Genomic DNA, 102545 nt, shown 5'->3' with positions numbered 1-102545 from the left:
GCTAACAAGTTAGGAAGTTGAGGATTTGACCTTACCAATGATTGTAATCACGTAATTATATGATACTAGGGATTGAGCAGGTGGAAATGAGGTAAGAAATTGTATAAAACATGGGCAGAAAAACCAGAAAGTGTTGTACTGTCATGGCGCCTGGCGGTGGGATGTGAACCGCCAGGCGGGTAGCGAGACAACAGTGAGGCCTCGAGGTGGTGTGCGCCTGGCGGCAGGAGTGGTTCCGCCCGGCGGTCGCGATGGCGAAAGGAAAAATAAGGTGTTGTGCGCCTGGCGGTACGCGACACCCGCCAGGCGGTCTGGGAGCTGGCAGACCGCCTGGCGGCACGTGTCCCCTGCCAGGCGATTTATACTGTTGCAGCTTTGAGTTTTGATTATGTATCTGTGATCTACAGTGCGTCTAGTGATGCTTTAAGGGTGGGATTGCTGGTATTCCTTGAGTTGTGACTCAGAACGTATCCCTTGAGTTGTGGCTCGGGATAGGGGTTAAGCACGTGGTATTCCTTGAGTTGTGGCTCGGAATAACATCTCTTGAGTTGTGGCTCAGGATGGCGGATGAACACGAGGAACCCTTGAGTTGTGGCTTGGGTTGGCGAGTGTTGCCGGTGTGAGAGTGCTGGTTGTGGCCAGTACGGATGGGTCTAGATAGATTGCCCTCCTCAGCTGTTGGCTGACGAGTTTGGTAGTCTTGGGACGATACAGACTATGTTCGTATATGGGAACTCTACCTGGCGTTGCGGTGTATGATCCGTAGCATGTTTTCCCGCACGTGCTCTATCGGTTGTGGCCGATAGGTATGGTAGCAAGTCACCTTGAAGAAATCCTTAGACGTTGTAGAACACGAATAATCTGATTGGGGGTCAGATGATAGGAATTAAGGAATGGGGCAATGTGAGATATTTATGTTATGTACAGTCTCATGTGTTTATATGCTTATATTTATGTAACTTTATATATGTGATTTATTTGTTAAGCTTACCCTATCTGCGTGTGTGTGGCGATGATCGTGTACGCGGTACACGGGAGCAGATGTTGTTGATGCAAGTGGCTCAGGTGACGCTTAGCCGCGGAGAGGGGTTAGACTTGGGGAATGCTTATGTTTTCTTTATTGCTTTTGGAAACAGTTGTAAACCCTGATGGGTGATTTTTATAACAGTCTCTTTGGTTTTATAATGGATGGTTATGAAAGTTATTTGCTTATTTAATAAATTCTAAATTTTCCCGCGTTTTGGGAAAATGAGGTATTATTAAATGCGCTGATTAATTTAATTTCTTTATTTTAATTATAAATCCGTAATATCTTGACGGGATGTTACAGGTTGGACTTGATTAACCCGTATTTTAGTATGTCAAATTGACGGACTGGACGAATCAGAATGAACTGACGGGTTGAAATCTTCAACCTAACCCATCTCTTTTCACACGAGCTTACAAGTTGGTCCATCGAGTCTAATCTGTTTGTCACCCCTAGTTTTAGTTATCATTTGAGATTATAAAACTTTGGTTAAAATACCTTTTTGGTCTCAATTTTCGTCAAGTTTTTTCAAATAAATTCTAATTTTGGTTTTGTGTTCAAATAGGTCCCAATTTTCGTCAATTTTGTTCAATTGGGTCCTTTTTTGCTAACACCGTTTAAATCATTAACGGCCATGAACAGTGACTGCCACGTGTCACTTCGTGTTTTTTTTTTTAATTTTTTAATTTTAATTTTAATTTTTTTTAATTTTTAATTTTTTTTTAAATATTTTAAATATTTTTTTTAAATGTACACGTGTCAACCCAGGAACGTGCCATGTGTCAATTCGTGGCTTTTTTTGAATTTTTTTAAATGTCCACGTGTCAACCCAATAGTATGTCACGTGTCAAAGTCAAAATTTTATATTCAATTTGGTCCCTATATTTTTTATTTTTTTTCAATTAGGTCCCAATTTTTGTTAACATTAACCAATTTGGTCCCTGTCGAAGATGTGACCAAATTTAATTTTTATATCAAAGTTATAATGATGTGAATTTTAATATATTATATAAAAATATTTAATAAAAAATGTGAATTTTAATATAAAAATTAAATTTAGTTTTAATTTGGAGAGGGACCAAATTGATTAATGTTAACAAAAATTGGGACCTAATTGAACAAAAATAACAAATATAGGGACCAAATTGAATTTAGAACATTGACTTTGATATGTGACACGCTACTAAGTTGACACGTGGACATTTAAAAAAAAATTAAAAAATTTTAATTTTTTTTAAAAAATAAAATAAAATAAAAAATTCAAAAAAACCATGAAGTGACACGTGACATGCTCCTGGGTTGACACGTGTACATTTTAAAAAATTCAAAAAATTCAAAATAAAAATAAAAAAATTCAAAAAAACCACGAAGTGACACATGGCCGTTAATGATTTAAACGATGTTAACAAAAAAGGACTCAATTGAACAAAATTGACGAAAATTGGGATCTATTTAAACACAACCAAAATTTGGACTTATTTGAAAAAAATTGACGAAAATTGGGATCAAAAAGGTATTTTAACCTAAAACTTTTAACTTAATTTTTTGGATAATCCTCACTTTAACTGTAGCGTGTCAATTTGGTTCTCCCTTTAAAAAATATAAATCAAATTGACACGTTTTCATCAAAATGGTGACCATCCGAATCACTTTAAATATGTTTTTTGTCCCTCAAGTTTGAGTGAATTTTGGAATTAGTCCCTCTTCGAAACTTGATACCAATTTAGTCATTCATCTTTAGAAATGTGTGGATTTAGTCCTTTTTACCAAATTTTGTTAAGTTTATTTGACATTTTAAATGCATTATATGATAATATTTAAGTTAATATTGAAGCAAAAATGTGTCAAACAGTATAAACAATTCAAATATTATCATGAAATGTGCTTGAAACGTCAGATAAACTTAATAAAATCTGGTAATAAAGACTAAATTCACACATTTTAAAAAATAAAGGACTAAATTGGTATTAAGTTTTGAAGAGGGACTAATTCCAAAATTAACTGAAAATTGAGGTACCAAAAACATATTTAACCCTTCTTTAAATCATTTGACCTCATAAAAAAATTTCAATTCTTATGACAATTGTTATGGTTTATCAACTATTATTGTTTATGACATTTATTTTATGTTTTTCTTCCGTTTAATTTTAATTTTACATGTCAGGATTTATATTTTTCAATTTTATAAATTTTAAAGTTTATTACTGGTATCATCTTTGAAATTCATATTTATTCATATAATTTGATCGGTTAACATGGGTTATGTCCAACCTTAATCAGGTTCAAAATTTTTTAAAATTAAGAATAATCCACATCAACAACTCTACTAATAATCTTGACTGGTAAAAGCTAGATAATGTGCTGATTAAAAGGAAAAAAAAAAATCAGTAAACTAACAAATTAACAATGTGCTGAATGAGATACTTTTTATCAGACACGTTGTCATAACTATGACCCAGTAGAAATTAATAATCCTAATGTCTGCACCTTGTATCAGCAGAATGCAGTGATTGTGCTCTTAGTTTTGGGTGATATAACTAATGCTTAACAATATATTCTAAAATATCAAAAAAGTTAGTGTGCATGTATTCTTAAAATATTGTAAAGAAATAATTCAGAAAATGTTAGAGGTTTCATGTAGACTAAAGATATCATGAATAAGTGGGTGCAATCCTTATTTTACTTTTTTTTTGTCCTTTTTTGTACCGTTGTTCTTTTTTAGACTTTTATTAGGGAGAACAACACTAATGAGACCTGAGTCTAACCATATAAGACACTGACACCACTCTTAACCCAAAACCTTAAGACAATGAGTTTATGGGTCTTTATTCTTATATAGTGCTCTACTTTTTCATTTCTGGTCAATTTAGAACTTAGACTCACACTTGAATTCCTAACACTAACATGATATCATATTCCCGTTAGAGTCTATCTTGAAAAAATCCAATCAAAAATTCAAATTTCTTTTAAATCCTTGTATTTGAAATCTCCATTTCCTCACCCTTTCGACCCTCTTTCTGAGAGATAGTTCTCAGTAGGCTTTGTGCCTTTGTTTTTTCCACGGAGATTCAAAAAAATACAAGTTTGACTGATTTTGAATATTCGTTGAAGAAAATTAGAAAATCGTTCCTCACATTGCATAAGCTACACCCTCTCAGCATGATGAGTTCATTGTTCTGAGCTTTTTCTTCAAATTTCTATGGTGGAATATACTTCATTTTGCATTGTACTTATCTATGAGTATTACGTAGCATTTGATTGGTCAATTTCAGACATCATTTATTCCAAACGTGTTGAATACCTACGTGTTCCCTAATCCATTAAGGTAGTTCGTGTTGAATATTACACTGCACGTGTTGCAAAATTGATTCTAAATCAATTTTGTTTTCATTCAATTTTTGTATAATTTTTTTTTTTCATCTCATACAAAAAGTTGTCAAAAATTATTTCTAGTTCAAATTGTTTTTTTTAGTCAAAATCGACTTCTCAACCAGAAGTTACATACAAAAGTTCATCTAAAATTACTTTCAAATATTCATGTTATAAGTTAATTCAATCTTACATTAATTTAACTTTCAAATGTAAAAATCCCTACTAATTTGATTATATATATATATATATATATATATATATATATATATATATATATATATATATCAATAATATTGATCAATTAAGTTCAAGAAAAAAATTATTTTATACTAAGATAATTTTTTACCATAGATTTTTATTTTATTTTAAAGTTTAATAATCATACAATATATGAATTTTTTAATTATAAATTATAAATTGTTATAGACCTAATTAAGTTTTAAGTTTATTTTGGTGTTGAATATGTTTAATCGAGTTTTTTTTTTAACATTAAATACCTAAAATTTGTATGTTTTTATTTGAGATCATGACGGTTGATTATTTGTGTTAATTGAATATCATCAACATTATTTTATTTTCTTATCTTATTTCATTGTCTCAAGTATTAAGATTTTATGACTAATAAAATATTATTATAATTAATATAAAATGGTAAATAATTTAGTTCTTTAATATTACTTTTTATTAATCTCAAAAATTTATATTTTTTCCAACATGTGAATAAAAAATGTCATCCAATAAGTAATGAAAAAATTATATCATTATTATAAATAATAATAATAATAATTTTATGTTATTAATATATAGGTGTTATAAAATAAAGCTAATAATAAATGAGAGAAGGAAAGAGAATAGAAGGAAGAATAAACAATGAGAGAATATAGAACAACTTTTCTGTATATTATTATTTATAGAAAGAGTCATATTCATAGATAATAATCATATCAATCATATGAGTAAATATATCAAATCAATGGACAATCATTAATTCATAACACTCTCTCTTGAGTGTCCATTGATAAGAAAATGTGTCTTATTAAAACTTAACTAGAAAAAACCCTTTGGGATAAAAAACCTAGTGAAGAAAAAAAAGTATAACATTTTACATTCTTTAATACAATATTATTCATCACATATTTTATTTCTCCCCTCATGTAAACTTACATAATTAAGGTGACGAAGCCCGAACTTGTGAATCGTTTGCTCAAAAGTTCTTTTTGGCAAAAACTTTATAAATAGACCTGCCATATTTTCACATGAATGAATTTTTGGATATCTATATCATCCTTTCAATTGAACAATCCACTATTGTCTTCATATATGATTGTTGATTCCATCTTTGTCGGGGATAGTCACAAGTTTATTGCACATGTAGAATTATAGACCTTAACCAAATATATTCACAACTTTCCTCGTAATTTTGTACAATTAGACGATGTTGCTACTGTGGTTTGTTTCATAGACCATCATGAAACTATTGTACTACCACATGCGAACAAACATCTTGTTTGTGATCAACCATTGTGACATTGTGAGAATATGTAAAATAACATGCATATACGTAACTCATTGGTCTGAATCTGAATCATTTGGATGGAAGAAGCTCATGTTCTTAGTATCCTTAAGGTAACAAAGTCTATGTTTTACTATCATTTTCTTCTTATAGTTTAATAACTATATCTTGCTTAACAAATTTACAGCAAATGCAATATTAGATCGAATATAATTAGCAAAATGCATTAGTGTTTCTATGACACTAAGATATGATGCTTATGGACCAAGAAGATCTTCATCATTTTTTTGAGGTCTAAGAAGAACATTTATCAACATCCAAAGACCTCACAACTATTAGAGTGCATAATGGATTTGACTTGTCCATTTAGAATATTTTACGCTTCTTAATGATATAAGCTTCTTGATGTATAAAAAATACCTTTCTTTAAATACTCAATTTGTAATCTCAAACCAAAATGTTTGCTTTTCAAGATCCTTCGTTCCAAATTATTTCTTTAAGTAATAAATTGCCTTTGTGAGCTCATTAGGAATTCCAACGATGTTTATGTCATTTACATAAACAATAACTATGACAAATTCATTTTTGGATTTTTTCATATAAATACAAGAACAAATAGGATCATTTCTATATCCTTCTTTTAATAAGTACTCAATAACACGGTTATGCCACACATGTTCTGATTACTTTAATTAATAGAAGGACTTGTTCAATTTTATTGAATAACCCTAGTTAGAATTTGTCTTGTTGGACAAATAAAATCTTTCAGGGATTTTCATATAAATATGATTCTCAAGAGAACCGTACAAATAGGTTGTCACATCATCCATTAGATGCAAATGCAAACCTTGTTGAGCAACTTGGATAATCAAATATTTCAATGTTGTTGCATCCAATACCAAAAAATATGTCTTTTCACAAATCAATATCAGGTTTTGCAAAAAACCTTGAACAACCAAATTTGCTTTGTATCTAACAATTTCATCATTCTTAATTTGATTTTTGCACAAAAAATCATATGTACCCAACGAGTTTCACACCTTCTGGTGTGAGAACCATAGATCCAAAAACCTTTTGTTTAGCAAGCAAATTTAATTATGCTTATTTGCATATTTTCATTTTGGTCAATCATTTCTTTATTGACAATCTCAATAATCATTGATTATTGATAGTCATTGTCATTCATAGCATTCATTGCTATATTATATGTATAAGTTTTGCCAATGTTGACTTCATAGCATTCATACCTTAAAGGAAGTCAAATTGGGAGTTTCTTAGTAAAATATGATATATATATATATATATATATATATATATATATATATATATATATATATATATATATATATAGGTTACATATGTTTTTGGTTCCTTAGAAATTTGAATTAGTCCTTATTGAAAACACATTCCATTATAATATTTTAGTTTGCTTACACCGTTCGACACATTTTAGTTGAGAAACATATTTGAAATGTCAAGTATAAATTTTAAAAAAAAAATTGGTTTAAAGGATAAAATTCACACATCTCTAAATATGAGAGACTAAATTGGTTCAATATTTTCAAGAGAGACTAATTTTAATTGTCACTAAAGGTTCAAAAACGAAAAACATATTTAACCCTATATTTAATAATAAAAAAATACATTTTTGATTTTTGAAAATAATATGCAATTCTATTAGCTTACTAAATACAAAGACAGCTAGTAAAACACTCTCGACTATATATGTTTTTTATCAATACATTCTTATTAAAAACTATAAATTTTATGAGTAAGGTTTACTAAATAAAAAAGTGACATTTACGGACAAAAACCATATAAAAAGAATAATAATAATATTTAGAAGTATGATATTGATTAGAGATAAAATCAATTCAAAATAAATAGATACAAATCTATTTTACAAGTCAATTTTGTATACTTGTGTTAAATTTAAAATTTACTCCTTAATATAATATTAGAGTTATATAATTGAGTCTATTTTAACGAAATTTATTATTTGTTAAATTTATTATTTTAATCGTTATCATGTTATTGTGGGATCACCTCTAATACCCAAGTATCATGTGCAATATGTATATACATATATGTGAAAGAAATTTGTTGAAATCTCCCCTCTTAACAATAATAAATAGTGTATTCAAAATTCCAAGTATTAAATAGGATATTATTAACATTTTCATTTACAATATTTTAATATTTTACGAGATGAACCCTATAATTGAAAGAAGTGTTGTTCACCAAGAACAACCTACACTAATCCATCACGACACTCAACCCATGCCTACAAGAATAACTAGAATATGACCAAATACTTTAGTTTGGAATTAATATCAAGTAAAATCAATGAAAATTTTATATTCATAATGCATTTTCATCCATAAAAATTAATTATTTAAATGATGGATCAAACTACTTTTATTAACTGATACAGATACTAGATGATCAATTCAACCTAGAGTCGACTTTTTGATAGAAATAAATTTCTTTTATTTTAAATCAATAACTTAAAAATACCACATTATTTGTGTTTAATTAGTGAAATTAAATACATATTTAGCAAATTGATAGTCTTTGATATCAGCCAGACACATATACAAGTAATTAAATCAGGAAAGTGTTTGGTAAGAAAAAACTATGATTATATATAATAATTCAATAAGAAATTGAAAACTTCCACGTCTTCACAAATTCATTTGATTTGATGAAGCAAGCCAAATTTAAATTCATTTGATCCAAGTTAGTCTTTGGATAAAACGTTGTCTTATATTTTCCTATGTTTGTTGTTTAATCTTTCTTAGTTTGAAATACGCGTAGAAGACAATTATTTGTTGTTATTAACATGAAAACAAATTGTAGTATAAATATGAACTGACACCACGATGATATTACTTCTTAGTTTCTACTTCATTTTCCTATGTTATATTATATAATATAATACGACTATAATAAAAGATGTTTTACTACTTTTAATTGATGACATTTTTATTCGGTCAATTATTATTTTTTATTTATGCTTGTTGTATTTTGTAGCTTAAATATATTTTTAGTCTTTAATTTTTCTTGAAATTTGAAATTAGTCATTCAATAAAATTTTAATCCAATTTAGTTCTCAACTTTAGAAATGTGTGAATTTAGTCATTTTAACTCAATTTTATAAAGTTTATTTGATATTTCAAATATGTTTTTCAACTAACTTTAAAGAAGAAATATGTCCAATGGTATAAACAACTACAATGCTATCATGTGAAGCATTGGTTAAAATAACTAGATCCACGCATCTATAGAGTTGAAAGACTAAATTAGATCAAAGTTTTGAACATGGACTAATTCTAACTTGTTCTGAGAGTTAAGAGATCAAACACATATTTAATCATATGTTTTATATTATAAGTATTTTGTAATCTTTTATTATAGGAATATTTGTCGGGATGAGTGTTTATAAATTCGTTATGTGATATTATTTTTTTATCTTTAGTTTACCATTTCTCCCTGTGTCTGTGTTTTGTTTGATTGTGTCTGTGTTTTGTTTGATTTTCTTCTTGCGATAATCACCAAATCTTTAGTGTGAGCAGATATGGAGACTCTCGGTGATTGTGATGTTGGTGGGGGAGCTGTTGTTTAGTTAGGCTTCCTGAATTCTTTATTGCTCATTATTGATTCTTTCTTTCTTGTGAACTGTTATTTTAATTTCATTGCTCCGCGAGCATCCTTTTATTAACTATTGCATGTGTAGTCTAAGTAAGAAGGCATTATGTTGTGCCTTTGGTATTCCTTCCAGTATATTATAAATAACTGTAATGGTTGATTCTGGTATATTTTTTGTCGGTGCTATATTTTTATACTATAAATATACGACAATTTATCTATTAAAATTAATCTATTAATTTGAGATGTTACATCGAAGAAATAGATCGAAAATATCATAATCATTAAAAATTATCGTAACAATGACAAAAAAATCCAATTTCCGATCAAAAATAAAATTTAAATCACTACTAATTATAATTAAATATTTTCACAAGTCAAGTAAAATGATGTTTCTGACATGCCCCTTGCAAGGGAGTAGAGTTAGACAATTGTAAAGTATAGTCACGTTTTCATGATTCAACTACCATTCTCATTTATTTCTCTTACAGTAATCACACGTGAAGTAGACTCTAAGTCTTTCTAAAATAAGATATTAAAAAAAATGTATTATCAACTTTTTAAAGTATACACTTTTAATATTTGAAAAATATTTAATTTTAATGCATTGTCAGTAAAAATAATAGACGTTGAGAGTTCTAACTGGTAAGCTTACCATCAAGTTTAAGTCAATTCGAGTTAGAAAAAATAATAGTTTCTTAAATTAAATTAAATTTATTTAATTTATTGGTTAATCAGATGTAAAACTTGAACGTGAGTTAATTTGTATTTCACTAATTTATTGATTTTTTATTATTTTTTATAAACTTTTTATTACACTTATTTATCATTTGTATTTATAAAAGTTGAAAATTTAACTTAATAAATACAGTTTTATGAATAATTTAAATATTTAATTTATTTTTTTATTGGCAAACAGGTAATTTTTTTATTAATCTATATAAAAAATCGAGTCGATAAATAAATTAGAAAAATAAAACATTTTTAAGTGAATAAATGCACTAACATATGATAGGTCAAATCTGGTATAAAATTTGTATTCATCCAAAAATAAATAAGGTTGAATTAACTCTATATTATTAATTAACTCTTTAACATAGTTTAAAAATGTTATTTTGCAGCTTAGCTTAATTTTCAAATAATTATGAAATTAATAGTATGACCATGTATAAATAGTAATTTAAATTATTGTAAAAAGTTCTTTTGAGATATCTATATATTCTAATTAAATTATTTTCTAAATAAGTTCATGTATCATAGTTGATTTTATATAAAGAAAATAAGAAAAAGAATTCTAATTAAATCATTTTAAAAAATGTATTTTTTTATGAAAAATTGAAATTTCATATTAAAATGAAATAATAAAATTAAGTAATATATAAAAAACATATTTAGAAATTTATTATCTAAAAAATATTATGTAACTGATGATGTCATAATATATTTTGATGGATTGACTACTATAGTCAATTTTTTCTTATGTCTCTTAATAACTCATAAGTACAGCTATTCATTTTGAAAAAATAAGTGAGTGAGCGAAGTATTCCTAAATATTTTAAACAATTTTATAATATATAAATAAATATAAATTTTATTTTATAATATTATTTTTTGAAATTGACTTAGATTTAAAATTCATTTTCTTTCAAAATCATGTAATAAATAATGACTTACCTACTAACAACGAAAATATAAGAGATATTAAAAAATTAAAGTGTAGCACACATTTATATTTTTAAAAGTAATGAAATATCAAAAAGATATGATATACATATAGGAGAATGATATTTTGACTACTAAATTTTGACAACTTTATCTTATAACATAAGGTGACAACCTCTAAGTGATTTTAAAAGAATATTAAGAATAAGAAAATAAAAAAGTACAAAACTACTTAGAAACTAACACTTATTATTATAAGATAAAATTGTCAAAATTTAATAGTCAAAAAATTATTTTCCATACATTTAATAGTCTGAACAATAATTTATATAACATATACTTTTACATCTAACTATCGTTAGCATTATTATAATATATAAATCATGTTCTTTAAGAAATACAAATAAGAGAACCTGTATCTTATTGCAAGGAAATCCACAGGAAAATGAGTAAAGTTGAACTTTCGAAAATGTTTTGACTGCTGAAGGAATTTCCATGAAGAGATAGGGAATCAGAAGACGCGTAGTTTTTCGCTATAAAAACAAAGGTACGAAAGCAGTACAGAAAGTTGGCTAGTGTTTCGGTATAGCGATTTTTGCAGCAGACGTCGTTATTATTATTATTATTATTATTATTATTATTATTATTATTATTATTATTATTATTATTATTATTATTTTGCTGATAAATAAATAATAATAAATAGTAATTATAAAATCAGAAAAAAACCCTAATCCCTTTCACACTGTTTCATTGCCATTTTGGAAATTAGAAATTCGCAGAGAGGGAGAGAGAGAGGAAGAGAGAATGGGAGCGTGTTTTTCTGATATGGAAGGAGGGAAACAAGGTGTGGGAGGGTTAGGTGAAGCCGCCAATGCGCAAAACGACGCCGTGGATTTCTTTTACAGGTCTCAAGGGTTTCATCAAATGTTCACACAAGTTGAGGTACCCATTTTTTGTTCACCATTTTCTATCAGTTCCTAACATCACTATCATCGCAAATTACTTGCACCTCGTTACTATCGCCATCGTTTTCTTTTTTATTTTGTTGACTTGACTGGGTATACTTAGATATGATGATTTGTTCAATTTGTCTTCTAAAAGAAATTCAAGAAGATGTTGAGATGAACTTCTCTTCTTGTTCCATTCTTTTACTATATTTAGTTATCATCGTGCTTTAAGCCTTGTTAAGGAGATCAATTTTTTCTTATTATATATATTGTCAAACCAAACGTGGAAGAGAGGGAAAAGGCACAGAAAAGACTTTAACATAAACAAAGGGGGTGATAGTTTCAACGCAAGAAATTGACTCTTTTGCTTAGTAAAAAGAAAAACCAATTACACGATATATATATATATATATATATATATATATATATATATATATATATATATATATATATATATATATATATATATATATATATATAAACATATAAAATAATATATAAAGGGATTTCTCTTTTTATTTATTTTTCATTTTTTAATTTTATCTTTAATTATTATTTTAAAAATTAATTATTTTATAATTAATTTATCTTTAACATTTCTTTTAAATTTTTTTTTGTTTTGACCATTATTCTAAAAATTTATTTTTAACAATTATTTTATTTAACAACTATTTTAAAATTTATTATATATATTTAACAACTATTGATCTTATAAAAATTAGAAAATACAGACACACAAATACGACCCCGCCTGTATATTCGTAGTATATATATATATATATATATATATATATATATATATATATATATATTTTAAATAGTTAAATCAAACCGTTAAGTTAATAACAATTTAATTTAGTTATTATGTATTATGTTTAAATTTCTCAATACTAGATGGCAAAAATTTTGTGAAAATTTTTTTTTATATTTTTCTAAATTTAAAAGTATTTGGGGTTTTTTATTTTAATAATCTATTGTTTATATGTTTAAAATTAAAAAAAACTGCTGTATTTAGATTGCTTGCCACTGCAATAATTGTTATTCTGTCTTAATATGTATTTTTAACTGATATGAGAGATGATTTTCTTATTTTATTTCATACCTCGTTGTATTAGTATAATATATATTTTTTATTTTTGAGGAGCTAAATTAGATAGTAGCATATTAAAATAATCCACTTTCTTCTTGTGATTATATTAATTTGACCTTTAGTATTACTATTGTCATCAATATTTATATAACTCAACTTAATTTTGTATTTTAGTATTACATTTTTATTTCATCCTATTATATATGTTGATCCACAATCAATCCTTAATTTTAATATTATATAACTCAACTTATTTTTGTACTTATCTAAATATCAAAATAAGTGATATTGATACATGATCTATTTGCTTGTGATAATCTTCTCTCTTTCTTTTTTTTTTCTAAAAGGTGATTGTTATATAAACAAAAGTTATTATGCGTTTGTCTTTCTGCTTTTTTTTTAATTAATTTATTTCTACCAGTTCTTGTTTTTTTCTTTTTTATGAGAAGGAACTATAAAATTACTTACAGAAAAATAAAATAATATTTTTCTTCTTTTACCTTTCTAAGTTTACCCAATGCTTAAGATCATATCAAATAATTATTTTATCAAGAACTTTAAAAAAAAAAATTAAACAAACGTACCCATGTACATGTTGACATATCAACATGTGTGATATTTTTACACTCTTTTAATATTTTAAAATAATATTACTTAATTATTTAAAAGTGAATATTAATTGAGAACTAAAAATCAGTGATTAATTTTCTTACAAGAAATTAAAAAGATCATTTCATAAGGGAGAAATATAATATTTTTTTTTTCAAATTTTAGATAGATGAAACAAATAGTTACCAAAATAAAACATTATTCATTTTACAAATATGAAAGACGGTTATATTTTTTCTATGAATATGCAAATTGAGTTTTTATCCTGCAGTGTTTGGTGTGGTTACTATTATTTAGTTTACAATTAAAAAAATTATTTGCCAGTAAGAGACTCATGCTATTTAGATAAATTTAAATAAATTTAAACATATCATTAACAATATTTAGGTATTTTATGAGCGCCTGTTTGTTTTTCAATTTATTTCTGTTCACTTCTTTTTTTTGTTCATTTTCAATGTACTATTTTGTTATATATTGTTTGAAGCTGGACAAGGTTGACAAATACTTATGGTCATATAATATTTTTTGCTGCAGTTATCTCTTTCAGCATCCAGCTTGGTTGATCGCGACATTGCATCAAAGGTATATTTTGTTTTATATAAGAGTGCAAATTATATACATAGATTCTAGATAGTTCTCATTTTCTTTAATTTCTTCGATGTTCTACTTATTTATGTGTGACGGTTGCCATTCTTTTTCGTCGTGAAATACCTTTCTATTGGCCTTAAATAATTTTTCTTATTAGATGTTTGTAGTAATATTTTTCAAAAAGTACATAGCATGTATTATTTTTCAATAGACAGTAGAATCTAGAATGCAAAATTTCATGGACAAACTATTTACAAAACATTTGTTTACTATAAATAAACTTGAAAATATAATAATTCTTTCTTATATATTGTTCAGAATTGGCCTTTGCAAGCATAATTAGTTGGTTTTGTTTTCTTATTTTATTTCAGAGTGATCCTATGGTTGTAGTATTTGCAAAGAAAAGAGATGGTAAATGTGAAGAATTAGGTCGCACTGAAGTAATTATGAATTGTTTGAATCCAGTGTGGATAGAGAAAATTAGTGTTGCATTTCAATTCGAAATTGTGCAACCACTTGAGTAAGCTATCTATCCTTCATATGCGTCTTGCATCTATTCCAAGCAAAATGGTATACTTATAATGTATTGCAATAATAACTTACAACCTTTCTCTCATTTTACTTTTTTTTCCAGATTTCATGTTTATGACATTGATACAAAATATCATGGTGTTCCCACCAAGGTTTGTAACCATAATAACTCTGCCCTCGAAATTTTTATGCTTAATTAACTGGAGCATGAATTATTCCTGCATTTTTTTCTCATTAAGGACCTGACAGTAATACTATATTCGTCTGAGTTAAAAAAAGCAGTTAACTCGTTGCTGCTTTCATAATTTTTCAAAAGAAAAATATTTAGCTATACTTTTAATATTGCATATTTTCAAATTTCTTATAACCAGAGGATAAATCATATAATTATACGACACCTTATTTGTATCCTATTTGAATTTAAATTCACATATATATAAACATTTCTTTAAGTATTTAAAATATTTTATGAAAAGTGCTTAAAGTATATTGATGTGCTATTTTTAGTTTAATTGCTCCAACACACAGTAGTAAGTAACTTCTAAGAAGTTTGTTCTCCTTTTTTTTAATGTGTTTCTAGATGATCTTCAATTAAAAAAAAATCAAATTTTTAATTGCTTAACTAAAATGCATAATGAAAGCGAAGGGGCCAGTTTGTTAAAATGGTATGTGATGTAAAATGAAACCAGACTTGTAAAATTTATATATGTGTTTTTGCATTCTAATAGTACTCCATATTTTTATATTCACTTTCTCTTGCCGAATTACTGAATGGTTATTGACTTATCAAGTTTATAGTTGAAAACTAAGAAAAAAATATAATGTGTTTTTCTTGCAGACACTAAAACTGGGAGATCAAGACTTCCTTGGAATGGCCAGTTGCACTTTATCAGAGGTCAGTCTCATTGTATTCATTTGCAATTTGATGACAAACGTGTGATTTTGGGCTTAACATATATCCATTACGTAATTTTCATTTTTTAATAAACAATAAATTATCCTCACGCCTTCGGTTATGTGGTTATGTTGGGTAATGGGTCTGATAAAGTACAAATCAGTTATGAGTGTATAGAGGTGGAAAAAAAATTGAAGAAATAGAAAAGGAGAAGCTTTGAATAAAAAAGAGACAGAAGGATAAAAAGTTTCACTCATAAATATATGAAATACAAGAACGCTTTTAAACTTACTCATTTTAAGATTACTTATTTTGACATTATTCATAGTAGGTTTTCATGAAACAGCTTAGGAATTTAAGCTAAAAATTCTAAAAATCTCATCTGTCATAAAAACGAAAACATAATTAAGAAAAAAAGATTCATAAATATATCATTTAAGATTCTAGATGAAAGATATTATCTTAATTTTTATATAAATTTATTTACATTGATCTCATTTTTCTTAATGTTTCTTTGAAGAGCCAATCTTTTATATAAATTTATTCACAATTCTTTTACATCAAATCTTCCTAGTCTTCCTTAACATAGTCTTTTATAAAAAGGATAATTGAAATGGTATTTTATAAAAAGGAAAATTGAGAGAGTAAAATAAATCCTATCACAAAGTATTATCACAACTCGTAATTTTAGAGACCAAAAAGATAAAAGAAGCGAAATGTTTGATAACATGGGTGATGGGACAAAAAAAAAACGAAATTTTATGCATGTGTGTAATTACTTTTCCTATTTTTCCTGTTCTACTTGTTAATACTTTGCATTGAGAAATGAGATTTTGGACATCTATGTGTGCCGCAGATTGTGACTAAACCAAGTAGGAGGTTAACATTAAGGCTCCAAAACAAAAGCGGAAATGGTGGTTTAAGAAACCTAGGAGCAATTACGGTTCATGCTGAGGAGACTGTTGCTTCGAGGAGTGTAGTTGAGATGGTCCTGCGTTGTTCTCGCTTGGACAACAAGGATGTTTTCTCCAAAAGTGTATTTATTCTACATCCCATCTACATTCTTATTATTCATGCTCCTTATTACATGAGTGCATATTTATTTGTTTTCTTTGTCAACCATTTGAAAAATCTCTCATTTATGTTTTTCTTTTTAGGATCCTTTTCTAAGAATATCAAGAATGGTTGAAAGTGGAGGTTATATTCCTATATGCAAAACTGAAGTTATCAACGACAATTTAAATCCAAAATGGAGACCAGTTTATCTTGGTGGTCACAAGTTTGGAAGCAAAGTAAGCCTGCCATATTGGGCTTAACATTTGAAGTTATGTTATTATAGCATTCTAATTACTTGTTCACACAACAAGATATTTATCCAGCTTTCAAACTTTTTTACTTCTGTGCAGGAAAATCCATTATTGATAGAGTGTTTTGATTTCAATAGCAGCGGCGATCATGTACTTATTGGGTAATAATGCAACTATTATAAATTGGTTTTTTTTTTTATGTATATCTTTTAAATTTAGTATTCATAATTTTCTTAAATATTTCTATTAATGTTTTGAGGTTTTACATTATCATAAAACCATTAAAGACCGAAATATTACATTAACTTATTTTTGTGGGGCCTTTACTTTTGTAGTTCATGAATGCAAAATATATTGATGTCAAAATTTATTGAATCAGCAAAATGCAGAAGTCGGTAGCGGACCTTGAAAAGTTATATAAAGAGCGTACGGGCGCAAATTTTGTCATATCATCCAAAAGCGACAGAAAAGAGAAGGTGTGTATCGATCCATGCAAAAGAATTACTTATTTTTCACTTCTTCTCCTTTACTCAATCTCACCTTTTACAATTTCTTCCATTTAGGTTCTGAAGGGTCAACTGTTTGTGGATCAGTATTGTGAAAAGGAACGGTTAAGTTTTATCGACTACATATCTAATGGTTTTGAACTGAACTTCATGGTTGCTGTAGATTTCACTGGTAAGGGACAATTGTTCTTCTACTAGCAACGATGATTATAAATTTGATCTCTATAGTTTATTAAGCGCTTCAAGTTTTGTCCAGCTTCAAATGGAAATCCTCAACTTTCAGATTCCTTGCATTACATTGATCCACATGGTCGGTTAAATTCATACCAAAAGGTACAAATAGATCGACCTCGTTTTACAGCTTATTAACATGTATTATGTACAAAATCAGGACAGTGTATTTTTTTTTATGGTATTGAACAACTTCAATAATAGGGCGGCATTATCTGAATCATTGTTTTGCCTAACCAACATTAGTATTGTTTGTAGGCTATAATGGAGGTTGGAGAAGTTATTCAGTTTTATGATTCTGATAAGCGATTTCCTGCTTGGGGTTTTGGAGGGAAGATACCTGGTGGTACCATATCTCACTGTTTTAATCTAAACGGGAGCCCAGGTGGCTCTGAGGTTAGAAATTCTTCCTTTCTCTCTTTTTTTTTTTTTATTTTTAGGAAAAAAGATTGTTATTATTTGCTGTATTTTATGTCCCTGCCACAGCAATTGCATTGTTGGTGTTCTATCAGTTTAACATAGCCTTCCTTTGTGATTAGGTTGCAGGAGTTGAAGGCATAATGAATGCTTATGGCAGTGCTTTGCGCAGTGTCACTCTGTCAGGACCCACTTTATTTGGTCCAGTTATCAACATGGCAGCCCAAATAGCTGGGCAATCTCTCACATCACACAACCACACCATGTATTATGTATTGCTTATCATCACGGTAATAAGATAATATAATGAATTGGTGATGCTGTTTTCTGTTTGATGATAAGGAATAATCAATCAAGTGATTCATCTTCTTACAGGATGGAGTTGTCACTGATCTTCAAGAAACAATAAACGCTCTCGTTAAAGCATCTGATCTTCCCCTATCTATTCTCATAGTTGGAGTTGGAAATGCTGACTTCACAAGCATGGAGGTTTACTACTAAACTAATCCTCGTCCAAGTGTTTTCCTTAGACCCTTTTAATTATTCAGTAGCATGGCAATGCTTTGCTGGTACAGAGAAATGAATAGATACACTTGTTTGTTTGCAGGTGCTGGATGCTGATAATGGGCGTCGATTAGAGAGTTCCACTGGTCGTTTAGCTACACGAGATATAGTACAATTTGTCTCTATGAGGGAAGTACAGAGTAAGTACCAGTTGCTTCTCAATTTGCCTTTTGAGAAGACAATAAACACAATATATCAAACAAATAGTTTACTCCTACAACTTCTCTCGTTCTAGATCTGGTTTATTTTGACTCATTTCATTTAAATGAAGTCTCTTTCATGTGTATTTTAACAGGTGGACAAGTATCTGTTGTGCAAGCTCTTTTGGAAGAACTACCTGAACAATTTTTGTCTTTCATGCGAAGCAGAGACGTCAAGCCTCAGCCACGCGCTTCTAACTTCCCTCAAGCTTCCACATCCACCATGCAATAGATTTTACCATTGCAGACCACCCACAAGCAATTTGTTTTTATTTCCATGGTTGCTCACGAAACCGGTTTAATTTTAATGGCAATAATTCAAATAGGTAAATTAGTTTGAATTTTTTCAAATTTGATTTATTCGTTTTTGTTGAAATTTAATTGTAAATAGAAGCATGAAAAATCTCAGGTATGTCAGTGTAAAGTTTTTTGTTGTTGATGGGAATCGTTAATTCAAAGAAAATGTATCTTGGGTGATTTACTCGTTATTCTTCTTCTGTATTCATTCGACATTTCGTAGATTTTCCGTTGCTGATTAAATTGTCTATATCATACATTTGTATATATACTTACCACGTAACTTATCCTCAACTTATTTTTATCAAATAACTGTATTAGAATAATCATAAAGTTTCTTTTATACTCACACAAAATCTAATATCGTTTTTGTACGGATATTATCTTCGAAAACTATAATATGAATTAAGCCGCTTTTAATTTGTGAGATTTGGATAAATTATTTCAATTTAGTTTTAGTGTGTGTTTACTTTAGTGGATGGCTTTGAAGAAGAGTGAAGTGTATCTTGTCTTTTTAAAGGATTTAAAGTTGAAAATAAGTGAATTTAAAAATAAAATTTATGAGAATTTGTGAAAGATTTGATTGACGTGATAAATTAAAAAAATATTTCAATAGATAGATATATAATTAAAATTACTAAAATTTTCTTCAACAATGTCCAAAACCCGAATCCATAAAATAGGAGTGTGTGGATCGGTTCTAGCATAAGTGTGATTATATCCATTATCAAAAGCTTAAATGGATCGGTTTTGTAGAAGTGGGAATTTGGTCTCTGTACTATACTCTGAGTGGATTGGTTTCAAGGTCATGGGATCAGATCCCTCTTCACTTAACTTTGTTGTGGATTGGTTGCACCTCATTGGAACCCTTTTCCATCAACCACAAGTTGCATGATTTCATTATTTTCTTCTCTGCATCTTCAAACTATCAACCACGTGCATGTATGTTAAGAAATTAGGCTTTATTTGAGAGTAAAATGATATTTACATAACATATTATTTCAAATCAACTCCATGTACGCGGAATTGAAAATCAACCCCTCTTGCAAATCAACTCCATGTACGTGGAATTGAAAATCAACCCCTCTTACATCACTTAAATTAACAGGCATCTCACCTCCTAATCCATCTTTGTCATTCCTCAGAAAGAAACATCCCTTCAAACAAACACAACATTAGTGTTAATGTGGATCAAAGTTTTTTCCGGTAAACCATAAATATATTCTAAATGATTTAAAACATGATTATTTCTTTTTTTTATATTTTGACATAATATATTTTTCAATAATATAGTTATAAACTTTGAATATTTATTAACATCATAAAAGTTTTTTCCGGTAAACCATAAATATATTCTAAATGATTTAAAACATGATTATTTTCTTTTTTTTTTTGTATATTTTGACATAATATATTTTTCAATAATATAGTTATAAACTTTGAATATTTATTAACATCATAATATATTTTTTCCTATTTTTCAAAAATTAAAACACAAAAAATGCGCATAATTTTGTATATGACTACATATTATACGTGTTTTTTTAATTAGTGATTCTATCACTTGACTGGTACACGTAGCACTTCATTCCTTCAATTTTCTAATTTTGTAATTGAATATATTAGCTTTTTATTTTTTTTACACATTCTAAATTTATATATTGATTCCACTATTAAATAATAAGCTCACATTGATATAAAAAAATGTAGAATATTATATGATAACAATATACATTATTTTCTAAAGAAATTCTTCCATCCATAATAAACATATTATTTTTAAATAAATTGTTCCATCGCTATAGCTGTTGATTCCCAATATATATATATATATATATATATATATATATATATATATATTGAATTATTATGATGAACAAAGTCATGATTCAGACATGTATGCCCGTTTGAAGGGGTGTGTACAAAGCTTTCACTTCGATTTCGGGCACTATTTCTCAGGTGCAATTATTTTTCAGCAGTTACACGTCACACAAGAGAGTTCAAGACTTTCTAAAATAAGATATTTAAAAAGAAATATGTAAAATTAAAAGTGTAGTTCGTATTTTGTTAATTGAAAAACTTTTACAAGAACAATAAACAAAAAATTAAAATATTTTTACCTGACGAAAGCATATAAAAAAAATACAAATATTCACTACATAAAACTAGCGTCAGGCGCGGCGCGATAGCTTATCGCGCCTGTGTATATGTAATTTTTAAAGTGCGTGATATTATATTAGTAAGTGATAATATTATAATGTTATGAAGTTAATATATATTTTAAAATTATATTTATTAAAAATAAAGTAAAATATATCAGAACAGATAAAAGAATAACTATTGATAGATAAAGAAGAAACAAAGAAGCAGAGACATCTGATTTTATAAAAAATTTGTAAAAGTAACGGTCAATTTTTTTAAATTTAATAAATTGGTATATTTAAAGGGTAAAATCGGTATTTTGAAAAGTGGACACAAAAAGAGGAATTCCCTTTATATATTGTTATAGATAAACAAGTGAAAATATTATTAAATATATATAGTAGATTTAAAATTAAACACTGGAGGAATCTATCCGAGTCTATGCTTATACATGGAAAACACACCAGAAATGAGTAAGAATGACTTTTCTTCTTTCATAGAAAAATAAATTAAATTAGGTTTTACATCAATGAATGACCCTTGCTTCTTCTGCAAGTTCTTTAAATGCTTGTTAACATAAAATATCAATTATCACTCTTATTACACGTTTTCTCTCTAACATGTCTCCCTTGAAGTGAAAGTTCACCGAAACGGATTAGAATACGAATGGAACGACGCGTTTCTGTCACAAGCTATAAAAGGTAACGAACGCGCTGCTCTCTCTGTGAAGCTCAAACATAGCCATGTTTGGACAAAGCGTTATTATTATTTATTATTGTTAACACGAATAAACAAATAACCACTATAAAATCACAGAAACCCTAATCCATTCACTCACTGTTTCATTAGAGTAGAAAAATTAGAAACCGTTTTGCAGAGAGAAAAGATGGGAGGGTGTTTTTCGGATATGAAAGGAGGGAAGCAAGCGGTGGGAGGGATACGTGAAGCAGCCACCGGCGTTGAACCGCAAAACGACGCCGTTGATTTCTTTTACAAGACTCAAGGCTTTCAGCAGTTGTTCACGCGAGTTGAGGTATTTCTTCTCAACTTCTTTTCTATCGTTCAATCTATTCACTCTCACTGCAATTTTTTTTCAGTTCTTTCGCATACTGTTATGATCTGTTCCCATTCACGGTTCACCTTGTTTTCCGAAAAGTAGAGAAATTAAGGATAATTTTTTTCTTAATTTTTGTTAATTATTAGTTATATTATACTTGTTGTATGCTTCACGCTTTTGCCTGCGAACAAGTTAGCTCCAGTTTTACTGTATATATATCATCCAGTCAAACCAAACGGATTGAACCGGAAAACAGTGACAAGATTCATAGTAAAACAAAGGGATAAAGGAGAGAAAATTTTAAAAAGAAAGATAATAAATAAATAAATACTATTTATTAAAATGGGAGAAAATAAATATATCGATCATCTTAAAATTTAACATAACCAAACATGAAAATAAAAGTAAGTAAAAATATTATCAGTATAATAAATTTATCCCATTTTTAATTATATATAAATTTAATTATAATTTTGGTCAATAAAAAAATATACATACTAATAATATTTAGGAAAAAAATTAATAATACTTTATATTATATATATATATATATATATATATATGAAAATATATCAAATTACAATAATATAACATCTATTAAATGTTACAATGTAAAGTATGTATTTCATTATTTTTTCTTCAAAAACTAACCGTTAAATTCAAAATATTATATTAATATAAAATTATTTGGTATGTAGTATATAAATAAAAATCCATTAAATATATATATTATTACCATGTGAATTATTTAATCATGTAGGTTATATATAATCATCGTATACAATTATAATTGAATAATTTAAATGATAAAATTTACTATATATATATATATTTCTCAATTTTATTTTTCATTTTTAACATAAGATTTTTAACTATGATGTTTTATATAAGCTATGTTAAACATCTTGCTTAACCTGTATATATCAACACCCTTTATAAGCAAAGAAGGTCTCTAGTTTTCAGTTAATTAAGGTTTCATGTTATAAAAATGTATACTGACTAATAAAAATATTAGACTATTTTTGTAAGTTAAATTAATATATGAATCAAAATGAGTAAACAATTTTTTATCGATCATCAAGTGAAAATAATTTTTTCTTTACTCAAGCCAACAATATTATATCTGGAGTAATTGATTCATTGACTTTTGGAAAAGTATTTTCTTTACTCAAGCCAACAATATCATATCTGGATTAATTGGATTCATTGACACATGTAAAAGTAATCGTGCTTTCATTATTTTTAGACTTTTGAATTATTGCTACGGTCTATATTTTGCCACTTGTTTTACTATATTTAGTTCAAGTTTATATTTTGTCACTAATTATGATTACTTGATTTTTGTTTTTTATTTTATTTTTTTAGATTTCGGTATCTACCATTAAGTTTATCATCTTACTGCTTTCATATCACTTTTCATGTATATATATATATATATATATATATGATAAAAATTATTATAAAATATTATAAAATATTTATCAATATGATATAAAAATTTATTTCATATAAGAGTTTTTACATCTTTAAAATATTATATCATAATATCTCATTATATAATAATCGATTGTAATATATAATAAAATTAATAATAAATTATTACATCATACGATATTATTTATAATTATCTGAAAGAAATTTTATAATATTATATTTATATAAAAAATTATATAACTATATAGATTAAAAGTAAAAATAACTTATTTTGATGGTAAAATGCAGAAAGTAACATTTAAAAACATTAAAACATGAGTAACAATTTTATGTGAGCCGATTTAACAATGTTTTTAGGCGTCAAAAATCACGTGATTTTAGTTCATTTTTTTGTTTTGAATTTTTTTCTTCAAAATGTCAATGAATCCGCATCATATTTGACTAAGTTGACATGTTTTTAAAGTTTGAATGATACTTTAAAATAACTTTGTATATATAATTTAATCTGTATAGCAGATAAGTTTTTTAATGGTTGAAGTATACATAATTATATTAATAATTAAATCAAAAACATTTTTCAAAACAAATGACGAAATATGGACAACGAGATTAATGCAACGGTCTTAAACAAGAGAAAAAAAAATTTAGAGGAATGTATGTATATATGTGTGGATTTTAGGGTCTAGAGGGTAGGAGGAAAATGAAGGTTTTATTTAGTTGGAAGGAAATAAGACGGGGAGAGTGGAAATATCAGTGATGGAAATAAAGAAACAATATGTTAAATGCTATTTGTATTTTTCACTTTATTTTTTTTAGTTATCGTTTTTTTTCTTAAACAAAACTTTTAATTTTCACTTCATATTTTACATACTTTTATTTTTCATCATTTAATTTTTCATCATTTATTTTCATTCTACCTATGAATTCAAGAAACAATGATAAAAAATTTAATTTGGTTTTCTATATCTTTCATGAAGATCTTTAAACGAGATGAAGAATGATTATGGTCCTTATAAGTTTGAAATTACATTGAAAAATATTCAAATCGAAGTAATTTATATTTTTTGCCTCTTGTAGTATATTTGCTTAGATTATTATAATTTAGAATTCCAACTGAAATTCAAAAATTGGAGCAGTTATTGGATTTAAAATTTCAAATATTTATTAAAAATTATTCAAATTTTATATATTTTAGTTTGTATCCAAAAAATTTATTGTCTCGAAATTGAGTTTAAGATGATATTGTTCTCTGTTATTAGATGTGTCGGACATTATCAAAATTATGACATTTACTACCGTACATTTTTTACATCAGGTTGTAGTCATATGTTAGATTAGTGATGTAAATGACTCATTTTACACTAGTGGGTTATATAAGTTCGCTCATGATATTTTTGGTACAAAATCTCTTCTGAAACAACATAAAATGAATTGAAAGTCTTATAAAAATGAGAAAAAAAAAAAATATACAAGAAGAAAAGAATAACAAATATGGGTTTATTTATGACTCGACTTCCTTAGTACAAAATCTCCTCCTGATATCTATTCATGAAAAAAAAAATCCTTGAGAAAATGTACACCAATGTGAAAGTGGCTCAAATGTAGTCTCACGATGAATATAAACAAAAATAGAAGAAGAATATTTAAGAAGAAAGTTTCCTCAAATTCATTACCATGTTGAGTTGAAATTGATGTTATTCATTTGAAATTATTTATATTTCAGTAACGATGAATTTCCTCCAAAGAAACCAACACATTTCATGGGGTCAGAATTTAGTTTTGTTTAAGAGGTTGTTAAACATAAGCTCTAGACCAATTAACCATCTTGACACCTCTGACTAAACCCGTCCACCAAAATGAATAATGTTCTTTTATAATTTTTTTTCTTAGATGATAAAGCATGTTTAATTATTTTACGATTGTTTGTTCTCTAATTTATTTGCAGTTCTTTTTCTTTTGGTTCTTTAAATATGCTGTTAGTTATTATTGTTGGAACACTGGACAAATGTTTATAGTCTCACTGTAATATTAATTTTCTGCAGTTATCTCTTTCAGCTTCCAACTTACTTGATCGGGACATTACCTCAAAGGTATATTTTCTTTTAGATAACGGTGCAAAATGGACTATAAAAATTTGTCGATGTTTCATGCTTATTTATGTGTGGCTTGGTTTTCTTTTTCTTTGTGAAATACTTTTCCATTTGCCTTAATCTATATCATTGCTGCTTGTTATGCTATGCAAATCGATAACAGTTCTGAACAATCAAATTACGCTAATCATGCCATGATTTGAAATTATTTTGTTTACAAACTAGAATGTAAAATATTGTTCGTCGTGTCTTTGTTCCTCCTCAAATTCCTGTTAATGTCTTGATTAACGACTTTATTTACAAAATATATATATATATATATATTATATATATATAAACTTAAAAATATTTGTCGGTGGCAGCCTAGGTGTGAATACCAAGTAACTTGTACATTGTTCAAAATAGGCCTTTTTGAGTATAATTTAGCGTTTTTTTTATTTTTTATTTCAGAGTGATCCCATGGTTGTGGTATTTGCAAAGAAAAGAGATGGTCAATTGGAAGAACTAGGTCGCACTGAAGTAATTATGAATTGTTTGAATCCAGAGTGGATAGAGAAAATCAGTGTTGCATTTCAATTCGAAATTGTGCAACCACTTGAGTAAGCTATTCTTCATATCTGTCTTTGCACCAACAATGTATTGCAATGATGACTTATAATTCCTTTTCATTGTATTTTTCTTCCAGATTTCATGTGTATGATATCGACACAAAATATCATGGCGTTCCTGCTAAGGTTTGTAAACATAATTACTCTGCCCTCTTAAATTAAACCCCTTTATAATTAGTTATGAATAGGCAAGTTAACGTATAATTGGCCACAGACAAGGACTAAGTTGAATATACAACTAAAAGCCTTCGAAGTTATTTTTTAAATTTTGTATGTTATAATTTGTAAATTGTAAATCTATCAATTACTATTCAGTGTTTTACAAAATGAAAATTTTAGAATGTAAATTGCAAAAAGCCAACTACTTTCATTGGGGATAACACACCATTTTTCGTGACCAGGAATTTAAACATTTATAAGTGTTTTAGAGGATTTACAAAAATTATCTGTGATATGCCTGTAGGTTGTTTTTAATTTGTTTCATTAGGCTCTCTTTTAAAGAGGTCACTAAAACAGTTTAGTACCTTGTAAGAAAATAATTTTATCTTATTTATTTTCAATTATATAATAATTTAGACAAATACTTATATATGAATAAATATTAAATAAGTTATTTAGCTAAAAGGAGTACCAGCGTTGGTTAAATTTGAACATTCGACCTGTTCATCTCCTTTCTACTTTATATAAACTTTAAGTCATGGTAGAATCCTATATTAAAATGCATGAGAGGGGAAGGGGATGTCAACTTATTAATGTGGTGTGAAGTAAAATGAAGTTAGACATAGAATGTACAGATACAAGCTTTATGCATTCCAAATTTATGTTCTTACTTTCTCTAGCCTAACTAGTGAATTGTTATGACTTATGACTTACGAAGTTTATATGTGAAAACCAAGAGAAAGTTTCGTTTGTTGTTCTGTTGCAGACACTAAAATTGCGAGATCAAGAATTTCTTGGAATGGCCAATTGCACATTATCAGAGGTCAGCACCATTCTTTTCATTTGAAATCGTTAAGGACAAACATGCTTCTTTTGGCGGCATAATATATTATTAAATTCTCATTTTTTTGTAAACAAGTTCACGCTTTATACGGGGAGATTTTTATAAACTGTGAATTCTGATAAAATTATACATTTCATTTCATAGTTTATTTAGTTGGAAAAAAAAATAGAGATGTAAAGAAAATTTTAAAATAAGAGGCAAAACATAATATGTTTTTTTTATATTTTATTTAAGAAGTGTCAGTTTTGAATATAAATCCTTTCAGTTAAATTAACTAGTTATGTTTCCAAACAAAATTTAGTAGAGTGTTTTACTAAAAGGAAAAATGAAATAATTACATGCCACCCGTGTAAGCAACTTAACAGTTAATACTGTTGCATTGAGAAATGAGATTGTGTACACTGACGCTGGTGTAAACTGTGTTTGTGCGAGGCAGATTGTGACTAAACAAAGTAGGAGGTTAACATTAAGGCTCCAAAACAAAAGCGGGAATGGTGGTTTAAGAAACCTAGGAGCAATTACGGTTCATGCTGAGGAGACTGTTGCTTCGAGGAGTGTAGTTGAGATGGTCCTTCGTTGTTCTCGCTTGGACAACAAGGATGTTTTTTCCAAAAGTGTACTTATTCTACATCCCATCTACATTTTTATTATTCATGTTCTCTTATTTAATTGAGTGGATATTTATTTGTTTTGTTTGTTTAGCATTTGATAATCTCTCATATATGTTTTTCTTGTAGGACCCTTTTCTAAGAATATCAAGAATGGTCGAGAGTGGTGGTTATATTCCTATCTGCAAGACTGAAGTTATCAACGACAATTTAAATCCAAAATGGAGACCAATTTGTCTTGGTGGTCACAAGTTTGGAAGTAAAGTAAGCCTGCCATATTTGGGCTTAACATTTGATGTTACAAATCATTGATTTTGGGTATGGGATAAGTTTTCTTTAAATGTTGTATAAGGGGAAAAATATAGAGAAAAAAGAAAAAAAAATCGTTATTAATTAAATTACAGATAAACAAATTTATAAACACTCTTTTATACTCTAAATATTATTTTTAACTTTCTTTCTCACGTTAAAATTTAACTCGTGCAGGATAATCCATTATTGATAGAGTGTTTCGATTTCAATAGCAGTGGCGATCATGTGCTTATTGGGTACTATTGTGTATATTATAGTACATTTTTTATATTTTTGTTGTGCCTATTTTTTTTTCTAGGGTCATGGATGCAAAATATATTGATATCAAAACTTAATGCAACCAGTAAAATGCAGAAGTCAGTAACAGAACTGGAAAAGTTATACAGGGAGAAAACAGGCGCAAATTTTGTCATTCCATCCACACGAGACAGGCAAGAGAAGGTGTTTACTGATCCATGCAATAAAATTATGTTTTTTTTTTTCTCTACTCCTTTTGCTTAACTTCAATTTTTACAATTTGTTCAACATAGGTTCTAAAAGGTCAACTATTTGTGGATCAATATTGTGAAAAAGAACAGTTCAGTTTTATTGATTACGTATCTAATGGTTTTGAACTGAACTTCATGGTTGCTGTAGATTTCACTGGTAAGTAACAATTGTTCTTCTATTCTAGCAACGGATGATTGTGAATTTCATAATTGTATTTTGCTGAGTCCCTCAAAATTTGTCCAGCTTCAAATGGAAATCCTCAACATTCAGATTCTTTGCATTACATTGATGCATATGGTCGGTTAAATCCATACCAAAAGGTAAGCTTGATCTCTTCTACTTTCCAATGAATGATTCTGAACTTTTCAATCATTTACTTGTGAAATCGATCACACTCAAGGTTTTACAGCTTGTGATAATATATTCTGAACAAAATCAAGACAGTGTATGTTTTTACTTCCTTGTATATGGTATTGACGAACTTCAATAAAGGGGTAGCATGACCTGAATTATTGATTTGACTAATCGACATAGAATTTGTTTGTAGGCTATAATGGAGGTTGGAGAGGTCATTCAGGTTTATGATTCTGATAGGCGGTTTCCTGCTTGGGGCTTTGGAGGGAAGATGCCGGGTGGTACCGTATCCCATTGTTTTAATCTAAATGGCAACCCAGGTGGCTCGGAGGTCAGAAATTGTTTTTTATTATTTGCAGTATTTATTTTATCCCGAAGATAGCAATTGTCTAAATGGTGTTCAATCAATTTAACATATAACAGTTAGTTTTCCTGTGAGTTTAGGTTGTAGGAGTCGAAGGCGTAATGGATGCTTATGCCAATGCTTTACGCAGTATCACTCTTTCAGGACCCACTTTATTTGGCCCAGTTATCAACATGGCAGCTCAAATGGCTGCGCAGTCCCTTTCATCACAGTACAACACCAAGTATTACGTATTGCTTATTATAACAGTAAGATGATGATAATGAATTGATAACTATGTTTTGTTATGAATAACTAATTAAGTGTTGATCTTCTTGTAGGATGGAGTTGTTACGGATCTGCAAGAAACAACGGACGCTCTAGTTAAAGCATCTGACCTTCCCTTATCGGTTCTCATAGTTGGAGTTGGAAATGCTGATTTCACAAGCATGGAGGTTCACTCTTCGCCCTTGGCCATTAAATATTTACTACAACAAAACAATGTTTTATTGTTAGATATAATATATTTAGTTGTTGGGTTTCAGGTACTGGATGCTGATAATGGACGTGGGTTAGTGAGTTCAACGGGTCGTGTAGCTACACGAGATATAGTGCAATTTGTCCCCATGAGAGAAGTTGAGAGTAAGTAGCAGTTGCTTCTGAACCTTTTTGGTTTCTCTTTTAAGTAATGATATGTAAAACTGAAAACTTATGAGCTTTTGGCAGGTGGGCAGATATCAGTGGTGCAAGCTCTTCTGGAAGAGCTACCTGATCAATTTTTGTCTTTTATGCAAAGCAGGGATATCAAGCCTCAGCCACAGGTATCGACTTCCGCCATGCTATAGAATTTTGAAGAAAATGGTATCTTAGTATCAATAATAAAATATATCCTCCAACCTTATGGCATCACTTTCATACTGTAATGAGAATCTCGGCCAGATTCCCTCTCTACCTTCTATTGCGGACGGTTCTGCTTTCAGAGGCTTACACCCATTTTTATTGATGCCTATGATAGTACAAAAATTAAAATTAGGATCTATTTTATTGTAGGACAATCATACTATAGTATATATTTTTATACTCTCACAATTTACTTCCTCATGTCATTTGGTGAATCATTAATTAATGTATCAGTATTTTTTTCTTAAATAAATGACTCATTCTACATGTCAGGAAATAAAGAATGAAAATAAAAAAATGGGAGTCATAGAATAATTTTCCAGTATATGTTTTAAATCCACTAATATTAGAAATTGTTTATCATCACTGTAACTTCTTTAATGAGTTAAAACTAATAGGGATATGAAAGATAATAATATGTACAATAAATAATTACCAAGGAAGACGATCTGATAGCATAACTGGAACCTTTTCCATAGAAAAGAAAAAATGAAGCGGATCATAAGCAGAAATGAACTGAAGAACAACACATTATGAGAATTTTGGACTGTAGACGAGAATAGAAATATCCTAAACTGAGAGATATTATTGTTGACATACTTCAAATGATTAAGATTATAGTAATTGGCCATCTTCAAAACAGCCTCAGAAAGGAGTGCTCATTTTTATATGGATCAACCATGGTTACAACATGGGCTTTTATAAGTTCACCCCTTAATATAAACATTATCTTCTAAATGACTTCACTTTTAGTACAAGAATGTTACCCAAATTTGATTCATTTATAAACACGAACCAATTTTGATGAACATATTTTTCTTTCATTTTTACCATGTCACTAACCGTATTTTAAATTAAAATAATTTAATTTCTATTTTTACCCTTAAAATAACCATGATTCTAAATTTAATTATTTTATGAAAAAATAAAACTATTTTGCCATTATATCATTTATAATAACATTTTTTAATAATAAAAAGTTATCAAATTATTTATCGCTATAATTATTTTTAATAAAAAAATATTTTCTAATTAATGAATTTTTATTAGATTAAAAAGATATTTGATACTTATTGGGGAATCTCAGCCAGATTCCTTCTCTGCCTTCTACTGCCGATGGTTCTGTTTTCAGGCTTACAGAACCCATTTTATTGATGCCTACAACTGATAGTAAAAGAATTAAAATTAGGATCTATTTTGTTGTATGTTTTAAAACCGCTAATACTAGAAATTGTTTATGATCAAGTAAGATCAAATTCACTATAACTTTTTAAAAGCCAGTTATTGAATTTAAAACAGGTTTTCAACCGGTTCGCAGAAGAAAACAAAGCTTTAGTTTGGATATCGTCCACTTTTGGCAGTAATATAGCCAAACTGTGCGCTACACAGTGCCATCGATGAGTTTTACAGGCAATATAATTTAACAAAGAGCCGCTGGACAAAAAATTAAAAATAAGTGCAGTGATTACAGATATCTTTCTGCTTTTACTAGAAACAAATAGTACAACACAACCAAAAAAAGCAGACACGGAGGGTTATCAAGTACAACCAATCAATTCACTCTACACCTACTCTAGAACTCTAATACATAATATCATATTTCTGGTTTTCAAAATATTTATTGGGTAATCTAAATAAATGCATAGACATACTATCCACTCAATTTATGTGCAACTAGCCCACAAAGCTCTTGAAACGAAAACACGTTAGTTAGGATCATACTCATCTGGACTTCAATTTGTTTTGTGTAAAGGACCACCTTGCAGAGAAAGGGGAAATAACCTCCTGAATATTGTGGAAGAAACCTTTATCGTAAACATTATTCTTAACAACTACCACATCTTCTAGAGGTGATTTTCTAAAGAAGGCTCTCCATTTGCTAGATGAGGGCTGTTTTTCACTGCTAATTCCATCGATACTTTGCTTTAGGGCTTCTGCGCTCACCTTTGCTTCTCTTAGCTTCCTTTGCCACTCAATGTAGTCTTGCCACTTAAAAGTCTGTGATCCACATAGAAACCTTTAGTTTCATTGAGCATTAGGGGGCCATTAGCATCTCATAAACATGCAGTTTTCTGGCTAAAAATAGGACGCAAAAATTGAACAGTGATAAACAATATAGAGCAATTTTACTCTAACAATTCTGCATTCTCAAACCAGCAAGAACTCTAAGTTGAAATTCAACTATCCAGCGATCATGCAAACTTCAAATTAGGTATTATGTACCGCATTTTCTTCTGACTTAATGGGAACGGACACAAGAGATCCATACCATACTCTACATCTCTAATTCAACTATTTAAATGCATAGAATTCTGATCCATCCCTATAATTTTTATTATCAAATAAGAAAAAAAAAAGATAAGGAATTATTGACACGACCTGGCTCCTTATAATCTACTACATATTACTAAATACATTTGAAGGTTAGGTAGAAGGTACCTCATTAGTGGTAGTATTGGTAATGCAAAGCTTTGCATGGTAACCAAAGAAACCAGCTAACAGCATCCCAATGATTGCAAGGAACACCATAAGAAGTATCTGAGTGTTGTAAGAACCCAACAACCACTGTATGATAACAAAATATCACAAACCACTTTAATGGAAAACAGGGAATAAAAATAGAAAACATAATCAGCATGTACAGACAAAACAAATCCCTCACCTGCACAACATTAGGAGCTAAATCCAGAAAAGAATTTTCTATTCCATAATAAACTGCTTGGTTATGGCAAGGATAGAAAAGTATCAAAGTTAGTAAAAAGAAAAAACCTAATCCGAAGATGGATATTAGTTGAAAATATATATTACCAGTTAGAATATCAACAACTCTTAATTCCCTTAGTCTTCCAGCAAGAATCAAGCCAATGGCAACTGTTCCATACAAGCATATAAGGAAATGCCTACAAGATGTAAAAGAATCACAACTACAAATAGAAGCAGAGATGAAGAATGTATAACCTATTGCAAATACATGGTAAAGTTGAAATCAGTGACTAAAACTATTATTACTAAGATCTTCTAGTTATCTATACTACACATCTCATTGGAGGGAGGAAAAAGATTGAATAGCATTTAAAAGATTTCAAAATAGCACATTAAAAAACACATACTCACAATGTTTGTAAAGTTTAAGACTAAAGTGATAATAATGGAAGAGTGAATTGGTAAAGAAATAGTTAAGTACCATGTCGGAACTGAAGTTTTCTTTTCAGAATACAAATAAAATTTAAATCAAACAGAAAATAGGTACACAACATAGTTATTAGAATTGTAAATTCACGATTAGAATCCTACAATGTGACACGATTTGGCTACCTGTGGTACAGATACAATAAGGGTGAAGTTAAATTATCTTCTAAAATAAGAGAAAGAAAAGTGAGAGGGAAAAGATGAAAAAAGATATAAAAGAAACTGGAATGCAGTAGGGCCGCCCAATCACTCTGTACGCTAAGAAAATGGATAGAACTTGGTATTGGTGGTAGCCTTCTGCCCTATAGTACAACAGCAAGAAAAGCCAAGGGAAAATCCAAAAATAAAGGAATAGGAAGGATGTTTAAGCATGTACAAATTTATATCCAAAGTGCAAAAATATACTGGCAGTAGCTATTTTTTTTGGTTGGATCAAATATAATCAATTTCAGTCTTATTTGATATATATATCATCTACTTCAGTAATAGTATTTCACGTTTGTTTCTGGATCATAACTTGTCTTAGGATTGATTGGAAATTAATCTATTGATCTCGATTGAAAATACATCACTTGATGAATCGTGACTCTAGGAATAGGATTTAACTCGTTGATTGTTCTATATTGCAACGCAGGTTTATTCAGTTGATGGTTGAAGAATTGATGATTGATAAATAAACATAGGATCCAAATTTTAAGGGATTAATGATTGGTGATTTTTATCAATTATTACAACATTGGATAGTGAGAGAAAAAACTTATATGATCACGGTTGGTCATGAGAAGGAGATTAGTGAAGTTAGATCCCAACAATGCTGTGATATTGTTAAACTTTCTTCGTTTGTAGTTAGTTCTTCAATCAATTGCTCTCTCTTATAGCAAGCTAACTAAAACTTGTGAGTTGTGTTTTTATGCTTATAATTGGAGAAAATCATCAATTACTTGAACAGAAACAATAGAAGAATAATTATATCACACAAGTCCATGAGAAGCAACTATAACTTATCACTATCCACATTGCCAATTTTCCACACCAACCAAATGACAACAGGTACCACTTGGAATATTTTTTGTGAACCTCTAATTTTTATTTAAGGAGAGGAAACTTCAAAAAAAATTGCTTAGTCTCTCAATGCATTGTATATTCTTGGGTTCTTTGCTAAGGGAGTTAGATTAGACTACACAAAAATGATACTTATGTAAGAATACATGGCGAACTCACCATAATAGAAATGCCATGAAATACCGTGTGTTTTTCTCCCCAATGCAATTGTTCTGCGAGTTAAACAACTTCAGTACATCTTCAAAAAAGCATATGATATATATTAAATGAGAACCACACGAGCAACCTTATCAAGAGGAGAGTTTCAAAGATTACTAACCATCCATCCACAGTGATGATCAAATCGAGCAACACACCGGTCACAAATGCTGCAGTGTTTAGACCTAGCAGGTCTGCAGAAAAAAATTAAGATAGTTTTATAGATGGACATAGCCAACATTTCAACAAAATTCAACAACACTATCAAACTCACTTTTGAATTTTGCAAGTGGAACATTCTTTCTCTGAGTATATAATATTATCATAGGGATAAGCAGAAATATAATGAGAAACATTCTCAGCGTTTACGGTCCCGGGATCAGAAAAGCTGGTCAAAAGAAAGAGCATAATTCCAACAGCAACTGCCAATAAGCTTGTGTACCTAAACAAAAATATAAGGTCTAACAAAATTCAGGATAGAATAATGCTGAAGAAACCATTAAGTAAAAAAAGAGTACAACATTGGCCCAGCACTACACTACCTGTGAATTCCACTTATATAGTATCCGGGGATATAGGCAAAGCAAGAGTTGGCAACGAAATAATAGGTAACACCTATTATCACAATGTATATGATCTGCACAAACAGAAGTTTAATATTCAAACCAATGGAGAACATAAAAAATGCAGTCGAGACTTTCTGAAAAGAAAAGAAAAACCACGGTCTCATCCCTAGGATAATATGCAAAGAGTTAAATTATTCTTTTATTTCCTATAATTGCCTCCATTTTATGTCTTAATTCCTATACGAGAAAATTAGAAGTTCTGGTCCTCACAAATTCTGTAGCAGTTTATCCGTGCTAGAAAAGTTTTCAATGATGTTAAAATATGGTCCGAATATTATCTTGTATCCACATGAGAATCGGAACTTGCAGTTTTATCGTACAGGGACTAGAACTTTTAAATTGTCAACTATAAGGACATTCAAGACAGTGCAAGTTAAGGATATCGCCATGATCCTAAAAGGATACACGAACTGGAGGCATTTGCATCCCATTCTTAGTAAGTATTGCACATAAAAGACACAAATAAGAAGTATTCACACGTCAGAAGTGAGCAAATCGTAACCTAGATAATATATATAAAAAAAAAAACGATTTCCGTAATGAATTAGGCGAAGTAATTTATTCAACCAAAAACTAGAGAAATTGTTTATGGATTCCACTGTCATGCTAGTTGTAGGTCACAATTCATAAAACGCAACGCAGAAGACTGATAAATTCATGCGTCGAAATAGGACGAAGAATTTCACTACGTCGCTAACAGAATCGAAGAAATGAATCGAAATAGAAAATAACAGCAGTACCTGTAGAAGAGGATTGGGACGATCGCAGCAGTAATATTCGACAGAAAGAACCGCGTCCATGCACTTATGGCCGAAAACTGCGCCAACGAAACGCCTGCAGAAGAGAGAGTGAGAGATGAAGCAATTGAAATTGAAGGAGGCGAAAAGGAATTTGAGAGAGAGATAGTTACAGAAAGTAATCGTAAGCGCCGAAAGTGAGAAAATAGTGTATGCGTTGGATGAAAGTGCCTTCGAAGATTGGCCATCGACCGCAGAGGAAAGAAACAACGACCACCGCAGTGACCAAACCATGGCACACCAACAACCACTCTACGCCCATTACTCCTTTCTCTTGTGACCGTGCCCATTCCATCATTTTTACACCCCTTTCCAGATCCAACGGATGATTTTTTTTTTATTAATTATATAGTATAAAATATATTACAAATAATATTATGATTTAAATATGTCTTCACTTTTCTAAATTTGAGATAAATTTGTTTTATTCCATTTTTATCCTAAATCTAAGATTCATTTCTCCCCTATTTGTTTAATATGAGATAGAATGAATAATTAGTTTTCAAATTGATATTTTGATATTTATTGGTTATTTATTTTTTATATTGAATGATAGTATATTCTAATTGGTTAATTATCAATTATAGTAATTAGAAAATCTAGTGATTGAAATATATCACAAAAATAATTTACTTTAAATACAACTGGCGGAAATGATATTGTAATGATATTAAGTTAATAAACAAAATAAAAATATATTTATAAAAATTAAAGTAAAATGTATGAGAAAAGATGAGAAAAATAATTGTTGATGAATAGTATAAGAAAAAAGAAGAAGAAGATAAATAAGTAGTTTTATAAAGACTGGTAAAAATAACCGTTAATTTTTATAAATTTAATAAATAATTAAATTGTAAAGGGTAAAGTTGTAATTATGAGATGTGAACACAGAAGAGGGAATTCACTTTATATATAGTTATAGATTAAAAAATCAAGATATTAAATGATTATTATTAATAATCAAGATATTTAACAAAATCTATATTAAAGCTGGAATTATTATCTCATTATAGTAATTAAAAAATCTAGTGATCGCAATAAAACACAAAGAATTTACTTTAAATACAATTAGTGATCCCATAAATAAAAATAATAATAAAAATGTATTATTAAAAATCTTTTAGTTGACGTATAGATATATAGATTTCAAATGTTGGAGCCAATTAGAAAATGACAATTAAAAGTGCTGACCGGGCAAGTATAATTGTCTGTTTAGCACAAGTTAACTGAAAGTTCAATCTGATAGCGTCACCAAACCCGTAATGGGTCCAATTATACCCGATCAGACCAGTCAGTTCAAGAAGCTTCTTCGTCCATTTCCATAACTTCCATATAAAAAAAATCATTTTTTATTTTTTTTATACAATCAAAAAATTAAAAATAATTTTTAAATTATATAATTTAAAAATATATTTATCTTAAAAAGGCATTCAAATTATATAATTTAGAAGTTAAAGATAATTTTTGTATTGTATAATTTAAAAGTTGAATGTCTGTTGAATTGTGTATTCCAGAAGTTTTCTTCTTCAATTAAATGTTACTTTTTACTTTCATATTACACAGTCAAAAAAGAGTAAAACCAGAATTTCTTTTCTGAGTGCAATACATTAGTATAGTATGTTATGTTGTTTCTTTGTAGAGTTAATTTATTCATTTGTTTACTCCTAAATAGTGTCGTCCTCCATAACACCAAAAAAAAAACTAGTGAATCAAATTGTACAATTCTCATCAACTATCAGTTAGGACACTGAGATCAAGTTGCAACTGAGCAGAGTGACATTTGAAACATTGTTGAGTTCAAATATTAATCAACATATAGAAGGGAATAATCAAAAGCTTGGGTTAGAGATCTGAAACATCGATAGAACTCTCTATAATGTCAATGCAAGTTCCTACAGATTTTCCCATTGACAAGGCCTCAGCAACCTTAGCTCGAGCAGCTTCATGCCTCCTCAAGAGCAAGACCGTGTTTAGCAAAGACCATCTAACTTGAGAATCTGCTTTCTTCTGTGTGAAGCCTAGTCCCTTGAGCAGTAAATCCAACTATTTACATTCAACAAAATTACAATTAGTAATGGCAATGCTATGTGTAAGCTTTCTAGTTGTCATGACTAAGAAAGTAAGTAAAAAATTGCATACACCTTTCTTATGTCATCGAGACCTCCTTCAGCAAATCCATATATAAGATACTCCGTAGACACCCCAGCCAATGCTATACATGAAAATCTGTTCAATGTCTAAACACAAAACCAAGGCTGTGTCACATTACTAAAATTTTGTAACGTGCAGAATATCTATTTAAGCAACCTTGTAAGCAGTGAAAATTATAAGTCAGTGAGATAGCAACATACTGTAGCTGATACTTTTCCTGTATTAACCTGCATGAAGTGAAAAGCGCCACCAATCAATAAATATAGTTGTCAACTAGATATAGATGTTATTTTCTGGATAATCAAGCAGTTTGATGAGTTAAAAAGGGTTGCGTTAAATATAAGGGGAAAAAAAAGTAGCCTACTTCTTCTTGAAACTCAAAATCCACAAAGGCTGTGCCTGCTTGAATATTCAGAGATCCCTCCTTCTGCAGAGCATCCAAACTAGAAATAGAATATCCTTTAGGAAGTATTCCTATCAGATAAGCAATTAAAAAGTGGCCAGCTTCATGCTGCACAATTAAATTTTGCCATGGTTACTTAATGGTCACTAAGATTATGCAAGTTAATTGAAATAAAATTACTTGTAAGTGTGCGAAAATAGAATGGCATGAATCTGACTTGAATAACCCTATTGTGGTATTTCTGACTGAAAGTGTGACCAATTGTATCAACAATCAAGCTACCAATACCTCCACCAAAAGAGACCTGCAGAAGCAATCAGTTGGATCAGCATTCGACGGAATTCAATTAGCAATGAACAAAAAAATATAATGAAGATTGATAGACAAACTTGGTTCAGAATTCAACAACGCAATGAACCTTCAATCCTTGATAGTTACAGAAAATAGTAATAAAAGGTCTGTGATTGGCAATGTGACAAATTGAAACATGGATATAGCATATACCGCGTCTAGTGTCCATAGAAATAGCAACCCCAGTGATATATAGAAGATTTGTTGTGGGGAAATTCCAAAGGCATTCCATGCAGCACCACCTCCTAGAATAGCAGCAATCTGAAGATTTCTTTCAATTGAACCAAGAGTCGTGTCCACAGGCGACAGAAGAGACAAAGTTTCAATTCCATTTAGCTTTAATTCATCCAAGGTGTAAAGCCTTTGAGGCACCTGCAGAATAAGCACAGAGAAAGATTATCCAAAAAGCATAGAAAATTGAGAAGACGCAAGAGGACACAAGGCTAACCTGTCTGGCTGCACCGAAACATCGAAGCCCACCAGGCTTACCCTGCAAATCCTTCACAAGTGCCAGTGCTGCTCTGTCATCTCCCTTTGCTAGCTCCTCGTCCACTTTCTCCAGCACTTTCTTTCTAGACACATAAACGTTGGAGGAACATCGGATTCTTACCCTAAATTCACAAGTTCTAGGTTTGAGTTGTCCATGGCACGGTGTCAAGACCACACCCACACGCTGCATCAAACCAAAACCTACCATTTCATCGAAATTATTAGGATGGGTGAAATGAAATTACCTGTATCTGCGTGTTTGAATGTTTTCGACGGACTCAACTTTTGAGGGCAAGTGTTCCAATTTTTCATTGCATGCCCCTCTTCACCACATAAAAGATAACCAATTTTAAAATCAAGAAACAATTTTCCATTAACCAAGGGTTACTGTTTATTATACAATTGGGATAAATTGCAAGATTTTCTTAAACATGAATGCAAACGAATAAACAAGATAGAACCAAATTTAATGGCTAAAATTTTCAAGGATAAATGTCTTCTTTTCTAGAATTGACATGTGACGACGCCGTTTCCAACATAATGACGTTGACGCCTTTTAACAAAAAAACAATTTAGACCCACTTGCCTTTTGGTTGCGAAATACACTTCAGAGTTCATTAATTTGATGCTATTGTCAATTTTATACTTCATTCACCCGTCTATTGAGTACAATTGAAAGACCGCCAAAATAATTTCTTCTAAAGGACTTCTAAAATCAAGCAAAAATCCTTTCACTGTCTAAAAAATGGAAATATGCTACGAAATTTCGCTTAGCACGTTCCCTACTAGTATTCATACATAACCTCCGTTGTTGGACCTATCAGATGAACCAGAAGAATCTAAAGTCTAGCTGAAACAGTCATGAGTGTTGCAACTCGCTGACACAAATACTCGTTAACATGATGAAATCATTGGTGACGTAAGCTTATTTTCAAAAGAAAACTATAAATGGTAAAAGTATTATTCCGTGACAATTAACAAGAGGACACTAGATCAAGAAAACCAGTGAGATCAAATTTCAGCCTACTACCCAATGCCGCAGATAAATACCACACGAGCACTAAGGACACAAATACTCTTTAACATGTTGAAATCATTGGGATTTGACTCAAGCTTATTTTCAAAAGACAACGATAAATGATGAGTAAATGATGACTGTATTACTCCGTGACAATTAACAAAAGGACAATAAAAAACATGAAAACCAGTAAAAACAAATGTCAGCCTTCGAATCGAATGACACCGATGAATACCGGCATAAACACTTTTCCCACAAAGACATAGGGCCAACTGTCCTCACAAAACAAATAAGGAAGGGAGGATCAATAAAAATAAGACCATATAAATCCTTACTGAACAGTCAACATGTTAAAGATCCATAATCGAAAAAGTTAAAAAGGTTCACTCTACTTAAGAATCAAAGCAACCCCGGTACTTGGCTAGACTCCCATAATCATCATTCCATATTCCCAAATTCAAAACCAATATGGGCAATCTATTGCAAGACCCCATTACATTTCAAACAGATGGATCCACAATATAAATGTCAATAATAGCTCATTCGAAACGATCAAAAACACCAATTTTCATTTCTCATATAATCCAAAAGAACATACACCATTTAGCTCATCGGACTGAGAAACACTCAACCTCTCAGGGAAAATATATAGAGATAAACCAAACCAAGTATATTACAACCAGAATGAAATTAAAACTATTTTCTAAAAAGAGCCATCAAAATCCTAAAACTCTTGAGAAGCAGATCCAATTTCGCCCTTTCCCTTGCCAACCTTCTTGGGAAGAAGAGTTTGATGAATATTAGGCAAAACACCTCCATTGGCAATGGTGACAGACCCCAAAAGCTTACTCAGTTCCTCATCATTCCTCACAGCAAGTTGAATATGCCTAGGAACAATCCGATTCTTCTTGTTGTCCCTAGCAGCATTCCCAGCCAGTTCCAAAACCTAAGTAAATATACAAATAACTGATCGTCAACAAACAATATATAGAGAAATTCAAGATTTTAGGTAAATCAAACCCTAACAAACTTAATCAATAAACAAACCCATCCAAGACAACAATTAAATCAATATCAAACAGATTATAAGAAAAACAAAAACTAATTGAAAACTAAACCTAATCAAGAAACGAAACTAACCTCGGCTGCGAGATACTCAAGCACTGCAGAGAGGTAGACTGGAGCGCCGGCACCAACACGCTCTGCGTATTTGCCAGCTTTGAGAAATCGAGCGATTCTTCCAACAGGGAATTGAAGGCCCGCTTTCTGTGATCGAGAAACAGATTTGGAAGCCTTGGGCTTGCCCCTCCCACCCTTGGTTGAACCACCGGTAGAACTCATTTTCTAATATGCTTAGAAATGAAAACCCTAACCCTAGAATTTGCAATTTGAAGTGTGCAAGAGAAGTGAGGCAGAAGGTGTAGATGGAAGAAGGTGTGAGTGTAATGATATTATATAGGGCCCGATAAACTACGCTGATTGGTTGAGAGAGTGAGACACGGATTGCCAACGTGTCTTCCCCACTGAGATTCGCGGGAAACTGCTTTTTCCATTTCAAGCATTTTCTAATATCCCGCGCCACCAAAAAATAAGTTCAGGTCTTTCTTGTTGCATATATTTAACACAGATAATTAATTAATATAAGTATATATATTATTATTCAAAGGAGTATTACTGTTTTTAATTTGGCTGAAAATGTTATAATAAAGTTTAATAAAAAAGAAATATCGAGAAAAAAATAGATTATGCAATTAGTGTAAATTTTCACTTATATCTAATAGCAAGCAACCAAACAAAGTATATAATAAGTTAATTGCTTATTTTATTAATAATGTGTACAAATTTTTACAGCTTACAACATAAGATAGGTACTGTATAAAAGTGTAAAACCATAAATGAATTAATTATCAATGTTAAAAAAATGTATACAACAATTACTCTTAATTCTTTCTAAAGTTAGAAGAGTATGGTTAAAGTTTTTTTTTTTTTTACAGGAGTAGTTGTATTTTCAAAAAGTTCACTAACTTAAAAAAATAAAAAATAAACATGATTTTCAATTGATATAAGGTTGTTACCAAAGATTTGCAAATTTAAAATCCATTAACATTATAATTAAAATAAATTGTAACATTATTTTAGCAAATAAATTTTAACTTAAATAAATGTCAAATAAGAAAATTTTAAATTTTGGATTTACAATATATATATATATATATATATATATATATATATATATATATATATATATATATATAAAAGGAACATTTTAATTGCTTCAAAGATAAATAAAATAATAGATTCTTAATCTGAACATTTTATTCAAAAACGTTAAAAATTTAAAATATTACAAATAAATAATATTATCATATATCACATTAATATTAACAAATAAATAAATATAAATTTATAACTCCTGTAATTTTATAACTGTCCAATTTTATTCTAAAATGAATTATACATTGATCAGTCATGTTAAAAATATAGTAACTTTAATTTATTATTAGTTTATTATAAATTTTGTTAATATGAATGTCTAATTTGACATTTTCCTGGTCAAATTATAACCACATATATACTAATGAAATTGTTAAACAATTATACATACTTGATTTTATTTTGATTTATTTTTATCATATTTAAACTTTTTATCTTTCACATTTAAGTTTTGTAATTATAAAAATCAGAATGAATGTTCATAAATAAAAATCAAAATAAAAGAAGTTACAGTTCATTTTTTTGTTTTTATTGTTTCATCGTTAAAAATTATTATTTAAAAAAAATCCAAAATAAAATTAAGAAGAGGAAGAAAGTTTGACATCTAAAATTTTATGGTTAAATACCTTTAATTTCTAAAGAATATTATAATTTGTTACATATTTTTAGTGTACAAGTCATAAAAAACATACTAACATGAGGGTCTTAAATTTAATACAGTAGATCATAAAAATAAAAAATAAATTTATATGCAACCAATTTGTTTTCAATGTCACTTAAATATTTTGTATTAAAATAATAACAGTAAAATGCTGTAAATCAAAATTATTAAATTTTAAAAATACGATAAATATAGACAACTTTTGTCGCGAATTAAAATATTTTATTTTCCTAATAATGTATCAAATTTTAAATTAAATGGTGAAAATTATTTATGTGTCATTTGTCTTTTGAAACATTTTATTTTAATTTTTTATTTAAATAATTGTGATTTTCTTAAATAAGATTAGGAAACTTTGACATATTTATTGACAACAAAATATATTAATTATGTGTTATTATATACGAAAATTTATTAAAATTATTATTATTTTATACCATGAATTGATATAGGAAAAGGAAAATATTAAGCTATACTCCATTTTCAAATAAAAATAAAATAAATATGACTAAAAAATATAAAAAGACAACCATATGTTAATGGGAAAAATGAGTATAATACTGGTAACTCATTTAAAAACAAGATTCTCTTCCTATTTAGTTGATAATTTATATATTTAATCTAAAGATATTAAAATAGGTCAACTAAAAAATCTGTCTTATCAGCATTCTATGATTAGATGTGGAACAACCAACTCCAGTTTACCAAGTTGATAAAATTAAAACCTCATCTGTTTACATTGATTTACCTAAAACAAGATAAATATATTAAATTTAATAAAGAACATGAATATTTATCTAAATAAAAAAAATACTATAAAAAACAAGTACTTAAATAAAAAACAAAAAAACTACACCAAATTACAAAATATAATGTTTATACGTATTTAAACAAATGACGATTGAATATGAAATATGAATAAAATAAAATAATATATAAATAAGATTCAAACTATCGAGCATATTTAATTATTTAAAAAATAATATTTTAATTATATTTTTTATTCATTTATAATATATTATTTCAATCATATTTAAATCATCACATTATACTATACAAAATAAATTATTGAAAGATGGATAAAATAAAATAATATATATTATTGATTAAAATAACAAATTATTGTCTTTTCTAAATAAATATTCAAATGATTAGTGGGAGTTGTTTATTTTGATAAATTACATGCAAATTAAAAAGGATGCTATAAAAAAAGCAAAGAGTAGTTTTGGGGGAAAACATGTAGATACTCTATATAATATTAAATCTAAGTATAATTTAAAAAATATATATATTCATGACATTTAGAAATTACAAATTCATATTGTACTAAAAACTGAATGGATGTTAAAATATATTTTTTACATGAATTAAAATAATCATATTGAATTAAAGTATTTTAATTTTATCATTTTTTTTCTTACCATTTTAGTTTCTTTAACCTCTTATGTCTTGTAGTCTAGTATTTTCATTTTTATTTCTGAGCTGATTTTGTTAAATAAACTATCAAAATAATAATAGTGTCCTAAATTTTTCTTCACAGCTTTATTACATTGATAAAATCTTAAAATAGGATGTAGTTACAAAGAAAATTTTGAATTACTGAGAGAACAAATTTGTTTATAACTACAAAATTTGTTGATAAGTTAACATTATTAACGATTTATTTACGATGAAAAATTCATTAATAATTTTTTTTCAATAAATCTTGTTATGAGATAGAAAAAATTGTTAACAATTATTAATGGTTAAAAATTCGTTAGTAATTATTTGTCAATAATTACTAACGGACAAAAACTATTGGTAATTATCCATTAATAAATATTTATCGATAATTACTTATGAATTTTGTTCGTTGATAGAATTTATCATTAAATATTAAGATTTAGTTTTATTCTTTCTCATCCTCCTCCTCTATCGTCCTTATTGTTGTCAGCCACCATATCCATGATGGTCGTCGTTGTGACATTTGTTTGAAGTCGTCAATTAAATTGATATTAACATTATTGAAAGTATTTGTCAATAATTACTTAGAAATTAATAATTAAAAATATGTTAGTAATTAGTTGTCAATAATTACTAACGGACAAAAACTATCGGTAATTATCCATCAATAAATATTTATTGATAATTACTTACAAATTTTGGTCGTTGATAAAGTTCATCAGTAAAAATCAAGATTTAGTCTTATTCTTCCTTATCCTCCTCTATCGTCCATGTCGTTGTCAGACACCACCTCCATGATTGTCGTCGTCGTTGTGATATTTGTTTGAAGTCGTCAGTTAAATCGACATTAACATTATTTGGAAGTATTATATGTGAAAATCTTAGTCTATCATGTGTCAAAATCTAAGTCATATTCTATTTATAAGTGTTACATGTCAAAATTAAAGGTAGAATAATGTTACATTAGTCTTTTTACAAAAATATAGATTTTTACATATAACACTTTTAAACAATGATGTTAACCTCAATTTAATAAATAATGTTACATTAGTCTTTTTACAAAAATATAGACTCAATTTAGTCAAAATACAAATATAAGAACAAAAATAAATTAAAAATTTAAATATAAAGACTAAATTATCAATTAAACTAAAAATATATATCACTCGTACATTAAAGAAATAAAAGTTTAGTGAAGTAATATATAATACAAACTCTCTTTACATATTGATAGTTACTTATAATAATCTTCACCTATCCTTAGTTATGTTTTTATTATTTTTAAGAGAGGACATTTTCACATAGAACTTACTTCATGAATTGTGTTGTTTTTATATACATTGTTTATTGACAATTGACAATTGACAATGTCATAACAATTACAAGTCAATTCTCACCGGATAACACTTCCACATGATTTTAATAATGTTGATCATATATACTGTAAGAAAGAATTTCATTAGTTCATATTCACTCTACCATTTTTCCTTGCTAACATATGAATATTTTATCAATTATATTAACCTTTATTAATAAATTGCACTAGTTTGAAGATTTAGATGACTACTTCCAATATAGACATTTTGAATTAATGGAAGAGGGGAGGAATAATCTGTTTCTGGTTATGGTGTAAATTAAGAACTCACACTTCAAATATACTGGCCATGAATGATAACTAAGTGTAAAAGGAGCAAAACTTGTCGTTAATTAACTAAAATTTAGATATGCATTTTGTTAAAGTGTTGTGTTATTTTTACTTATAAATTTCATACAATTTTTTGATGTCCACAAAGAGTGAGTTAAACAATGCAACATGAAACATACTTGGTGTCATTTTCTTACTTTGCAGACAAATAATAAAAATAAAGGATAGCCTAATATTACAGAGTGGACAAAGTGAAAAAGAAAGAAAAAATTACAACAGAATGTTGATGAAAATTAATACTTTTATGGTTATTGCAAATCGAATGGAACTTCACTATCCCTTATCAATCACCACCTATTAACCAAGCCTCCTGCAGGCAAAAACCTGTTGCTCCATCTACAATTACAGAAGTAGAAATATAAGAACTTTACTTTTTATTTTTTATCAACAATGAATAATTTATATATAATAGAACATTAAGGGTGCTCTAACCGTTATAGAAAAAATACATAATTAAACAATATTACAGAATACTCTAAATATGTTTAGCATTACATTTTTAATAGAAGTCTTCTTGTCTATAACAATATATAAAGGTAATTTCTCTTTTGTGTTCATATTTCAAAATATCAATTTTACCCTTTTAAATATAATTATTTATGAAAAATTTTAAAATTGACCGTTATTTTTACAAACCTTTTTATAAAATCGTCTATCTCTCTCCTCTTCTCTTTTCTCTAATTATCAACAGTTTTTTTCTCATATTTTCTGATATATTTTATTTTATTTTTGATAAATATAATTTTATTTTATATATTATAACTTAATAACATTACATTATCATCATTTACTAATATGATATCATGTATATTTGAAAAATACGTACACACAAACCTGACGACGTCTGTATTTACACTAGTACCTACTTAAAACAATATTATATAGTAGTAAAACTTAAAAATTAGGCCTATGTATATCAGTCGCCAAAATAAAGCAGTCATATATTACAATTAAAATATAACAATCAGATTTATTACATCCAAATCGAAATGTTTCACCTTTGAGTTTGATGTATGATATAAATGCATAATTTTTTTTTCTTTACATGTTTTATTAAGGTTTGATCGTTATATTAAGTTGGTGAAAAAAGCACTTGTATAATTATGCCATAATGTAAAAGTACTATATGCTCCATTCCCTTACCTTAAAGAGAGTTTCAAACTTGCTTTTCATCAAGGAACACTCCTGTTTTATTTCTTGTAAGGTTTTCAGACACCTGAAAACCAAAATGTATTTTTCTATTTAGCATGACCAAAGTTTAGTATATAAATTTACAATGATATTTCTAGAGATCTGGTAAGATATATAAAACTCTTTTATTTCAAAAAAGATTACTCTAAATATTAAAACTGAGAAAGAAAAGAAAAAAAAAAAAACTCTGCACCATCTGCTGAACTTCAAGATGTATCAGTTAATATATACGCAGTATATAGAAACACTTTGATGGTTAATTATTCAGAGCTTACCCTTCAACATTTTGTTCTTCACAGTAGTTTCTGAAGGCAATGCACACTTTCTGAACTCTCTGTGCACCAATGCTGCGTTTCCCAACAATCCAATAACCTTATCAAAACACTTTTTTTTTTTTTTGTGTGTCGAATCCTCAGGAGAGTATATTTTATTATAACACAAAGATGAAAAGTAAGCAAAATTTTGCTATGTACTATGTATCAAACACTTGATACTCATGATCAGTATCATATATGATTCAATCATTTGACATTCAAAATCATTGAAGCTGTAGAAGGAAGGATGACGAAACTGTCTTTTTTTAAAGAATTTATTGTGTAATTCAGAACTATCTGATAGCAGAACCTACTTAATAAGTTGTTTGTGTTTCTAAGTACAAAAGGTAGTTCAGTCATTGATTTTATGTACTTCTCTCTAAGTGGGGTAAAAAAAATTATATAAGTCCTTAGTTATGTGAGTATGATACTCTTTTTTTTTTTTTTAATAAAGTTCGACAAAATTTACTTTTTAACATATATCAAACCTTTTTTTTAAATTAAATTAAAATTTTCTTTTATTTATTAAGGTGTTATTACATGTGTATTATCAAAAGTTTGTCATATTAAAAAATAATTTTCCTTAGTTATGTGGGGCTTGTGTTTTTGCAATGGAACTAAAATAATCCTTGCAACTGTTACAAAATAGTGTGATGAAACAAGGACATCACTTACTAAAAAGGGTGCAGCAGATTGACCCTTCTTCCACCAACTTATGGAAAAATAAAAATAAACCCTCCAAATTTTACACTATTTAACTTTTCTAGCAAGCTGAAATGAGTATATTTTATCGTATTACAAGGTGAGATTTACATTCACTTTAAAGATGGTAAATTCATTATATTTTTATTTGATATGAAATCTAGAATACATCTATTCCATGTCGAGACATATACATATCGATCGTGAGATAAAACATATGGTATATATATATATATATGTATATATATATATATATATATATATATATATATATATATATATGAATACATCTCAAGTGAGATTAGATATTAATGGATAGTTCAGTAACAGTACTACAGTGAATGATACAACAAATCTAACAAATAACAAATTTCACTAGAATATGTTTCAGATGATTCTAAAACCATCTTAAAAAATAACTTTAAACCTAACTCAACCTTACAGATCTCGTACTATTACCTGGAGCTGCTACCTTTCAATTGATGAACATGAGCATCCACCCTTTTGAAATCAATGTTATCCAGTGCTCTGTTTGGGGAAGGAATGAGCATTCATTGAGAAAGAGATTGGTGTGAATAAGAAAAACAAATTGGTGTGTCCTTACAGTGTGTTTGCGAGTTCATTGAGAACCCTCTCTGCATCCTCAAAGAAAAGAGTGACCACTTCAACCACAAACTCTGGGTTGCTTTCATCTTGAAGTTGCTGAAGCTCGTTAAATTGATCATCCAAAAAACCCTTCTCAAAGAAACAAATCCTCTTGAAAAAAAAATAGAGAGATGCAGTAACAGAAAATAGTGATAAGAACATAGCTTATGAGATGTGAAACTTTATTTTCTGCTTACCTCATCAAACAGGGAAGAAGTGAATTCAGCCAATTGTCTCTGAAGCTGAGACAAACCATACATTGTTGTTCTTTTCAAACTTAAACTTACAAGATCTTAAGCAATTATGTTGTCTTCCTTCTACTTCCTACTTTATATAATTTAATAATCTCTGTTTTTTTTTCCCATAAACATAAACATGTGTGTGTGTCTGTACAAGGTGTTCAATATTCCATTATCATGGTAATTAATATTAGTTTTATAATAGAATATTTTTCTCTTTATCATATATTTGTGTTGTTTAACATAGAATGTTTTGATAAGATTGCTGATTATAATTAAAGGTTTATTATTATTGTAGCAGAAACTTGAAATGTGAATAGAAACTTATTAAAAGAAAGAAATATTTTCTTTGAGCTAAAATGATTATGCTAATTAACACATTATTTATTATATATTTTAATTTTGGTAAAATGGATATATTAATTAATAACTGTTTTATTGTGTGTTTTAATTTTTAAATGAATAAACAACTTGTTTTTGAAATAGTTCATAATAAGTTAATTGTCAAAAATTTATTTTAAATTTATTAATTTGCTTAATGCATTATTTGCTGAATCTACCATCGAGTATTCTAATCTTCATTAATACAAGTTAATTTTAATATTTCAATTTTAAATTCAAGAATTTAACATGATCAAATAATTAATTAATTTGAAGTTAAATGTTATTGTATTATTTTTTATAATCGAAAATATAAATAACACAGAGGTAAAATCTAGAAAATATTTTTCTTAAAATATCTATTCCAATTTTATTTCAGTTTTGAAATTGTTAAATAGTATAAAAATAAACAAAATAACAATCACATTATACACGACGAAAAAGATTAAATAGTTAAAATTTAATTAAAAAGTATACATTTTTTTGAACACCTAGATAAACAAAATAATAAAAAAAGAATTAAAAAGATTCAAATTTTCTAAGTAGTTTCAAACTAGATTAAGTTTAATTTAAGATAATGAAATAAGAATTTAATTTAAGTATTTCTTACTTGTTTATGTGAGGTGTCCAACATTAAACAATAATGTTTAGATTATAATAAACTAAACTTTCTCTATCTTCTTCATAGTATATTCTACTATAACTTAGGATGGCTTAAGGTCTGACAGATTATATCAATTTTTTATTTAACACGGTCTAAGAAACTGATTTGTTAATACTAACTAATTTTTAATTGATAGTTTATTGTTAGTGTATATACGCCAAATATTATGGAATATTTTAAAGATATTTATAATTAATATTTTATGGTATAATAATATGTTGTTAGAGATTCTATTCCTAAACAAAATTAGTTTAGTATTATAAATATAATAATTTATTATTATATTTTGTTACATATTTAAAATAGTATAATAATAATAATTTATTATGTAATATTTTTAAGATATTATGATATATTAATCGATTATTTGTTATTTTTAAGACACAATATTTTATTATCTAAGACGATAATCAAAATCCGATTTTTTCTACAAATGTAATACAGGGTCAATCTTAACATGACGCAAGAAATTGGGTATGCAAATTTTTAGATATAAACTATGTTAGGGAAACATTTAACTACCAAATTAATCTAATCTAAATGCTAACAACTACTATAGTTTTAGGAGGAATTGAACTCGTGGTCTTGATTTTGATACCAATTGTTATGGTTGCTTACTACTAGACAACAACTATAATTATTATTCAATTATGACCCAGTCCATTTGGTCTCTGTCACGGGAGACCTGCCTTGACTCTGATACCAATAGTTAGGATCAAGCGTTTATCACTAGACAAAAAACTATAGCTATTAATCAGGACGCAACTCCTTCTACTTAAAAGTGTAACAAGCCAAGCGTCACGATTCAATTGTGACCCGATGCACACTTGAACTCTGCCATAAGACAATTGATATCACATACAATCATCTTCTCCTTAGTAATTGTCCTATTAAAAATCCTACTTAATAAACTAAGTGATTAGCAACTTCTAATGCATGTTTATATAACTATAAATACTCTACTCCTTAGCTAGAAATACTGCTATGAACGGAAGTAAATTAGGAAGTAATGATGTAAAACACTTTAGTTCGACTCTAATTGAATTTATAGAAACAGGAATGAATTAATTGATGTTCTTACATACAAAGATTACAAATTATAACCCTATGCTTCAAAATAAATTGAGGAGTGATTAGAAAACTAAAACGAACACAAATTAAGCCTTAGAATGCGAAATCGAAAATAAATAATTTTCTTTTTATATTTTATCAAATTTAGTAAATCATTCCATTCAATTTATGAAATTATCATAAAGCGAATTGAGTTGAATTAGTCAAATTCTTACCAATCTAATTAATTACTTATGATGATGAGATTCATTTAATTAATATTTTTTGCGGTTGGAAAATTGTCATTCCAAATGATTTTATCCATCCTAGGAAACAAGTCATCTAAAAAAAGAGTTTTGTGGCTAAAATTTTCTAATAAATTTTAGTTAATAAATATTTTATGAGATTGACATGAAGTGAGAGAGTAAACAATAATAGATAATGTTGCCATGTTGAGGCGTGCCTTAATAAGCACGAGCTGTCTGTTAGAGCCCCATCACTCACTCATATTCACATATTATACTATTTTATTTATTTATATGACTTTTAATATAAGAAACTATTAACATAATTCCATAAAATACTAAAAATAATTAATTTTCTTTCTAAATAGGGTTATCATTATATTAAATTTACTTGTATTATTAAGGACTTTTAAACTTTTCTTATAATACAATGATAATATTTAATAGAACAAACAGCAAAAAAACGTAATATTTTATAGAAAATACAAAAATGTAATATTGAATTGATAGGAATTCACAATATATAAATATAAATATAAATATATATACATAGAATAGAAATGAAAGGAGTGTGTTGATAATAACAAGGTAACAACAAAGATCTGTACGCTGACTACTAAACAGGAGCAGCAGATCATGCGAACTTACAAAATTCTACTCTCTCTATTTTTTTATAGAATAAAAATAATGACTTTTACTTTTTTTATTTTTCTTTTTTATTTTTTGATTGATATGATTTAGCATGGATAATTAATTAATGTATTATTATATTTTTTTTACAAGAATTAATGATCTATATTAGATCACGTTAGAAAATAAAAAATAGTCTAAGAATTATGAATCATATAATTTTCTTTCTCATATTATATATTACATGCTATATTACTCTTTTTTTTTTGTGTGATACAATTGAAAACAAATGGGTAAAACCAGTATATTCAGTTAACTAAAACTACATCAAACAAGGTTAACAGACTAAATATATATATATATATATATCTCATGAGAGAGAATTATTAACTAAAGTAAAGTGATACTAAAAAAATTTCAAAAAGTGCCATATGGAAAACATTGAAAATAGGTATAAAATTTTCATTGCTTATATGTTAGATGAGGATTAGTACCATTATAGGTTGGATTTGGATGTACAAAAGTGGAATGAATGGTGTATAACATGTAAATAATAATTGAAGATTTTGAACACTGACCACTCTTTGTCTTGAACTTCAAATCAATCTCGTGTTCTTCATGCCAATCCATCACAGTGGAGACAATCACAACTGTGGCACCATTATTTGACACATTTCCACCAATTACTACTACTGCACATTGCCACGGGAACACCCCAACAAAACAACAAACATATGTATCTCAATCAATATCTAAATCCATGCCTATCGTGATGGATTATTTTCGATTCACTCGTTATTATTAGAGAAATTCTTTTCAGTTTCTTTTCTTCCATTTATTGATATTTTTAGATTCACATTTGAATTTTGATTAGAACATTGAAATTTTATATATATATATTTTTCATGCTAAAATATAGACATCTCAAACATAATAAATCTCACTTGAATAAATTTTTAAGTGATTTTTATATCATTTTAAAAATTAAATTTAAATTTAATTCAATCTTACATATAAAATTTATATAATGAAATTTTATACCCATATATTATAAACTCTGAAACTTGAACATAAATTCATTAAATAGCAAAAATATGGTAATCACAAATTTGAATTCACGTTACATTGGCTCCATAATAAGTCACTTCACATGGCCAAAAGTAAAGCGATAAAGAAAAAGAGATCCTTCTGTGCCATTGGTCATTTTTTTTCTTTAAGATTAAGGTTTTCTATTATTGAAATTGACTAGAACTACAAAGTGCAAACAGAGCAATAGTTTGCCACAAATTCAAATTTCAGACATCAAATCGGTCACATGTTTTTGCTTTATTAGAAAACTTTCAAACATGGGCCAAAGAAGAAATGTCAATTTGCCAATGGCTTCTTTCTAGGAATGGAACATTTCAGTGACATGTAAAGTTTCTAAAACAATTATGTTTTTCACATCTTCAGAATAAATTTAATTAATTAAGATCATAATTTTTATACGATTTCCAATTATTAGAATGGAAATTTTTACTTTAAGCAATTCTTTTTTTGGAGAGAAAGACGATGATTGCTTGAATGAGGTCAATTGAGAAAAGTATTTCTCTCAACTTATTTTTATTTATACTTTGAAAACTTTTATGTATAGATACTTTGTTTCAGATTCCTAAGTTTTGAGAAACTTACTACTTGGACTTAAAAAGTTTGTTTTGAAGATATGCATTGTCAGTAAAGAAAGCTATTTACGTTTTTTCTAAAGAACTTTAGAATAGATTATTTGAATGTGAAGGTAACATGATCACAATATTTTGAGTTTTATGTTTGTGATTGTTTGAGTGTTTTGATAAATGATTGTTTAAAATGTTTGAATTGAATATTCTTATTAATATGTTGATCTAGTAACTATATTACACATGTTAAGTATAAAGTTTTCCTGAATTGAGTTTTGAGGACATGATTAAGATATGTATAGTAAATTTTTACTTGATGGTCTAACATGTAGTGAGAAGTCGAGGGAGGAGTTCTTACACACCATGATATAAGTTGATGTGTAAATACTTAAGTTATGTCAAAATGTATTTTGGAATAGTTACATGTTGTAGAGGTCTTTTTTGTGATTTATAAGGTAAAATTGCATCCACTTATATATTGTAAATTGACTTTATATGTAATCGATGTAGAACTTTTAACAAGATTTTAGTTTTGTTAAAAAATTGATTTGACCCACCTAAAACTTGACTTATTAAGCTACACTCATGACTAATCAAGGTACTCTGCAAATTACTCACTAGATAATGATACTTATCTTTAGCCTTGTGAGCTCATAACCCATTGCAAAAATAACTAAGAAATTAAAGAAAAGCTTAATGTGTAATGTTTCTTGTCGTAGACATTTCTTCACCACTTCCTTTACTCTCTCTCAGTTCGAATTGTTTGTAGAGAAATATCCAAACCTTGTTTTCTGTGACTTGTTTCGTGTTTTGATGTATTTTATATTTTCTAAATAAGGAGATTTTGATCATTATGTTAGTTATGGTCATAAGGAAAAGGCTCTGTGGGAGATCTTATTTGATTTGAAGGAAAATACATATATTTTGGGCTGAAAAAGGCTAAACTTTCTGCACCCCTTCAAATTTCACCATCCACCCCATCAAACACTTCCCCGAAAATGTTTTCCATAAGAGGGTAAGTTGTTGATTTCCGGAATGGTTTATTATGTTCCGGAAAATGAAGTCCCAAAGTGATAAAATAAGTGATGGGTATAGCAAGGAAATGATAGGGTGAATGAAAAAGTTGATGCTTATAGTTTATTACTTTTTTCTATGAGAAGGACGATCACTTTACATTTTATTCTAACTTCTTTGATTTTGGTCATGCACTTAGCTCACCAATATGTCTCTTTGTGCACCACATGTGTTTGATAAAATGTGAAAACATCTTATCTCATCTATTTTCTAGACTGATAAGTAAGAGGTTGTTTGTTATGCTATTGAATCTCTTGCACTGAACATTGGTTGCTTTTGTAGCACCTAACATCGGATGCGAATGATATTTATTGTTCACATCGAGTTTTATTTTATTTTTAATGTTAAGCATAATTTTGGAATGTGCGAAATAATTGAAAATGTTATTTGAAATGCTTTCAAGTGAAAAAAGAAGTTGGGGAGTTAGAACAAGATCATTTGAGCTAAGAATGTTGTATTCTGGAATTAATATGTACTAACATTATAGTTACAAGAAATTACTCGAATAATGTGTATACTTTTTTAAAAGAAGGTAAGAAAGGATTATAATGCTTTACAAAGATAGTATGAAAAAACTTGAGTGTGATGTTTGAAGTTTGAAAAATTATTGTACGAGATATGAGATACTTTTGTTTATAAATTTGAACAATAGCTAATCATTTTATATTTATGAGTAGGGTCAATGAGACCAAATCATATCATATGGCTTTGATGTGGGAATATATTAATGACTTAGCGGTAAAGTTAGAAGGAAAGGTAAGAAAGATTTTGGATTGAACTCTCTTCATTGACAAATATTAACAACAAAAGAACGGGTAAAATCTCGAGTGGACCTTTTTGTGGTTGTATGGAACTCCTTCAACAAAAATAGGAATCCACATTAATTTTTTTCAGATAATACCAACCTATTTTTATAGTAAAGCACACCATTTTTATAGCTGAAAGTGAGAAACAATAAGGAATTTTCAGAGACCTTGGATGATCATGACTAGCCTCGTGTACAAAGAGAATGGACAAAAACAAAATCTATATTTGAGGATGATTTCTCCTAGTTTGATAGATAGTCAATTTTCATAATAATAACAAAGAACTAAGGGTGTGTTTGGATGAGGCAATTCAAGAGGGTGATTCATTTATTTGAAAAATTTGAAATTCTTTGTAATGAAATGCTTTGTTTGGATAGAGAAATTAAAAAGCATTTAAAATGCATGCATTTTTTTTAAGTATTTCAATTAGCTAAATTAGAAGAAATTCAAATATCTTCAAAAAAGGTGAAATTTGAAATTCTTCTCACTCAACCTCACAACCATGACAGACTGGGCTGGCCATACGATGACAGATCAGACTGACTTGACGACACAAACGGGTCGAGCAGGTCCAACAACCCAGACGGGTTGGGCGGGCCTAATGACCTAGACGGATCGGGTAACCTGATGACACATACGGGTCGGGCGGGCTTGACAACTCAAACAAGCTTGACAACCCACACCATCCGGGCGGGTCTGACAACTAAGATGTGTCGAGCTAGCCCAACGACCCAGACGAACCAAGTTGGCCCGACGACATAAATGTGTCGGCGGGTCCGATGACCCAAATGGGATTGACGACCTAGATGAGTCGGATGGGCTTGAAGACAGAGACGGGCTGAACTGACCTAACAACCAAGACAAGTCAGTGGGTCCGATGACCCACACGAGTTTGGTGGGCCATATGACCTAGAGGTGTCGGGCGGGCCTGACGACCTAGACGTGTCGGGCAGGCCCAATGACTTGATCGACCCGATGACCTGACAAGCCTAACCGACCCGATGACCTAGTCAGGCCCAACCGGTCCGACGACCTTGCCAAGTCGGGTCAGCCCATCGACACAAACTTGTCGGGTGTGCCCGATGACACAAACGGCCCCGACAACCCAGATGGGTTGAGTTGATTTGACGACCTAGTGGGGCCAAGCCGGGCCAATGACCCAAACGGGTGGAGTTAGGCCGGGTCGTGTTGTGCCAGGTTGATGAACTTGACAAGCATGATCGGTAGGTATGGGTCGTCAGGCTTGTCTGGTTCATCAGGTCGACCCATCCTGTCTGGGTTTTCCGTCCAGCCCGACCCGTCTGGGTCAGACCAATTTGGTTGGGTAGTCGGGTGGGTCAGCTGGGTCCATCTGGGTCGTCAAATTCGTTTTCAAATTTATTATGAACTCAAAACATAATTAAGCCTAAAATAAATATTGTAAAAATTAAATTTTATCTCACAAGAAATTCAATTGTTTTTTCCAAACAAGAAATTGAAATGTAAGGTATTTTAATCTCTTTATCCAAATAAGTTATTTAGAAAATGAAGGAAATTTAATTGTAAGCAATTCAAATGCAAAGCATTTCAATTTCTGAACATTGTTGAAATGCTCTATCCAAACACAAGATAAGTGTAAGTTTTTATATCCCTCATTTCCTCCTTTCAAGTAAAAAAGGTCCAATAGTGTATCTATATTGAGTTTTCAATGCTATATAAGATGTATGCTTTTGTTAGGCTCTTTGATTCTTAGGAAAAAAGAGGGGAAGTAGAATAGCAATATATGTGAAGGGAGGGAACTTTAACCCTTGCTATCCAAAATACTTTAATAGATTTTAGGATTATTTATCTCTGCCGAGCTTTCAAAATACACTGATGTTATATATTAAAAATTTTTTTAATATATTTTAAAATATCAAAATCAATACATTAGTGTAAGTGCATTTTAAAGGCTCAGCAGAAAATCCAAATTTGATACAATAACACAATAAAATGTTTTTAATATGATGTTCTTAGTTCTCAAGAATCCAAGACAACCTGATTAAGCCAAATGAGAACACTTAGATAGCTCCTTGAGTTGTATTCTTATGCATCTTGTTACTCCTCTCAGTATGTTCCATGACATAGTCATCACCTCTTAGCAGTATTGCAATCTGCAGCCAACAGAAAAAATGTCATCAATCTTCTCTTAAAACAAAGTTAACTGATATATAGTTATAATTAAGGTTACAGTATTGCAACGTTCTAGGTTGCATACTTACCTGACTCATGCTGGGGCGTAAGATAGGAAATTGCTCAACACACAGAGATGCAGTCAAAACTACACGTTCCATTTGTTCCCAATCATAATCATCATCCAAAGAAGGATCAACAAGGTCCTTAATATTATTAGCTACCAATAAAGGCTTTGCCTATAACACAAGAAATCATAATGTGATGAGTCCCCTAAGCTAGTAAACTTAGATGTTCTTTTACATAACACAATTTTCTCTAAACATTACGAAAATGGGAAAGTCAAAAAAATATTACTTGTCATGAGTTAAGTCGTGTGAACTAATGACGACTTTAAAAACAAAGTGGTAAAGACTCCACACGACTTCTTATGAAAAAGTGAAGTAATGACAAAAAATTATCCATATATATGGACAAATTTGTCCAAATATTACAAAAATGGACAAGTAAAAAAATATTGCTATTCATAGGTTAAGTCGGTGGACTCATGACGACTTTAAACGCAAAGTCTTGAGGATGTGATAGGACTTCTTCTGAAAAAGTGAAATCATCGACTTCAATGTTAATATTAATTTCTAAAAAAGTAAAATCGTACGATAGTTTCTGTTTTAGAAATCATCATGTGTTCACGTAACTTAGCTCATGACCAATAATATTTTACTAACTTGTCTATTTTCGTAATATCCGGGCAAATTTGCCCTAAATATGTAAAAAAAAGAAAACTTAGTTGATATATGACGTAGCCACGCTTGGGAGAATGACTTACCCATAACACAATACTGTCGTTCAAATGATCCAAAGCATTACGCCCAGTTATAATCTCCAGAAGTAAGACCCCAAAGGAATAAATATCAGTTTTTTCGTTTACTATGCCATGCATCACATACTCAGGAGCAAAATACCTGTCAATTAAATGATGAGGGGGAAGTGTTAAGTCATGAGAATGATAATTAATTCTCAAAATATAGGTTTAGAAGTTTAATGTATGTATGTATGTATTTGCTTACCCCACTGTGCCTTCAAATTTTGGTACAATATGATGAGTACATGGTTCTGGTAGCCATTTTGAGAGCCCAAAATCACAAATCTGGAGAAATTTCAACTAGTCAGAGTGCAAAGTTTCACCACCAGCCAAGGTTAACAATGCCTTATTTTAATAACTCTATATTCACTAATAAATACCTGTGGCTCAAAATTCTCCGTGAGCAAAATATTTTCTGATTTAAGATCTCTATGAATGATTCGCCTTTGACAAATCTCATGAAGATAGAGAAGGCCATCTGCTATCCCCAAAATAATTTTATACCTTTTGCTCCAATCTAAGGTATTTTTTTTAGGACCTAAGTATTTCATAAAAAGTAAAAGGTAATCAGTAAGTACATTCAAACAAAAAATTTTTGAAGCAAGATCTTGAATTTGACTTTTTTGAATGAAATATAGCTCTTGTACAGAGAGATTTCACCATTCTCCAACAAATATAGGTCATTGACAAATACTTTACACTTGTACTATGGTAAAAAAAGAAGAAAGCTTTCACATAGGAAAATAGTACAATTATTAGAATCAAGTACACACCATGAAGAAGAGATCCTAAATTTCCCAAAGGAGATAATTGGAACACAAGGTACATTCCCCCTTCTACTCCAAATCCAATAAGCATTGCATTATTGGGGTGGTCAACATGAGCAAGAATTCCTAACTCAGATAGAAGAACTGATATTCTGTCTTCAGTAGTCCCTCTTCTCAGTTGCTTAACTGCTATTAGTTGCCCATCTTGCAGGCTACCCTTATAAACATAAGCATAACCACCTCTTCCAATTATATTCTCTACAAGTAAAAGGAAGAACAAATTCTACATGGTCAAATTGATGCATTTTTTATCAAGCAATAACATACTCCCTAATAGCAACTACACAACAAACACTTATCAAACTAACGTTACAGTAAACTCATTTTTTCTCTAGTGCATTCATTGTTTTCTAATCTTATCTTGTCTAGTGTATCCATTCAGGCAACATATAATAGACTCATGTCAATTTGGGAGCATATAATACTTGTTTCTACATTATAGTCATAATTTTGACATTAGTTTACTGTATATATATGAGACATTAAACCAAACACAAGCTGTAATTTTCTAAATTTATTTCTATCTAGTTTGGTATGTCTTGTTACCTGGTCCTAATGTAACTACATTATTGCTAGCTAGCTAAACTACAAGAAAAACAACTGGTTTGAGAATAAGGTTAAACTACAAACCATTGCTAAAATTGTTGGTTGCATGTCTCAGATCAGAAAGACTGAAATTCACCAAAGTTCTAGAACTGTGTGGATTGCATTGAATAATGTTTTTTCCAATGCTTTTGCTTTTAGGCTTTGTTCTTTTTGACAAACAACTTGGAGAAAAAGATGGTAGGTGCTCAATTGATCTTATTTTGCACGGTTTAAGTAACTTCTTCCTCCTCCGATGAAACTCAGTCGTTGGACTTGGATTACCACCAGCCAATTCAGGTGGTTGATGAGATTTGTCAGTGTCACTAATGCATTCTTCAAAGAGCTCTCTTAGAGTTACCACACTTTTCTCTTCCTCCGAAAGAATTTCTCCAGAGTCTGGAAGAGAAAAACAAAAATGAACATTTTTAGCACAGGAAAGGCTGGTGGAGAAGAAACTAAACAATGTGAAAAGGAAACACAATATATTAAAATCACAATAATGAAGGAGATTGGGGAGAAGCAGAGATAGAAAACACAATGCCTCGTTTTTTTTGCTTGTCATCAGAAGCATGACCAATTGGTACCATCTTTAATCTATTCGCACAATTTTTTCTTTACTATTCCTGCACGTAATCACAAACATTAGCAAAACCATTGTTCCCTCTTAGTGTGGTATGATTCTTGTGTCTATGAATCAAAGAAGCAGATTAGGAAAGAAACAAGAGTCATAAACAACAAAAGTTAATACAATAATAATACTTAACACCGATAATAATAATCATAAGTGTCTGTGTTTGACTGAATTCCTGAACATGTACCGAACATAAATTCAGTCATTGTTAAATTATTTGACAAGCAACCATTAAAATATCATGCACTGGTTTTAATAATTAATAAATAATAGTAAAAATAATCAAAACAAAGCAATGAAAGATGAATTACCCAAGAACATTTATGGCAAATATCCGGGCCAATATATTTGGGTATTTCGTATATTATATTTTGAGTCATTCCCATGACATCGGGATATTTGTTGAGTTTACAAAATACACTAGTCAACCCAGGATAAGACGGCAAACCAAGATGTCAATCACATCAACTTCTATGTTAGTACCATTCGCTTGTACATTCTCTTTCAGAACATCTCCCATGCTGACCAATTGCGATATGAATTCTTAGTATATTCATCTCTTAAGTTTACACAAAATGTGTTCATTTCCTTCTTCGGTGAATCCTACTTGTTGATCCATATAAACATTTCTTTTAAATTCCCATTCAGAAAAACAGTTTAAACATTCATTTGATGCAACTCAAGATCATAATAAACTACTAATGTCATGATAATTCTAAAAGAATTTTTCTTAAAAACTGGCAAAAATGTTTTCTTATCGACAATACCATCTTTCTAAATAAAATCTTTGGCAACAAGTCGGGCTTTATAATGTTCGATATTGCTTTGAGAGTCACGCTTATTCTGAAAGAACCATTTACATCTAACTCTCTTGCACCCTTTTGACAATTCCACAAGATTCCATACGTCTTACTGTGTTATTCATTTAAGTTCATCTTTCATGGCATCTAACCACTTATCATCACCATTAATGACTTTTGAAAGTGAAATTGGATCATTCTCAATATGTCGCAACCTAAAAATCGCCAACAGGATGATGACCAAATAATCATTTTAATAAATAAAAATTTTAGAACAGGAGTTGTCACCATAATTTATCATGAAAAACCTAAAACAAGAATGGTATGCGAAACCATTTTGAGTTCAGGAGTGGGTGGGTTACGTATGGAGATAGAGAAGGTATTAGCATCCCATACGTTCGTTCTAAGGGGATCCCTTTAATTAAATGTGCAAAACTAGTGAAATTTTCAAATATTTGTTTCTTCCCCAAAAATCAAATAAAACAAACAAAAATATGAATAAAGAAAACATTTTTAACATTTTTTAATTATTTAAAAAACCTTAATTTGATTAATATTTATTTTAAATTTTTAATATATTTTTTAGTTATCAACTGAACATAATAAAAAAAATTTATCATAAAGGAGGTTTGAGACTAAACATGATGATTATATTTTTTAATTATATAAAAAGTTCAACTATCAAGTAAATTCGAGACTTAACATAATAATCAAATTTTATTTAATAATCAAATATTTAATTATCAAGTAAATTTGAAATTTAACATGATAATCATATTTTATTAAGAGTGAAGATTTAATTATCAAGTAAGTCTGAACTTTAACATGATAATCAAATTTTATTTAAAAGTGAAATATTTTAATATGAAGTAAGTCCAAAACTTAACATTAAAATTAAATTTAGTTAATAGTTTATATTTAATTATCAAATAAGTACAAGACTTAACATGATAATCAATTTTTATTTAAGGATTTAGATTTAATTATTAAGTAAGTATGAAACTTACATTGATAATCAAATTTTATTTAAAGATTTATATTTAATTATTAAATAAGTCCGAGATTTAATATGATAATCAAATTTTAGTTAATATGAAATTAAAATTATAATTAACAAGTAAATCCAAGACTTGATAATTAATAATTTCAAATAATATAAAAAAATGTAATTTTGATTTAAAGAGACAAATGGATTTGTAGGTGAAAACATAAAACCCAAATAAAAAACATGAAGCAGGGGTCATGAATAGCAAAACAACTGCAAATAGTATGAGCATGTGTAAGCTTTGAGATGAGGGATGCAAGTATTAAAATACAGGGTGCGCAAAGTAACATGAGTGTAGTCCAATTATTAACACATGAGTGTGTGAAGTTTAAAATGGGGGTACATAAAGCAAATTAGCTTTTATCCAATTCTTTTTCTGCCAGGGGTTTGTTCATCATTTTATTCTTCTTTTTTATTTTTATTTTTTCACTTATTCATCATTTATTTTATTTTTTTATTCTGAAAACATAAAAAACCTAAAACTAATACATAGTCCCTAAAACTAAAGCAAACACTCAGCCCCTCCTTTCACCAACTCACAACATCATCTTCTCCATCCAACCCTAACCTCTCTTAGGACACTTCCATGGCCACCAATAACAACTCCGGCCACCATCAATCACCAATCACCGGCAACCACTCCGACGTCATCCACATTCCGAGCTTCTTGTCCATTCCGATTCGAGGTTCAATTTGCGTCTTTATCTTCAACGCACCTCTGTTGTCCCTGCACGCCTTTTCTCGCCACCGACTATGAATCCGGCCACCGTCGAGGAACTTCACCAGCAACCATGGTCTCCAAGCCGTCATTCAGGCCAAGGCTACCACAGCATCCGGCGATGTTGCCGGAAATGGTCTTCTTCCTCACGAGACTCACCTTCTTCATCATTAATCCTGGCCTTAATGTCATCGCTGACCAGTGCTGACCAGTGCCACTTCGAGATTCATCTAGATTCTCCGGCAACGCCTCCATTGCTAGAGACAACCTCCGAAACCGCCGGTGTCCGCACAATCAAAATCCGTTCAATAAAATTCGTGGCGATACCACTCGTGATCGAAATCAAGCCACCACAACGTTTCTCATCTTAAAAAAAAAAAATCATCTAGTTCTCTGTTCTCCTTTTTTGTTTTTGTTTTTCATTCTAATGAGGGTTTTTCTAGATTTGAGTTGTGTATATAATTTTTAGTAGTGTTTGTGGATTGGTTATAGGAGAATGTGAATTGGCATTCAAAGCACTCATAACAATCAAACATCAAAAGCCAAATTCGAAAGAAAATAATCAATTATGCACAGGATATTGATGAATAGCAAGAAATTAGAACATGTACCGTGATTATTCTTCCTCTGTTTCCAAAATTTCAATGCTCTTTTCTCTTCAACCTTGTTTCTACTATTCTTAGAACACTCTTTCTCCTCGACGTGCGGTTGACAATTACAGAGCAAGCACCGCTAAGATGACTTAAATGGATATGGTGACGAATAAGAACGGTGGTGGAGAGGTTCCCACGGTGGTCATGAACTGGAAACAATGGCGATGGCTCAGGAGAAGAATGAAGATGCGACCAGAAGATGAACTCCTCCAAATCCTGCCATGAGTGCTGCTAGGGTTCACTCCCTCCAATTCCTAAAATCCTTCGCCTCCTTTCCTTTTCCCCCTCATTTGTCTGTTTCTTCGAATTTTCCCCCACAAAACTCCAGAAAAAAACCTCTCTCTCTTTCTTCTCCTCTCTTTTATAATGTCCCAGGCAAACGTGTTGGTTTAGATGCTAGTTACATGAGGGTTCTTAATGATAAATGAAGCGTCACTGTATGATTATTGAAGCATGCGAGTTAGTTTGATAAGTGCAAAGTGCAGTGTGTGAGTGAACATCAGTAGTGAGTTACTTGTGTGAGTTAATTTAATAAGTGTGCATGAGTGTGCGGCACAGTGTGTGCGATTAAAATGAGGGTTCTAAGTGCTTGAGATAAAATATAATAAAGCACTGATCTTAATATTTGATGGTCTTGTATCACTTAAAAATTTAATTTAAAATTAATAGATAATTTAAATACACCTAAAATATTAATAGCTCAAATATTTAATAATAAGCAAAACTTTTAAATAAATATTAACATTAGATGCATTTTAAATAAAGTGAATTATTAATATGAAAATTTTATCTATTTTTTTATAATTAATTTTTAATTTTAAAGAAAAATAATATATATATATATATATAATATAAATAAAGAAAGATGATTTTTTTATTTACATATTTCATAAATTTAATTTTATCTTTATTGTTAACCGACTTTTTAATAATAACTATTATATTAAATTTAAAAGAAAAAACAGTCTTGAGTTTGATTTCTTTTATTAATTTATAATTTTTACATTAATACTCATATACCTTTTATTATTACTTTCAGTATATTTTTTTAACTCAAAAAATACAAAAACGTGTTTCTGAAGAAATATATAAAACTTTTTATTATCACATTCTTTGCCAACAACCTCGAAGAGCGGGGATACAAAGTTTATAGTGTATTGTTCTCTTGTCGTGGGTACCACACTAAAAACAAAACAAAAAAAGTGAAAAATTAATATAAAATAAGTATATTAATTTACATGTTCCAGGTTTCTTAGTTTTCTATCTGTTTTAATTAATTTTCTATCTGTTAGTATGTTCTATCTTAATTATCTATTTAAATATTATTTTTTAATTTTTATTTATCTTAAACGAGTTTTTCCATTACACATTGCTTAAAAGTTTTTTCATTCCTTAATTTTCAAATTCGTATGGTATGACGTTTCTCATAAAAGTTATGTTCTAATGATAAACTTAAATTACAAACACTTAATTTTGTTTATGTTTATATTTTATTTATTGTTATTATTTTTATTTTTAAATTATTAAACGAGTTTTTTACTAAATTAGTCTATTATTTTCATATTTATCAAAATGAACCGATATTTTAAAAAAGTTGTCAAGTAAATTGTTTTTAACATAATTTTATTGTGAATGAGTTGTGATAGAGTAATACGATTTTATTTTAAAATATTTTTAAGTTAAAGTTATGTTAAAATGACAATTTTAAATCGACAGACTTTAAACTCAAATCATACTAGAGCGATACAATTTTAGTTGATTTCAACTTAAAATATTTTAAATTAAAGTTGTGTGAATTAAATATATTTTAAACTAAGCATCTTTACAATAAAATTATATTACTTTGACACAACTTATTTTTATACGTAATATTTTTAAGTTACATATTTAAATATATTTTAAAAAATGCTAAATTAAGCATGTGACAGTATAACATTTTATTTTTTAATTTAAAATTGAAGCTGCAAGAACCTCGTGCACACATAAAAACGAAAAAGAACAGAAAAGATCTAAAGATGTGTTTGTTTTGCCAACGAAGACTGCGAAGTGCGCGACGCTGTCCAACAAAAGCTGTTCATTCATATCCAAACTCGACTTCGTTTCGTTCTCATCATCATGTCGTTTTGGTCAACGCCATTCATCACCAACCTCTTTCTTTTTCTTTCTTTCTCTCTCTGAAGTAACCCTTTTAAACCCTCTGAATGAACCTATCTCATATTTCCTCTGCTTCTCATAGAACGCAAAATATGGAAAACAAAACCACTGAACCAAACGATTTTACAAGCCCTCTTCTCCCTACAAGTTATGGTGCCCATGATGTTGGCGTTGACTTTCTGGAAAAGAGTCACAACGAAGCTTCTTCCGTTCCAACTACTCTTATACTCACCACCCTCGTTGCTGTTTTTGGTTCATATGTGTTTGGCTCTGCTGTGAGTTACTGTTTTGTAGTTATCTTTTCAATTAAAAAAATTGTCTTTCTTAAGATGGTTGAATTTTATGATGGCTATCTTAAAGTTGTGGTATGAAGGATGATTTTTTAGTGCTTGATAAGGTAAGAACGGTTCGTTTAATTGAATAATGAATGGCTTAAGTTGTGGTGTGAATGGTGATATTTTATTGCTTGATAATGTAAACATGGTTGGCTGAATTTTATAATGGCTATCTTAATTTGTGGTATGAATGGTGGTTTTTTATTGTTTGATAATGTTAAAATGGATGGTTGGATTTTTGCATTGACTATTGTGGTATGAATAATGATTTTCCATTGGTTGATAATGTTAAAATTGGGTGGGAATCAAACTCTAACTCAAAGTTACTACAGTCAGATGAATACCTTGTTAATTTTGCAGATTGGGTACTCATCACCTACTCAATCTGGAATCATGCGTGATCTCAATCTCGGAGTGGCCCAGGTTTGAATTGAACCTTTGTTTTTATAACATTTGTTGCACATTGTTGTTCCTGGCTATCATTTGATTGATTGCTTCTATTGATGGCCAAACCTATGCAGTACTCAATTTTTGGTTCGATATTGACTATTGGAGCTATGATTGGTGCTGTTGTTAGTGGTAGAATAGCAGATTATGCAGGTCGTCGAGTTGTAAGTCAAAGCATTGCTGCTTAATTCTGGTTTCAGTGTTGTTGTTGTTGTTATTCACCTGAGATTACCCTGTGTTTTACTGAGCAGGCCATGGGGTTCTCCCAGATTTTCTGCATCTTGGGATGGTTTGCCATAACATTCTCAAAGGTTTCTCATTAATTTCTTCCTCTTTATTTTCAATTTATCAAGTTGCACTGTCAGTGATAGTTGAATATGTCTGAAAACTACAATTCTGTGTTGATGGTAACCTTTCCTGAAAGAAAAAATAGGTAGCTACATTTTAAGTTAGGGGAAAAAGACATTCATGGAAAGAATTTATTGTAATTATTGGAAGTTCCACATCAACTAGAGATAATATTAACTACCGTATATAAATGGTTGCAAACTTCACCTTACAAGCTAGTTTTATAATGTTGAGTTAAGATTAAAATTCACTTTTTAACAAATTTAGGTATATAAATGGGTGTGAACCTCGCGTTACAAGACAGTTTTGTAGATTGAGTTAAATTTAAAGTTCACTTCTTAACATGGTATGTGTTAGAGTTTATCCTGTTATTGGATCACATGTTAATGTCTAGTCCCAGACTCAAGATGTATATGTCTTGGCGTGAGGGGTGCATGTTGAAAGTTTGGAAGTTCCATGTTAACTAGGGATAAGACCAATTACAGTATATAAGTGGTTGCAAACCTCACCTTACAATCCAGTTTTGCAAAATTGAATTACGCTTAAAGTCCACTTCTTAACCTTAACTATTGAGTACTTGAAATACATGACTTGGTAGGCTTAAATACCATTTGATATGAAGAAACACAGATTTAGCGACTAAAAGCAAAAATGTTAGTATATTTATGGCCATAAAAGTTTATTTAAACCTGCTTTGGCATTAACATTGAGACTTATTTGAAACTTAAATTGCTGCTTTTATGAACTCAATGAATTAGATAGATAGAGTAAGGACTACATACTCAGATAGATTGAACCACTATGATTCTATTACCTGAATTTAATCATCCCATTGGTTTGCCACAAGTTCAGTTGTTGATATCTAACATTTGGTGCATGTTTGAAGATTGCTTGGTGGCTTTACGTTGGAAGACTGTTGATAGGATGTGGGATTGGCCTTCTATCTTATGTGGTAACTGCTGTCACTGTATAAGATGTTATGATCACTGTTCAATTGATATTCAACAACTCGAATAAATATATAGTTTAATTTTGTATATTAGGTACCTGTTTATGTAGCAGAAATAACACCCAAGAATCTTCGAGGAGCATTCACTGCAGTTCATCAGGTAAAACAACTCTGTAATGATTCAATCTTTTGACATCATTTTACTCTTACTGCATGTCCCATTCAACAAATTATTTTATACTCCTATTTGGTCTTATTTTGGCAGTTAATGATTTGTTGTGGGATGTCATTAACTTATCTTATTGGAGCATATGCCAATTGGAGAATCTTGGCTCTAATAGGTAATATTTTTCTTTCTGGTGTTCTTTTCACAAACCAAACAAAAGGGGCTCCATGTAACTCATGTTTATTTATCTGTCTCAGGAATTATTCCGTGCCTTTTGCAGCTTCTCTGTCTTCCCTTCATTCCTGATTCTCCCAGGTGGCTGGTGAGTTTTCACAGCTTCTGTAATTTTTGTTTGGATTGGAGTCAATACATTTTCATTGCACACAAACATATCACAACTGATACTTGCAATCTTTTGCAGGCCAAGGTGGGTCGGTTGAAAGAGAGTGATTCTGCTTTACAGCATCTCAGGGGTAAGAACGCTGATGTTTATCAAGAGGCCACTGAAATTAGAGTATGTAACTAGTTTTTTGTTCTTACAGTGTTACACAATTGTTACTACTATCTTACTTTAATCCATCATTTTTTGCATTGTACCTTTATCTGTAGGATTATACTGAAGCCTTTCAGAAGCAAACAGAAGCTAGCATCATTGGCCTATTCCGAATGCAGTATTTGAAGTCACTTATTGTGAGCATTCTAAATTATCCCTATTCATATGATATGGCCAATATTAGCCTTATGTGGGGCTCTTATGTTACATAGTTACTTTGTTAGGTCGGAGTTGGCTTGATGATACTACAACAGTTTGGAGGGATTAATGGCATTGTTTTCTATGCAAACTCTATATTTATATCTTCTGGTATGTGCAGCTCTTTTTCTATGCTCCATCATATGGCAAGTAAGAGAATATGAATGAGAAATATTACACTTATGAAATGATTCACACAAAAGCAAAATCTCTTATCCATGACAGGGTTCTCAGAAAGTATTGGAACAGTAGCAATCGTCGCTGTTAAGGTTCTTAATTCTCTTCTTGTGATTGCATAATTTCTCTGTGCTTTATATTGCACAATAATAAGATGCATGCTTTGACTAACGCACCCTTCATTCTTCGTTTTTATGTTTGTAGATTCCAATGACAAGTTTAGGAGTACTTCTAATGGATAAATCTGGAAGAAGACCTCTTCTGCTGGTAAAAAAGTTTGAACTATTATTCCTACTTTTTTGCTCGGTGCTTTAAATTATGAATCTGAAACTTTGATTCTCACACAGGTGTCTGCAGTGGGAACATGCTTAGGATGCTTCCTGGCAGCCTTGTCATTCTTCTTGCAGGTTCTTTTAACTACACAATCTGATCGAGTAAGTTGGTTTTCTCAAAGAATTTCTAAGAATAATTAGGATTTTCTGATGCAGGACTTGCATAAATGGAAGCAAGTTAGCCCCATTATGGCCCTAGTGGGTGTTCTGGTAATGTTCTTCCCCTTATATAGGGATGTTCAACTATATTATACGACCCTGTTGGAAATCCTACGATCGACTAAAGATAAAACAAAATTTACACTATATCAGTGAGGGTAAACCTCATAAGTTGGTTTTGTATGATGGAGTTAATCTTAAAATAATATTAGAGTTCGTATATAAACGTGTGTAAATCTCATCTTACAAGCGTATTAATTATTCTTAATGGCCAGGTATATGTTGGATTTTACTCTCTAGGCATGGGAGCAATTCCGTGGGTTATAATGTCTGAGGTAGCTACTGTTACTATACCTGAACTTGGGAAGTAAAAAATGAAACATAAAAAAACATCAGCATGATGAATGGTATATTTGATTTTGCAGATATTTCCCATCAACGTGAAGGGCTCTGCTGGAAGCCTTGTGACTTTGGTTAGCTGGTTGTGTTCTTGGATTATATCATATGCTTTTAACTTCCTCATGAATTGGAGTTCAGCAGGTAGGTTAAAATTCAATCTTGTTCTGAAGGGTAAAAACAAAAAGCTTATAGAAAATTGGGAAGAAAAATGCAAGAGTTATGTAGTAATATTCATTTTTTGATGTTATGTTTGGCCAGGAACTTTCTTCATGTTCTCTGCCATATGTGGCTTCACTGTGTTATTCGTAGCAAAACTCGTACCAGAGACCAAGGGACGAACATTAGAAGAAATTCAAGCTTGTATGAGTTCATATTCTTCTGCAAAGAAATGAACTCCATGCATCATAAACCAGTAGAATTTTCCGAATGCAAACTTGTTTACTGAAAAAAGAAAGAGAAAAGGCTATGCACACGCTAGTATGAATGAAGAAAACTGCATTCATGAAGCATCACTGTAACTTTAGTGATTGTATTGTGATGTACACATGTCCTTATAATTATTTGTTTATACTATAAGTATACTTCAATATTTTTTATTTGATTTTTTTTGGAGACTGTCATATGTAGAGTTGAATATTTGATTTTAATATAAGGTGTAGTAGCCATTTGACATGTTTCACTCAGTCAATGAAATTGCAGAAATCTCTTCATTTTTTCATGTCCTAATTTTTTACACATTACATTATTTTCAATCTTTCTTTTGATCACATTATCTACACCACATATTACTGTCATTTATTCTATTTTAAAGAAAAAAAATCTATGTAAAGTGTATATTATATACTAAAAAAATGTGGAAATCCTTGACTGGATATTATGTTGTGATCATTCATTGTACTACTATACTAGTATTTAAGATAACATAATTATTTATTATCATTATAACATATATATATATATATATATATATTAACTGTAGTGACTTTAAAATTGTGATGGTATAATAAATAAAACAATTACCGTAGTTATTTATAATTATAAAAATATTAAATATTCTTCGAATTTATTGTAATATATAAATTAAATCAACATGTGTATTTATTGCTTAATTGATTATCGTGATAAATAAAAATTAAATGACATATTAATTAATGGCCTTAATTAATATGCTTACCTCTATGTGAATATTTTTTTTTTTAAGTAACATTGTTACTCGACGACGCCATAAAAAAAAGTAACCCATGGAAGGATTGTACAATAAATATCCTAAAATATGAGAAACGTAAACGAATGGAGAACGAAAATAAAAAATGTGAGATCAGTTCTTTATTCCTCATTGGTAACATTGCATGCGTGAAGCAAACATAATACATACATATATGTAAAGAATTTATCTATTATTTAACTATTCCATCTTTCTCTTTTTTTCCTTCTAAAGTAATGTCTTCACCCAATATAATATAGTTCAATAAAAGTGTATTATTTATTATTTCTGTGTATCCAATAGGTTTATATTTTTTTAGAAATTGATATATATATATATATATATAATATCTCTATTAATTCTTTAAAATTCTTTTCAAAAGTAAATTGTGACATAAAATTCTAAAACAATAAACAGATACAATGATTCATAAATTTTACTATGCGTCAAATATTTATATATAGAGAAACCAACTTAATTTATGAGACTTGTTGAGCTTAAGAATTCTGTTTTGTATATAATTTTTTTAAGGTTAAATATATTTTTAATTTATGAACTTTAAAGTGAAATTATTGAAATTTGTTTTTATTTTAAATTTTTGGTATAATTTTGAATTTTAAACTTAAAAAAAAAGTCAATGTAGTTATTTTAATTCAGTTTTATTTAAAAAAATTTATCTATCAAACTAATTTTATGTTAACACTTGAGTTCTGGTCGTAGGTTTCGTCTAAAAGCGTATTTAATACATAAAAGAAATTAACATAATTAACTTAAAAGATTATATCATCGATTCAGTTTTCAAGTTTAGAGATCAAAATATATCAAATTTTGAACAAGATGAATTCTAATTTCATATCAAAATTAAAAGACAAAGAATATATTTACCTCTTTCTCTTTAAGATCAAGTTATACATTACCGAAATAAAATTTTGAAATAAATTAATTTTTGAGCGTAGCTTCTTAGGAATTAATTAATTCCAAAATACGGTACAAGAAAATGACTTGGGCTGGATAGAAGTTGTGGACAAGTTCATCTATGCATATATGGTAGGATTCGTATTCTAATCACCAATGGAACTCTTGTTCAATCCAAGACTCATTCCATAAAAGAGATTCATCATCAAAGTTTTCAGATGTAACCAATTAATACCTTTTTTTCTTTTTTCTTCACGATTAATTAACACGTATTTTGGGTATTAGAAGTTAATTATTAGAAGTTTGATGAGGTCGATGATCAATATAAATTATTAAATTTAATATTAATTCATTACAAATAAACTTATATAAGAAATTATCACATTATTTCTTACAGAAAAAAATTTAAGACAAGGTTTGTAACCGTATAATGCAGTGAAGGGTTTTGGGATTGATTTTTTATGACATTATTATACTTTAGTTTCGAACAGAAACATATCAAGGTTATAAGTAAAAAACGATTTTTTGACTTCAGTTCTAAATAACATAAATTTCAACATTAAACTTTAATTATTTATAAAACCAAAATCCCAAAAAATCAAAATTTATAAAAATAAAATAAAAGAATATGTCTTTATTATAAAAAATAATCGAAGCCTATTCGGTTATATACTATTTTTTAAAATAATTGAAGCTAATGTGATATTTAAAAAAAAATACCATTCAGTGACTCCTTCACTATATTAAACTAAAATAAAAAATTTCAAACGATTCTCATATTTTAATGATACATATACAACTGATGAACAAAGTGATAATAAGTTGTATTAAAACTGAAACCGATCAAAGAAAAAAAATTGAATTATTTCAAAGAAAAACATCAAAACGAGAATTATTTATGAACTGATTTTGTTCTAATAAATCAAATAATTTTATATTATTTCAAAGTTCCAACTACCTCTTTCTATTTTTGAAGTAACTTGTAAAAATGGAATCATAATCAAACTTTAGATAAAAAACTATTTATAATTTTTTTTACGAATCAATCTCTAACCACTCATAGTTATTACGCATCACCATCCCTACTCTTAGTAGTAAGAATAACATTTTAAAAATGTCAAATTAGGAAAAACTTTCAGAATAAAAAACTTAAACAAGGAAACAATTAAACCTAGCAAAAAAGAAAACCAAATAAAAAAGGAAAAACATAACCAATGAGTAAACAACAAAACCATTCCCCATAATAAATGTCTCGCCACGCGTCATTCTCAAAACAGAACCTGTGTATATATATATATATATATATATATATATATATATATATATATATCATCTTCTTCACACGACACCTACACAACCTTAACACTTATTTGCATCTCCAAATCCACGTCTACTCAAAACGCACTTCCCAAAAGCCCGTTTTAGAGAATGGCTTCCGGTGAATACAGATTTCCCCCTCAGAAGCAATACACGCAGCCTGGCAAAGAGTATCTGATGAATCCACCACCGCAATATAGCAGTCCAGATTACAAACCATCGAATAAACTTCAAGTATATATGCAGTGATTTATCTGAAAGCACTTTTTTGTATCTGCTTCTGCGTAATCGGTTATGTATATTTTCAGGGGAAGGTGGCTGTAGTAACAGGAGGTGACTCTGGGATTGGAAGAGCGGTGTGTAACCTGTTTTCGTTGGAGGGTGCTACTGTTATCTTCACCTACGTGAAGGGACAGGAAGACATAGATGCGAGAGACACACTTGAAATTATCAGAAAGGGTAAGAGTGGTGATGCCAAAGAACCAATGGCTATAGCAGTTGATTTGGGTTATGAAGAGAATTGCAAGAGAGTGGTTGATGAAGTCATTAATGCTTATGGCTGCATTGATGTTTTGGTCAACAACGCAGCGGTGCAGTTCCAGAGTGATTCCTTGGAAGAGATTGATGATAAAAGATTGGACAAAGTTTTCCGAACTAATATCTTTTCCTACTTCTTCATGACTAAGTAAGACATCATCATCAAACAACTCATTTATTGTTCCATATTTTGCAAATCTAACATTCCGACACAGATATGCTGTGAGGCACATGAAAGAAGGAAGTAGCATTATCAACACGACATCGGTGGTTGCATATCAAGGATTCGCAACACTGGTGGACTATGCATCGACGAAGGGTGCGATCGTAGGGTTCACGAGAGCCCTTGCACTTCAGCTTGTGAGCAAGGGAATTCGTGTGAATGGTGTTGCTCCTGGACCTATCTGGACTCCGTTACAGGTAGCAAGTTTTACGGTGGAACAAATTGTGGTGTTCGGTTCTGATGTCACACCAATGAAAAGAGCTGGACAACCTATTGAGGTTGCTCCTTCTTATGTCTTTCTTGCCAGCAACCAGTGTTCCTCTTACATAACAGGCCAAGTCCTCCACCCAAATGGTCATTAAAACTCTCTATGCTCCTACTTACTTACACAAAGCTTTTCATTTTATGTATGTTTTCTTTAACTCTGTTCATTTTCATGTTTTCAGGTGGAACCATTGTGAATACCTGATTGTTGGATTGAAGGATAAAGATACTAGTCAGTTTATACTGGTTTATGTGATGTGTGTATCTGTGGTTTGTTTGTTTTTTTCTATTCATAAATTATGTTACGAATATGTAATGTAACAACATTGTATTAATGTGTATGAATAAATATTTATTGAGGAAGATTCTGGTTGAAAAGCAAACCAGTATTTGTATTGCCAATGTAATAAAAATACTAAAGTTAATATATACATATAAATGTTTACTTTTCTTAAGTTTCTAAATCAATCGTGTATCTTTAATATTTTTTAGATTCTTCAAATACACATTCTGAATGGCCTATTTCATATTAATCGAGCAGATCGATCGTTAGGTCGACCACCACAAAAAGTAATAGATTATTTACAAGATAAACATAAAAAAAAAAAAAGAATCTTTGAAACCAACTTCTCTCAAACATAATTATTTGAATTACTAAAATATTTCCATTAATAATTTGGATAATATATATAATTCAAACAATTTAAACCTCAACGATTAATTAGTTCATTTTACATAACCGTACCTCAACGGCCAAATAAAATAAATACAACATTAGTGTAACATTAATGTAAAACGCAAATTAGCTACTATAATCATTGCATGTAACTTGTGGTTAATAACCTAATTTTGAGTTGTCTTACCACTTGTGGTGCCTTTATTTACACTTGTATTATTTGTACCATGATCAGTGGTAATTTTTTTACGACTTCACTTTACACTAACTTTTTCTTTCTTTTTCTTTCGTGTTCAAATTCTTTATTGAATTGCTATTTTACAACTTTTTTTAATATATTTTAATTTTTCAAAATCAATAATTATTGATTTATTTTGAAGACACAATATAGTAAAGGAACAATACAAAAAAATTCAACATAAAATTTGATGACAAATACCCAACAAGTACACTGGTGCGCAATAATATCAAGTGTCGTATTCACAGGAATTTAGCAAGTATATTAGTAGTTTTCTTTTTTGGTTTTTCTAGTTTGTGATAAAAAGTACATGTAAAAATAGATTGTAGTAATTAAATGGAATGAAGTAGGGACTATGAATTGATTTCATCTCATCTTCTACTATACCATTACCATCTTGTTAACTTATTATGCAACTCATTCAATGTTCTGAGAGTACTTTTTCTATGTAGATCTAGGTTCATCCCTGAATCACTAGAACCTAAGGACTTCAAATCCATTGTGATTCCTTAACTCCTGGTAGAATGAATCATCGCCTTCATGTGCAAGACTCTCTCTTCCAGCATCCCTTCTGGCTACTGAATAAGCACTAATACAAGTATGATGATTGATCGGACCTTAGTTTGATATCAGTCTTTCAAATCCATCCAAACCAGTGAAATAAGATGAGTCGTCAATTCATCCACACAAGTTGAAACTTCCAACTCAAATCAAACCCGTGAAATAAGATGAGTGATCAAGTCATCATTAAGCATAAATCAAACCACAAAAACAATTGAATGAAAGAAAAGATAAATACCCAAGAAGTAAAAGTATATAGAATCATAATTGATTACATCAAGCCTAGACACGAGGGAGTTCAACTACTCATAAAATATTATAATGCAATTCAAACAGTATCTACACATAAGATTTACATGAAGAGCATCTCCTTCGTACCTCACAGACCTATTCTATCATATTGCTAAATGCCAAAGTCTTTATTTATAGGAGATTTTGGGCGGTGCTCAGCCACAAAGTTTCTTCAAAAGTGAGTTTTTTTCTCAACTCAGTCCTTCTATTGGTGCTTAGCACATGACCTTTCTCTCTTGGGAGAGTTTTCTTGGCTTCTCAGCCTCATAGTTTTGTGCTCCAGATTTTTTTTTCAAAGAAAGTTTTCTCATGAGGCTCAACTCCATTTGTTGTGCTTGGCCATAAAGTCGAAATATGTTGTCTTGTCTTGTTCTACTTTCATGGTTAAGCTCCAATAGTGTGGTTCAGTTGCATACTTGATATGTTCTTTTATATTCACTGCAAAACAGTAAAATATTATTATAATTCATATAACTTTAATTCTCAGTAACTCATTTTGTATCTTAAACTAAATAGGTTTGTTTTATGCAAAAATAAATAATAGTGTTAATTTTAAATAAAAAATTCTTATTTTTTACACTTATGAAAATCCAAAATCTTTTTTCATGAGAAGTCAGTATGGCATAGGTGGAATCATTATGAAATATAATACTCAATAAATGCGATTATAGTTTATTGGATATATGCTTTATTGGCTCTTATCCATGTTAATTATGTTTTGAAGAAAAAGTAACATAGTAACAACCGATTATGGATGAATACTCGTCTAAAATAAGATTATAATTATGAAAGGAAGTAATAGTATTTCTTTCGAATGATGAGAAACTAAATAAACTACTTTTTAAATGTTACTTAATTTTATAGAAATGAATTTCATTTAAATTCAGACTTACTTTCTGATTACGGATATTCAATAAATATTTTAAGATGTTAAAATTTTATTTATGAAAATATATAAATTTGAGGGAATTAAATATAATAAATTAAAAATAATATTTTTAATTATATACAAATTTTTATATATTATAAGTAACAATTAAGACTGGTCACCACTAATATTTTATATATAAAATAAACATGCATATGGATTTCAGAATATGGTAATCTAATTTTTTCTATTTCACTATAAAAAATGATATTTTTAGAATTATCTTTTTTTATAAACTCAAAATACTTTGATTTTAGTATATTAAATATTTTTTAATATATTATAACACATCAAAATCAATGTATTTCAATATATATTTTGAAGAGAAAAGAGAGAGAGTAAACAAAACTCATCTAATTAATCATCCAAATTCGAACACATATGGTTTTAAGTTTGTGTGTTGGCATGGTAAAGATCATGTCAAATCTTTTATCAATTAAACCACGCTCAATTCCAAGAAGATATTGAAGACAGGTTTTGTTGTTTTCGTGTATGAAACCATGTTCTTTTTATTCTTAATTTTTGGTTTATGCTTTGAATTTTCCATTGGCTCCATCTCATGATCCCGTGAATCATGAACTCAAGAGCTGAAATTTGTGTTAAACTGTGACTTTGGTGACAAGGTATTAACTTGAGTTATTAAGATACTTAACTTAGACAATGATATATAGATTGTGTTTAGGTTTATGCTTCTAATGTTGGATTTGTATAATTGACTTTGAAATTAGTGATCCTAACCCTTGGATGGTTACGTCTAAATATTTAAAACAATATCCTTAATTAGTTTCCTTAATTAGTTTAATTCTTTTAAGTATATATCTTAAAGTATAATGTTTATAATAATATAAAAGGTTTTATGACGAAATAAACTGTTCAAGAGTAACAGAGAAAAAGTGATAAGAAACTTGTAGCTACCTACGTTAGATAAAAAAAAAAAAAAGAGAATAAGAAATTTTAATGAATATTTTAAGAATAAAACATAATATAAAAAACTGAAAATTAGAAAGTACCATCATAATAAACAAGCTAGTTAAAATTAAGATTATGAATGAGATTATGATAGGATTTATATAATCTTAAATCGTGAGATCGTAACACGGATCACAGATCTCACTCTTTATAATTGGTTAAATATGTTTTTAGTTCTTAAACTTTTTCGAAATTGAAATTTTTCTTTGTCTGAAACTTGTATACATATATCTTAGTCCCCAAACTTTAAAAATGATTTGATATAGTGATTTTAGTCCAATTTCATTATATTTTATATCCATTAGTTTAGGGACCAACATGTATCAAAGTTTCGGACATGGACGAATTTCAATTTCACATCAAAGTTCAGAACTAAAATATATTTAACCATTTTATAATTAATATATATATATATATATATATATATTAACTTTATAAGGAATATAAATTAATCCAATTTTATCTTTTTAAATTTTAAATAACATGTATAAAAATAATTAATATAATAAGATATGAAAATACAGAAAGAATTATAATAAAATAATAGAGAGAAAATAAAACAAAAAATAATAATTTGTTATCAATCTTCATAAATAGCATTAATATAAAATAATAAACAGTAACATTATAATTAATAAATACGATAAGTATCGAAGTAATAAATACTAATGTTATAATTAATAAATAGTAAATGTTATTATGTTTTGAGTTTATGCAAGATTGTGGATGCAAAATTGAAAAATTACAACTTTATTAAATTTTAATTGAAAAGTGTTGTGGTGTGTTACATTTGCAAAATTAGAAGATTATAATTGTATTAAATTTTAATTTAAAAGTTTTGTATTGTGTTACAGCTGGATTTCTATTGTATTAACTTTTTAGTGAAAAATAACTTTTATTTGTATTAATATTTAATTTAATTAGGTGAAATGTGATTGTGTGATTAAAAACATATATAATAGTGTAAAATAATAGGTAGTGAAACAAACAATTTGAAAAAAATATGACAATTTACACAATTTTATGATTTTGTTTGATGTTCCTACCGATCCTACTATATGATAACTATTATATGTGGGATCTAACCCATAAATAATATATAAATAGTAGGATCTTAGAATTTTATAATTTAAATCTCGATTTTGACTATTTCACCAAATACTATTTAATCCAACATAAAAAAAATATTTGCAAAATATTGTTAAAACCATCTCTCGTACAAAATGGTTAATATATATCCATTGTTTAACAAAAGAAAAAAAAAGTGTATTTATAAAAAAAATTACAGTAAACATAGCTTGCTTATAAACAAGAATTTAATTTTATAGAAGCTACTTATTAAAGTAAAACTTATAAAAATATAGTATAAATTGTTTAAAAATAATGTGATATAATGAGTCATTCAAAAAACTTTCAAAAAACTCTCAATGTAGTTACAAAAGCTAACATTGAATATGCTCAAATACTCTTAATAAAATTCATGATTAAAAATCATTCAGAAGCTAAATGGAAGTACTTGCAAAAACATACTAAATTTATAATTTTTATCAACCTAAACTGTTATTTTAAAATATAAGAATATATGCTGATAACGGGTATAAGGATTAACTATTATAGATTATATTTCTTTGTTTAGAAATATGAAATTGAAATTTTTATTTTTTTTTAAGATTACGTTCCTAAAATTTAAGTTATTTATTTAAATTTAATGTTTAAAAAGATCAAATTAATCTAGACTATTATTTAATTTATATTTAAAATTAAATTTTTACCTGAATATGTATATATATTTTAAAGAAATACCTTTCTCAAAATATTTAAAGTTCCAAAAAAAAAATTCTAATGTAAAAATAAATATATTAGTGACGAATTGTTTAGATAATAAAATAAAATGGATAACAGATAGTTATTACGTATTACCTTCCCTACTAGAAGTAAGAATAACATTTTAAAAATGTCAAATTAGGAAAAACTTTCAGAATAGAAAACCCAAACAAGGAAACAATAGAAAACCTAAAGAAGGAAACAATTAACCCAAGTAAAAAGGAAAACCAAACAAAAAAGAAAAGCATAACCAATGAGTAAGTAACAAAACCATTTCCCACAACAAATGCCTTGCCACGTGTCAGACTCAAAACAAAACATGTGTATATCATCTTCATCACACGTAACCTACACATACACATGCTACACAACCTTAACACTTGCTTTCTTCACCACGTCCTTATAAATTACTTAGCATCTCCAAATCCACGTCTACTCAAAACGCACTTCCCAAAAGCCCGTTTTAGAGAATGGCTTCCGGCGAATACAGATTTCCCCCTCAGAAGCAATACACACAGCCTGGCAAAGAGTATCTGATGAATCCACCACCGCAATATAGCAGTCCAGATTACAAACCATCGAATAAACTTCAAGTATATATGCAGTGATTTATCTGAAAGCACTTTTTTGTATCTGCTTCTGCGTAATCGGTTATGTATATTTTCAGGGGAAGGTGGCTGTAGTAACAGGAGGTGACTCTGGGATTGGAAGAGCGGTGTGTAACCTGTTTTCGTTGGAGGGTGCTACTGTTATCTTCACCTACGTGAAGGGACAGGAAGACATAGATGCGAGAGACACACTTGAAATTATCAGAAAGGGTAAGAGTGGTGATGCCAAAGAACCAATGGCTATAGCAGTTGATTTGGGTTATGAAGAGAATTGCAAGAGAGTGGTTGATGAAGTCATTAATGCTTATGGCTGCATTGATGTTTTGGTCAACAACGCAGCGGTGCAGTTCCAGAGTGATTCCTTGGAAGAGATTGATGATAAAAGATTGGACAAAGTTTTCCGAACTAATATCTTTTCCTACTTCTTCATGACTAAGTAAGACATCATCATCTAAAAGTTATGTTTTTCATATTCTGCAAATCTAACATTCCTACACAGATATGCTGTGAGGCACATGAAAGAAGGAAGTAGCATTATCAACACGACATCGGTGGTTGCATATCAAGGATTCGCAACACTGGTGGACTATGCATCGACGAAGGGTGCGATTGTAGGGTTCACGAGAGCCCTTGCACTTCAGCTTGTGAGCAAGGGAATTCGTGTGAATGGTGTTGCTCCTGGACCTATATGGACTCCGTTACAGGTAGCAAGTTTGACAGTGGAACAAATTGTGGTGTTCGGTTCTGATTCTACACCGATGAAAAGAGCTGGACAACCTATTGAGGTTGCTCCTTCTTATGTTTTTCTTGCCAGCAACCAGTGTTCCTCTTACATTATAGGCCAAGTCCTCCACCCAAATGGTCATGCATCTCACACCAAAATCATGAACAGCTCTTCATTTTTTGTGTTTTCTAACTCTTTTCGTTTTGACGTTTTCAGGTGGAATCATTGTGAATGCATAATTGTTGGATTGAAGGATAAAGATATACTCGACAGTTTATACTGGTTTATGTGATGTATGTCTTTGTGGTTTGTTTTTTTTTTTTTGTACTCGTAATAAATTATGTTATGAATATGTAATGTGATATTGTATCAATGTGTATGAATAAATATTTATGGAGATAAGATTCTGGTTGAAAAGCGAACAACTATTTTATTGCCAATGTAGTAAAAGTACTAAGTTAATATGTATAATCAAGTATATTGAATAATTCTTAGATTCTTCAAATAAATATTCTGAATAGAATATGCCTTATATATGAGATATTTGATATTTAATTAATATGTGATTCTCCGCTTCACACTTGCATTTTTTCCAATATATGTAATGATGAAATTCATTACAAATCTTTTTTTGGGGCTCAATAAGTCAATTTTATAATATTATTACATATAAATCTTACCTTAATGAGTTGGAGTTGGTTTTGTAAAGTGACTGAAATTTAAAATATCTAGATTAATATGATATCAGAGTATAGTTAAAATTTATTTTAGTTAACCTTTAAACTTATGGTACAGTTTCTATTAGTTTTTTTTTTTAATTCAATCTCAATGAGAGTGTGTTAGACATCTTTTGTCTATTAAATATTATACCGAGTGATCGACAACGAGTTTTTAACAAATCTAGTGCAATTCAATCTTGGAATTCCAAAAATAGTACAGAATTTAAAAAAAAAAATCATGGAAGGAAAGTTATGGTGAAAGGAGACCATTTTATTGTGAAGAAGTCTTGCCAAAATGAAAATGTTTCTATTAAAATGAAATGAAATCATGCTAACATGACAAGACTTTGTTATAAAAAATGAAGTTCCTCCGTGTTGATACGACTTCAATTAAATTAATACTTGCTTAAGTAAAATTGTACTAACATGGCATAACTTCAGTTTTAAAATTTTATGAAAAAGTCGTCTAAAGATGACATAACTTTAGTGTCAAGAAATTAGAAAATTCTAAAAATGAAATGTTTTTTTATTTAGTGAAAATTAATACCTACCGCTAATAAAATAATAAAGCATATTCACTAAATCTGTGTCAGGTTTTACAGAGGGTTTCACTGGGGAGAACAACACCAATGAGATCTGAGTCTAACCACATAAGACATTGACACCACTCTCAACCAAAAACCTTAAGGCAATGGGTTTATGGGCCTTGATCCTTATATGGTGCTCTACTTTCTCATTTCTGGTCAATGTGGAACTTAGACTCACACTTGAATTCCTAACAATCTGAAATATAATTAGTGAACATTTTTTATTAAGATTTGTTGATTACAAAAGGGCATAAAAGCTATCTATGGGACCCCGTATCACAAGGAGGTCTTCTTCTTTATTGTCTAGCAAAGTCTTGTCATGTTGGCACCATTCAGTTCATTTTAATAGAAGTCTTCTCATTTTGGCAGGACTTTTTCATAGTGGGAATTTTTTAAAAATATGCACCATTTTGGAATTCCAAGAGTGAATTGCACCAGATTTGTTAGAAACTAGATTGTCAATAGTATAAAATGTTCACATAATCTATGTCGAGGTACTTAGTGATCAAACAATCATGTATAATTGTTTGAAAGGAACAGTAATGGAGTTAGAAAGATGGAATAATCAGGATTGGAAATGGAAAATGAAGTAGAGAAGATAATGGTTTGAATAGAAAAAAGTTTGATTAGGTAGGTTCATAGAAGAACTTACACATATATCACTATCTAAACTTAAACCTTGGGGGTGGATTACTAATAAATACTTAAAGTCAACTATACATATTTTGACTCGTTTGTCAATCCTATAACTTCTAAAATGATGCATTAATGGTTCAGTCAATGGGTTGTGCTTGAAAACACATATGACCAATAAAATCCATTGAGATAGAATGAAAATAAAGACAAATTATCTATATTATATATATATATATATATATTTGATTCTGTAGATGACTTACTTAGCTAACTATGGTGAAGGCTACTAAAAAACTCATAAAAATCATAGCAATAATAGGGTTGTATAAAACATAATGGCGTTTTTAAACAAGATACAACATGCAAGGAAGGAAACTAATCTTGTAATATCTTTGAAGATGATTTGAAGGCATAAGAGTCAAACATACACTCGGATGGGAAGCATGGAAACATATTAATCAAAAAGAAATGTCACTTACTACAACCTTTGAAATAGAAAATTTGTTGTTTTTAATCAAAAGGTATAATTAGTCGCATAGTACCCAGTTTGGTACTGAAGTTTCTAATTGGTACCCGGTTTAAAAAAAGTCTCAATTACATACCCAAATTAGTTTAAGTGCACCAATTGAGTCCATTTCAGTTGACGCCGTTAGAAAAGTTAACGTTGACTGATAGTGGTTGGTCTCTGAATTAAATTTGGAACACATGGTGATTAATTTTTACTGACATGGAAATGTGGGGAAGAATATTAAATATGTTTTGTAATGAAAAAATAAAAAAAGAAAAGAACGAAAATAAAAAAAAGAAAAGAACGAAAATAAAAATTAGGGGCGAGAAGTTAAAAAGAAGTGGCAGAAGGTTGTGATAAAGACGTGAAATTGGGGAAAGTTGAAGCAGGGGAGACGAAGTTGTTCGCGAGGTGGTGGAGAAATTGAAGGCAGATTTGGAACACTGAAGTGTTTCTCTAAAATAATTAGGGCACCACGAAGTGGTGCACGATTGTTCGCGAAGTGTTATAATTTTAGTATTTTTCTAAAATAATTTTAATATGTTCAGAAAGATGGAAGAAGGAATAGGAGAGTGAAAGTGGTGGAATAACAGAAGGGTTTTTGGTGGGTTTTGCTTCCCTCACTCCATTATTCCCATTCCCAGTTTTTGGCGGCCAATTCTAGTATTTCCTATCCTACACCCTCCCCACTCCTCCTCTCGCAGTTTCTCCTCCTCCACTCTCTCCAGAGACGACGGCGTCTCCCTCTGCTGCCAGATGTGGATCGACGAAACAAAAACGAGGAGACGCTCTACTGTTGGGAACCCCACGAAGAACACGAACAACCTTCTTTACGAGACATTGCGGAATTAGAAAACGAGTGGAAGAACAAACGAAATTAGGGCACCACTTACTGTACGGATATTGATGAAGAAAAAATTGGATTAGGGCAGAAGATAGGGAGGAAGAAGACAACGAAAATGGGGGCAAATCTCCTTTAAATGTAAATACCACATGGTCATTGTACAATTATAATTTCAACCACTCATGTGTTATTATTTGACACGTATCCCTTCTGCACTGCCACCTCACCTTTTTCTAAACGCCGTTTCTGAACATTTAACGGTTTGGACTCAATTGGTGCACTTAAACTAATTTGGGTACGTAATTGAGACTTTTTTTAAACCGGGTACCAATTAGAAACTTCAGTACCAAACTGGGTACTATGCGACTAATTATACCTAATCAAAATGTTCTGTTATCAAAGAATAACATGAAAAGATTTTGATTATTCTGATATAAAACACTTTGAGATATAAAAAAATATTATATATAAAAAAATTATGTAAATTTTTATATATGTATCAGGATACTCCAAACTTTCATACTACTTATATTTTTTTTTCTAATAAAAAAAAAATCATGTATAATGTTGTCATTAGCTTTGAGACGCTAAAGGTCACTATGTAACATGTCGATTAAATATTAAAATATCAATCTTTATTATTAATTTGGTTTAGGTATTAAATCAAACATCACTAATTAATGCAATTAAAGAAAATACAACAAATTGGTCAAAATTATTTTTGTAACGTTGGTAAATTTGCCCCATTTGATTGCTGTATAAATTACTTTAATCAATATAAAAAAGAAAAGTGTTTGTTAAAGTATATAAAATATATTTTATTTTATAGGTTTCTGTAAGGCCCCATTTTTCCTGCCCCAAAAGTTAGTGGGCTGCCCTACAGTATTGGGCCTAAAGACCGGCCCATAGTATATAAGCCTTAGGTCTGCCCTAAACCTAGGGTACCCTACATTTTCAGGGATCTTGCCTTGCCTTGAACCCAGCAGCCGCCACCCCTCTGCTAGGATTCCGATTCTTCGTCTCGAACCAGTCCATCCCAAGAGCTCGTCTAGTGATTTCTGCTCCACGTAAGTAACTCTAACCTATTGTACTTACCTTATGAGGTTTACATTCGTTTTCCACCGATTAAAGTACGAAAATAATCGTGTCCTCCGCTGTTTTCACCAGTTTTGCAAGTCCGCCTTCCAAGTTACTGTGCTCCGAGGTCCCGTGTCGAGGTTCTGTTAACCCTTTTCCAGGTACGGGAAGTTAGGGTTCCAGTATTTTAGGTGTTGTTTTGGCTATTCTTGAGTGAGTTAATGATTTCATGAATGAATCCTTCGTTTTGGTGTGATTAAATGCTTGTTATGCCTGGTTGATTGGATATGCATGACTGTTACAGTGAAGAACAGTGACGAGACCTGTAAATCTCGCCCAAGCGAGTCAATCTCGCCTAGGCGAGATGAAACAGGGAGCTCGCCTAAGTTTTTTGCGCGAAACGTCGCCCGGGCGGCTCGCTCAACTTTTGAGCGAGCAGGCAACTCGCCCAAGCGAGAGGGATCTCGCTTAAGCGAGATCCCGTGTTGCCCATGCCCTTGTTTTTGGCGCTCTCGCCCAGGCGAGGGGGAGGCTCGCCTGAGCGAGCACGTCTCGCCTGAGCGAGACCCCTCAGCCTGAGCGAGATGCTGGGCGAGACTGTGCTATATTTTGGACGTTTGATGTTTCCCGAGTGATCTGTCTTGATTGGGTATGATTGTGTGATGATGGACACGTATATAATGGAGTACGAAACATATTTTTGGCATGATTCATGAATTGTGGATGAATGGGTTGGTATGAGACTTAGCATGTGAAATGAATGTGTGGTTTGAAACTAAAGGAACATGGTATAAACATGAAACTAGACCCCAGACTCATCGGGGAGGTGATGATCAGAGGTATGGATTTTGGGATGTGATTGATATGAGGATTAAACTCCAAGGGTTGATATGAAATTGAAAGATATGATTTTATTACTCTCTTATTGCTGATTTACGAACGTTGGTCCGTGTCAGCGTGTAATTCCTTGGGGTCTCTAGGTGAGACCTCCGGGGTTGCGTTTCAGTGGTCGGGACGTAATTCCATGGCCCCTGCTAGTGGGTGTCCATGGTGGTGCCCCATCTATATAACTAGGTAAGGATTCAAGGTAAGGTTGCATCTTGACGCTCCGAGGAGCCAGTTAGTCTCACTTAGAGCGGACTGACTCTTGTGGTGGGAGTAGCAGGAGGCCTGAAACTCATTAAGGGCTAACCTTGTGGTGGGAGAGATTTTGATTCATCATAACACTTGTATTACAAAGCTCAGGGATCGAGCAGCTCAGGTTCGAGCAGAGGTATCCACACAAGTGCAAGCATCCGCTGAATCCGACCGAGTTATACGTATCCGGATGAGTCGAGTCGAGTCGTAGTGTATTGAATGAAGAGTCATAACATGTTTGGTTGCTATGTGGATGAGATGATGAAAATATATTTGATTGCATGTTGAATATGTTGATTGGCTCTAGCTTACCCGTTTTGTTGTAATGTTGTGATGTATGTGGCTGTTCTTTCTTGCGATGATCATCAACTTGGTTGATGGGAGCAGATGGGCGAGGTTCACGTGGCCAGCAAGGGAACGATGATCCAACAGCTTAGCCACCTGGGCTAGATCTCGCGCTTCTTTCTTTCATGTTTTCTTTAGGGCTATGGCCCCTGTATTCGTGGTTGTCGGATTGTAATCTTTTAGTTAAACAGCTATCCCACCTTCATCGGCATCGTGGTATGCCTAGTTTTGTAGGGGTGATATTAAGGACCCCAGGACCGCGTTGTTATGCTTTTATCACGTGACGTTTCCTTTAATTTTACGTATTAAATTAAATGGGACGTTACATTTATGGTATCAGAGCAGTTCGTCCTTAGGATGACCTGAGGTTGTGGGTTTGTCGTGCTTTGCGGGCGTAAGTAGTCATGTCTAGTCGAGTTTGTCAGTGAAACCAAAAGTTTAGGAACAGAAAACGCCTTGATAGAGTAATGAGGGTGCACACTCATGACTAGATTAAAGGTTGTTTTCCTTTCTTAATTCTGATGGTTCGGGAAATAGGGGCGACAGACAAAAAGGGGTTCGTTGTCTGTAAGTGATAGATTGTTGCTGGGTATGGTCTAGTTTGTCTTGCTGCGCCTCTGTGCTTTGTGTCTAGTATTTACAGAGATAAGGGAATTGAGATTTAACGTCTTGGACTAATAAGCTGGAGAATACGCTAGAGTTCCCAAAATAAAGATACTACAAGTTTTCTAAAGAGAGTGAATCAAAAGGGTAATAACATTAAGGAGTATCAGTGCATGCAAGTGCCACGTCGTTTGAGGAAATCAAGCTGGTTCTACACCCCGACGATGGTGGGGTTTCGAATTATGAAAATGCATACGGTGTTAGATGGAGTGTCATTGAATATAGTCACATGGTCACATCTAGTGCTTCTTGGAGTGGTGTAAGAGGAACAATTGGCAAATCTAAGGTTGCTAAAAGTGGAGGAATTGCTTAGCGACAAGAAGGGTAAGAGAGGAGGAGACTGGGAAGTGCAAAAGATGGCAAACCTCTAATGAGAGGCTGGGATGGATGAGGGTTACTGGTCAGCCAGGAAAGATGACGTTCCAAAGTAAGGGAAGGAACAATTGATGGATAGGGAGGAAGTGGCATAAGGGATTCATACCAGGATAAATAGTCAGCAGGTAGTGAGGGGTATTTCCAAATTTGTGAGTGGGATGCTTCAAGGGGAAAGTAGTTCCCATGAGTAGGACATCTGACCTTGGGTATAAAGTGAAAGGTTTCACGTACTAGAAGAAAGGGCAAGCCTTTAAAGGATTATTCTCGTATGGAAGGATAACCCAACTGATGTCATAACACAATGACAAGGGAAATGAAAAGAGAAGTTTTGAGTGGTTGACACGATGTCTACGATAATTGATGCTAAAGAGGTTAGCACGAAAGAATCTCATACAGAGATGCACCTTACGGAGAGATGTTTGGACTAAGGACCAATCTTCTTGAGGTCGTGTACTCTTTGATGTCGTCGGTATGGTAAAGGAGTCATGGTTGTCTTTAAGAGAGGACTTAGGTGGAGACGATGGTTTTGCTAAAATTGCGACCAAGTGGAGACCCGCTCGAGGATATGGTGCCTTCGGGATGATCAAAGTATTTAAATTTAAATCTGATCTGAATTATGCGGTGTTGGGACGTAGTCTCAAGGGTGAATCAGTTGTTTTCTCAATCTCATCCTGATGAGCTGGACAACCCACGAGGTAGTGTTCTTGGATTAAAAAGAGATGATTCAATGGTGGCGTGTGAGGTATGGACCAAGCTAAATAGTGGAGACAAAGCTTCACGTGAATCAAAGACATCTGACGAGGGAAAGTGGATGATAGACGAAGAGGATCTCAGTGGAAAAGGAGTTATGGACGTACTGTGGGACAAGTACCAGAGTTTTGACCTTGGTGTGATAAAATTCCCCTTTGCATTGGTGCCTGAAGAGGAAACTTGAGACAATAGTCCCTAATGGAATGGTTTCTACAGCGAGTCTGAAATAAACACGGAGGTAGAGGAGATGTCGGAGGAGTAGTGGCTTATGCTGAGTACGACCACAATGATGACAGCAGATTTGGTGAACATCAGAGGAAAGGTAGTGGTGGAATAGATTGTTCAAGGAAAAACGTTAGATAAGGGAGGATTGACTTTTCGGACCTATGGTCGTATAGAGAGGAAAACATGATGGAGGTAAGACAATCTCAAACATGTTAGCTGTGTCGTCAAGGTTTAACGGCGAGTATCCAAGTGCGAACAGAGTCTTTAAAATGTGCAAGAAAGGGGTATTGACAAAGGATGAAGTGCCTAACAGGATGCATAGTTAGGAAGGGTGGATGCAATGTTGCGAAAATGAGACGCTAAGACTATAAAAAGGTGAGTCCAAAGGATTTTACAAGTTGCATAGAATTTTTGGAAGAATGTTTCTCGGTGATGATTGATTCCTTGTCACGGCAGACATGAAAGGGGCATCATTTTGAGTAAATAAATGAGTGGCTTTTTGTGGTGATCAGAGTAGCGCAGCGGGATGATGGCAAGTGATACTTATGAGGGGTAAAAGGTGTGTGGAAATAACTATCTTACTTGTGAACAACAAATGTGTCGTTCTTATGAGTATCAGTTAAGGATGTTCAGTTACCAGTTAAAGTTGGAATTATGAAGTTGCTCAAAGAAAGTTGTGCAAGAGAAGTAGGGGATGGTTTGGGTTATGATTTCAAGTTAGGGTGCCAACTTGGAAGTGAGGAAGCGAGAGTAGATGTTTAGCCAGAGAAGGGAATTGAAGATCCTTGATTTGATGAAGTAAGAGTGAGAGTTGGTTGAGAACCATAAGTGTTTGGGTTGGGAGGAGAATGTGTGAGGAGATTTCATTAGTCTCGTAATCTTATTAGCACTAGTGAACCTCTCAACAAGGTTGAGAAAAGCCAAATCGGAATATCTTAGTTTGAGGTGTATCGTGAAGTTGTGTGGTACGAACCAGACTAGAAATTTGAAGTCAATAAAAGTTATGGTCCTGAGGTTTTGTGGAATGTTGCCTATAAGTTAGGGGGGATTAAAGATGAAAATAGGATGCCGATGCGATATGGTGAAGAAAGCAGTTGAAGGTTTAAATGAGAAGAAGATGTAGGAGTTTCAATATACATAAAAGTGGTCAAAAGTGTTGATGGTATGGCAGTAGGCCAACACTCAAGAGTGATCAAGTCAGTGGAGTGATGCATAAAGGAGTGAACAAGGTGATGTGAAGTGATACGAGCGTGCCTTGGTTGGAGACTTAAGGTCATCTGAGAAGTTGATAAAAACCTACAAGAGGTAGCGGAGAACGCATAGAAAGAGAGTCAATATGTTAGATACAAGTTAGAGGGGCATGCATGGAGGAGCATTCGGATTTTTAAGGTTGGAGGATTTGGAGTGCTTCGAGTAGTGACTAATTTAATCTGCATAGTTGGACGCATGTCGCTTAGCACAGAGGCAAAGTTTTCAATGACTATAGGTGTGGGAGTCGTTGTATATGTCGTGTTTGAGTAGTGGTTTCCAGAGGAGATAAGGAGAACATAGCTCCTTCCTATCTCATCGATGAATTTTCGAGGACGAAAATTTTCTTGTTGGGGAGAATGTAAGGCCCCATTTTTCCTGCCCCAAAAGTTAGTGGGCTGCCCTACAGTATTGGGCCTAAAGACCGGCCCATAGTATATAAGCCTTAGGTCTGCCCTAAACCTAGGGTACCCTACATTTTCAGGGATCTTGCCTTGCCTTGAACCCAGCAGCCGCCACCCCTCTGCTAGGATTCCGATTCTTCGTCTCGAACCAGTCCATCCCAAGAACTCGTCTAGTGATTTCTGCTCCACGTAAGTAACTCTAACCTACTGTACTTACCTTATGAGGTTTACATTCGTTTTCCACCGATTAAAGTACGAAAATAATCGTGTCCTCCGCTGTTTTCGCCAGTTTTGCAAGTCCGCCTTCCAAGTTACTGTGCTCCGAGGTCCCGTGTCGAGGTTCTGTTAACCCTTTTCCAAGTACGGGAAGTTAGGGTTCCAGTATTTTAGGTGTTGTCTTGGCTATTCTTGAGTGAGTTAATGATTTCATGAATGAATCCTTCGTTTTGGTGTGATTAAATGCTTGTTATGCCTGGTTGATTGGATATGCATGACTGTTACAGTGAAGAACAGTGACGAGACCTGTAAATCTCGCCCAAGCGAGTCAATCTCGCCTAGGCGAGATGAAACAGGGAGCTCGCCTAAGTTTTTTGCGCGAAACGTCGCCCGGGCGGCTCGCTCAACTTTTGAGCGAGCAGGCAACTCGCCCAAGCGAGAGGGATCTCGCTTAAGCGAGATCCCGTGTTGCCCATGCCCTTGTTTTTGGCGCTCTCGCCCAGGCGAGGGGGAGGCTCGCCTGAGCGAGCACGTCTCGCCTGAGCGAGACCCCTCAGCCTGAGCGAGATGCTGGGCGAGACTGTGCTATATTTTGGACGTTTGATGTTTCCCGAGTGATCTGTCTTGATTGGGTATGATTGTGTGATGATGGACACGTATATAATGGAGTACGAAACATATTTTTGGCATGATTCATGAATTGTGGATGAATGGGTTGGTATGAGACTTAGCATGTGAAATGAATGTGTGGTTTGAAACTAAAGGAACATGGTATAAACATGAAACTAGACCCCAGACTCATCGGGGAGGTGATGATCAGAGGTATGGATTTTGGGATGTGATTGATATGAGGATTAAACTCCAAGGGTTGATATGAAATTGAAAGATATGATTTTATTACTCTCTTATTGCTGATTTACGAACGTTGGTCCGTGTCAGCGTGTAATTCCTTGGGGTCTCTAGGTGAGACCTCCGGGGTTGCGTTTCAGTGGTCGGGACGTAATTCCATGGCCCCTGCTAGTGGGTGTCCATGGTGGTGCCCCATCTATATAACTAGGTAAGGATTCAAGGTAAGGTTGCATCCTGACGCTCCGAGGAGCCAGTTAGTCTCACTTAGAGCGGACTGACTCTTGTGGTGGGAGTAGCAGGAGGCCTGAAACTCATTAAGGGCTAACCTTGTGGTGGGAGAGATTTTGATTCATCATAACACTTGTATTACAAAGCTCAGGGATCGAGCAGCTCAGGTTCGAGCAGAGGTATCCACACAAGTGCAAGCATCCGCTGAATCCGACCGAGTTATACGTATCCGGATGAGTCGAGTCGAGTCGTAGTGTATTGAATGAAGAGTCATAACATGTTTGGTTGCTATGTGGATGAGATGATGAAAATATATTTGATTGCATGTTGAATATGTTGATTGGCTCTAGCTTACCCGTTTTGTTGTAATGTTGTGATGTATGTGGCTGTTCTTTCTTGCGATGATCATCAACTTGGTTGATGGGAGCAGATGGGCGAGGTTCACGTGGCCAGCAAGGGAACGATGATCCAACAGCTTAGCCACCTGGGCTAGATCTCGCGCTTCTTTCTTTCATGTTTTCTTTAGGGCTATGGCCCCTGTATTCGTGGTTGTCGGATTGTAATCTTTTAGTTAAACAGCTATCCCACCTTCATCGGCATCGTGGTATGCCTAGTTTTGTAGGGGTGATATTAAGGACCCCAGGACCGCGTTGTTATGCTTTTATCACGTGACGTTTCCTTTAATTTTACGTATTAAATTAAATGGGACGTTACAGTTTCTACTTTAAAAGTTATAATTTTTTTCAGCTTTTAAATTATATATTTTTTATATTATTTCAATTTTTATATTTTAATGCATTTTTTATCTTTTAGTTATTATTATTACATATTTTAAATTTTACATAGACAGTTTATTATTTTATAACCATTAGATTATTTTTAAATTTTTTATATAATTTAAATTAAAATAATAACATTATAAAGTAAAATAATTTATCCACCTCAAAATTATCCACAAGAAAAATTACAAAAACATGCAATATAATACTAGTTAAATTGATAAGTAAATAAAATTAAAAAAAGAAATTGAGGTCCTTTATAAATAACTCATATAAATAAATTACATGTACAAATATATATATATATATATATATAAGTTCTAAAATTTTTATTTAAAAACCATAAAATTATAACTGTATAATAATATATATTGTTTCTGTCAATACGAATTTTATGTTACAGAGTTTAATTATATAACAGTTAGCTCCTAAGTTAATTTATCAACTACTTGTTAGTTTGTAAGCTAGATTTGTGATTTAGTCAAAAACCAGTACATTGAATTAATAATTTTGAAAATAAGTTGTTTTTTAGAAGTTTTTAAATTAATTTAAAATTTTAAATAAAAAATTATATTTATTAATATATGCAAATTTATATAAATTGTTTTTTTTTATACCTAACATGTAAAATCTTAGCAAATGATATTTTAGAAATTATAGTTAAAAATAGCGACAATTATTTTGATAAAAAACAGATTTTAACATAAATAATTTTGTTATAAATGATTTTTATTTAAACTTTTGAATTAATTTTTTATTTTATATATAAAGAATTAAATAACCATTAATCAAACAATTTAGTTTTTTTTTTTTCAATATTTTACTATACTAACGTACACCTCCAAGTACTTTCATCCTTTCTTAAACAATAAGATAAAATCCAAATTAAGATGGTGAAAATTACAGGCTATAATTCACAACAATCTATTCACCTCGTTAAAGATCAAGCATTAGTCTATGAGAATTTTCATTCTAGCAATTACATGGTTAAAAGAGTGGATAGAAAACAATCTAAAGTTTAAAATCAAGTTACTATTGCTAATGTACCTAATTTTTTTAATTACCATGCATAAGGAACAAACCCATACATGAAAGAAGTTGGCAATTGAGAAGAGAATATATCAATCCAACAATAGATTATTTGGAAGGTAAACATGGAAAAAAATAACATAATCCATTTACCAAAATCATTTAATTTTCAATTATTTCTTATATCGGTTGAGGAAATAAAGTAATATTCATTTTTCAGTTATTAAGGGAGAATTTTAATATTTTGTTTCCAGTAATGCCGCGGCCTTTTAATTTGGTGCAATACTCTTTATTTTGATTATTCTTTTCTTCTAGTTTTATTACATTTTTCTCCTCTACTTTTACAATGGTATTAAGAGCCTACAACTTGTGAAATCTGGTAGTAAAAACACATGAACTAATGAAGTTTAGAGAAAAACACAAAAATCCTTCCATCAATTCTTTTCCTTTCCTAGTTTACATATCATAGGCCACTTATTCAAATTTTGTGCATTTTGTGGTTTCTCTTTCAATGGTTACTTACTTATAATATCAAAGGCCTCTTATTCAAATTTTGTGCATTTTGTCGTTACTCTATTTAATGTTTACTAAAAACTATTAGACCGTGTCTCTGTTCTTACTATTAACAAAAATATTTTGAGCAATTGTTAAATCCAGAACTCAATAAACCCCGACTGCTGATACAAATACACAAAAGAGAGAATTTGAGATAAGAAAATTCAAAAGACTTGGAAAACCAAAAATATTATCTTTTTCATGAAGAATATTGCAAATATAGTCAGAAGAACATTTGAAATTTAATGGAAAGAAAATGGCAGACCATTGCTAGTGTGAAATGAAATGTGTACAGCTTCAAATATTGAGGAAAGATTTTGAAGTTTTCCGAAAGATGTATATGGAATTTATTTCTAGCTTTTCTGGAAGGATTGTGGAGATTGTTAACAAAATTTGATGTCACAAAAAAAATGAATTAAGTGTAGTAAAAAAATTCTACATCTGCATTTGGATCATGTTAAAATTTAAATTTATAAAACTAAACTCTTATAAAAGTCGGGAGGGATACCTATCTAAAAAACCAAAAAACAAAAAACATATCAAGTAAATAATTAGCAGCTTTCTAATACACGAAGCAAAATTCAGAACTTTCAAAAAGCCTTTAAAAATAGTGTCGGCATGTAATCCTCAACTATGTTCGAGAAACCATAACAAATAAAATAAGTTTGATATGAAACTAAGCAAAAATTTCGAAATGACACAATTCTACTCGACATGGAAATAAAAACAGAAACACTCCAGTAATATAATAGAAGCTTAAAGCCTTCTACCCCTCCTTCCACTCTTTCTACGGGTGCTGTCGGAAGGAATGGGAGTCACATCCTCTGCAGAAAAAAATAATAATAATAATTAACATCTAGCATCTAGCATACAATACAAATACAAATAACATACAGATGAAATCAACCAGAAAAGAAAACAGGAAAATAAAATGAATTCAACTAAACTAACTTAAAAAACCAGTGACAACTAGACATTTGAGTACGAGGCAATCAAATTGAACTTGAGGTTTTATCTTAAAAAGGCAAATACCTATGCGACCAATTTTCATTCCTGAACGAGCAAGGGCTCTAAGAGCTGATTGAGCGCCAGGACCAGGTGTCTTTGTCTTGTTTCCACCAGTGGCGCGGAGCCTGATATGAAGAGCAGTTATGCCCAGTTCCTGATCAAAAATAATTTGAAACAATACATTAAGTTAGGCAGCTTCAAAGAAACAAAAAATGGAATCCTAATAACTATAGATTCAAAGAGCATGAACAGCAAAAAATCAGTGAAAGAACAAAAAGCTAGCCAGAACAATGGACCAGTGATATTGGCTTAGCAAACAGGGTGATCAAATAGTAATTCTATAAAATTTATAAGAGCGGCATGATAATCACAAAAAGTGAACATGTTCGGAAGAGAAAAAATGACTGTACTGATGTGAATCCCACTGACCTTGCATCTGGCAGCAACATCCTGTGCTGCAAGCATAGCAGCATAGGGAGATGATTCATCTCTATCAGCTTTAACCTTCATCCCTCCTGAAATTAAAAAGCAATGACACACAAGTAAAGCACATGAGAAAGCAAAGTCATAAAATGCGTAAAGAACAGTTGTTTTCCTATATCTGCTAAAAAAGAAAACACTCAACCAAAAATTTTCTAATGGCAAAGAATTATAGCTTGGTCGTATAGAAATAAATTTCAGCAGTACTGTCAATACAAAAACTCGATAGTAAGACATGGAAATACTAGTGTCAGATAAGGATCATAAAAAGCACATGTATTAACACTCTAACAAGGCACATATATCAACACTCTAACCTAATAAAATCCGCTGAATTTGGATATGGGTAATTTCATTATCAATATTATAACATCGCAAAAAAAATGGTAAATAAAAACGGGAAAAATAGTATCAGCCACATAATAGCCAACAAAATTGGGTATGGAACAATTGCATAATTCCTATAGTGAGAATAAAAGCAATCATACCAGTTATGCGGACAAGTGTTTCCCTCCCGGACAAATCAGTAACGTGCTGTATCAATAAAAATCATAAATCATAGATCAAACTTAAGCAATTGAAAATTGAAACAACACACTATATAGAAACGCAAATACTTACAATGAAGGTGTCGTTGAAGGAAGCAAAGATGCGAGCGACACCAAAGACATGTTCACCGTCTCTAACGGCTGGACCCAGAGTCACATTTTCTTCTTTTGGCTCTCTAACCTTTCTCCTCGACTGCACAATAACAACAAGACAAACCCTATAAGAATAAGAATAGCTATCATAACATTCTTTAATACACCACTGAATAAGAAAACCTAGGGTTCATGACATTGATTAAAAGTTGTACGAACCATGTTTGTTGCAACGCAGTGTAGAGATTGAGAGATCAGATGAACCTGTTTGAATTTGTTGTTGCTGCTGCTGCAAAGTAAACGAAAGAGGCACTCTTTGTTTCGATTTTATATATGAGAAAACTAGGGTTTTGCAGGGTGAGAGTAATTCAATTTACAATCTTACCCCTGGTCTTTTTTTTTGGACACGGTTCTGTCATTTTAATTTGTTGATTATTATAATTATAATAAATACAAGTAATTGCATTTTATTATGTACGGAATTTTAAAAATTATAATATACTTATTATATTAATTTAAATTTATAAAAATATAATTATAATTTAATATAAATATTTTATGCTGTAAAATTAAATAATAATGTTGTAATTATTTGTATGATGAAAATATATTGAAGTTATTTACATATAATTTAAAAAAATATATTGTATATAAATACTAAGAATTTAACTTTAATTTTAAATAGAATATTGTTTAGATAATATAAAAAAAAACATAAATGGTACATATCGAATAATAAAAATGATTAATAATACAAAATTTATCCATAAGACAATGTAAAAGTATAAAAATTAGATAATACAAAAATAAATACCAAGAATTGTAACATCCTGTTTTCATAGTTTTTAAACTATTAAACAAAACATTTAAATTTTTAATAATTCAGAAGGAGATGATGATGTGGGTCAATATGAAATATGATACAGTCATCCTCAAAATAACCATACATACAGCTTATACTAAACACGGGTTTACAAAACACCCTAAGCATCTACTGGAGAAACATGTGACTAGCACTACTGGAAAGCATCTTGAAAACCCAAATCAACGTCTGACTGGGAAGGGTATATCTTCGCCTGCACTTTTACCTGCTCACGCCATTCAGTATAGGACGATCATTGTAAAGGTAGAAGACACACAGAACACAAAAGAACTAGAAGGGTAAGCTAACTTGAACAAAGAGCAAATCATACAATTTTATACTAAGACGAAAAACAGACTTCCATTCCACAATCCACTAACTCATCCAATTAATTCTGACCATAACACCACACATCATTCTAGACTCGATATCCGGATTATGTAAGTGGCATTGGAGCTCTTGGTGACTTGCACTTGAAGTGGCTCCTAACTCTGCAGAGTCTTAGGCACAAGGGGTATTCACCCAACCACTCTCAAGGTAAATCCCATCACCTCTATGATGGATCGGAATCATAGACCAGGACCTCCTGCTACTTCCCCCGACGTAATCCATCACACTCTACTTGAGTCTTAATGGTTACTGGAAGCGTCAGGATATCACCAATCTGAGTCATCATGCCCTTACATTCACTAAACCACATACATTAGGATTTCCCTTGAAATCCTAACTCTAACATACTCCATTCACATCAAGTTCACACCCAACTTCTGCATACAGTTTAACATGCATAAAGATCTCATACATTATCAACCCTCATCATCTTAAAGCAACCAATCAAGCATCAAGAAATCAAAACAGTGGGAAAAACCAATCTTCTGCAGGGAATCTCGCTTAGGCTAGAGGGTCTCGCCTAAGCTAGAGAGCTTGTCTCGCTTAGGCGAGTTGGCCTCGCCTGGGCGAGACATCATACAGTGGCAAATAAAAATTCCTGAACGAACTCTCGCTCAGGCTAAACTGGCTCGCCTAGGCGAGATGTTATCTCGCTCAGGCGACTCCAGCCCGCCTAGGCGAGATTTCGTGCAGTGACAGGGGTGTTCTTCTAATATTTTCGCTCAGGCGAGAGCAACTCGCCTAGGCGAAACTATCAAGAAATCCTCCCTGTTCTTCACATGCAAACTCGCCCAAAGTCATCCCCCACTCAAAACACACACACCAGCAATCTCAAACACCAATTCAACAGATAATTATGCAATTAAATCACTCATGGGCACAATCCACATCAAAAATGAGCTAAAGAGTTAGCTTCCCTTACCTAATTGTCAAGAATCCACTTGGTAGAGTCAAGAAATTGGCAAGGCAGCAGAATGTTCAGTTCGACCTATGAGAATCTATCACCACAATAGGGAGAATGAAGAATTACATGATCAGATTCGAAATTCATAGGTTAATTTGCGAATTCTAGCTGGACTTGAACCCAAAGGAGATATGACTTACCTAAGAGGATGAAAGCTAAGGGAGGAATTGTGGGGAGTCCTGTTGGCTGGTCCTTCTAGAGTCTGAGTAGAGAAAAACGAAATTGTGAGAAGGCAGCACAGAGAGAGAGGGAGAAAGTCTTGAATTGCAGAGAAGAGTGGGAGAAATGAGGAAGAAGAGTGTGTTTCTGCTTTTAGGAGAGAAACAAAAGAGGGGTATCACATTCTCCCCAACAATAAAAATTTTCGACCCGAAAATTGAGACTTACCAGAGAACAAGTGTGGATATGACTTTCTCACATCTTCTTCTAATTCCCAAGTGGAATCACTTGTCCTCTTGTCCCAAATGACCTGGACTAGTCTGATGGATTTCCCTTTGAGCTGCCTCATCTGAACATCTCCTAAACTATCGGGTTGAACTTCCACTGTAAGATCTCCTCTAATCTGCAGATCTTCCATCTCGAGTATATGGGAAGGGTCGGGCACATACTTCCTGAGCTGGGAAACATGAAACACTGAATGGAGGTTGGCCAGAGGAGGAGGTAGGGCAATCTCATATGCCATTGGTCCAACTTTTCTCAGAATCTGATATGGACCCACGAACCTAGGAGACAACTTCTTCTGGCGGATTACTCTTCCCACGCCAGTAGTCGGGGTAATTCTCAAGAAAACATGGTCCCCTGGTTCAAACTCTAAAGGTCTTCTCCTCTGATCAGCATATGATTTCTGTCTGCTTTGAGATGCTTTCATTCTTTCTTATATGAGCTTGACCTTCTCAGTAGTCTGCCTCAGAAGCTCTGGTCCCACCACCACTGACTCCCCGTCCTGATACCAGCACAAAGGCGTTCTACATCTCCTGCCATAGAGGGCCTCATAAGGTGCCATGCCAATACTGGTGTGAAAGCTGTTATTATATGTAAACTCCACCAAAGGCAGGACCTCATCCCATGCACCCAGATGGTCCAGCACGCACGTCCGCAAGAGGTCCTCAAGAGACTGGATGGTTCTCTCGGACTACCCATCGGTCTGAGGGTGGTAAGCGGAGCTCATAGCCAATCTGCTACCCATAGCATCCTGCAGCGTCTGCCAGAAGCGGGAGGTGAATCGTGGGTCTCTATTAGAGACTATGCTTGATGGCACACCATGTAACCTCACGATCTCACTGATATACAACTGTGCTAGCTTCACCATAGACATCCTCAAATTCACTGCTAGGAAGTGAGCACTCTTGGTGAGACGGTCTACTATCACCCATATAGCATCATGGTTTCTCACGGTCCGAGGTAAATGGGTGACAAAGTCCATAGCAATGCTATCCCATTTCCACTCGGGTATCTCAAGCTGCTGAAGCATTCCCCCCAGTCTCTGGTGTTCTATCTTAGCCTTCTGACAGGTTAAACATGACGATACATATCGGGCGACATCTTGCTTCATGCCCGACCACCAGAACGATTCCTTCAGATCATGATACATTTTAGTCATGCCTGGGTGCATGTTAAAACGGCTCTTGTGCCCTTCCTCAAGAATCATACCCTTTAACTTTAAGTCTTCAGGTATGCAAACCCTGCCTCTGAATCTCAGTACCCCATCACCTCCCATCAAGAAATCCTTGGCCTTTTCAATGCCAAGTAGCTCTACTGTCCTCTGTAGCTTGGGGTCCGATGGTTGCTTCTCCTTTATCAGATTAAGAAAATCATTAGACACAGTGAGATGGTTACATCTAATGACTCCCTCATCCAAAACCACCTGCAACTGCATATCTCTAAACTGCTCCACCAGATCTAACTCTCTGACCATCATGAGAGATGCGTGAACTGCCTTTCTGCTTAAGGCGTCTGCCACCACGTTCGCCTTCCCCGGGTGGTACAACAACTCAAAGTCAAAGTCCTTTAGAAACTCCATCCACCGCCTCTGCCTCATGTTTAACTCTTTCTGGTCAAACAAATACTTCAAACTCTTATGATCACTGAAGACCTGAAATTGTGCACCGTATAGATAGTGTCTCCAGATCTTTAGTGCAAACACCACTGCTGCTAACTCCAAGTCGTGCGTGGGGTAGTTCTTCTCATGATTCTTCAACTGCCGTGAGGCGTAGGCCACCACTCTCCATTCTTGCATCATAACACATCCCAATCCCTGATGAGAAGCATCACAGTAAACTTCAAAGGGTTTACCGGTATCAGGAATCACCAACACTGGAGCGCTAGTCAACTTTTGCTTTAGCTTTAAGAAGCTCTCTTCACACCGGTCGGTCCAAGCAAACGGTTGATCCTTGCGGGTCAACTGGGCCAAGGGTGCTGCTATCCTGGAGAATCCTTCAATGAATCTCCTATAGTAACCTGCCAACCCCACAAAGCTCCTCACTTCAGTTACTGACCCAGGGCGTTCCCAACTTAGCACAGCTTCTACTTTAGACGGATCTACTGCTATGCCCTGAGCCGATATCATGTGCCCCAAGAACTGAACCGAGGTCATCCAAAACTCACATTT

The 102545-nt window shown here is 31.0% G+C and overlaps 11 protein-coding genes and 1 pseudogene across 14 annotated transcripts; 5 read left to right on the top strand and 7 right to left on the bottom strand.

The window, feature by feature from the left end:
* Positions 1–11862: 11862 nt before the first annotated feature.
* On the top strand, positions 11863–19587 carry LOC114187610 (protein BONZAI 3-like). Its single transcript, XM_028075901.2, has 16 exons — positions 11863–12167; positions 14406–14453; positions 14831–14979; positions 15094–15142; positions 15829–15885; positions 16742–16921; positions 17043–17177; positions 17292–17353; positions 17572–17668; positions 17756–17870; positions 17955–18031; positions 18188–18325; positions 18469–18636; positions 18722–18835; positions 18954–19050; positions 19206–19587. Exons 1-16 carry the CDS (start codon positions 12030–12032, stop codon positions 19340–19342), a joined length of 1761 nt encoding a protein of 586 aa, XP_027931702.2. The 5' UTR covers positions 11863–12029; the 3' UTR covers positions 19343–19587.
* A 2674-nt stretch (positions 19588–22261) lies between these two features.
* On the top strand, positions 22262–31014 carry LOC114187583 (protein BONZAI 3-like). 2 transcript variants are annotated; one of them, XM_028075862.2, is made up of 16 exons: positions 22270–22582; positions 26083–26130; positions 26581–26729; positions 26816–26864; positions 27664–27720; positions 28178–28357; positions 28479–28613; positions 28836–28897; positions 29006–29102; positions 29192–29306; positions 29394–29470; positions 29698–29835; positions 29949–30116; positions 30189–30302; positions 30393–30489; positions 30574–31014. In XM_028075862.2, the coding sequence occupies exons 1-16, from the start codon at positions 22436–22438 to the stop codon at positions 30690–30692; spliced, it is 1752 nt and encodes a 583-aa protein (XP_027931663.2). In that variant the 5' UTR covers positions 22270–22435; the 3' UTR covers positions 30693–31014. The 2 variants fall into 2 exon arrangements, 1 of the variants encoding a protein (XP_027931663.2); XR_003605283.2 differs by lacking the exon at positions 30574–31014 and having other exon boundaries at positions 22262–22582; positions 29949–30091.
* Positions 31015–32193: 1179 nt separating this feature from the next.
* Positions 32194–36929, bottom strand: LOC114186784 (DHHC-type zinc finger family protein). The gene is made up of 10 exons (XM_028074799.2): positions 36733–36929; positions 36563–36656; positions 35739–35833; positions 35471–35638; positions 35318–35390; positions 35158–35210; positions 33556–33647; positions 33410–33462; positions 33187–33312; positions 32194–32745 (listed from the first exon to the last, which is right to left on the bottom strand). Exons 1-10 carry the CDS (start codon positions 36915–36917, stop codon positions 32470–32472), a joined length of 1215 nt encoding a protein of 404 aa, XP_027930600.1. The 5' UTR covers positions 36918–36929; the 3' UTR covers positions 32194–32469.
* Positions 36930–38374: 1445 nt separating this feature from the next.
* On the bottom strand, positions 38375–40448 carry LOC114186995 (stress regulated protein). The gene is made up of 7 exons (XM_028075092.2): positions 39973–40448; positions 39678–39896; positions 39391–39477; positions 39135–39281; positions 38971–38997; positions 38761–38856; positions 38375–38662 (listed from the first exon to the last, which is right to left on the bottom strand). The coding sequence occupies exons 1-7, from the start codon at positions 40219–40221 to the stop codon at positions 38462–38464; spliced, it is 1026 nt and encodes a 341-aa protein (XP_027930893.2). The 5' UTR covers positions 40222–40448; the 3' UTR covers positions 38375–38461.
* Positions 40449–41578: 1130 nt separating this feature from the next.
* On the bottom strand, positions 41579–42469 carry LOC114187115 (histone H2AX). Its single transcript, XM_028075250.2, has 2 exons — positions 42172–42469; positions 41579–41977 (listed from the first exon to the last, which is right to left on the bottom strand). Exons 1-2 carry the CDS (start codon positions 42370–42372, stop codon positions 41756–41758), a joined length of 423 nt encoding a protein of 140 aa, XP_027931051.1. The 5' UTR covers positions 42373–42469; the 3' UTR covers positions 41579–41755.
* A 4644-nt stretch (positions 42470–47113) lies between these two features.
* Positions 47114–50233, bottom strand: LOC114188543 (histidine-containing phosphotransfer protein 1-like; annotated as a pseudogene). The gene is made up of 6 exons (XR_014995828.1): positions 50104–50233; positions 49866–49996; positions 49721–49789; positions 48521–48592; positions 48198–48270; positions 47114–47390 (listed from the first exon to the last, which is right to left on the bottom strand). The product of XR_014995828.1 is annotated as a histidine-containing phosphotransfer protein 1-like (transcript).
* Positions 50234–58415: 8182 nt separating this feature from the next.
* LOC114187519 (receptor-like cytosolic serine/threonine-protein kinase RBK2) lies at positions 58416–65464 on the bottom strand. Of its 2 annotated transcripts, none has more exons than XM_085674734.1 (9): positions 64881–65464; positions 61617–61698; positions 61121–61471; positions 60437–60688; positions 60044–60201; positions 59869–59963; positions 59628–59763; positions 58891–59040; positions 58416–58782 (listed from the first exon to the last, which is right to left on the bottom strand). In XM_085674734.1, the coding sequence occupies exons 2-9, from the start codon at positions 61660–61662 to the stop codon at positions 58690–58692; spliced, it is 1281 nt and encodes a 426-aa protein (XP_085530860.1). In that variant the 5' UTR covers positions 61663–61698; positions 64881–65464; the 3' UTR covers positions 58416–58689. The 2 variants fall into 2 exon arrangements, with proteins under 2 accessions (XP_085530860.1, XP_027931587.2); XM_028075786.2 differs by having other exon boundaries at positions 59869–59948; positions 64881–65457.
* A 1472-nt stretch (positions 65465–66936) lies between these two features.
* LOC114186718 (sugar transporter ERD6-like 5) lies at positions 66937–71822 on the top strand. The gene is made up of 18 exons (XM_028074694.2): positions 66937–67351; positions 67772–67834; positions 67933–68022; positions 68110–68169; positions 69093–69158; positions 69250–69315; positions 69421–69496; positions 69579–69643; positions 69743–69835; positions 69931–70011; positions 70099–70183; positions 70298–70341; positions 70454–70516; positions 70597–70656; positions 70738–70791; positions 71016–71075; positions 71166–71280; positions 71398–71822. Exons 1-18 carry the CDS (start codon positions 67124–67126, stop codon positions 71529–71531), a joined length of 1503 nt encoding a protein of 500 aa, XP_027930495.2. The 5' UTR covers positions 66937–67123; the 3' UTR covers positions 71532–71822.
* Positions 71823–74618: 2796 nt separating this feature from the next.
* Positions 74619–76028, top strand: LOC114188861 (NADPH-dependent aldehyde reductase 1, chloroplastic-like). Its single transcript, XM_028077518.2, has 4 exons — positions 74619–74809; positions 74884–75260; positions 75328–75689; positions 75782–76028. The coding sequence occupies exons 1-4, from the start codon at positions 74687–74689 to the stop codon at positions 75802–75804; spliced, it is 885 nt and encodes a 294-aa protein (XP_027933319.1). The 5' UTR covers positions 74619–74686; the 3' UTR covers positions 75805–76028.
* A 5435-nt stretch (positions 76029–81463) lies between these two features.
* Positions 81464–82843, top strand: LOC114189055 (NADPH-dependent aldehyde reductase 1, chloroplastic-like). The gene is made up of 4 exons (XM_028077759.2): positions 81464–81679; positions 81754–82130; positions 82194–82555; positions 82635–82843. Exons 1-4 carry the CDS (start codon positions 81557–81559, stop codon positions 82655–82657), a joined length of 885 nt encoding a protein of 294 aa, XP_027933560.2. The 5' UTR covers positions 81464–81556; the 3' UTR covers positions 82658–82843.
* A 13329-nt stretch (positions 82844–96172) lies between these two features.
* LOC114186969 (small ribosomal subunit protein uS11-like) lies at positions 96173–98077 on the bottom strand. The gene is made up of 6 exons (XM_028075057.2): positions 97941–98077; positions 97702–97821; positions 97569–97614; positions 97030–97115; positions 96625–96754; positions 96173–96416 (listed from the first exon to the last, which is right to left on the bottom strand). The coding sequence occupies exons 1-6, from the start codon at positions 97941–97943 to the stop codon at positions 96349–96351; spliced, it is 453 nt and encodes a 150-aa protein (XP_027930858.1). The 5' UTR covers positions 97944–98077; the 3' UTR covers positions 96173–96348.
* Positions 98078–98737: 660 nt separating this feature from the next.
* Positions 98738–100805, bottom strand: LOC146885874 (uncharacterized). The gene is made up of 3 exons (XM_085675122.1): positions 100325–100805; positions 99322–99350; positions 98738–98809 (listed from the first exon to the last, which is right to left on the bottom strand). Exons 1-3 carry the CDS (start codon positions 100803–100805, stop codon positions 98738–98740), a joined length of 582 nt encoding a protein of 193 aa, XP_085531248.1.
* Between the last annotated feature and the right edge of the window lie 1740 nt (positions 100806–102545).

This window comes from Vigna unguiculata, chromosome 6, assembly GCF_037176805.1.
Source record: "Vigna unguiculata cultivar grain cowpea cultivar isolate G323 ecotype 2 chromosome 6, ASM3717680v1, whole genome shotgun sequence".
Classification (NCBI taxonomy): Eukaryota; Viridiplantae; Streptophyta; class Magnoliopsida; order Fabales; family Fabaceae; genus Vigna; species Vigna unguiculata.
The sequence above is the reverse complement of the archived record's forward strand: the minus strand, read 5'-3'. Positions and strand labels throughout refer to the sequence as shown.

What these genes read in the sequence shown, in the direction of transcription:
- LOC114187610 (XM_028075901.2), top strand. Translation starts at nt 12,030, where the DNA reads ATGGGAGCGTGTTTTTCTGATATGGAAGGAGGGAAACAAGGTGTGGGA. An exon ending in ATCATGGTGTTCCCACCAAG is followed by an intron (nt 15,143 to 15,828) that starts GTTTGTAACCAT and finishes TTTTTCTTGCAG; the next exon opens with ACACTAAAACTGGGAGATCA. An exon ending in GGTTGCTGTAGATTTCACTG is followed by an intron (nt 17,871 to 17,954) that starts GTAAGGGACAAT and finishes AGTTTTGTCCAG; the next exon opens with CTTCAAATGGAAATCCTCAA.
- LOC114187583 (XM_028075862.2), top strand. Translation starts at nt 22,436, where the DNA reads ATGGGAGGGTGTTTTTCGGATATGAAAGGAGGGAAGCAAGCGGTGGGA. An exon ending in GAAATTGTGCAACCACTTGA is followed by an intron (nt 26,730 to 26,815) that starts GTAAGCTATTCT and finishes TTTTTCTTCCAG; the next exon opens with ATTTCATGTGTATGATATCG. An exon ending in CCAATTGCACATTATCAGAG is followed by an intron (nt 27,721 to 28,177) that starts GTCAGCACCATT and finishes TGTGCGAGGCAG; the next exon opens with ATTGTGACTAAACAAAGTAG.
- LOC114186784 (XM_028074799.2), bottom strand. Translation starts at nt 36,917, where the DNA reads ATGATGGAATGGGCACGGTCACAAGAGAAAGGAGTAATGGGCGTAGAG. An exon ending in ATCATCACTGTGGATGGATG is followed by an intron (nt 35,211 to 35,317) that starts GTTAGTAATCTT and finishes TTTAACTCGCAG; the next exon opens with AACAATTGCATTGGGGAGAA. An exon ending in CCAATACTACCACTAATGAG is followed by an intron (nt 32,746 to 33,186) that starts GTACCTTCTACC and finishes TGTGGATCACAG; the next exon opens with ACTTTTAAGTGGCAAGACTA.
- LOC114186995 (XM_028075092.2), bottom strand. Translation starts at nt 40,221, where the DNA reads ATGGTAGGTTTTGGTTTGATGCAGCGTGTGGGTGTGGTCTTGACACCG. An exon ending in CAGGAAAAGTATCAGCTACA is followed by an intron (nt 38,857 to 38,970) that starts GTATGTTGCTAT and finishes TTTTGTGTTTAG; the next exon opens with ACATTGAACAGATTTTCATG. An exon ending in GTCTCGATGACATAAGAAAG is followed by an intron (nt 38,663 to 38,760) that starts GTGTATGCAATT and finishes GAATGTAAATAG; the next exon opens with TTGGATTTACTGCTCAAGGG.
- LOC114187115 (XM_028075250.2), bottom strand. Translation starts at nt 42,372, where the DNA reads ATGAGTTCTACCGGTGGTTCAACCAAGGGTGGGAGGGGCAAGCCCAAG. An exon ending in TTGAGTATCTCGCAGCCGAG is followed by an intron (nt 41,978 to 42,171) that starts GTTAGTTTCGTT and finishes ATATTTACTTAG; the next exon opens with GTTTTGGAACTGGCTGGGAA.
- LOC114187519 (XM_085674734.1), bottom strand. Translation starts at nt 61,662, where the DNA reads ATGGTACCAATTGGTCATGCTTCTGATGACAAGCAAAAAAAACGAG. An exon ending in CGGAGAATTTTGAGCCACAG is followed by an intron (nt 59,964 to 60,043) that starts GTATTTATTAGT and finishes CACTCTGACTAG; the next exon opens with TTGAAATTTCTCCAGATTTG. An exon ending in AAATTTGAAGGCACAGTGGG is followed by an intron (nt 59,764 to 59,868) that starts GTAAGCAAATAC and finishes TTTAATTGACAG; the next exon opens with GTATTTTGCTCCTGAGTATG.
- LOC114186718 (XM_028074694.2), top strand. Translation starts at nt 67,124, where the DNA reads ATGAACCTATCTCATATTTCCTCTGCTTCTCATAGAACGCAAAATATG. An exon ending in GAGAATCTTGGCTCTAATAG is followed by an intron (nt 69,497 to 69,578) that starts GTAATATTTTTC and finishes TATCTGTCTCAG; the next exon opens with GAATTATTCCGTGCCTTTTG. An exon ending in CTGATTCTCCCAGGTGGCTG is followed by an intron (nt 69,644 to 69,742) that starts GTGAGTTTTCAC and finishes AATCTTTTGCAG; the next exon opens with GCCAAGGTGGGTCGGTTGAA.
- LOC114188861 (XM_028077518.2), top strand. Translation starts at nt 74,687, where the DNA reads ATGGCTTCCGGTGAATACAGATTTCCCCCTCAGAAGCAATACACGCAG. An exon ending in TCCTACTTCTTCATGACTAA is followed by an intron (nt 75,261 to 75,327) that starts GTAAGACATCAT and finishes ATTCCGACACAG; the next exon opens with ATATGCTGTGAGGCACATGA. An exon ending in CCAAGTCCTCCACCCAAATG is followed by an intron (nt 75,690 to 75,781) that starts GTCATTAAAACT and finishes TCATGTTTTCAG; the next exon opens with GTGGAACCATTGTGAATACC.
- LOC114189055 (XM_028077759.2), top strand. Translation starts at nt 81,557, where the DNA reads ATGGCTTCCGGCGAATACAGATTTCCCCCTCAGAAGCAATACACACAG. An exon ending in AACCATCGAATAAACTTCAA is followed by an intron (nt 81,680 to 81,753) that starts GTATATATGCAG and finishes GTATATTTTCAG; the next exon opens with GGGAAGGTGGCTGTAGTAAC. An exon ending in TCCTACTTCTTCATGACTAA is followed by an intron (nt 82,131 to 82,193) that starts GTAAGACATCAT and finishes ATTCCTACACAG; the next exon opens with ATATGCTGTGAGGCACATGA.
- LOC114186969 (XM_028075057.2), bottom strand. An exon ending in CCTTCAACGACACCTTCATT is followed by an intron (nt 97,615 to 97,701) that starts GTAAGTATTTGC and finishes TTATTGATACAG; the next exon opens with CACGTTACTGATTTGTCCGG. An exon ending in ATGTTGCTGCCAGATGCAAG is followed by an intron (nt 96,755 to 97,029) that starts GTCAGTGGGATT and finishes ATTTTTGATCAG; the next exon opens with GAACTGGGCATAACTGCTCT.
- LOC146885874 (XM_085675122.1), bottom strand. Translation starts at nt 100,805, where the DNA reads ATGAAAGCATCTCAAAGCAGACAGAAATCATATGCTGATCAGAGGAGA. An exon ending in ATATCCACACTTGTTCTCTG is followed by an intron (nt 99,351 to 100,324) that starts GTAAGTCTCAAT and finishes AACTGTATGCAG; the next exon opens with AAGTTGGGTGTGAACTTGAT. An exon ending in GTGAACTTGATGTGAATGGA is followed by an intron (nt 98,810 to 99,321) that starts GTATGTTAGAGT and finishes TGGCGTGAGCAG; the next exon opens with GTAAAAGTGCAGGCGAAGAT.